At 42.1% G+C, this 144,179-nt stretch overlaps 2 protein-coding genes and 1 pseudogene across 2 annotated transcripts; 1 reads left to right on the plus strand and 2 right to left on the minus strand.

The window, feature by feature from the left end:
* Positions 1-38,232: 38,232 nt before the first annotated feature.
* On the minus strand, positions 38,233-48,321 carry LOC110521481 (leucine-rich repeat, immunoglobulin-like domain and transmembrane domain-containing protein 1). The gene is made up of 4 exons (XM_021599100.3): positions 47,892-48,321; positions 46,925-47,385; positions 41,137-41,442; positions 38,233-40,444 (listed from the first exon to the last, which is right to left on the minus strand). The coding sequence occupies exons 1-4, from the start codon at positions 48,023-48,025 to the stop codon at positions 39,387-39,389; spliced, it is 1,959 nt and encodes a 652-aa protein (XP_021454775.3). The 5' UTR covers positions 48,026-48,321; the 3' UTR covers positions 38,233-39,386.
* A 7,128-nt stretch (positions 48,322-55,449) lies between these two features.
* On the plus strand, positions 55,450-105,433 carry LOC110525521 (RPE-retinal G protein-coupled receptor-like). Its single transcript, XM_021605703.3, has 7 exons — positions 55,450-55,860; positions 67,296-67,452; positions 69,489-69,610; positions 81,746-81,899; positions 83,612-83,729; positions 103,863-103,976; positions 104,435-105,433. The coding sequence occupies exons 1-7, from the start codon at positions 55,782-55,784 to the stop codon at positions 104,576-104,578; spliced, it is 888 nt and encodes a 295-aa protein (XP_021461378.1). The 5' UTR covers positions 55,450-55,781; the 3' UTR covers positions 104,579-105,433.
* Positions 105,434-130,041: 24,608 nt separating this feature from the next.
* Positions 130,042-137,315, minus strand: LOC149985589 (leucine-rich glioma-inactivated protein 1-like; annotated as a pseudogene).
* Positions 137,316-144,179: the final 6,864 nt, after the last annotated feature.

A 144,179-nucleotide genomic window follows, 5' to 3' on the forward strand; every position in this document is an offset into this window, starting at 1 on the left:
TTTAGCGTTAGCATTAGCGTTAGCATCCAGCACGCAACATTTCAACAAAAACATAAAAGCCTTCAAATAAAATCATTTACCTTTGAAGAACTTTGGATGTTTTCAATGAGGAGACTCTCAGTTAGATAGCAAATGGTCAGTTTTTCCAAAAAGATTATTTGTGTATTAGAAATAGCTCCGGTTTGTACATCACATTTGGCTACCAAAAAAACCCGAAAATTCAGTCCTCAAAACGCGAACTTTTTTCCAAATTAACTCCATAATATCGACTGAAAACATGGCAAACGTTGTTTAGAATCAATCCTCAAGGTGTTTTTCACATATCTCTTCGATGATATATCGTTCGTGGAAGCATGGTTTCTCCACTCAATCAAATGGAAAAATACTTGCACCTGGCTTTGCGCACCAATTTCGACGCAGGACACCAGGCGGACACTTGGAAAATGTAGTCTCTTATGGTCAATCTTCCAATGATATGCCTGCAAATACGTCACAATGCTGCCGACATCTTGGGGAAACGGCAGAAGGTCTAAGCTTATTCCTGTCGCATTCACAGCCATATAAGGAGACATTAGAAAACAGAGCTTCAGAAATTCTGGTCATTTCCTGTTTGACGTTTTTTTTCAATGTCTTCGATGACAGTCCATCAGGCCACTATGAGGTCTACCTGTGTTGATTCTAAGCTTCCTGGAGCAACCGGAAGTGTTTTGAAACACAACCTGTCATTATGAAAATCATCTGTATTCAAACCTGTGTAGATCAGTCAATTCTTAACTTAAAGACTTAAAACTCAGGATTATTATGTAAGTAATACTTACGAGTTGTAACAAAAAAATGTGTCAGTTAGAGAGTTAGAGTGCCTTGGGACCCAAAAGCATCATCAGTGCTCTTACTCCCCCTTGTGCTGGTCTGGAGAAATGACATAGTGATTCAGGGTACCCAACTAAACCACAAATTACCTCTAAGTCAGCATAATCACAAAACTTTTAGTTGAGCAGCCACTGTATATCTAACAAGCAGGCAAGGGTAAGGAAAAATTCAACTGGGTGACAGCAAACTTGGCTGCCCCCTGCGAGTTGAGGACACACAGACACACATACATACACACACCCCTCCGTGCATTGCTCATTATATGCAGCTTTTTTGTAGAGAGAACTTTCAGGAAGGGATTTGGGGTATATCTATTTAAGCATATTAAAACACTGATCACGTGTATCATCCGATCAACTGTTAATTTACAGATATGATTACGAATACAATTATGGTTATGATGACACACCCCTAATAGTTATGGTCAGTTGGTGATGATTGTGTATAAAGAGTTAAACTCTTGAATTGTGTTAGGAATAGCCTGAATACTTCTTAGAGGGTAGACCGGGGCTGTTTCTCACTTTTTACTTGAGTGTATTTTTTGTATCGGATACATTGATTTCTTAATTTTTAATGGACAGAGTGACAGACAATAGCTCCAAATGAGTGCACATTTCAACCCAAGACTTTGCTTTCTATTAATGTTGAAAAGAGTTTAGTAAAATACAAAAAATACACTCAAGTAAAAAGTGTGAGAAACAGCCCCGGTCTACCCTAATCTGCACTGGATGCTCTCAAATGCACTACTATCACAAAATGTTTCAGATATATGAAGTTATGATTTTGCATGCATTTTGTCATATGCCTGCAGTCAAACAAAATATTGCCCAATTGTTGTACTTGAGTAAAAGTAAAGACACCTAAATAGAAAATGACTCAAGTAAAAGTGAAAGTCACCCAGTAAATTCCGACTTGAGTAAAAAGTCTAAATTATTCGGTTGTCAATATACTTAAGTATCAAAACTAAATGATATTGCTAAAAAATACTTATTAAAGTAAAAGTATTAATAATTTCTAATTCCTTATATTAAGCAAACCAGACGGCACCATTTTCTGGCCTGCTCAGCATTCAAAATGTAACAAGTACTTTTGGGTGTCAGGGAAAATGTTTCGATTAAAAAGTACATAATTTCCTTCAGGAATGTAGTGAAGTACAAGTAAAAGTTGTCAAAAATATTAATATTAAAATAAAGTACAGATCCCCCAAAAATGACTTAATTAGTACTTTAAAATATTTTTACTTAAGTACTTTACACCACTGTTGTTCGGAATACGTTCTCATCTGCAGTGAACCGCACCATTTATTTTTTTGCATTGTAGTTTCGGGAAAATGTCCATAATATATCTGCTGCTAATAGTGGAATGATAGTGTTTCCCCCGCCAGTGTTGTGATTGGTTGTGATATTTGCCTATTGATTTCTCCTGCCGAAGTGGCAGCATCCCCAGTACCCCTGAGGTGACTTACTGCTATTATAAACTGGTTACCAACATAATTAGAGCAGTAAAAATAAATGTTTTGTCATACCCGTGGTATATGGTCTGATTTTCCATGGCTGTCAGCCAATCAGCATTCAGGGCTCAAACCAGAGCCAGATTAAATATGGATGTATATCTTTGTTTGGAATTCTGTGCCTGCCCTGCATGGCTTTCTTTTATCCTGGTGCATCAATGTACTTTGCAATTTGGTAATCCTCTATCAAAAAGCCTGGTAATCTGGACATCTGGTCATCTGGTCATTTGGGCTTGTTTTCACGCAGTCTCTACCATTTCCCTTTAGATGACTAAAAGTATCCGTCACTGAGTAGTGTGTGTGTGTGTGTGTGTGTGTGTGTGTGTGTGTGTGTGTGTGTGTGTGTGTGTGTGTGTGCGTGCGTGCGTGCGTGCGTGCACGTGTGCGTGTTTTGAAGAAATTGAAAATTAACTGATGGTCAATGCGAACAATAACATCTTCTATTGAGGACGACGTGATCATTTGAAATATTTGTTTTCAAATAATGTGGTGTTAAGCACTTTATTTCGTTTTTGTACATTAAACACATATAAATGACTTGAATGCCACGACGAAATCCAAAATTAAGGAAATATGTAAGGGATAATTGATGGGAGGCTGGGGATATTTTGATATACTGTGCCTTCATAAAGTTTTCGTACACCTTACTCCACATTTTGTTGTGTAACAGTCTGAATGGATTAAATTGATTTTGTTTCTCACCCCTCCACGCCATAATAACAAAGTGAAAACATGTTTGAAAACATTTTTGCTAATTTATTGAAATTGAAATACATAAATCTAATTTACATAGGTACTCACACCCCTGAGTCAATACATGTTAAAATCACCTTCGCAAGCAATTACACATACTTTCTGGGTGAGTCTCTATTTTAGCTTTGCATACCTGGATTGTACAATATTTGCACATTGTTATTTCAAAAATTATTCAAGCTCTGTCAAGTTGGTTGTTGATCGTTGCTACACAGCCATTTTCATGTCTTGCCATAGATTTTCAAGCCGATTTCAGTCAAAACTGTTACTAGGTCAATCAGGAACATTGAATGTTGTCTTGGTAAGCAACTCCAGTGTATATTTGGCCTTGTGTTTAAGGTTACTGTCATGCTGAAAGGTGAATTTCACTCCCAGTGTTTGTTGGAAAGCAGACTGACCAAGGTTTTCCTCTAGGATTTTGCCTGTGCTTCACTCTATTCAGTTTCTTTTTAATCCTAAAAAAAAAAAAAAATTGTCCTTGCCGATGACAAGCATATCCATAACATGATGCAGCCACCAACATGCTTGAAAATATGAAGATCAGTGATGTGTTGTGTTGGATTTGCCCCAAACATAACGCTTTGTTTTCAAGTCATAAAGTACATTTGTTAGTATTTTCTGTTTTTGCAGTTTTACTTTATTGCCTTATTGCATATATAATGCATGTTTGGGAATATTTTTATTCTGTACAGGCTTCCTTCTTTTCACTCTGTCATTTAGGTTAGGTCATTTAGGTTGTGGAGTAATAACGTTGTTGATCCATCCTCAGTTTTCTCCTGTCACAGCCATTACAATCTGTAACTGTTTTAAAGTCACCATTGTTCTCATTGTAAAATACCTGAGTAGTTTCCTGCCTCTCCGGCAACTAGGAAGGACACCTATATATTTGTAGTGACTGGGTGTATTGATACCCTATCTAAAGTGTAATTAATAACTTCCCCATGCTCAAAGGGATATTCAAAGTCTGCTTTTTTTTTTTTTTTACATATCTATCAATAGGTGCACTTCTTCGCGAGGCATTTAGAAATCTTCCCTGGTCTTTGTTGTTGAATCTGTGTTTGATATTCACTGCTCGACTGAGGGACCTTACATATTGTAATTGTATGTGTGGGGTACAGAGATGAGGTAGTCATTCAGAAATCATGTTAAACACTATTATTGCACACAGAATGAGTCCATGCAACATTCTATGCACATTTTTACTCCTGAACTTATTAAAGCTTGCCATAAAAAAAGGTGTTGAATACTTATCGACTCGAGACGTTTCAATTTTTCAATGTTTATTAATTTGTGAAAATGTCTAAAAACATAATTCAACTATGACATTATGGTGTATTGTGTGTAGTAGGCCCGTGACACAACATCTTAATTTAATCCATATTAAATTCAGTCTGTAACACAAGAAAAACGTGGAAAACTTTAACTAGTGACTCTCAAACCTAGATCCGGGAGAGTAATCATAGCCTCAAACGAATTAGCAATAACGCAGCGGACATAAATTCCCCTAGAAAATGTTCCTATTCATGAAAATCACAAATGAAATATATTGAGACACAGCTCAATATATTTTGTTAATCACACTGTCATCTCAGATTTTCAAAATATGCTTTACAGCCAACGATAGACAAGCATTTGTGTAAGTTTATCATGGCATAATGACTGGCAGCAGGCAACATTTTTACGAAAATAAGAAAAGCAATCAAATTAAATAATTTACCTTTGAAGAACTTCGGATGTTTTCACTCAGGAGACTCAGGAAATAGCAAATTTTCATTTTTTCCCAAAATATTATTTTGGTAGGCGAAATAGCTCCCGTTTGTTCTTCACGTTTGGCTGAGAAATCGACCGGAAAATGCGGTCACTACAACGCCAAACTTTTCCAAATTCCAAATTTTCCAAATTAGCTCCGTAATATCGACAGAAACATGGCAAACGTTGTTTAGAATCAATCCTCAAGGTGTTTTTAACACATTCGATAATATATCCGTCGAGACAATTGGTTTCTCATAAGAAGCAATTGGAAAAATGGCTACCCTAGTACTTTACGCAAGATTTTCTGCGTAAACAGGTGTGACCATTTGCTAAATGTGGTCCCTTACGGCTATTCTTCAACATAAATGCGTAAAAAGACGTCACAAAGCTGTAGACACCTTGGGGAATACGTAGAAAACGTAAGCTCATTCGTTGCTCATTCACAGCCATATAAGGAGTCATTGGCATGAGGCGGTTTCAAAATATGTGGCACTTCCTGAAAATGATTTTTATCAGGGTTTCGCCTCTAAGATCAGTTCTGTTGCACTCACAGACAATATCTTTGCAGTTTGTGGAAAAGTCATAGTGTTTTCTATCCAAAGCTGTCAATTATATGCATAGTCGAGCATCTTTTCGTGACAAAATATCTTGTTTAAAACGGGAACGTTTTTTTATCCAAAAATTAAAATACTGCCCCCTAGTCGTAAAAGGTTAACAGGTGTGAATACTTTCTGAAGGCACTGTAACATGCCAAGTTTGTCAGTTAAACTGATACTCAGCGACATGATCTTGCCACCATCATCAGGATATTGTAGATGAGCGCATCACAAAAAAAATATTTGTGCGTGTGTACAGTTGCGCATCACGCTGTTGCAACATGATAGCTGCAGGACCAAAACAGAGGAGAAGTTAGGAAATTGTCCTGATGGCGCTGTGTGTACTTCGTGCATCACTGACTCTACCTTTAACATTGGGCACAGAAGGTTGTCAGATTTTGATTGTAAATCGGTTCTGGACCAGTTCCGAATAACATTTTGGTGTACAAAGTGCTCTGTGAACGTGTCTTATAGTGCCAGAAAGCCCCGTCTCTCTTCTCTCCTCTCCCATATATGGAGGAGTGGGGGGGCTCAGTTGGGGTAGAATACACAAGGTGCAATTTCAAAATTTGGTTGTTCCTCAGCAATTTTTATTTTATATTAGTCAATTAGCCCACATCAGTTAAACATTTGTTGTTTGCTAAATTGGTTTAGCGGCAGTGATCTAACCTTGTAATCATGGTCGAATTTCCAGCCAGGTGGCTCCCATTGATTTAGTTAGACAGTCTCACTCAAATATCAGATAAAAATAAAAACGACAAACATTTCTCTCCAGCTTAATTCAAAATGTGTAGAATTTAATTTTATAACTAGTATATGTGATATTGTCAGCCACATTTAGAAATCTCAACATGAAAACAATTCTAAATAATTGAATTGAATTGAACTGCGACCACTTTGTATTGGTCACAGACGGACAAATTAATTGTTCAGCAGTCTTATGGCTTTGGGGTAGAAGCGGTTAAGAAGCCTTTTGGTCCTAGACTTGGCGCAGTAGCAGAGGGAACAGTCTGTGACTTGGGTGACTGGAGTCTTTGACAATTATTTGGGCCTTTCTCTGACACCACCTAGTATATAGGTCCTGGATGGCAGGAAACTTGGCCCCATTGATGTACTGGGCAGTACACACTACCCTCTGTCTAGCACCTTACGGTCAGAAGACGAGTAGTTGCCATACCAGGCAGTGATGCAACCGATCAGGATGCTCACAATAGTGCAACTGTCAAACTTTTTGACGATCTGGGGACCCATGTCAAATCTTTTTAGTCCCCTGAGGGAGAAAAAGGCATTGTAGTGTCCTCTTCACGACTGTCTTGGTGTGTTTGGACCATGATAGTTTGTTGGTGATGTAGACACTAAGGAACTTGAAAGCCTTGATTCTTTCACATGACAAGCCATATCCTGGTACATCTCGATTCAGCCTATCAAACTCCCTCACTGTCGGAGGTAGGCGGTAGCTCCACCCCCTTATCTTTGCACATTTAATGCAAGTATATTGCTGCATTCATAACCATTAGAGAAGGTGGTATTTACCACAAATGAAAAATCCACATGAACACCCCTCCAACTAGGAATTACTAGTGGGAAACTCCTCTGTCATCCTTGAGCTCCAACTTCTCCCACATAAAGACCTCTGACATCACCTACTAAGGAAATTATCTCAAAAAAATTCTGCAGTTAAATGCAATAACAAAACATTATTTATAAAAATAAATCTGTTCATATGGTTGTTGAACACTATCATTTGTTTACAAGCATGATAGTTTTACTTTTAGTTAATGGATGACGCAGCTTGTTGACCATTAGCCAATCAGCGTTGCTCAATGAGTTCAAAGAATGTGAATGCATCCAAATGGTATTTACAACCTCACAACTGGTAATTACCACCTTCCCACTTGGTTATGAATGTAGCATATGGTCCAAATGTCCCCTTCCCTTCCAAAATCCAAACTGTGTGCACAGCTCAAAAATATGAGGTCCAAAATAGTCTAAAAACCTGCCTTCCTGAATGGCAGATGTACATAAAGATAATAATAATCATATTTCATTTGTAGAGCGCATTTCCCATGCTCAACTTGCATAACGTAAAAAAGAAAAAAAGAAACAGCATCAAATACATCAAAAAGTTGAATAAGATGGCAGCCTCCATGTACTTACCACAAATGCCTTGTTTGCTAAGTTGCCGTATTTTAGCTTGCTCTCTGTTACTCCATTTTTGTATCTGCATTAGTAAAGTATACATGATTCCAATTCTAGCACATTTAATGGTTTTGCACGCCGTAGTTTAAAAACGTTGTTCATATCTGTATTCTGCCATCTTTATGCACTACGTCATTGTTCCTTGTTATGCGTTACATCCCACAATCTGTTGACAGATGTTGCCTGACCATTTATGATATGTACATCTGTTCACAAGAGATTAGTTCCTACCATATCAGGCCAAGCTAGCTCAGTGCACATGGACTTTTGGTAGTCATCCATGAAGGCAATATTGTGCTCAAATGTTTGGACGTGTTGTGCCCTGGATTAGAGGGAGAGAGAGTGAAACTTCAGATGTCTGGAATAGATGTTTACATAAACACTATACCCAGCAGGCACTCCAGTGTTTCTTCCTAATCAGTGATGTTAATCTTGAACACGAAGTCTCAGGACAAGAAGGAAACTTGTTCAACAGAATGTACACTGAATGTGACTTTAAAAAAAAGATTATGAGAGATTCTGATGTTATATTTGGAAACATAGAGTACTTGTGGGTATGTTGTATGTACATTATGTGGAGCTATATTGCTGTATTGTGGGTATGTAGGGCAACATAATAATTATGTAAATCAGAGATGAATGAGATCAACTGATATATGTAATTATGTCACGTTAAGATCATATTTTGGTTTCACTTTAACCTTTTGTGACTAGGGGGATGTATTTTCATTTTTGGAAAAATAACGTTCCTGTAGTAAACGGGATATGCATATAATTGACAGCTTAGGATAGAAAACACTCTAAAGTTTCCAAAACTATAAAAATATTGTCTGTGAGTATAACAGAACTGATATTGCAGGCGAAAGCCTGAGAAAAATCCAATCCGGAAGTGACTCATCTTTTGAAAGCTCTGCGTTCCAATGCGTCCCTATTGCGTCCCTATTGATATATTATCGAATAGATATTTGAAAAACACCTTGAGGATTGATTATAAACAACGTTTGCCTTGTTTCAGTCGATATTATGGAACTAATTTGGAATATTTTTTTGGCGTTTTCGTGACTGCAATTTCCGGGCGATTTCTCAGCCAAACGTGAAGAACAAACGGAGCTATTTCGCCTACAAAAATAATATTTTTGGAAAAAAGGAACATTGGCTATCTAACTGGTCTCGTGAGTGAAAACATCCGAAGCTCATCAAAGGTAAACAATTTAATTTGATTGCTTTTCTGATTTCCGTGACCAAGTTACCTGCTGCTAGCTGGACAAAATGCTGTTACACAAATGCTTGTCTAGCTTTGGCTGTAAAGCATATTTTGAAAATCTGAGATGACAGGGTGATTAACAAAAGGCTAAGCAGTGTTTCAATATATTTCACTTGTGATTTTCATGAATAGGAATATTTTCTAGGAATATTTATGTCCGTTGCATTATGCTAATTAGTGTCAGTCGATGATTACGCTCCCGGACCCGGGATGGGGAGTTACTAGAGGTTAAACAAACTCCAATTTATGAATGCTTTACATAGCCTACATAAAGTCTTCATAAACATTACAGATGCTTCACAAATACTCTAGAAGATTATGCCATACTGTATAAAAGGTGATAGCAGCTCCTTATTTAAGGTGCATTGCCATGACATAACCCAATGTATAATTTCAGTAACACCTTACTTAAAGGAGGTATATATAAAGCATTCATTCTTTATCATATCAGACATGACACATTCATGAATGTTGCAGTATTCATTCATAACAACTTTCCTAACAAACCAGATGTCTGGAACTCTACTGGAGGGATGCGACACCAAGAAATATAATCATCTGTTGTTTTGTTGATGGTGGTGAAAAATGCTGTCTCAATCGCCACTGAGAAATCTCCCGTAAATGTTCAGGTGGGCTGAGATCTGATGTTTGATGGCATATGGTTTACATTACATTTTCATGCTCATCAAATTAATAACTTGTGCCCTGTGGATGGGGGCATTGTCATCCTGTGGTGTATATCCATGGTAACCAAAATAATGGCCTGTCCAGCATTTTTATACATGACCCTAAGCATGATGGAATGATAATTGCTAAATTTAAAATGTATTCCGGCTAGGGTCTATTTTTCTCCACTTCCTGTCTGACTTACGTGCCCAAAATAAACTCCCTGTTACTCAGGCCCAGAGGCCAGGATATGTATATAATATCATTGGATAGAACACACATTGACATTTGTAGAAATGTTAAAATAATGTATGAGACTATAACACAATTGGTATGGTAGGTAAAAATCCAAAGACAAACCAACCAGAATATATATTTTTTGGGAGCCCATACTCTTTCAATGGAAAGCTATTATTATTTTTATTTTTTTTATTTTACTTTTATTTAACCAGGTAGGCAAGTTGAGAACAAGTTCTCATTTACAATTGCGACCTGGCCAAGATAAAGCAAAGCAGTTCGACAGATACAACGACACAGAGTTACACATGGAGTAAAACAAACATACAGTCAATAATACAGTATAAACAAGTCTATATACAATGTGAGCAAATGAGGTGAGAAGGGAGGTAAAGGCAAAAAAGGCCATGGTGGCAAGGTAAATACAATATAGCAAGTAAAACACTGGAATGGTAGTTTTGCAATGGAAGAATGTGCAAAGTAGAAATAAAAATAATGGGGTGCAAAGGAGCAAAATAAATAAATAAATTAAATACAGTTGGGAAAGAGGTAGTTGTTTGGGCTAAATTATACTGTAGGTGGGCTATGTACAGGTGCAGTAATCTGTGAGCTGCTCTGACAGTTGGTGCTTAAAGCTAGTGAGGGAGATAAGTGTTTCCAGTTTCAGAGATTTTTGTAGTTCGTTCCAGTCATTGGCAGCAGAGAACTGGAAAGAGAGGCGGCCAAAGAAAGAATTGGTTTTGGGGGTGACTAGAGAGATATACCTGCTGGAGCGTGTGCTACAGGTGGGAGATGCTATGGTGACCAGCGAGCTGAGATAAGGGGGGGACTTTACCTAGCAGGGTCTTGTAGATGACATGGAGCCAGTGGGTTTGGCGACGAGTATGAAGCGAGGGCCAGCCAACGAGAGCGTACAGGTCGCAATGGTGGGTAGTATATGGGGCTTTGGTGACAAAACGGATTGCACTGTGATAGACTGCATCCAATTTGTTGAGTAGGGTATTGGAGGCTATTTTGTAAATGACATCGCCAAAGTCGAGGATTGGTAGGATGGTCAGTTTTACAAGGGTATGTTTGGCAGCATGAGTGAAGGATGCTTTGTTGCGAAATAGGAAGCCAATTCTAGATTTAACTTTGGATTGGAGATGTTTGATATGGGTCTGGAAGGAGAGTTTACAGTCTAACCAGACACCTAAGTATTTGTAGTTGTCCACGTATTCTAAGTCAGAGCCGTCCAGAGTAGTGATGTTGGACAGGCGGGTAGGTGCAGGTAGCGATCGGTTGAAGAGCATGCATTTAGTTTTACTTGTATTTAAGAGCAATTGGAGGCCACGGAAGGAGAGTTGTATGGCATTGAAGCTTGCCTGGAGGGTTGTTAACACAGTGAAGTATACAGAATGGTGTCGTCTGCGTAGAGGTGGATCAGAGACTCACCAGCAGCAAGAGCGACCTCATTGATGTATACAGAGAAGAGAGTCGGTCCAAGAATTGAACCCTGTGGCACCCCCATAGAGACTGCCAGAGGTCCGGACAACAGACCCTCCGATTTGACACACTGAACTCTATCAGAGAAGTAGTTGGTGAACCAGGCGAGGCAATCATTTGAGAAACCAAGGCTGTTGAGTCTGCCGATGAGGATGTGGTGATTGACAGAGTCGAAAGCCTTGGCCAGATCAATGAATACGGTTGCACAGTAATGTTTCTTATCGATGGCGGTTAAGATATTGTTTAGGACCTTGAGCGTGGCTGAGGTGCACCCATGACCAGCTCTGAAACCAGATTGCATAGCAGAGAAGGTATGGTGAGATTCGAAATGGTCGGTAATCTATGGGTCCTATGCAATCTAGATGACAACAGTATTTGTTCAATGTTGCAGGCTTGTTTCTTCCCAAACGAAGAAGAATTTTGAGTTTTGGTATTGGGAGTCAGAGTTGGAAATCAGTCTGTGCGCGTGCAACCAACCTTGCTTATTTTGCTATTCTATTGAACATACTACATTCTTTTTTCCGTACTAAATAATATAGTTTATTACATTTTATGGTACCTGAGAATTGAATAGAAATGCATTTTGACTTGTTTTATCAAAGTTTAGCAATAACTTTTTGGATTCCTTTCTCTGCATGTTGAACGAGTGGATTACTAAAATCGATGGCGCCAACTAAGCAGACTTTTTGGGATATAAATAAGGATTTTATCTAACAAAACGACCATGCATGTTGTAGCTGGGACCCTTGGGATTGCAAACCAGAGGAAGATTTTTAAAAAGTAAGTGAATATTTCATCGCTATTTGTGATTTTACGAAGCCTGTGCCAGTTGAAAAATATTTTGATATCCGGCGCCATCCTCAAACAATCACGTCATGCTTTTACTGTAAAGCCTATTGTAAATCGGACAACGCAGTGAGATTAACAAGAATTTAAGCTGTTAACCTCTCTGAGATCGTTTGGGATGCTAGCGTCCCACCTCGCCAACAGCCAGTGAAATTGCAGGGCGCCAAATTCAAAACAACAAAAATCTCATAATTAAAATCCTCAAGCATATAAGTATTTTACCCCATTTTAAAGATACAATTCTCGTTAATCCAGCCACAGTGTCTGATTTCAAAAAGGATTTACAACGAAAGCACCACAAATAATTATGTTAGGTCACCACCAAGCCACAGAAAAATACAGACATTTTTCCAGCCAAAGAGAGGAGTCACAAAAAGCAGAAATAGAGATAAAATTAATCACTAACCTTTGATGATCTTCATCAGACGACACTCATAGGACTTCATGTTACACAATACATGTATCTTTTGTTAAAAAAAGTTAATATTTATATCAAAAATCTAAGTTTACATTGGCGCGTTACATACAGTAGTTCAGGTGATTGTGCAGAGAGCCACATCAATTTACAGAAATACTCATAATAAACATTGATAAAGATACGACTACTATACATGGAACTTTAGATAAACTTCTCCTTAATGCAACCGCTGTATCAGATTTCAATTTTTTTAACGGAGAAAGCAAACCATGCAATAATCTGAGTACAGCCTATAGACAACAAAGCAGCCAAAAAGATACTGGCCATATTGGGTAGTCAACATTACTCAGAAATAGCATTTTAAATATTAATGTTAATTAATAGCATTTTAACTCATGATCTTCATCAGAATGCACTCCCAGGAATCCCGGTTCCATAAATGTTTGATTTGTTCGATAATGTCCATCAGTTATGTCCAAATATCTTCTTTTGGTAAACAAATCCAAAAGCACGTTCAGGTCGCGCCGAACGTCGGACGAAAAGTTCTGTTACAGCCAGCAGAAACATGCCAAACTAAGTATGGAATCAATCTTTAGGATGTTTTTATAATAAAACTTAATTAATGTTCCAACCGGACAATTCCTTTGTCTGTACAAATGAAGTGGAACGTAACTACCTCTCACGTGAGTGCGCTAGACCGAGGCTGTGGCACTCTGCCAGACCACTCACTCAAAGAGCCCTTATTCCTTTAGAGTAGAATCCTTAAAACAGGTTCTAAATACTGTTGACATCTAGTGGAAGCCTTGGGAAGTGAAACATAACTAATATCACCCTGTATCTTCAGTGGGGGCTGAGATGAAAAACTACAAACCTCAGATTTCCCACTTCCTGGTTGGATTTGTCTCAGGTTTTTGCCTGCCATATGAGTTCTGTTATACTCACAGACATCATTGAAACAGTTTTAGAAACGTCAGAGTATTTTCTATCCAATACTACTAATAATATGTCTGTATTAGCATCTGGGACAGAGTAGCAGGCAGTTTACTCTGGGCACCTTATTCATCCAAGCTACGCAATACTGCCTCCCTGTGTCACCAAGAAGTTATTAACCGATATAAGACATGTATGTGTATGTACCTAGATTTTTAATATGCATATTTTTTTGTTATTCATTTGAATTGTGAGCCCTCCAATTTCACCCGAAGTTGTCGACAGGGACACCTAGCCCTAACTCAGGAACCACACCTTCGTGGAAGCACCTGCTTTCAACATAATTTGGGTCCTTCATTTACTCAAGTGTTTCCATTATTTCGGCAGGTAACTGTTTTGACAATGTGTATTAATACCTACTCTACACGAAAGCGCACACTGTCTAATCCACCATTAGGCCCTATATTATAATAGTGCATTCTATTTCCTTTACGCATTTTGCCATTTGTTTCTAGAGGCATTATACTGCACATGACTATATTATTATTTGATCTAACTGCACTGTCCAATTTATGTCGTAGAAATATTGGTTCAAATATTTCTCAGATATTGGAACTTGTGAAAAGGATAGACTGACAAGTTTCAGAAGAGCCTGTAATTGAAACCTACCATGCTGATGCTCCAGATACTCAACTAGTCTAAAGAAGGCCAGTTTTATTGCTTCTTTAACCAGGACAACAGTTTTCAGCGCTAACATTCAGCGCTAACATCAGTGCTAACATAATTACAAAAAGGTTTTCTAATGATCAATTAGCCTTTTAAAATGATAAACTTGGATTAGCTAACACAACGTGCCATTGGAACACAGTGTGTGATGGTTGCTGATAATGGGCCTATGTAGATATTCCATAAAAACTCAGCCGTTTCCAGCTACAATAGTCATTTACAACATTAACGATGTCTACACTGTATTTCTGATCAATTTGATGTTATTTTAATGGACAAAAAAATAGCTTTTCTTTCAAAAACAAGGACATTTCTAAGTGACCCCAAACTTTTGAACAGTAGTGTAGGGTAAGATAGTCTAGCTCAAATCAAATTACATCTTCTTTGTCCGTAGAACTGTGGAGATGGGAGAACCTTCCAGAAGGACAAGCTTCTCTGCAACACTCCACCAATCAGGCCGTTATAGTTGCGTGCCCAGACGGAAGTCACTCCTCGGTAAAAGGCACATGACAGCCTGCTTGGAGTTTGCCAAAAGGCACCTAAAGGACTCTCAGAATATGATAAACAAGATTCTCTGATCTGATGAAACCAAGATTTTACTTTTTGTCCCGAATGCCAAGTGTCACGTCCGCAGGAAACCTGGCACCATCCCTAAGGTGAATTATGGTGGTGGCACCATCATTCTGTGTGGATGTTTTCAGTGGCAGGGACTGGGAGACTAGTCTGAATTGAGGGAAACATGAACAGAGCAAAGTACAGAGAGATCCTTGATGAAAACCTGCTCCAGAGGCATCAGGACCTCAGACTGGGGTGAAGGTTCACCTTCCAACAGGACCTTTAAGCACACAGCCAAGACAACACAGGAGTGGATTTAAGACAAGTCTCTAAATGTCCTTGTGTACTCAGCCAGAGCCCATACTTGAAACCGATCAAACTTCTCCGGAGAGTCCTGAAAATTTACACTCCCCATCCAACCTGACAGAGCTTGAGAGGTTCTGCAGAGAAGAATGGGAGAAACTCCCCAAATACCCAGTAGACCCGAGGCCATAATTGCTGCCAGAGGTGCTTCAACAAAGTAGTAAGTAAAGGGTCTGATTACTTTTTTTATAATAAATTTGCCCAAATGTTTAAATATCTGTTTTTGCTTTGTCATTATGGGGTATTTTGTGTAGCTTGATGAGGGGGAAAAAAATGTGGAAAAATACAAGAGGTCTGAATACATTCCGAATGCACTATATATTTGTTGTTTGTTGTAACTGATTAAACCTTCCTAAGTATTTCATATTTTTTTGTGATACAAGATGGCCATTCTGTTTCTGGCTCCTAAGCAACTTTTGTAACGCTTTTCTTCATCTGAAGGAGAGGCGGACCAAAATGCAGCGTGGTTGTTATTCATGGTTTTTTAATGAAGAAAAACTATACATGAATAAACTGAACAAAACAAGAAAAGTGAAAACCTAAACAGTCCTATCTGGTGCAAACACAGAGACAGGAACAATCACCCACGAAACAGTCAAAGAATATGGCTGCCTAAATATGGTTCCCAATCAGAGACAACGATAAACACCTAGCTCTGATTGAGAACCACTCCAGACTTACCTAGAAACCCCTACTATAATACAAACCCAATACCTAACAAAAACCCCAAGACAAAACACACCACATACAAAACCCATGTCACACCCTGGCCTGACTAAATTAATAAAGAAAACACAAAATACTAAGACCAGGGCGTGACAGAACCCCCCCCCCCCCCCCAAGGTGCGGACTCCCGACCGCACAACTAAACCCATAGGGGAGGGTCCGGGTGGGCGTCTGTCCATGGTGGCGGGACGTGGACCCCACTCCAACAAAGTCTTAGTCCCTTTGCCTTGCGTCCTTAGATAGGCGATCCTCGCCGCCGACCTTGGCCTAGTAGTCCTCACCAAGGGCCCCACTGGACTGAGGGGCAGCTCGGGACTGTGGTAGCTCGGGACTGAGGGATAGCTCGGGACTGAGGGGTAGCTCGGGACTGAGGGGTAGCTCGGGACTGAGAGGAAGCTCAGCACTGAGAGGAAGCTCAGCACTGAGAGGAAGCTCAGGCAGGTAGTTGGCTCTGGCAGATCCTGGCTGTCTGGCAGTTCTGGCAGATCCTGGCTGACTGGCTGATCCTGGCTGAATGGTGGATCCTGGCTGACTGGCGGATCTGGAAGATCCTGGCTGAATGGCGGATCCTGGCTGAATAGCGGATCCTGGCTGACTGGCTGACTGGCGGATCCTGGCTGACTGGCTGCTTCATGCTGACTGGCAGCTCTGGCTGCTCCATGCTGACTGGCAGCTCTGGCTGCTCCATGCTGACTGGCTGCTCTGGCTGCTCCATGCTGACTGGCTGCTCCATGCTGACTGGCGGCTCTGGCTGCTCCATGCTGACTGGCGGTTCTGGCTGCTCAATGCTGACTGGCGGCTCTGGCTGCTCCATGCTGACTGGCGGCTCTGGCTGCTCCATGCTGACTGGCGGCTCTGGCTGCTCCATGCTGACTGGCGGCTCTGGCTGCTCCATGCTGACTGGCGGCTCTGGCTGCTCCATGCAGACTGTCAGCTCTGGCGGCTTCTTGCAGACTGGCAGCTCTGACGGCCCCTCTGGCGGCTTCTTACAGACTGGCCGCTCTGACGGCCCCTCTGGCGGCTTCTTACAGACTGGCCGCTCTGACGGCCCCTTGCAGACTGGCAGCTCTGGCGGCTCCTTGCAGACTGGCAGCTCTGGCGGCATCCTGCAGACTGGCAGCTCTGGCAGCTCCTTGCAGACTGGCAGCTCCTTGCAGACTGGCAGCTCCTTGCAGGCTGGCAGCTCTGGACAGGCGGGAGACTCCGGCAGCGCTGTAGAGGCGGAAGGCTCTGGCAGCGCTAAACAGGCGGGAGACTCCGACAGCGCTGTAGAGGAGGAAGGCTCTGGCTGCGCTGAACAGGCGGGAGACTCCGGCAGCGCTGTAGAGGAGGAAGGCTCTGGCTTCGCAGGACAGGCGAGGCGCACTGTAGGCCTGATGCGTGGTGCTGGCACTGGTGGTACTGGGCCGAGTACACGCACAGGAAGCCTGTTGCGGGGAGCTGCCACCGGAGGGCTGATGAGTGGAGGTGGTACTGGATAGACCGGACCGTGCAGACGCACTGGAGCTCTTGAGCACCGAGCCTGCCCAACCTTTACCTGGTTGAATGCTCCCGGTCGCCCTGCCTGTGCAGCGAGGTGGAATAGCCCGCACTGGGCTATGCAGGCGAACCGGAGACACTGAGCGCAAGGCTGGTGCCATGTAAGCCGGCCCAAGGAGACGCACTGGAGACCAGATGCGTAGAGCCGGCTTCATGGCACTTTGCTCAATGCTCACTCTAGCCCGGCCGATACGCGGAGCTGGAATGTACCGCACCGGGCTATGCACCCGCACTGGGGACACTGTGCGCTCCACAGCATAGCACGGTGCCTGCCCGGTCTCTCTAGTTTTAGAATCTTTAGAGTGTTTTCTATCCAATAATAATTTTTATTTGCATATATTAACAATTTTTGACAGATTTTCTTTCCAGTTTACTAGGGGTACCCAATCTCTCCAAAGGGGGCGTATGTCTGCCATATCCTCAACAGGTTTTAATGAAGACATCCGGGTAGGTGAGTAAAGACATTTGGTCCATTGTCCTGGTATTAGTTAACACAAATTTACCCTGTTCTATCAACTCCACTATTTTATGATGAGTGCTGATAATTACAGGATACCCCATGGTAATAGTTGATGCTTTGTCATATGCATAATGCAATGCAGCCAACCCTTGATAACACGGTGGGTAACCCTGAGCTACCGGATCTAGTTCAGAACTGTAGTAAGCGATAGGCTGTTTCTTCCTACCACTACATGTCTCTTGCATAAGAACAGCTGCTGCATAATTATCGCACCTATTAGTAGCTACGTACAATAAAAATGGTTTAGTGTAATCTGGGGTTGCTAGAGCTGGTGCTGTTTGCATTTCTCTCTTAAGTGTTTCAAATGCAACCAAAGCATCAGTGTTCCAATCTAGCTTTGCTCTCAGATTAAGCTGTCCTGCTTCTTTCATTATTTCTCTCAGGGGAGCTGTCTTGACCACATACTCCTCTATCCAGTCAGAGCTAAATCCTGTCATTCCCACAAAGGTCATCATTTGAGCTACCGTTTGTGGCAACGGTGCTTTGCTAATTCCTTCTAGCTGTCCTGGAGCTATTGCTTTAGTTCCATGAGCTATCGTTCTGCCTAAGTACTCAACCTGAGGTTGGCAGTACTGCAGTTTTGTTTTAGAGACTTTGTGTCCTCCCTCAGCTAATCGCTGCAGTACTTTTAGTGAGTCAGAGTGGCACTGTTCTAATGTTGAGGCACAAATCAACAGGTCAACCACATATTGGATCAGCGTGCCATCTAGCATTAATTCTTCCAAATCAGCTCTCAGTATTTGATTGAACAAGTGGGGGCTATGCCTAAATCCCTGCAGAGTTCTTGTGTAAGAAAGAGTTTTGCCTCTGTATCTAAATGCAAACAAATGTCTGCACTCCTCCGCCAGGGGTATACTAAAAAACGCTCCAAACAGGTCAATAACGGTAAAGTACTTGGCATCAGGGGGAACATTGGTCAGCAGCGTGTGAGGGTTTGGGACTTCAGCAGGACAATCCTGAGCAATGTCATTAATCGCTCTTAAGTCATGAACCAGTCTCCATTTTTTACCATCGGCCTTAAGAACAGGTAGCAGGGGTGCATTGCAACGACAGGGCATCTCTATCAATACACCTGCCCTGATTAGTCCTTCAATTGTCAATCTTATCCCTTCTTCCGCCTCAGGCTTCATGGGATACTGGGCTTTCCACGGAAGTTTAGCATCAGGTTTTATTTTGATGTTTACAGGACTTGCTGACTTCACTAACCCAACGTCTGTATCATGTTGAGACCATACCTCTGATGGTATGATCTTCTCAATTTTTTTCTCTGAGTTCACTAATCAGTCCTATTCCCTCACCTATCACCTAACACCTAACACTACCTGTTGGCCTGCACTGACCTCTACCTCCCTGGGATCACCAATTAACATTGTAGTGGTTACTATTTCGATAAATGCTTTATCTCTGGAATGGAAAGTTTTATCCCATCACTTTTTCCCAGCTTTCTTCATCATCGGTCATAGATCTTTTGATGTAAATCCCTGATTTACCAGCAATGTAATGTGAGGGACAGAGTCAGAGACGCTGAACCATTTTTGTACAAATTCAGATCAGTCTCCGTCCATCACATCCATTGCGGCTCCCTGATTTCCAATGATTACACACTGAAACATTATTGGTGCTTTCCTTCCATTTGCCCCCATATCCCAAAGTTGTTCTAGTAAGGGGTCCTGGTGATGGTCAAATTGCATTGTGCAGTGATATTCAGATTTTGCTCTAACTGCTTTAGGTATTTGGGCCTGAATGAATTTACCCTTACAGTTCAATCTACATCTGCCTTAATGCCCCCTAGCCAATATACGTTAGCTGTCTCTCCCTGTTTTTTCAATTATTACTCCATCGGGAGAACATTTAATTTGTATGCCCATTCTGCATAGAGCATCCCTTCCCAATAAGTTAATTGGCGTTTGATCTGATACTAATATTGGAATCGTGGCTGATTTACCATCAGCTGTTAGACGAACTGGAGCAGTCATTGGTATTAGCTGCGTATATCCCGAGAATCCTATCGTTTTGGCATATTTACCAGACATGGGGAGATGAGAGGCATAATTTGGATTTACACATGTGTAAGTGGCTCCAGTATCTATCACCATGGGCGTGCCTCTGTTCTCTATCTGAACCTGCAGCATAGGTTCTTGGTCAGCCTTTGTTGTCATTATTGGAAACTGACCCTCCCCCTTAGGATTCTCTGGGCATCCCTAGTATGTTTGACTAGGCCCTGACCATGGGTCCAGAGGGCCTGAAGGCTGGTTTGGGTTGCCCCGCCATCCATCATTTGGATTCCAACCATTCTGTTTTTGTCACCAGATGGTCGCCAGCCACTTGGGGCATTGTTTGATGGTGGTGGTTTACTATTTCTATTTCCTTCAGTCCTACCCTGCCATGGGTGTGTGGGGCAGTCTCGTCGGTTGTGTCCTGTTCTATCACATCCCCAACAGGTACTAGATGGCCCTCGAGGGCCCCTGGGTCCTTTGCCTTGATCAGACCATACATTTTTCTGTTGTTTTTTTCCACTATTCCAATTCGTTGGCTGTGTGTACACATTTACTACTGGCGGTGCGGTTGGCACTTGGGCCCGCCTACTCGCTGAGACAGTATCTCTGTATACAAACATTCAACTATGTAAGAACAAGCTTACCTTTTTAATAGTTGGGTGGCCACCCGTTTGCAAGATTGTCCAAAGAACTGTCATCAGCCCGGAACGTCACTCTTCGCGATCCCTTGGTCTCCTGGCAATAGCTCGCCAAGTTCTGTCGTGGAGAATCGTAACAAAAATTTAACACTTACAAGAACTTGTGAATTTAAAAAAGGCTTTTAATACAAAATATCAGAAGCCGAGCTCATCCGCGGAACAACTCCCTTCCCTAAGCTCTGGCTCTGCATTTATGCACATACAACATATGAGTCCATCCCACATGCAAATGAAGTTACTTCCCTCAGTCCATCTGCCACCATTATATCCCAATCTGTGCATCCTGCTTGTTCACGCCCAATAACGCCCATATCTGCTTTCAGTTAAGTTATAATAATGGCAGGACGTCTTCATGTCCCAAAAATAATACATGCCCATCTCATGCTATGGGCCCCTTACTTTTAGCTTGGTGTGTTCTTTGGTATGTCTGTCCTTATTAGGACTAGTAGACTATGTGTCTCTTCTGACATTCCTTCAGCATCTTCATGTCCTAAAAATAATGCATGACATCTTATCCTATGGGCCCCTTATGTTTAGCCTGGTGTTCTTTGGTATGTCTGTCCTTTTTAAGGCTAGTAAACTATGTGTCTAGTAGACTATGTGTCTCTCTCTCTTCTCCTGTGGTCTGATGTACATCTTTGCTCGACAGTATTATGTTTGTCCCTATATGTACCTTTTGCTCCCACACTCACCGCCATTGGACTCTGGAGCAGTGGAAACATTGTTCTCTGGAGTGAGAATCACGCTTCACCATCTGTCAGTCCGATTGACAAATCTGGGTTTGGCGCATGGCAGGAGAACGCTACCTTCCTGAATGCATAATGCAAACTGTAACATTTGGTGGAGGAATAATGGTCTGGGGCTGTTTTCCATGGTTTGGGCTAGCCACCTTAGTTCCAATGAAGGGAAATCTTAACGCTACAGCATACAACGAAATTCTTGACAATTCTGTGATTCCAACTTTGTGGCAACAGTTTAGGGGGAGGCCCTGTCCTGTTTCAGCATGAAATTCACCTGTGCACAAAGCGAGGTCCATACAGAAATGGTTTGTCGAGATCTTGACTGGCCTGTACAGAGCCCAGACCCCAACCCCATTGAACACATTTAGGATGAAGTAGAACTGACTGCGAGCCAGGCCTAATCGCCCAACATCAGTGCTCGACCTCACTAATGCTCGTGGCTGAATGGAAGCATGTCACTGCAGCAATGTTCCAACAAGTGTAGACGTTGTTAATGTTGTAAATTACTATTGTAGCTGGAAATGGATGATTTTTTATGGAATATCTACATAGGCGTACAGAGGCTCATTATCAGCAACCATCACTCCTGTGTTCAAATGGCCTTTGAAGGTAGATAATGTCCTTACATTCAGTCATCTTGCTCTGATTTGTCATCCTGCGGGTCCCAGAGATAAAATGTAGCATAGTTTTGTTTGATAAAATCAATTTTAATATTAAAATGTAGGAACTAGGTTCTACAGTTTGAACCCCTGCCATGCTACTGTTTGAGGAGAGTGCACAAGAACAAAAGTTTTATCACTGCCATGTTATTGTTTGAGGAGAGTGCACAGCAACAAAACACTTTTATCATGGCAACTGGTTTGATACATTCACCTCTGAAGTTAAATAATGTACTTACATTCTGTAATCTTGCTTTAATTTATCATCCTGAGGGTGCCAGAGATAAATGTAGTATAGTTTTGTTTTATAAAATCCACTTTTATATTAAAATGTAGGAACTGGGTTTTACAGTTTGAATCCCTGCTGCGTCTGCCCCCTCCCCATATCCTTGCCTCAGGTTCTGAGCTACAGGCAGTTACATTTGGGTATGTCATTTTAGGCAAAAATAACTAGCGCAAATAGTTATTTTTAAAAGTTGCCAATCAGACAATGCTGTGCTGTTACAGTAATGTACTGTTAAACCAAAGTTTCTCTGGAATTTAAAGGTATAATTAACCATTTACGCCTTTGTTACTATTTCTTACAGTTTATGAAGATGCCTTGAAAGTACTTCTCCAACAGAAATCCCCAATCACCCTTGTACAGTGCCTTGCGAAAATATTCGGCCCCCTTGAACTTTGCGACCTTTTGCCACATTTCAGGCTTCAAACATAAAGATATAAAACTGTATTTTTTTTGTGAAGAATCAACAACAAGTGGGACACAATCATGAAGTGGAACGACATTTATTGGATATTTCAAACTTTTTTAACAAATCAAAAACTGAAAAATTGGGTGTGCAAAATTATTCAGCCCCCTTAAGTTAATACTTTGTAGCGCCACCTTTTGCCTCGATTACAGCTGTAAGTCGCTTGGGGTATGTCTCTATCAGTTTTGCACATCGAGAGACTGAAATGTTTTCCCATTCCTCCTTGCAAAACAGCTCGAGCTCAGTGAGGTTGGATGGAGAGCATTTGTGAACAGCAGTTTTCAGTTATTCCACAGATTCTCGATTGGATTCAGGTCTGGACTTTGACTTGGCCATTCTAACACCTGGATATGTTTATTTTTGAACCATTCCATTGTAGATTTTGCTTTATGTTTTGGATCATTGTCTTGTTGGAAGATAAATCTCCGTCCCAGTCTCAGGTCTTTTGCAGACTCCATCAGGTTTTCTTCCAGAATGGTCCTGTATTTGGCTCCATCCATCTTCCCATCAATTTTAACCATCTTCCCTGTCCCTGCTGAAGAAAAGCAGGCCCAAACCATGATGCTGCCACCACCATGTTTGACAGTGGGGATGGTGTGTTCAGGGTGATGAGCTGTGTTGCTTTTACGCCAAACATAACGTTTTGCATTGTTGCCAAAAAGTTCCATTTTGGTTTCATCTGACCAGAGCACCTTCTTCCACATGTTTGGTGTGTCTCCCAGGTGGCTTGTGGCAAACTTTAAACGACACTTTTTATGGATATCTTTAAGAAATGGCTTTCTTCTTGCCACTCTTCCATAAAGGCCAGATTTGTGCAATATACGACTGATTGTTGTCCTATGGACAGAGTCTCCCACCTCAGCTGTAGATCTCTGCAGTTCATCCAGAGTGATCATGGGCCTCTTGGCTGCATCTCTGATCAGTCTTCTCCTTGTATGAGCTGAAAGTTTAGAGGGACGGCCAGGTCTTGGTAGATTTGCAGTCGTCTGATACACCTTCCATTTCAATATGATCGCTTGCACAGTGCTCCTTGGGATGTTTAAAGCTTGGGAAATCTTTTTGTATCCAAATCCGGCTTTAAACTTCTTCACAACAGTATCTCGGACCTGCCTGGTGTGTTCCTTGTTCTTCATGATGCTCTCTGCGCTTTTAACGGACCTCTGAGACTATCACAGTGCAGGTGCATTTATACGGAGACTTGATTACACACAGGTGGATTGTATTTCTCATCATTAGTCATTTAGGTCAACATTGGATCATTCAGAGATCCTCACTGAACTTCTGGAGAGAGTTTGCTGCACTGAAAGTAAAGGGGCTGAATAATTTTGCACGCCCAATTTTTCAGTTTTTGATTTGTTAAAAAAGTTTGAAATATCCAATAAATGTCGTTCCACTTCATGATTGTGTACCACTTGTTGTTGATTCTTCACAAAAAAATGCAGTTTTTTATCTTTATGTTTGAAGCCTGAAATGTGGCAAAAGGTCGCAAAGTTCAAGGGGGACGAATAGTTTCGCAAGGCACTGTAGGTGATGTCATTGTGACATTAGCTAGCTTAGCTCATGCGAAGAAACATGTCATAACGGTCGTGTCGCACCAAACTGTGCATGTGCAGGCCGTCAAATCAAAGGCACTCATTCGATATAAAGAGTATATATAAAAATATAATATATATTTAAATATATAATAATTAACAACTAATGACACGTTTCACTTCTCTCATTGACTTTCCAAACCGGGTCTGGTTTGTTGAGTCTGCTTCGCAAGACCTTCCCTGAAGTATCAGCATGTTAGACCTCTAGGTTTGAAAATTCTGCAAACTAAAGCCAAGGCATTTGCTTTCGGAGCTAATACAAGTCTTCAAGTCTCAGGCAATATTCATTTTTGTGTTGAACATGTAATCCTTATGAAACTCTACAAAATATTTGCAACTAATAAACCCTGGTTTAGCTCAGGCAAGATGGATTTTCGTGTTGAAAATGTAATCCCTGTGAAACGCTACAAAATATTCCCCCAAAATAAGCCCTGTTTTACCAGCCTGGCCTCGAATACTAGATATAACATAGTAAAGCTACATGTATATCCCTCCAATTACTATGATGTGTTATGTTTGGTATGGTTATGTAAGACAGGAAGTTACTTAAATTTTCACAACTCTAAGCACAGAAATCTAAACAGATCATAAAAATGATAGACACTAGTCTGAATAAAATTGACCGTGTCTCAAGAATCGAATCGCATTAAGCTAAACAAAGGTTGATGTGAATATTGTCACCAAACAACTGTAAGACGTTAAGTTTAAGGAAAAGGAGACCTCTCCATTTCAACCAAAGCTAGATAAGCGAGTGCAAATGAGACTTGTCCTCTACATTTCAACCCAAAACTATACTGGAGAAACACGCCCTCTTCAGCTTGGGACTGAGATATACAATAAGAAAAAGAAAATGGGCAGCTGTGTGTATATATTTAGCCATTGAGCTATAAAATAATAACAACCTCTGCTGTGAGGTATGAAAATGCCTTAACAAGCTCACGCTCACTTTGTGTTGTCAAAGGAATAGTTCCTTGACATATTTTTCCTGTTCTCATATTCTGAGATATCTCAGAGCCTAAATATTTAGCCACAGTGCTAAACCAGTGTCAAAGTGAAACCCAATTTCTTCTCTCACGATGTAAGTCCTGTCCTTAATGAAATTTTGCAGGATTTAATTAATGGGGGAGAAAAGTCAATCGTACCTCTTGTCAATAGAATATTTTTGTGTTAACAACAGACTTTCCTCCACAGTCAATCAGCCTTGCAATAGTAGTACATTGCTTAATAAGGATATGGCAGACATACGCCCCCTTTGGAGAGATTGGGTACCCCTAGTAAACTGGAAAAAAAATCTGCCAAAAATTGCTAATATATGCAAATAAAAATTATTATTGGATAGAAAACACTCTAAAGATTCTAAAACCGTTGGAATTATGTCTGTAAGTATAGCAGAACTCACAGGGCAGGCATTCTTCCAAACTAGTTTTTGTGGCCATGAAAGTTGGAGCAACTTTGACGTCATGGCCCCCACCCTTCCCAACCAGCTATGATTCTGGGGACACTTTCTATCTCTTCCGCTAGATGTCCTCTTTCATTAGAGCTTCAAATCGTTCAAATCCCGCGAGAATTGACCCTATGGGAGTGAAATTAGTGCGTGCCACGAGAGAATAGGCTGTGCGTATGGGCGCGAATTGGTCCCAGCCATTCCTTTGTTTCCAGCACTCAAGAGAAGGGCAGACGATGGCCGATTGAATTGAAGTTTGTTTTGCATGTCTAAAACATCATAAAGCTTGCTTCTGCACTTAGTTTGACCTGTTTAGTCGACATATAATGTGTAATTTTGAAGTTTTGATGCGCAACTTATCCGGACCAGAGGACGTTTTGGGTGCATTTCAGCTGATGTTATTAGCAGTAGCTAATACAAAGACGCAAGACTTGAAACCAAACGATGTATTGGGTAAGTATGAAGCCTTCCAGAACATTCTGAACAAAGACCATCGAAGGTAAGGGAATATTTATGCTTAAATCTGTGTTTCTGTTGACTCCAACATTACGTGGAAATGTAGCTTGGAACTGAGCGCTGTCTCAGCATATGGAATAGTGTGCGATTTCTGTAACGTTAAAAATAAATCTAACACAGCGGTTGCATAAAGAAGCAGTGTATCTTTCTAACTATATGTAGAACATGTATATTTAGTCAAAGTTTATGATGTCTATTTACGTTATCTTGCCGCGCTACATAGATTTCCTGCGGGCATTTTTGAGTAATTTCTGAAGGTGAACTCACTGTAAATGGACATTTATGGATATAAATGGCATATTATTGAAAAAAAAAAATATGTACTGTGTAAAATGTCATATTACTGTCATCTGATGAAGATTTTCAAAAGGTTAGTGAGCGATTTATTTTTTAATCCTGCGTTTGTTGATTGCATGTTTTGGCTATTGAAATGAGCTGTGTCTGGTGGTGGTTTTACATATATATGTGCTATGTTTTCGCCGTAAAACATTTTAGAAATCTGACTTGCTGGCTAGATGAACAAGATGTTTATCTTTCATTTGAGCTATTGGACTTGTTAATGTGTGGAGGTTAAATATTTTTAAGAATATTTTTGCGTTCCATGCGCCACCGTTTCAGCTGAACGTGGGAGGGTTGATCCCCAATTGGGAACCAATATCGTAGACAGGTTAATGATTAAGCCACCAATGTGGTAATTGCGTATGATAACAGTTTAATCATTTTTGCCCATTTTTTTAAATTACAAAACAAATAGTTAGTGCAACTTGTTTGAGACACTGACGCTACTGTTATCAACTGTTTTTGTTGATCCTTTTCTCTTTCACTGTTGATTCAATAGATGGTTAATTACTTTGCATTTATAGTATTGATTGATGTGACGTAGAAGTCAGTCACTGGCCGCGGGCAGCATTTGGTTCTTTAACGCACGGACACATTCATCACTCCTCCCTGCTCCATTATCAGATAAGGTAACAATGTGGGTCGACACACAAGTTAACTTTTATGTCTTAGTACATACATTTCACACTTATGTCAATGTTCATTTGTAATATAAGCAATATGTATTATACTTATCTACAGTGGGGCAAATATTTTTGAATTCCCTGCGTCACCTTTTCAGCTGAATGGGGGGGGGGGGGGGGGTGGAGTTCCCCTCGGGGAACGCCTTGCCATAACAGGTTTTAACCTGTTGCAACTCTAGGTGCAGAATTTTCATTTTTGGGAAAAAACGTTCCCGTTTTAAGGACAAGATGCTAGAATATGCATATAATTGACAGCTTAGGATAGAAAACACTAACGTTTCCAAAACTGTAAAGATATTGTCTGTGAGTATAACAGCACTGATGTTGCAGGCGAAAGCCTGAGAAAAATCCAGTCCGGAAGTGCCCCATATTTTGAAAGCGCTGCCTTCCAATGAGTCACTATTGAGCTGTGAATGCGCTATCAGCCAATTTACGCTTTCTACGTATTCCCCAAGGTGGCTACAGCATTGTGACGTATTTTTACGCATTTATGTTGAAGAATAGCCATAGGCGGCTACATTGCGTAAGTGGTCACCTGATGGCTCCCAGGGTGACTCTCGCGTAAAATACAGGTAGCCATTGCTCCATACTGAAAAACGAATTGTCCCGACGGATATATTATCGAATAGATATTTGAAAAACACCTTGAGGATTGATTATAGACAACGTTTGCCATGTTTCTGTCGATATTATGGAGCTAATTTGGAATATTGTTCGCCGTTTTCGTGACTGCAATTTCCAGGAGATTTCTCAGCCAAACATGAAGAACAAACGGAGCTATTTTGCCTACAAAAATAATATTTTTGGAAAAAAGGAACATTGGAAAGCTAACTGGGAGTCTCGTGAGTGAAAACATCCGAAGCTCATCAAAGGTAAATGATTTAATTTGATAGCTTTTCTGATTTCCGTGACCAAGTTACCTGCTGCTAGCTGGACAAAATGCTATGCTAGGCTATCGATAAACTTACACAAATGCTTGTCTAGCTTTGGCTGTAAAGCATATTTAGAAAATCTGAGATGACAGGGTGATTAACAAAAGGCTAAGCTGTGTTTCAATATATTTCACTTGTGATTTTCATGAATAGGAATATTTTCTAGGAATATTTATGTCCGTTGCGTTATGCTAATTAGTGTCAGGCAATGATTACGCTCCAGCATGCAGGATGGGGAGTCAGTAGAGGTTAATTAATAGAAGGGGAAAGGCTGTACCCCATGATTTATAGGGTCCTGGACCACATATTAGCAGTATATGCATTAAAAGGTTTAATAGTGTTCCACAGTTCTTTTCTAGTCTCTGCCTCTTATAAGAAACGTCTCAGCAGAAGTGTGAGCCATTGCTGTCAAAACAGGTTGTCTGTGAGAAAGTGCCTCGAGGCTGAAAGAGATACATAGACACAGACCCCTGCAGGGGAGTAAATAGATAAGAGACAAGTCAGACACACCACTGTAAGCCACACAGGAATGGAAAATTACATATTACGTATAACTGTATATGCATGGGCTTGGTCTCATGAGTAGGTGTTGACGTAGGCCGTTACATCACTAGGGCTTGACTGCAAGTATATTAAAGCAACTTTGACCTTTTTTATTTTACAGAACCTACTCTGAAACATACTTGCTGTGTTTCCGTTGTCAACTTCTGTCTGTAATTGCATTAACTTGTTGACGCTACCCATCCCGGTAGCGGGATATTTGTCATCAGCAACCACTGAATAGCATAGCGCCACAGTCAAAAAATACTACTAAAAATTTTCATATTCATGAAATCACAAGTGAATCTGGTTGATATCCCATTAAATGGAGGATAAGCATGCTTAGGAACAGAGAGGTTTCAAAACAAGAGACACTTCCTGATTGGATTTTCCTCAGGCTTTCGCCTGCAATATCAGTTCTGTTATACTCACAGACAATAGTTTTACAGTTTTGGAAACTTTAGAGTGTTTTATATCCTAATCTGAAAATTATATGCATATTCTAGTTTCTGGGGCTGAGAAATAGGCAGTTTCAAATGGGTACGTTTTTTAGCCAAAAACGAAAATACTGCCCCCTATACGCAAAAGGTTAATAAAGATTTACTTAACATTTTTGGGATAGGGGGCAGCATTTTCACTTTTGGATGAATAGCGTGCCCAGAGTGAACTGCCTCCTACTCTGTCTCAGATAATAATATATGCATATTATTATTAGTATTGGATAGAAAACACTCTGAAGTTTCTAAAATTGTTTGAATGATGTCTGTGAGTATAACAGAACTCATATGGCAGGCGAAAACCTGAGAAAAATCCAACCAGGAAGTGGGAAATCTGAGGTTTGTAGTTTTTCAACTCAGGGTGAAGATACAGGGTGATATTAGTTATGTTTCACTTCCCAAGGTTTCCACTAGATGTCAACAGTATTTAGAACCTGTTTTGAGGATTCTACTCTAAAGGAGGGGCTCAAGGGCTCTTTGAGTGAGTGTTCTGGCAGAGTGCCACAGCCTCGGTCTGGCGCGCTCACGTGAAAGGTAGCTACGTTCCACTTCATTTGTACAGACAAAAGATTTTGACTGATTTTGGAACGTTAACATTTTTGGGATAGGGGGCAGCATTTTCACTTTTGGATGAATAGCGTGCCCAGAGTGAACTGCCTCCTACTCTGTCCCAGATGCTAATATATGTATATTATTATTACTATTGAATAGAAAACACTCTGAAGTTTCTAAAACTGTTTGAATTATGTCTGTGAGTATAACAGAACTAATAGGGCAGGCAAACTTCCAAACAGGAAGTGGAAATTCTGGGTCTGGTTGATTTTCAACTCTTCGCCTATTCACATCCCAGTAAGAAATGGATCTGTTCGCACTTCCTACGCCTTCCACTAGATGTCAACAGTCAGTAGAACGTGGAATGAAGCCTCTAGTGTGATGTGGGACCGGATGGGAGGGGATGAGTCAGTGGTCTGGCAGAATGCCAGTTCCTGGTTACGCGCATTACTCTTGATATTGCCTTGCATTCCATTACTCTGCAGAAAAAAAACGAATGCTCCAGTTGGATCGTTATTGGATATATATGATAATAACATCCTGAAGATTGATTCTCTACTGAGTTTGGCCAGTTTATTCAACCTGGAATATAACTTTTTAAAGTTTTCATCCGAGTTCGCCTGGACTGGCGCCAGCTTTTGAACATGTGAGCTAAACGTGCTAGCAAAAGTAGTTAATTGGACACTAGTAATAGACATTATCGAACAAAACAACGATTTATTGCGGAACTATTATTCCTGGCACTGCATTCTGATGAAAGATCATCAAAGGTAAGGGGTAGCCGGTTTTATTTGAATAAGAGTTATTTTGCAGAGGTTGCTTGATGAGGCATCTGAGGCTGCCCTATCCTACGGGGGTGGCTGGTTATGAGTTAAATACTAGTTATTTTGGAGAGGCGGTTTAGTGATAATCATATATAAAAAAAATTGTGGAGGTAATTCAGCGACAATTACCCAAATACTAGTTATTTTGGAGAGGTGGTTCAGCAATAATCATCTATTTTATTTTTGGAGGTATGTCAGTGACAATTACCTAAATAATGAGTTGAATTGTTTATGAATATTGTGTTGTATGTTTTATTTGTTTGTTTGTTCTTGCGGATTATGGCAGTTTTATTGGGAAATGGCCCAATGGTGAAATAAAGAGTTAGGAGTCGGACAGAAGTTATTTGAATAAAAGGTTGAACATATTTGTTAGTGACACTTTCCTACCATTTGACAGTATAGGAAATGTACAACCCTTAGTATACCAGTACAATATTACAAGGAAGTTGTGTTCTGTAGAGATTTTCATAGAAAATACTTTGTGGCGCTTTCACCAGGGGCATTGGTGGATAGAATATTACTGTTGCTCTATAACTTTAAGATATAATATTAGGAATTGAAGTCTATCATGCGGTTGTCTCTGTGAGGCCCGTGTGTGAAATATATTTGAGTTTAGTAGAACCATTTACTATAGCCTGGATTAAGTTAGAGTAGATTTAGGATTACAGTATCACCCACTGTTGTTTAACACACACTGAAAGGAGATAGAGAATAATTTATATAGGCATATACATGTTACACCCACTTTAGGATAACCCTATAGAAATTGGAAAACACATTACACGGAGACTATCTAAATAAAACGCCGGAGCACCATGGCACAGTCAAACCAGAATGAGGAGATATTAGCAATGAAACCTGTCATGCCTGTTGAATATATGCAAAATAGTTTCCCGCTGTGGAATGTACATTAACTTTTAAGAAATTGCATGTCTGGACAGAGATGGCAGGAGAAAACAGATATCCACTGGATGGTTCATTCAACAAGACTAGGTTGGATTTAGTCAAGGAGATAATTCAGACAAGAAAAATCGACAGATCTTCATGACCAAACCAAAACTGGAGAGAACAATTCAGTGCGGGATGAAAGAAATTAGTCAGGAGTAGGAACAGGAGTACTCCCCACCGCCCTGCCGCCGTCTGAGACTCAACCCAGAGGACCCCTACACAGATTTACCCTCTCATACCACTGACAGAAGAAAATGGAAGCAACCACAATTATCCTCAAGGGGACTCTGACGAAAGAGGTGGAGGACACAACAGCAGCAACAAGCAGAATGAGTACAATAGAATTGGATGAAAAAAGGAGGCACACTTCCCGGAGGGAGTTTCCCTTGCCACCCCAACTCACTCCACAAAAAGGAGCAGACTGGAAGATCCTAGACATATGGCCACCTGTAAAAAAAAAACACACAAACTACTAAATAATCAAAATAAAAGTACAATGTTCCACCATCCATGGGTGACCTATTCAGAGAGCAAGAAAAGGAGGACTAGACACTGCACTGAAGAAGGCCCAGCTTGCACAGATTGAGAGTGGTGATTTTACTCACAATGTGATTGCTGCTCAAGTTGTTTCTACAGGCTAACCACAACCACAGCCTGCAGCTCCCCCACAGTCACATCAGTCACACCCGTGAACCTGGTGCCTGCAGGGTATGTGCTTTTCACTACTCAGCCTTATGGTGACGCACAAACATGGACTGGAAGAGGTGGTGGGCCCGCCAGAGTCCCTCGTGACTGGAACAACACTCAATGCTGGACCTGTGGGCAGTTGGGGATTGTGAGTTTGCAGTGTGGGGGAAATTGAAGAGGTTACAACAGCGGCAGAGGAAACATTGGGCCTGGCAGAGGAAGAGGAAACTTTGCTAATGCACATCATGTAGTGTTCTACCCAACATGGCAACAGTATGCTCCTCAACCACAATATCACTGACCCGAAGCTGGAAATGCTCCCCGGGGGCAACCTGTACCCTATGGACAAGGAGGACAAGTTAATGACAGAGGACAGCTGTGGCCAATTGGAAATCAGAACACCAACAGTTCTTATTTCTCTCAGAATCAACTATTTGTTTACCCTTGTTTATCTGTCGGCCCAAGCCCCGAACTCAGGCCCTGTGTGTAGTTAACCGACCCTCTGCCCATTCATCGTCATTTTACCTGTTGCTGTTGACTTAGCTGATTAGCTGTTGTTGTCTTACCCATTGTTGACTTAACTAGCTCTCCCAATCAACACGTGATTGCTTTGTGCCTCACTTTATTTATCTCTTGTAAACTGTTGTTTAGGATAATTATCATTGTTTTAGTTTACTGTGGAGCCCCTAGTCCAACTGTACATGCCTAGATACCTCCTTTGTCCCATCTCCCACACATGCGGTTGTAACAGGGTTATATTGGTGCCACTTTATTGTTAAAGAAGAAGTTACAGGTCTGTGTGAGCCAGAAATCTTGCTTGTTTGTAGGTGATCAAATACTTATTTTCCACCATAATTTGCAAATAAATTCATTAAAAATCCTACAATGTGATTTTCTGGATTTTTTTCTCATTTTGTCTGGCATAGTTGAAGTGTACCTATGATGAAAATTACAGGCCTCTCTCATCTTTTTAAGTGGGAGAACTTGCTCAATTGGTGGCTGACTAAATACTTTTTTGCCCCACTGTATATGCATATCCTAGCTTCTGGGCCTGAGTAGCAGGCAGTTTACTTTGGGCATGCTTTTCATCCAAAATTACAAATGCTGCCCCCTACCCTAATGGAGTTAAACAATGCCACTTTAATAATGTTTACATATCTTACATTACTCATTTCATATATACATACAGTATCTTATACCATCTATTGCATCTTGCCTATGCCGCTCGGCCATCGCTCACCATCGCTCACACATATTCTTATTCCATCCCTTTAGATTTGTGTGTATTAGGTAGTTGTTGTGGAATTGTTAGATTACTTGTTAGATATTACTGCAATGTCGGAATTAGAAGCACAAGCATTTCGCTACTCTCGCAATAACATCTGCTAACCATGTGTATGTGACCAATAAAATTTTATTTGATTTCTTTCAGCCTTTTAATTCATAACTTAAACTACAACTCTGACAATTTTACATGTGGGTTGTTATTATGAAGTATTTAGTGATGTTTTGTGTAATTTAATGATATCATGTCTATTGACTGTTAAGTGATGGGCAAAACCTGAAATTTCTTCTCTGTTAAATTTTCAAGTAGGATTTCTGAGATGTCCATAAATTATGGACAGTCCTTTTCAGCTATCTATATAAACCATCTGTACTTTTCTGATTATATTGGAACTCCCTGCTATATGTTGCTCTGGTTGTCTTTGTATAATAACATCGGTAAATATTTTAAATAGCTTACTCCAATATTTTTCTGATGTTCAAGGCTCAAACTTCCAAACACAGACCAAAATTTCAGCAGCTATTGTGCCCGTTTCCAAAAGCCTATCATTTTTGTATTGAATTACTTGTAAACGTCATACTTTATATTAGTTCCAATAGCTCTCCGTGGTTGTTGGATTGTTGCTTGGACAGTCGATGAGGCTATCGATTAATACATTTTTTTCAGATGCAGTAGGTTTAGCTACTTAGCTAGATAGCATTGCTAAATAGGATTATGTAATGATTTGTAATGATTCCAGAAATGTTCCATATGCACAAAAAGCATCCCTGCTCATGATTATTTATCTTTTGCCAAGATAATCCATCCACCTGACAGGTGTGGCATATCAAGAAGCTGACAGCATGATCATTACACAGGTACACCTTATGCGGGGGACAATAAAAGGCCACTCTAAAATGTGCAGTTTTGTCACGCAACACAATGCCACAGATGTCTTAAGTTTTGAGGGAGCGTGCAATTGGCATGCTGACTGCAGGAATGTCCACCAGAACTGTTGCCAGAGAATTTAATGTTAATTTATCTACCTAAAGCCGCCTCCAACATTGTTTTAGAGAATTTGGCAGTACGTCCAACCGGCCTCACAAACACAGTCCATGTGTAACCACGCCAGCCCAGGACCCCCACATCCGGCTGCTTTACGCGCAGGATCAAACCGAGGAGTATTTCTCCCTGTAATAAAGGCCTTCTGTGAGGAAAATCTAATTCTGATTAGCTGGGCCTGACTCCCCAGTGGCTGGGCCTATGCCCTCCAGGCCCACCCTTGGCTGCGCCCCTGCCCAGTCATGTGAAATCGATATAGTGCCTAATTTATTTATTACAGTTGACTGATTTCCTTATATAAACTGTAACTCAGTAAAATCGTAGAAATTCTTGTATGTTGCATTTATATATTTTTTCAGTATAGATACAGTAACTCTGTGTTATGGATAGCGTAACTAGCTAGTTCCCAGTACACAAAAAAAAAATTACGCTTAGCCTACACCCAATGATGACTCAATGGTTGCTAAAATGGCAAGAGGTCTGTGCATGATAGGGTGTTGTCCTGCCTTTTTAAAATCTCAGTTAACCAGACAGGTCCTACAGGCCCTAGTTTTGTCTCACCTGGACTCGCATAGTATTAAATAAAGCCATGACTACATGGAACGACTACATGGAACTCTCTGCCACCCCAGGTAGCAATAAAACCAGATAAAAAACGGATAAATTAACACGTTACTGCACAAACGGAACTGTAATGAGACACAGCCATTTTATATATATTGTATTGTAATTTGCACTATATTATACCTAGATATTGTGTATGTACTAATATGTAGGCTATGTGGGACATTGTACATGTATGTATTTCGGTCCTTGTCTGTACTATGGACCCCAGGGAGAGTACCTGCTGCTTTTGCATGGGGATCCTAATACATACCAAGTGCTATAAATTCAAGATATGATTTGCAACTCTGGCAGATAGCCCCCACTCATGACCAGGGAAAGGGGGATACCTAGTCAGTTGTCCAACAATGTCTTCCACATTTAACCAAACTTAACCAACTATCAACATCCACAGTGCCCAGGGAACAGTTGGTTGACTGCTTTGCTAGTAAGTTAGAATGAACTTTTCACCTTACTTTGTCCCGGTCGAGAGGAGGGGATTCTGTTAAAGCATTGAAATTACGTCATGATCTGCATATAAACTGCTGCACGTGATTAAGTGGGAGCGCGCTCCGAGAATAAATTCTATTACCTATTATTGAAAGACTGGTCTGTGTCTATTTTATGCAAACAAGAAATCTTAGAAATTCTCATAAAATAGATTAAGGGCTTTCAATTGATGAAAGCACATTGGCATAATTAAATTACAGTAACAGTTATTGATTCAAAAAGGGCCAGGAGTGAGACACTACAACAGCCCAACAGTGCCAAATTTGGGCCGCAGAGGTAAGAACATACCAACTTAAATGTAAATATACTGAACAAAAATATGAACGCAACAGTACGTCAACAGTATGTCCAATCTGCCTCACAACCCGCAGACCTTGTGTAACCACGCCAACACAGGACCTCCACATCCGGCTTCTTCAACTGAGATCAGCCACCCAGACAGCTGATGAAACTGTGGGTTCGCACAACTGAATAATTTCTGCACAACCTATCTCAGGGAAGCACATTTGCGTGGTTGTTGTCCTCACCAGGGTCTTGACATGAACGCAGTCCGGCGTAGTAACCAACATCAGTGGGAAAACGCTCACCTTTGATGGCCTCTGGCACGCTGGAGAAGTGTACTCTTCACTGATGAATCTGGATTTCAACTGTTCCGGGCAGATAAATCAAATCAAATCAAATTTATTTGTCACATACACATGGTTAGCAGATGTTAATGCGAGTGTAGAAAATGCTTGTGCTTCTAGTTCCGACAATGCAGTAATAACCAACGAGTAATCTAACCTAAAAATTCCAAACTACTACCTTATACACACAAGTGTAAAGGGATAAAGAATATGTACATAAAGATACATGAATGAGTGATGGTACAGAACGGCATAGGCAAGATGCAGTAGATGGTATCGAGTACAGTATATACATATGAGATGAGTAATGTAGGGTATGTAAACAAAGTGGCATAGTTTAAAGTGGCTAGTGATACATGTATTACATAAAGATGCAGTAGATGATATAGAGTACAGTATATACATATACATATGAGATGAGTAATGTAGGGTATTTAAACATTATATTAATATTAAGTAGCATTGTTTAAAGTGGCTAGTGATATATTTTCCATCAATTTCCATCAATTCCCATTATTAAAGTGGCTGGAGTTGAGTCCGTGTGTTGGCAGCAGCCACTCAATGTTAGTGGTGGCTGTTTAACAGTCTGATGGCCTTGAGATAGAAGCTGTTTTTCAGTCTCTCGGTCCCTGCTTTGATGCACCTGTACTGACCTCGCCTTCTGGATGATAGCGGGGTGAACAGGCAGTGGCTCGGGTGGTTGTTGTCCTTGATGATCTTTTTGGCCTTCCTGTGATATCGGGTGCTGTAGGTGTCCTGGAGGGTACAGCCTGACATGATGCTCTCAATTGTGCATCTGTAAAGGTTTGTGAGGGTTTAGGTGATAAGCCAAATTTCTGTTGAGCCTTCTTCACCACACTGTCTGTGTGGGTGTACCATTTCAGTTTGTCTGTGATGTGTACGCCGAGGAACTTAAAAAAACGTTCCACCTTCACTACTGTCTCGTCGATGTGGATAGGGGGGTGCTCCCTCTGCTGTTTCCTGGAGTCCGCGATCATCTCCTTTGTTTTGTTGACGTTGATTGACAGGTTGTTTTCCTGACACCACACTCCGAGTGCCCTCACTTCCTCCCTGTAGGCGGTCTCGTCGGTGTTGGTAATCAAGGCCATTACTGTTGTGTCGTCTGCAAACTTGTTGATTTATTTGGTTGCGTGCATGGCCATGCAGTCATGGGATTACAGGAGTAGCTGAGCATGCACCCTTGTGGGGCGATAGCACTTCAAGATGTTCCTATACTCAAGAAGGGAAAGGTAACTGAACTAAATGACTATCGCCCTGTGACAATGCTACAGGGCGATAGTCATTTAGTTCAGTTACCTTTCCCTTCTTGAGTATAGGAACATCTTGAGTATAGGTGGCCATCTTGAAGCATGTGGGGACAGCAGACTGGGATAGGGAGCGATTACAGAATATGTCCGTAAACACACCAGCCAGCTGGTCTGCGCATGCTCTGAGGACGGAGCTAGGGAGGCCTTCTGGGCCAGCAGCCTTGCGAGTGTTAACACGTTTAAATGTCTGACTCACGTCGGCCACGGAGAAGGAGAGGGGGGCCTGCAGTCCATGGTAGTGGGCCCCGTCGGTGGCACTGTATTATCCTCAAAAGATTGCTGTTGCTCCCGTCCATATTTCAGAATGCAGCCTTTTGACAGCAAGCACTAATGTAAATGTAATCCACACTTGTATTAGTCCCCTCGTGTGGACATTGTCACAGCCTAAAAGCCAATGAAAAGGCAGCAGACAGACCTACGGTATGTTTTAGCGAGGAAGTTTGGTAGGGTGACCTGATTTGTAACTATGACAATTTTGTCTAACAGATTATGTACCCCAAAGTATATATTTTTATTCTAGAGTGGGGGAGGGGCGGGGGGGGGGGGGGGGGGAAGTGTAAGGGAAGATTTATGTGCGCTTACTCTGGTCGGAATCGGCCCCTATGACATTCAGGCAAGCATTATAATATATTTACAACCCAAAAGTGATGTGAAATGCAATCATAACTTATGACATAGGCAATGTATTTAGACTAAGATGCATCTGGGTTTGATAGCAAGCTAGCTAAACTAACTGCAGGCTAACTAGGCAAAGCATTGCATCATGGGAGACAAAATGCACCCTAGGAATTGTAGAATGCTGTAGACGAGGGCAATGCAGAAGCTTCAAAATGACAAAAACTAGAAATCATGCAGTATGACTAACAAAAACGACAGATCATCACAATGTGTATGACATCTTACAGTAGTGCATATATACTAACAGCATAATAAATGTTGATAAAGGGGTGGAATTGTCCTTTATCTATGATAAATGTATTTGAATGAAATGCTCTGGGGCCTTGTTTGTGGGCTCATTTATAACTAATAGTCCCCCAAATGTGTAAAAACTCATTACAATATTCAAATTCTCTGTTGAAATACTATACATTTCAGATGTAAAAAAAATAAAATAATAATTTAATGTCAGAACTGATATTTCCATGATGGTGCATTGTCCAAGCGTCATCTGATAGAACCCCCAATGTGGTGGAGCCCAACGTGGGTGGAGAGGTGGGAGAGAGTCCTGTGCCCTGTGTGAGTATGTTTGTGGGCGGCTAAGGTGAGAGAAAGAGAGAGAACCAGATATGTGTGTGGGGCTACCGTAAGTGAAAGGGAGACAGCGAGGTGTGTGTGTAGGACTGTGGTGAGTGTGAGCATTTCGACAAGGTGTATGTGTGGGGCTGTGGTGAACCTCAGGGGGAGTGTGAGGTTTGTGTATGGGGCTGTGGTGATGAGGAAATGTGTCTGTGGGACTTTGCTGAATTTGAGGTTGAGAGAAAGGATTAGGTATGTGGGGACAAGGTTTGTGTGTGGAGCTATGGTGAGCACGAGGTGTATGTATGGGGCTGTGGTGAGCATAAGGCGTGTGCGTGGGACTGTGATGAGAGTGAGGTGTGTGAGCGGGGGTGATAAGCATGGGGAGGGAGGTGGAGCATGATGTCAGCAGAAGTACTCGTTGGGCTGTCCCTCTATCTTAGCCGTGGCCTCTGAGTCCAGACTGGAGCGGGCCGACAGCAGTCGGTTGGACTCCTCAGGGTTGAGTCTGGTCAGGTACTCACCATCCAAACCTTTAGCCTTGGTCCCGGGGGACAGCGTCTCAAAAGTCACGTACGAATCCTGGATGTCCTTGGACTTCTTTCCCCACATCTTCTGGATGCGCCTCTTGAGTGCGCCACAGCACACGATGACGGTGAGCGGCACGGCGATGACGCACGCCACCGTGATCACGATGACGTTGATGAGCTTCTGGGTGCCGGCTGCGCTGGCCGCCTCATCGGTTGAGAAGATGACGCATTGCTCCTTCTTGGGGATCAGGCCCCGGACGCAAACGCAAGCAATGTACTTGGTCTTGGGCACCAGGCCCTCGATGAAGACGCGATTCTGGCCCGCCGCCACATTGATCTTGCGCATGTCCCGCTCACCGAAGACAGCGTAGAGCACGCTGAAAGCTGTGGTGTTCTTGGCCTTGGGTGCCCGCCAGTTCAGGGTGATGGTGTTCTCTGTGTCGCCCAACACCTTGACAGAGCGAACTATCCGGTCCGGGTCATACTGTGCCTGGGCCAGGTTGCTCAGGTTGGTTTTCTCCAGCTCCAGGAGTCCGTCTGGACTAGGCAAAGTGGTTGGTCCAGGGATGGCTCTATCTGCTACACTCCCCACACCCTCAGGCGCAGGGCTGGAGTCCAACACAACAAGTGGGGGTGGAGGGCTGGTGGTGGGAACCCCTACCCTAGCCACCAGTTTCTCCTGGTATGCTGCTTTCCCTATCCCATTGGGTTTCTTGACTTTGTTTTTTTTTACGGCAGCAGCAACCACGCTGGTTAGGTTGTTGTTGTTGTCGGGTTTTGGGGGTGCTTCAGAGATAACTAGGGAGATGACGGCCTCGGCATTGCCGGCGTAGTTATTGGCCTTGCAGACATACTTCCCTGAGTCACGGTAGGACACGGCCGGGACACTGAGGATTGACCAGACGATGCCTTCCTTGGAGTTCTCCTGCTGGACTGTAGCGCCAGAGAAGTGACATGGACACACTATTAGTCAGAGTATAACATTTAAATAAAATAATACAAAAAGTCATACAAAGAGAGAGATTCCCATTGAAAGTGTTTTTTAGTCAAGGAACATCCTTAATCAGCGTCCAGAAAAATGGCCCCCAATATCGAAAACATCCAATAATTGACAAAAAAAATTCTGTAATGAATCCTGTCCTTTACATTAAAAGTAAAGTATCCAGCATTGGAAGGAAAATTAGCTGTGTTGCTTTCACAGTGCATTCTCCCCACAGATGTCCTGGGGCTGACACCAAGGATATGGCTCTAGCTCTCTGCTGAATTACCAACATATTAACGCTACAGGGCAAACTGAATGAAAGTGTCTTAATTAACCAGGCACGAGTGCAAACTCACACACACGTGTACAGACTCAGAGAGAGAGAAGGCTCTATTCAATCAGTATCGTAGACAATTAGCGTTACATTGTGATTTCAATTTAAAGACAATGTTCCCGTGTTAGTGGAGATAAACGCTGCATACTGTATGTCGGCTCAATCAGAAATTACATTTAAGATTTCTAGCGCGCAATCTGTAACGCTTCAGTGATATAGATTGAATAGAGCCCAGAGAAAAAGAAGCGTAAACACACACATAAACACACCTCAAACACACACACGTACACAAATCCCTTGCTGAGTTACCTGTCCCATTCAGGGCTTTCCCATCCGCCCTCCGCCAGGCCAGATCAGGACTGGGAATGCCGATGGTCCCGCAGCGCAGAAGCACATTGTTTCCCAAGGCGCTGCGGACTCGCGCCACTGCTGTGTGAATGCGCGGCGCCTGGCATCTCCGCCCCTCGGCGTCGCTGAACAGAACACCTGACAGGCTCTCGGGGGCGGAGCAGCGGAGGCGCGTGTCGATTAATGCCACGAAGAGCGTTGGCGACTTCTGGAACTGGATCAGGTCGTACAGGCGGCAGTCACACACCCAGGAGTTGTCATGGAGACCTGGATGGTTGAAGTTCAACTGATTCATTCACATGTCAGAATACAATTGAACTTTGAATTCTGTGATGAATAAAATAAAAAGGACGCTAATGGGGTTTGGTGAGGTCAGAGAAGAGGGGAAAGCATAAGAGTTACTATTTGAAGTGGGGGAAATGTTATAAGAAGGGCCCACAGTTTTTCCTGGTCAGGTCACGTGGTCAGGAAAAACTCCTGGCCCTGGTCACTTTCACATTGTGAGAGTGTCTGTCTGGTTACACAGCTTTACTGTGCGGCTACAGCCCTGTGGATGTCTGTGTGAGGATTACTTACATGCTACACTAAACTACAATGACGGTGGTGGTGGTGATGCTGACGATGGTTAAATTGGGATTAAGGCAGAGATCCCACAATACTCAGATCATGTTGGCTTTTCCAGATGCTTTTGGAACACATCACACATTCTTCTCTACTAAGCTATATAGCATTTTAGGACCCCTTTAAGTATCAAAAAAATATATAATTATTGTTTGATGAAAAATATGTATTTGGCCTTTCTGCTATTAGCACGCATTGCATAACAAATTCACTAAATGGAACAACAGATAGTCCCCTCCCCAAAACCAATTTAAAGGAAATTTGTTCTGAAGTGTCTGTCCTATATCTGAGAGATATAAGAAAGATCAGGAAACTTTTTTTAAATATATTTTTATTTACATATATTTAACCCCGTATTTTTGTCAAATGGTACAGGTGGACCTTCAGACTAGTATTGTAAAACAACAGACATGTACGTGTTCATCTCACCTTTACACAGATAGGTCATGTTCTTGTGTAGCCTAAACTGTTCGGACGCTACAGACAGAAGTTTGCAGATAGGCTGTACCAACTTGACGAGTCCCAAGACATGTACGTGTTCGTGAAAAATTCATATTTCCAAAAAGGGATCATAATAGCTTGTAGGCCATACTGTTCGGAAGCTACAGATGATTTTGTGAGAGTACCGATTTTCGGGATGTCTCATGGTCTGACAAACACCGCTCTAACTCCGTCAGCTTTCACTGCAGATGCAGAAGTACAACAGAGGTGGGGCCTCGGACATCAACCTTAGGTAAATAAGTTCATTAATAAGTTGATCAATGCAGGTCCTTATAAACCATTTACGGTTCTGTCTCAATCCACTGCATCGCCGGTGTCGGCCATTTGCACCGGTCTTCTCAGGAAAACATATGGTCTTCTCACTAAAGGTCTTCTCACGATATGTAAAGTCCGAACAGTTTGAGCTAGAAACTATTTGGACCCCACTATCGAAAGCTGAGATTCGCATGGTTTGAGCAATTTATTTTTGGACTATCTTTTTTTGCCATGTATGAATATGTAATTCAATGTGCTTCTATGGGCTAATAGCAGTAAGACCCAATGCAATGTTTCATCAGGTAATTGTTTTATATTTTTTTGATACCGCCACTGGCTTATTACCATATTACATTTTTCAAAAATATATTAGCGTAGTAGATATCGCCATCTAGAGGCTTAGACTCTTAGGGTTAAGGTCACAAAATAGCCCCTAGAACATATCAATGGTTAAACAAGGCAACAGCAAACATGTCATCCCCCACGAATGATACAGCGTCCCTCCTTGGGCCAATTAGAGACAACAAGTCAAGCTCAAACAGGTCAGGAGAGATGCTTGTTCAAAGTTTGGATTACTATTGATTACTATAGCGCTCCACTTGGGTCAATCAGTGTAATTTGGTAAATGATGGCTCTCTATGGCAAGACGCATCATCAAAATCAGGTGAGTGGTGTCTGAGATATCATCATGGGGGACAACAGCTAGCACATAATACAGAGGATGTTTTCGAAAATATAGTCAACATTTTAATCCAAAACATTTATGCTGTTGTAACAGTGTGATATGTACAGTGCCTTGCAAAAGTATTCATCCCCCTTGGCATTTTTCCTAATGTGTTGCATTACAACCTGTCATTTAAAATGATTTTTATTTGGATTTCATGTAATGAATATACACAAAATAGTCCAAATTGGTGAAGTGAAATTAAAAAAATAACTTGTTTAAAAATGCAAAAAACAAATGAGGTAAAAGTGGTGCGTGCATATGTATTCACCACCTTTGCTATGAAGCCACAAAATAAGATCTGGTGCAACCAATTACCTTCAGAAGTCACATAATTTGGGGCGGCAGGGTAGCCTAGTGGTTAGAGTGTTGGACTAATAACCGAAAGGTTGCAAGTTCAAATCCCCGATTCTGCCCCTGAACAGGCAGTTAACCCACTGTTCCTAGGCCATCATTGAAAATAAGAATTTGTTCTTAACTGACTTGCCTAGTTAAATAAAGGTAAAATAAATAAATAAAAAAATTGTTAAATAAAGTGTGCAATCTAAGTGTCACATGATCTCAGTATATATATACAGCGGTTCTGAAAGGCCCCAGAATCTGCAACACCACTAAAAAAGGGACACCACCAGCAAGGGGCACCATGAAGACCAAGGAGCTCTCCAAACAGGTCAGGGACAAAGTTGTGGAGAAGTACAGATGGGTTATAAAAAAAAAATCAATAACTTTGAACATCCCACTGAGCACCATTAAATCCATTATAAAAAGGTGGAAATAATATGGCACCACAACAAACCTGCCAAGAGAAGGCCGCCCACCAAAACTCACAGACCAGGCAAGGAGGGCATTAATCAGAGAGGCAACAAAAAGACCAAAGATAACCCTGAAGGAGCTGCAAAGTGAAGATTGGAGTATCTGTCCATAGGACCACTTTAAGCCGTACACGCCACACAGCTGGTATTTACGGAAGACTGGCCAGAAAAAAGCCATTGCTTAAAGAAAACAATAAGCAAACACATTTGGTGTTCAGCAAAAGGCGGGAGACTTCCCAAACATATGGAAGAAGGTCAGTCAGATGAGACTATAATTTTGCTTTTTGCCCATCAAGGAGAACACTATTTCTGGCGCAAGAAAACCAAGAAAACCATCCCCACAGTGAAGCATAGTGGTGGCAGCATCAAGCTGTGGGGATGTTTTCGGCAGGGACTGGGAAACTGGTCAGAATTGAAGGAATGATGGATGGCGCTAAGTACAGAGAAATTCTTGATGGAAACCTATTTCAGTCTTCCAGAGATTTGAGACTGGGACAAAGGTTCACCTTCCAGCAGGACAATGACCCTAAGCATACTGCTAAAGCAACACTCGAGAGGTTTAAGGGGAAACATTTAAATGTCTTGGAATGGCCTAGTCAAAGTCAGACCTCAATCCAATTGAGAATCTGTGGTATGACTTAAAGATTGCTGTACACCAGCGGAACCCATCCAACTTGAAAGACCTGGAGTTTTGCATTGAAGAATATGCAAAAATCCCAGTGGTTAGATATGCCAAACTTATTGAGACATACCCCACGAGACTTGCAGCTGTATTTGCTGCAAAAGGTGGCTCTACAAAGTACTGACTTTGTGCGGTCAATAATTATGCACGCTCAAGTTTAGTTTTTTTTTGTCTTATTTCTGGTTTGTTTCACAAGAAAAAATATGTTGCATCTTCAAAGTGGTAGGCATGTTGTGTTAATCAAATTAGACAAACCCCCTCAAAAATCTATTTAATTCCAGGTTAAAAGGCAACAGATTCACATCTGAATGTACTTACATTCAGTTATCTTGCTCTGATTTGTCATCCTGAGATAAAATAGTTAGTTTAGTTTTGCATGATTCTACAGTTCAACCCCTGCTTGTCTCTAGCGCCACACCCACCCCACCATCTAGATGTGTGAAAGTTAGTGTTTAAGCTAATGATCCATCATATATGACATTCCTGAGAGTGTGTAAACTTACATTTGTATTACCATATACTTTCTGCATGTTCTCTATAGTTTGGTACTTAAATTGACCAATTCGGCACATTTGGGCAGACTTGATACAAAATATTGTCCAATGCTTTACTGGATCAATCTGAAACTTTGCATACATACTGCTGCACATCTAGTGGCCAAAATCTAAATTTCGCTTAAACTGCAATGTTATATTATGGCCTCTCTCTTGCATTTCAAAGATCATGGAAAAAATATATATAAAACACTTTTTTTGTATTATCTTTTACCAGATCTAATGTGTTATATTCTCCTACATTAATGTCACATTTCCACAAACGTCAAAGTGTTTCCTTTCATATGGTATCAAAAATATGCATATTCTTGCTTCAGGTCCTGAGCTACATGCAGTTAGATTTGGGTATGACATTTTAGGTGAATATTGATAATTGATTTTACATTTTAGGATCCCTGTAAGTATTCAATATACATACATACATACATACATACATACATACATACATACATACATACACACACACACACACACACACACACACACACACACACACACACACACACACACACACACACACACACACACACACACACACACACACACACACACACACACACACACACATACATCAACATACATACAGTTGAATTTGACCTTACTGCTATTAGCCTATAGAAACGCATTGAATAACAGATTCACACATGGAAAAACAGTCAAGAAATGTATCAAAAGGAAGTATGTTTTGAATTGTCTGTCCTATATCTGAGATACATAAGAAAGCTCAGAATATTTTGTTGTTAGAGTGGAGTGATCTGTATACCTTCCTATTCACTTCCATTTGTTTTTCAGCCTGGTACCGGGTTACCTTCAGATGAGTCCCGTGACACTTTTGGCGGGTATAGAGCAAAACAGAGAACACCATAGTGTTCGTGAGAGTCAAATCTTTCCATCATATTAGTGTCTAGGCCAAACTGCTCGGACGCTACAGACAGAAGTTGGCATGTCGGCTGTTCTTACTTCTGACAAGTCCTGTGATGCTTCTAGGGGTCGTAAATCTATTCCAACTCTACAGACGTTTTTGTGAGGAGAACGGTTTTTGGGAAGTCTCGTGGTCTGACAAACACAGCTGTATCTCTGCCACCTTCCACCGCAGATGTGGAAGGCCGACATCGGCAGATGCGGTGGATTGAGACGCAGCCCATGCAAAAAAACATATCTATAGCTTAAACAGACAGATTTTGATGGGAATATTTGTATTATGCTAATTAGATCATATAATATATGCCATTTAGCAGACACTTTTATCCAAAGCCATAAAGTTCAGCACTGGCGCAGACATCAACTCTAGGGGCCAAAACATTTATAAAGTATTCATAAATAGGCCTCACTTTACATTAGGCCATGCAAAGACTTAACTATAATGATTATTAAATGGTTTACAAGGACCTATATTAAACGTCTTTTGAATTATCTTATTAATCATTATTAAATACTTAAAATTGTGAATTAATGTGTGAATAACTAGCTAGTTACACATCTCACAGTTACACATCTCACTTGTAAATGAGATTGTACCTCAATGGTACATGTGATCACCTATTTAATTAGGTTAGATAAATAGAAGGAAAAATAAAAGGTAAAAATCGCTTTGCCTTACCAAGTATCATTTTGGAGCTATCTGGGCCATGCGAAGATTTAACTGTTAGCCAAGTGGCTAGCACCTCGGCCGGGACAGTCAGAAGGTTGTTGCTGGATAGATCCAGGTAGGTCAGGTTTTTTATATACATTGTGGCGTCTGCGGGAACTGAGGTCAACCGGTTGTTATGCAAGTCCAGCAGCCTGAGGCTGGACATATCCATAAGAGACTCCCAGGGGAACGAAGTGAGGGCATTCCCATCCAGTCTCAGCTCCTCCAGATCTAGCAGCCCACGGAAACTGTCCGAGTTGAGAGCGGACAGCACGTTAAAGGACATCCAAAGGAACTCCAGATTTCGGAGATAGTTGAAGGCTTCACTTGGGATCCGTTGGATGGCTGTTTTCTCGATACGCAGCTTGGACGTGTCCACGGGGAAATTGGCAGGCACAAGGGAGATCTCAGGGTCATTGCAAATGACACTCCTGAGGAAACATAACGGGATGTGTTTAATTTAGGCTTATATTATTTCAATCAAAATGTGTGAGGAAAGAAACAAAGTGATTATTATTTGACCTGTAATTTTGTTTTAAAAAAATAAGAAAAAATTGCTGTGAATTATTCATGTGAAATTCATAAATTAATTTATATTGGCTATATGTCCATTAATATTATAATTATTTGCATCATAATTATAGTCAATCAATAAAACTCTCACGAACAACTCAACTCCGAGAGATTGTCAGAGATGGAGAGTTGGTCGACCTGCCATTGCAAGATAATCCTACATTAAATACAATTGGACATCATGCACTCCCCTAATTGAATTTGTCCACGTGCTGATGGCACAGTTTGCGGAAAACATATGTGATCATGGGAGAAAAGTATCTTCAATTAGAGAGAATGCATGTGCACATGAGTGCGCAAACAAATACATTGTGAGCATAAAGCGATCATCTGTTTGGCGTTGTCATTCATTTCTTCTACTCACCTGGCCTTAGATCCATCACTTAGGTTGTGAAAAAAACAGCTGCACTGTGACGGGCACGCACTCACCGAGGAGGGAAACGCACCTGTCGCCAGGTAGAGTCCCAGGAAGAACACAAGGAACATTTTGGCCCACATTTATCTGCAGACTGCACAGCTAGTCTGCATGCATCCAGTCAGCGCCCACTGAAGCCAAAGAGATCTGAATATCTAATGTCCCACCGCTTCGCTGTCCCATAGTGATCAGACTGCTATGAGTCCCAAGATAAAAAGGATAGACAAGGATTAGCGAAAGGACTGTAGTTCTTTTCATCTGGATGCGTATTGCATCCCGGAATCCGCAGAGATGTCCCTATTTATTATCACCGAAAATACTTCAGAATTTGTCATAATCCACTGATGTTTATTTTTTTTCTCCCCCACGAAAACAGTGTGTTCATTTAAGCCCTGCCGTGACTGCTAATCTGTTGTAGGGCTGCTTTGGTTTTGCCACAAGGTGGCCCAAATACAGCACAAATGCCGGATCCAACGGGACTGCTTTGTCAGCTTTGAGCTCCAGAGATTCAATGCATTCATTTTCACATGTGCATTCAGGAAATGTCCTTTGGTACTCAATTACCAATTCAGTATTTCAATCAGAGTAATTTAAATGAACAGTGTTATACTAAAAGCTTAAGCATGCAATGTTTATATGTGGGAGTTTCTCCCATTGCTAGGAATGAATGGAAGGAAAGAGAATCTGAGAATACTTTAAGTGGATTTTGAATTTGAGAAAGCAAATATCCATACAGTGCAGCACCCCTTGAGCAGTTTAGGGGTTAAATTACTTGTTCAAGGGCACAATGGCAGAATATTGGTGACTAGGACACTGATGTCAGCAATTCTCAGGTTGGCAACCCAGATGTTTCCTGTCGGAGCTTGGATATAGTATTTATGATGACCCACTCAGACCCTTGCAACAGGCTTTTCATTTTCACCATCTAATAGCACAACCAAATTACTTGAATTGCCGTTAAGATTGCATTAATAAAAAAGTACATGGTGCAAATGATCAATGCTGATCAAGATTCTGCACAGATTATTAAAGCAATTGTGAAGATCTCTACAAACCTGTGACCTTCAAAATGCTAATTTTCTATGATTACATACGAGAATGTATAGTTACAGTACACCAAAATGTGGCCATGGATGTTTTACTCATTTTAATTGTGTTTGGTCTTCTCCACAGCCAAAAATCTACATAAAAAAAGCTGGACAGTGCATTCGTATAGTATTCAGACCCCTTGACTTTTTTCAAATGTTGTTACTTTACAGCCTTATTTTAGAATGTATTTTTCCCCCATCATCAATCTACACACAATACCCCATAATGACAAAGCCAAAATGTTTGCACATTTATTAAAAAATAAAACGTATATGATATTTATATAATTATTCAGACCCGTTACTCAGTACTTTGTTGAAGAACCTTTGGCAGTGATTACAGCCTTGAGTCTTCTTGGGTATGACGCTACAAGCTTGGCACACAAGTATTTGCAGAGTTTCTCCAAATTTTCTCTGCAGATCCTCTTAAGCACTGTCAGGTTGAATGGGGAGCGTCGCTGCACAGCTATTTTCAGGTCTCTCCAGAGATGTTTGACCGGGATCTGGCTGGACCACTCAAGGACATTCAGAGACCTGTCCCGAAGCCACTCCTGTGTTGTCTTGGCTATGTAATTTGGGTCATTGTCCGCTGAAAAACATCCAAAGTAAGATGCTGCCACCACCATGCTTCACCGTAGGGATGATGCCAGGTTTCCTCCAGACTTGACACTGGAGGCCAAAGAGATAAATATTTGTTTCATCAGACCAGAGAATCTTGTTTCTCACGGTCTGAGAGTCTTTAGGTGGCTGTTGGCAAACTCCAAGCGGGCTGTCAAGTGCCTTTTACTGAAGGAGTGACTTCAGTCTGGCCACTCTACCATAAAGGCCTGATTGGTAGAGTGCTTCAGAGATGGTTGTCTTTCTGGAAGGTTCTCCCATCCCGAAAGAGGAACTGGAGCTCTGTCAGAGTGACCATCGGGTTCTTGGTCACCTCCCTGACCAAGGCTCTTCTCCCCCGATGCGACACAATCCTGTTTCGGAGCTCAATGGACAATTCCTTCGACCTCATGGCTTGGTTTTTGTTCTGACATGCACTGTCAACTGTGGGACCGTATATATACAGGTGTCCAAATCATGTCCAATTAGGGCTGGTCAGTATACCGTGTTTTGTGATATACCGGTATTGATGCACAGACCGGTTTGGATTTTTACTTTACCATCTATACCGATATTTTAATGTTTGGTTTGCAAAATGTGACACTGGAGTCATCTCTCTCCACTCTCTCTATGCCACTTTCCAAACAGACCTAGCCACGCCCCCTGTCACTCAAGGAGCGCATTTGATGTTCCTCAACCACGAGACACTTGCGTTCAGTCTGTATAGTCAACATATGCAACATATGCTACATATGCAACACTGTTGATGACAACGATGCAGTTGTCACTTTGCTTCTTAATATAAATCTACTAGCATTCTATAATTACACTATCAGCTCGTGTTTCTTACATCTTCAAACAGCTAGTTTGTATTTTCTTAGCAAGTTGTTCCTAAATCTTGTTAGACACTAATGATAATCGCTAGCTAGCTAATAAATGTACTGAGTAAGAGCAAGCGTAATTAGTGATTGTGTAGACCTAAATCAGCATGTTGTTTGTCCACCAGTGTCTTCTTAATTAAAGAGGTAAACGCAAAGCAAGAATATGTTAGCTACATGAAGTAGCTAAGAGAAAACATTCAATGTAGCCAAAGATTTTAGGGTCCCCTAGGAAACACCTATCAACACATTAGTTCCTACCCTGTCACAATAACTACTCCTTGGCATTTTAATTTGTTGTCATTTCAAACACTTTATTAAAAGTGCCCACTATTATATTCTAACTATATAATTAGAATAGACATTATATTCCCATGATTCCAACAGTTAACGCAAGTCAAATTGCAACATTTGGTTAAAAATATTTCCCAGATTACTTGCCCATATTATGCAGCCCTATGTGGCAGTGTGGAAATTATCTCAAATGCAGACACTTATGAAAATGATGACTTTTTTGGGGTTGAAGTTGAATTGAACAGTATTAAACAATTAGAATGGAGAAAGACCCATTAAAATCACTTAGAATGTATGTGTTTGCACCCTAGGGTCACGCCCTACTCAAAGCAAATTTAGAACTTTTATTATTAAAAAACATAAAATTACCGTCAATCTTTTTTTTAAAATATAGCCCAGCCCTATGTCCAATCAATTGAATTTACCACTGATGGACTCCAATCAAGTTGTAGAAATATCTCAAGGGTGATCAATGGAAACAGGATGCACCTGAGCTCAATTTTCGAGTCTCATAGCAAAGGGTCTGAAAACGTATGTAAAAAACGGTATCTGTTTAATTATATTTTTTTAAACATTTGCAAACATTTCTAAAAACCTGTTTTAATTTTGTCATTATAGGATATTGTGTGTAGATTGATGAGGACAATTTATTTAATCAATTTTAGAATAAGGCTGTAAAGTAACAAAATGTGGAAAAAGGGAAGGGGTCTGAATACTTTCCAAATGCAAATGTATATTCTGCTTGGATAGTTCCATCCATGCCACTGGCTTAGTCCTATTCTTTAACTTAGAGTTCCTTTTTTTAGGATCCTCCCCTTTTTTAATATTTTTGCCTAAAATGACATCCCTAAATCTAACTGCCTGTACTGAAGGCACTGAAGGCACTGAAGCAAGGATATGCATATTCATGGTACCATTTGAAAATAAACACTTTGAAGTTTGTGGAAATGTGAAAGGAATGTAGGAGAATATAACACAATAGATCTGGTAAAAGATAGTACAAAGAAAAAAAACGATGTATTTTTGTATTTTTGTTGTATCATCATCTTTGAAATGCAAGAGAAAGGCCATGATGTATTATTCCAGGCCAGCTGCAATTTATATTTTGAACACTAGATGGCAGCGGTGTATGTGCAAAGTTTTTGACTGATCCAAATGAACCAATGCATTTCTGTTCAAGATGTTGTATTAAGACTGGCAAAATGTGCCTAATATGTTTATTAATAACTTTTCATGTTCAAAACTGTGCACTCTCCTCAAACAATAGTATGGTATTCTTTCACTGTAATAGCTACTGTAAATTGGACAGTGCAGTTAGAATTAGAAGAATTTAAGCTTTTTGCCAATATCAGATATGTCTATGTCCTGGGAAATGTTCTTATTACTTACAACCTCATGCTAATGGCATTAGCCTACGTTAGCGCAACCATCCCGTGGATGGGACACCGATCCCAAATAATCAATTATTAACTTGTCAACAAACTGGAATCAAATGTGAAATCAATCAAAGCTTGAAATCCTACAACACTAGCCCACTTTTTTCTATCTAAAACCTAAAATTGTTCTTCGGCTGTCCCCATAAGAGAATCCTTTGAAGAGCCCTTTTAAGTTCCATGTACAGTAGGGAGTTCTCCACAGAGAATTCTACATGGAACCAAAAAGGGTGCTCCTATGGGAACAGCCTAAGAACCCCTTTGGAAACATTTTTTCTAAGAATGTAAGCTTATATCTACTGTCTTTTTGTAGTTGAATCCTGGGATAAATTGAACCAACAGCTGCTGCTGATTTTTCGAAAATGCAATAGGCCTAGATAGTATTACTATCAATAGTAGTACTATTGATGAAATATGATTACATTGATAAAGTTTGATTGCATTTCATTAGCTCTATTAAAACTACCCTTTGGAACGACTTATGAAAAATACTATTTAGTTTTAAAGTGGAGATCCCTCAACAATCAACAATCTCACAATAGCCCATTGGTAATAGTCAGTGATAAATGCTTGGTCAAAACCCTGCATGGGACCCGGAATTGGATCGCTGTAGATAGATTTGATATGCCATTTAGCAGACACTTTTATCCATCGCGACTTACAGTCATGCGTTCATACATTGTACATGCAGGTGGTCCCAGGAATCGAACCCACTAAGTGCCATGCTTAACCAACTAACCTACAGGAGATCAACTTGCCAGTAGGAGGTGCTGTCCAGCCTATAGTTTTTCCTGCCTTCCTGCCTTTCCAGCCTAGTGGTTAGAGTGTTGGACTAGTAACCGAAAGGTTGCAAGTTCAAATCCCTGAGTGTGTCAAGGTACGAATCTGTTGTTCTGCCGCTGAACAGGCAGTTAACCCACTGTTCCTAGGCCGTCATTAAATATAAGAATTTGTTCTTAACTGACTTGCTAGTTAAATTAAGGTAAAATAAAAAACATAACGTTGAAGTTCTGACATTGTTAAACTAGGTACAAAGGAGATTGGAGTGCCATTTTAACATGATGACATAATCCTGTGGTTTAAATGTCACCCTCAAAACAAAAGTTGATGTCTTTTTGCATATCTAATATTTTTACATGTAGATTCCACGTTCCACAATACATTGACAAATAACATTAAAACAACATTGACTCAACCAGTTTGTGGGTAGGGTGTTATACGAGATCTGTAAAATGTATTTCTGTAGAAAGTCTATCAAGAGTGACAGGCTACTCCTGCACCTATGGGCCACAACTATTGCTACTGTATGTATGAATGAGAAGCATCAAATCATGGAAAAAGACACGTACAATCACCATTTCAATCAGCATTGCCATGGTGATATATACTCTAGGCCATGGGTGTCATTGCTGTTCTACAGCTATTCTGATCTTACATTTTTTGGTGCTGGATGACAAAGAAATAAACTTAAAAGGCTGTGTGTGTACATACGCGCGCACGCGTGTGTGTCTGCCTGTCTATCAGTCTGTCTTTCTATCGTGTGTGAGTGAGTGAGTCCATCTTTTTGCTGTGTGAAGTTGTGTGTTTACCTGTCTCCCTGGCTGTAGTCTGTGTGTGTACATGTGTGTGGGCACTCATGTTCTCTCTAAATATACAGTTTTTAACCTTCATTGACTGACTAAACCCTCTCAAATCATCTTCAATTATAGGCTCATGGGGCATATTTTTGCCAGACACAATTTACAGTCCAGAGACATTTGGCATATATTTTTTTAAGAAATTGAAAATATTGAAAGGTTATTAACACGTTTCCCCAACAAACTTGCATAGGTAAAAAATATTGAAATTAGAGATATTGACAAAGTAAAATGTTGGAAATTGTACTGTGTGGGTCAGATATAATTACTGAAAAAATATTTTTATTTTGTATTTATTTTTAGTGAGAAATATGTTTTTCTTGAAGGCCAAAAAGCCAATGTACAGATGACAATTCCCCTGTCCCCTAAAGCCAGCCGTATTGAGGTCAGCCAAGGACAGACAGATGTGTGTGCTTGGCTTCATATCAGAGACAACTAAGAGCTACGTTATAAACAGGTCAGTTTATAATGACACAAATCTGTATCAGACGAGTCATGTTAGAGACTCATACAGGACAGATAACTAAAATACAAGCCTAGTTTTTATCACATTAAAAAGACAAATATTTCATAGCGAAAGATCTGCATAAACATGTGTTGAAACATGTATTTATTTTGGTCACAGAGCAAAACAGAAACTGAAAGCACACGTATCTGAATCCGTTTATTAAAATATGCAATACGCAAAACATTACAGAATCCCCAATGACCTCATTTAGTAATGATGATTTGCATCTTCATATGAATTTGCACATTTAAAAAAAAAAGTCATGTTTTCAATTACATTTCCCATGGTTTCCCAATCTGATAATCCAGATTTGTAGCCAGGCAATATGACTCTCATTCTCCCCTCTAACCCTATGGTACGAAAAGTTGCCAATTGGGATGTTGCAATTATAGCATGCTCCACTAAAGTATAGATAGTATAATTTATGCCAAGTGTTGGCTTTTGTATCTCTCACGACTTTGTCAGAAACCCTCTAGTCTTTATGATTGTTCAACAGAACATCTTTTTGTATTACGGAACTATATGTTACCAATGTTTACAGGGTTGACTTGCAATTAGATTTGTTTACTCATTATAGTTATTAATATAGATCTCACAACTTGAATTATGTAATTTTGTATTTATCCTTTATTTAACTAGGCAAGTCAGTTAAGAACAAATTCTTATTTACAATGACAGCCTACACCGGCCAAACCCGGACAATGCTGGGCCATTTTTGCACCACCCTATGGGACTCCCAATCACAGCCAGTGGATACAGTGGATACAGCCTGGATATGAACCAGGGTGTTTGTTGTGACGCTCTAACACTGAGATGCAATGCCCACGACCGCTGCACCACTCGAGAATATGTGTGTTTATTTATTATGTTTAATTATTTATTTTATTATGTTTTATTATGTTTATTATGGCTGTAAATGGTGATCTATAATATATTACTGCCATGCAAGCTCTTCATTAGCCTGCAATAAGCATTCATTAATGGATGTAGGCTATATGGCTAGGTGCTGTGCATCCTTTCAATGAGCTGGACACCTGTTGACTGTAGACCTGTAGTTTACATCAAACGTGTGCATTTGACATCACAGGCATCCTTCTCCAGACGGTGGTCGCACACAGACACAAAGGCTTGTTGTGTACAACTAATTCAGCGCTTTAGAGTAGCGGTGTGTAAATACGTGGTAGGGGGCAGCTGTTAGTGTTATGTTCAGTAAGACATTCTTATGCGGATTGGTGCAAGAGAGAGAGAGAGCTTTACATAATTACGTGCATGCTTTTTCACGTGAAATGCTCCGTTAGAAGCGAGTTCCGGTAGGTTAGAGGCACATCTTTAAGCAAGCGGACAGTAACGAGTAAGTAGGTCAGGGATATTTGCACTTTATTTGTATGAAAAATCGCATTCAAGATGGTGTCTTCCCACCCTTTACCGAATGGCTTCTCGGAAATTGATGTGTTCTCTTTAGGATCTTGTCTACTCGTTGAGGGTGAGTGTCACGTTTTCTGATGGAATTCTGTCATAAATGCGGTAACTACAGAATGCTATGTTAGATCTGATGCTCCTTGGTCAGGAGGTTATGCTCTTAAACCGTGCCGGCAGTGTTATGTGTCTTGATGCAATATAGATGAAGTGCTGATGTTGGCCAGGAAATCACATGATATATCCTAGAATGTCACAACATTATTGTTTAGAAGCACTTAAAAAGAAACCGTGCCTGCTTTCATTTTTCAGGGAATTTGCGGCTTGGTTTTGCGCACTGTAGCCAAGTACCTCAACTCCGTGGATGAAGGATTTGAGCACAGACTGAAGTTGTTTTAAATTAGCCTCCTACTCCTTCCAGTCACTGCAGTGGATACTTAATCATGTAAATGATTAAACCCTTACATGCTGACCACACCAATGCGAGCTTTGCAAAAATAAATATACACACGTTATTCAATCATTGCACCCACACTGCTCGCGGGCCTACAAGCGTCTGAGTTTGCCAGGCGCAAAATAGAAGTTGCTTAAAAACTTATTTGTGATAGGTGGGACATTAGCATCCCGCCTGGCCAACATCAGGTGAAATTGCAGAGCGCGAAATTCAAATTAAATTACTATAAATATAAAACTTTCATAAAATCACAAGTGCAATACATCAAAATATAGCTTAACTTCTTCTTAATCCAGCCGATGTGTCAGATTTCAAAAAGGCTTTATGGCAAAAGCAAACCTTGTGATTATCTGAGGACAGCGTCCAGCACACAAATGCATAACAAATAATTTTCAATCAGGGAGTTGCGACACGAAAGTCAGAAATAGCCATATAATAAATGCCTTACCTTTGACGATCTTCTTCTGTTGGCACTCCAAAATGTCCCAGTTACATTACAAATGGTCCTTTTGTTCGATAAAGTCATTTTTTATATCCATAAAAACTCAGTTTAGCTGGCGCGCTTCAGTCAATAATCAATAGTCAATTTCCCTCTTTCAAAATGCAAACAAAATTAATCCCAAACGGTACCAATAAATGTATCCAAACAAGTCAATCAACGTTTAAAATCAATCATTTGGTACCTTAATACGCAAATAAACAATACAATTTAAGACGGAGAATCGTTATTGTGTTTACCCGGAGATAAACAAAAAGAATGCGCTGACTCGGCCATGCGCTTGGAAACTACAGCCAAAATGGGAGCCACTTAGAAAAATTACAACTTCTCCCTCATTTTTCCAAAAACCAGCCTGAAACTCTTTTTAAAGACGGTTGACATGTAGTGGAAGCCCTAGGAACTGCAATCGGGGCTGATTTCGCCCTATTATAAAAGTGTTACGGTGAGTGAATGAGGACCCAAAAGCGAACTAACTTAAACAGAGCTTCTTTAATAACTAAACATAGGTAGGCTCAGATAGACCGGCAGATTCCGACAGGACAGGACAAGGTTACAGCAAACATGACGATAGTCTGGCTCAGGCATGAAACACAACAAACAAGAATCCGACAAGGACAGGAACAAAAACAGAGAGAGATATAGGGGACTAATCAGAGGGAAAAGGGGAACAGGTGGGAGAAGGGGTGACGAGGTAGTCAAGAGGAGACAAGGCACAGCTGGGGGAAAGAGGGGGTGGAAAGGTAACCTAACAACGACCAGCAGAGGGAGACAGGGTGAAGGGAAAGGACAGAGACAAGACACAACATGACAGTACATGACAGTACCCCCCCACTCACCGAGCGCCTCCTGGCGCACTCGAGGAGGAAACCTGGCGGCAACGGAGGAAATCCTCGATCAGCGCACGGTCCAGCACGTCCCGAGAGGGAACCCAACTCCTCTCCTCAGGACCGTACCCCTCCCAATCTACGAGGTACTGGTGACCACGGCCCCGAGGACGCATGTCCAAAATTCTACGGACCCTGTAGATGGGTGCGCCCTCGACAAGGATGGGGGGGGGGGGGGGGAAGACGAGCGGGGGCGCGAAGGACGGGCTTGATGCAGGAGACATGGAAGACCGGGTGGACGCGACGAAGGTATCGCGGAAGAAGAAGTCGAACTGCGACAGGATTAATGACCCGAGAAATACGGAACGGACCAATGAACCGCGGGGTCAACTTGCGAGAGCCGTCTTAAGGGGAAGGTTCTGAGTGGAGAGCCAAACTCTCTGACCGCGACAATATCTAGGACTCTTAGTTCTACGCTTATTAGCAGCCCTCACAGTCTGCGTCCTATAACGGCAAAGTGCAGACCTGACCCTCTTCCAGGTGCGCTCGCAACGTTGGACAAAAGCCTGAGCGGAGGGGACGCTGGACTCGGCGAACTGAGATGAGAACAGCGGAGGCTGGTACCCGAGGCTACTCTGAAAAGGAGATAGCCCGGTCGCAGACGAAGGAAGCGAGTTGTGGGCGTATTCTGCCCAGGGGAGCTGTTCTGACCAAGACGCAGGGTTACGAAAAGAAAGACTGCGTAAGATGCGACCAATAGTCTGATTGGCCCGTTCTGCTTGACCGTTAGACTGGGGGTGAAAGCCGGAAGAGAGACTGACGGAAGCCCCAATCAAACGGCAAAACTCCCTCCAAAATTGAGACGTGAATTGCGGACCTCTGTCCGAAACGACGTCTGACGGAAGGCCATGAATTCTGAAAACATTCTCGATGATGATTTGTGCCGTCTCTTTAGCAGAAGGAAGCTTAGCAAGGGGAATGAAATGAGCCGCCTTAGAGAACCTATCGACAACCGTAAGAATAACAGTCTTCCCCGCTGACGAAGGCAGTCCGGTGACAAAATCTAAGGCGATGTGAGACCACGTCGAGAGGGAATAGGAAGCGGCCTGAGACGGCCGGCAGGAGGAGAGTTACCGGACTTAGTCTGCGCGCAGACCGAACAAGCAGCCACGAAACGACGCGTGTCATGCTCCCGGGTGGGCCACCAAAAACGCTGGCGAATGGAAGCAAGCGTACCCCGAACGCCAGGGTGGCCGGCTAACTTGGCAGAGTGAGCCCACTGAAGAACGGCCAGACGAGTAGGAACGGGAACGAAAAGAAGGTTCCTAGGACAAGCGCGCGGCGACGGAGTGTGAGTGAGCGCTTGTTTTACCTGCCTCTCAATTCCCCAGACAGTCAACCCGACAACACGCCCCTCAGGGAGAATCCCCTCGGGGTCAGTGGAGGCTACTGAAGAACTGAAGAGACGAGACAAAGCATCAGGCTTGGTGTTCTTAGAGCCCGGACGATAAGAAATCACGAACTCGAAACGAGCGAAAAACAGCGCCCAACGCGCCTGACGCGCATTAAGTCGTTTGGCAGAACGGATGTACTCAAGGTTCCTATGGTCAGTCCAAACGACAAAAGGAACGGTCGCCCCCTCCAACCACTGTCACCATTCGCCTAGGGCTAACCGGATGGCGAGCAGTTCGCGGTTTCCCACATCATAGTTACGTTCCGACGGGGACAGGCGATGAGAAAAATACGCGCATGGGTGGACCTTGTCGTCAGAGAGGGAGCGCTGAGAAAGAATGGCTCCCACGCCCACCTCTGACGCGTCAACCTCGACAACGAACTGTCTAGAGACGTCAGGTGTAACAAGGATAGGAGCGGATGTAAAACGATTCTTGAGGAGATCAAAAGCTCCCTGGGCGGAAACGGACCACTTAAAGCACGTCTTGACAGAAGTAAGGGCTGTGAGAGGAGCTGCCACCTGACCGAAATTACGGATGAAACGACGATAGAAGTTCGCGAAGCCGAGAAAGCGCTGCAGCTCGACGCGTGACTTAGGGGCGGGCCAATCAATGACAGCTTGGACCTTACCGGGATCCATCTTAATGCCTTCAGCGGAAATAACAGAACCGAGAAATGTGACGGAGGAGGCATGAAAAGTGCACTTCTCAGCCTTCACAAAAAGACAATTCTCTAAAAGGCGCTGGAGGACACGTCGAACGTGCTGAAGATGAATCTGGAGTGACGGTGAAAAAATCAGGATATCGTCAAGGTAAACGAAAACAAAGATGTTCAGCATGTCTCTCAGGACATCATTGACTAATGCCTGAAAGACAGCTGGAGCGTTAGCGAGGCCGAAAGGAAGAACCCGGTATTCAAAGTGCCCTAACGGAGTGTTAAACGCCGTCTTCCACTCGTCCCCCTCCCTGATGCGCACGAGATGGTAAGCGTTACGAAGGTCCAACTTAGTGAAAAACCTGGCTCCCTGCAGGATCTCGAAGGCTGAGGACATAAGAGGAAGCGGATAACGATTCTTAACTGTTATGTCATTCAGCCCTCGATAATCTATGCAGGGGCGCAGAGACCCGTCCTTCTTCTTGACAAAAAAAAACCCCGCTCCGGCGGGAGAGGAGGAGGGGACTATGGTACCGGCGTCAAGAGCTACAGACAAATAATCCTCGAGAGCCTTACGTTCGGGAGCCGACAGAGAGTATAGTCTACCCCGGGGGGGAGTGGTTCCCGGAAGGAGATCAATACTACAATCATACGACCGGTGTGGAGGAAGAGAGGTGGCCCTGGACCGACTGAACACCGTGCGCAGATCGTGATATTCCTCCGGCACCCCTGTCAAATCACCAGGCTCCTCCTGTGAAGAAGAGACAGAGGAAACAGGAGGGATAGCAGACATTAAACATTTCACATGACAAGAGACGTTCCAGGAGAGGATAGAATTACTAGACCAATTAATGGAAGGATTATGACAAACTAGCCAGGGATGGCCCAAAACAACAGGTGTAAAAGGTGAACGAAAAATCAAAAAAGAAATGGTTTCGCTATGATTACCAGAAACAGTGAGGGTTAAAGGTAGCGTCTCACGCTGAATCCTGGGGAGAGGACTACCATCCAGGGCGAACAAGGCCGTGGGCTCCTTTAACTGTCTGAGAGGAATGTCATGTTCCCGAGCCCAGGTCTCGTCCATAAAACAGCCCTCCGCCCCAGAGTCTATTAAGGCACTGCAGGAAGCTGACGAACCGGTCCAGCGTAGATGGACCGACAAGGTAGTGCAGGATCTTGAAGGAGAGACAGGAGTAGTAGCGCTCACCAGTAGCCCTCCGCTTACTGACGAGCTCTGGCCTTTTACTGGACATGAAGTGACAAAATGACCAGCGGAACCGCAATAGAGACAGAGGCGGTTGGTGATTCTCCGTTCCCTCTCCTTAGTCGAGATGCGGATACCTCCCAGCTGCATGGGCTCAGCACCCGAGCCGGCAGAGGAAGATGGTAGTGATGCGGAGAGGGGGGCGACGGAGAGCGCGAGCTCCTTTCCACGAGCTCGGTGACGAAGATCAACCCGTCGCTCAATGCGAATAGCGAGTTCAATCAAGGAATCCACGCTGGAAGGAACCTCCCGGGAGAGAATCTCATCCTTTACCTCTGCGCGGAGACCCTCCAGAAGACGAGTGAGCAAGGCCGGCTCGTTCCAGCCACTGGAGACAGCAAGAGTGCGAAACTCAATAGAGTAGTCTGTTATGGATCGATTGCCTTGACATAGGGAAGACAGGGCCCTGGAAGCCTCCTCCCCAAAAACAGATCGATCAAAAACCCGTATCATCTCCTCCTTAAAGTCCTGATACTGGTTAGTACACTCAGCCCTTGCCTCCCAGATTGCCGTGCCCCACTCACGAGCCCGTCCAATAAGGAGAGATATGACGTAAGCGACACGAGCAGTGCTCCTGGAGTAAGTGTTGGGCTGGAGAGAAAACACAATATCACACTGGGTGAGGAACGAGCGGCATTCAGTGGGCTCCCCAGAGTAACACGGCGGGTTATTGATTCTGGGCTCCGGAGATTCGAAAGCCCTGGAAGTGGCCGGTGGATCGAGGCGGAGATGGTGAACCTGTTCTGTGAGGTTGGAGACTTGGGTGGCCAGGGTCTCAACGGCATGTCGAGCAGCAGACAATTCCTGCTCGTGTCTGCCTAGCATCGCTCCCTGGATCTCGACGGCTGAGTGGAGAGGATCCGAAGTCGCTGGGTCCATTCTTGGTCGGATTCTTCTGTTACGGTGAGTGAATGAGGACCCAAAAGCGAACTAACTTAAACAGAGCTTCTTTAATAACTAAACATAGGTAGGCTCAGATAGACCGGCAGATTCCGACAGGACAGGACAAGGTTACAGCAAACATGACGATAGTCTGGCTCAGGCATGAAACACAACAAACAAGAATCCGACAAGGACAGGAACAAAAACAGAGAGAGATATAGGGGACTAATCAGAGGGAAAAGGGGAACAGGTGGGAGAAGGGGTGACGAGGTAGTCAAGAGGAGACAAGGCACAGCTGGGGGAAAGAGGGGGTGGAAAGGTAACCTAACAACGACCAGCAGAGGGAGACAGGGTGAAGGGAAAGGACAGAGACAAGACACAACATGACAGTACATGACAAAAAGTGCCAGGCATTGAAATCAGTCGTATGCTGAATTAAAATAAATAAATAATGCTTTGTCCTCGGGCCATTTCTGTTCTGTTATACTCACAGACATTATTTTAACGGTTATAGAGACTTTAGAGTGTTTTCTATCCAAATCTACCAATATATGCATATCCTATATGCGCTTGTGCACAAATTGATTTTGTTCCCACACACCAAATGCGATCATGACAAGCAGGTTGGAATAGCAAAACAAACTCTCTACCAATTATATTAATTTGGGGACAGGTCAAAAAGCATTAAACATTCATGGCAATTTAGCTAGCTAGCTTGCAGTTGCTAGCTAATTTGTCGTATTTAGCTAACTTAATTTGTCATGGGATATAAAACATTGAGTTGTTATTTTACCTGAAATGCAGGTCCTCTACTCTGACAATTAATCCACACATAAAATGGTCAACCAAATAGTTTCTAGTCATCTCTCCTTCCAGTCTTTTTATAAAGTCCAAAGAAGAACAAAACTGGAAGGGGGAGAGATGACTAGAAATGATTTGGTTGACTGTTTTATATGTGGATTAATTGTTGGAGTAGAGGACCTTGTGCATTTCAGGTAAAATAACAACTCAACGTTTATGTCCCAGGCCAAATTAGCTAGCAACAGCAAGTTAGCTAAATAGAACAAATAAGCTAGCTAGCTAAATTTCCATAAATGTTTAATGCTTTTAAACCTGTACCCAAGTTAATATAATTGGTAGAGAGTATGTTTTGATATTTCAACGTGCGTGTCGTGATCGCATTTGGTGTGGGGGGACAAAATCAATTTGCGCACGCCTGGTTTCGGTATGGTGTTACTGTGTACCTATGTTTGTCCTCTGTTGTTGCCATACTTTTTAATCAAACATTATCCAAATGTGACTTGTTTCAGGAAAGATGGCTTATGTCACTGCAACACAGCAGAGGCAATTGAAAGTAAACCTTTTTTTTTCTTTTATCAAAATGTGTTTTTCTCACATGGAACTGCCTTCATTCTCAGAACAAGAATAGGCTGACGAGTTTCAGAAGAAAGTTATTTGTTTCTGGCCATTTGGAGCCTGTAATCAAACCCACAAATGCTGATGCTCCAGATACACAACTAGTCTAAAGAAGGGCCGCTTTCTTGCTTCTCTAATCCGAACAGTTTTCAGCTGTGCTAACATAATTGCAAATAGGTTTTCTAATGACCAATTAGCCTTTTAAAATGATAAACTTGGATTAGCTAACACAACGTGCCATTGGAACACAGTAGTGATGGTTGCTGATAATGTGCCTGTGTATGCGTATGTAGATATTCCATTAAAAAGCTGCTGTTTCCAGCTACAATAGTCATTTATAACATTAACAATGTCTACACTGTATTTCTGATCAATTTCATGTTATTTAAAACTTTTTTTGCTTTTCTTTCAAAAACAAGGACATTTCTAAGTTAACCCAAACTTTTGAATGGTAGTGTACATTTTCAGATATATGTTTCTAATTTAATTTTATTTTGTCACACTCACAACCGTGAACAATATTTTGTAATTATATTCCCATTAATTTGTAAATAATGATCTTGTTGTGAGTTTATTTTCCTGTAATAGTGAATACAAATAAGCTAAAGTGAAGACGTTGTCAGCTATATGATCATTGTTTGAACTGGCTAGCCAGCTAATTTAACGTTAGCTAGTAAGCTAACAAGCTAGAAACATACAAAAACATTGTTTAGAAAAGTTGCTTTTAGTTGCCTGGTTTGCTAGATTGATATATACTAAATTCATTTCTAAAAGGATGGGTTTATTGGTGTAAAATTACACCAGCTATGCTATTTTGGACCATCAGGCTGCTGATGTCATGCAGCCTGTAGTTTTTGTGTTAATACTTTTTAATAACGAAAATGTCAAGTTTAATGTCGGACAACAATAGAATGTTCATGATGTTATTGCGACAACCATCTACAGACATTGTCGATAGACGTAGTATAAACCAGCCTTTAGTCTTAAAATCTTTGGTTGTTTAGTACACTATTGTTCTCACTCTGTTTAGCACGTGGCCTCACATGTGAATCCTTAAAGAGATGGGTGGGGCTAAGACTTAAGAGGATGTGAACGATGCTGAATGAGTGTAGACAAAGAATAGCTCTCCAGTAGGTGTACCAAAACATTCAAGGGCCATTTTCTCAAAATTGTATCAACTTTCAAAACAGAATTACTTTCCCATTGTTCCTCAACTCTAGTGTATGATATACCATTTGCTAGCACTGAGTCCCTACCAATGTTCCCACTAAGCTGCGTGTGTGCATGGTCGTGCACCTCCTCTAGGACTGCCTCGCTGAAGAAATGCCAGACCTTGCAGAGAAGCAAGAGATTGAACTTCATGAGTTTGCACTATATAGATCAATATTTTTTCCGTGATCGAATCAACGTTATATATCAGACCAAAACAAATCTAACTTTGCGAGATTGAGTGTGATTTTGTTGGGGGCAGAGCTAGAGCACAACAGAGTACAATTCTATTGGAGGTGGTAGCCCATGAGCGGTGTTTCAATCACCCACGAATGAATGTGCTTTTCAGATCAGTTCAGAGCGCAGAGCCGCCCGAGCGTGTGCACATTTTTTGAAATTCTTTGCTAGTTAGCAAGTTATTAGCCCAGTCATAGATAAGTATAGGTCAGCAATGGGGAGTTACGGCTGCCTACAAGAGCACAAATCGTGTAGGCTAAATTTCAAGCTCATTGAAAAGCCAGTCAGGTAAAAAGCTTAGTCTTAGTTAAAGGGCCAGTGTTGTATTTTGAGACAGTCTTGCATATGTAAATAAGCCAATAGGCAGAGGGGTAACCTACATCGTCTAATTCTCTGTATGGTAATAATTACTTTTATTTTGTAAAGAGGTTTCTTGCATCATATAATGCAATTTACAGTCACCTATTTGGCTCATGGTGTTACAGACCAAGTAAAACATTTTTTGTATGTAAAAATGTTTTTAAAAGTCTCATGAAATGAACACCTCATAAAGCCTATCTCCTAGAAATCAAAAGCTATTTCCAAGTGGAAATGTTATTGGAATTACTCCATTGGTTTTGTTAGTAGGTCTACATTATGCTCAAATAGCCACAATAGTCCATTGGCTACTGCCTAAAACTGTAACAGTACAGCCTCAGTGTTCACTGTAAAAAAACAAACATTAGAGGGAACATGGACTTTTATCCAATGCACAGTACCAGTCAAAAGTTGACATTCAAGGGTTGTTCTTTATTTGTACTATTTTCTACATTGTAGAATAATACAGAAGACAATCACAACTATGAAATAACACATATGAAATCATGTAGGATAAAAAAAAGGATAAAAAAAGGTGTTAAACAAATCAAAATATATTTTATTTATTTCAATGTAGCCACCCTTTGCCTTGATGACAGCTTTGCACACTCTTGGCATTCTCTCAACCAGCTTCATCTGGAATGCTTTTCCAACAGTCTTGAAGGAGTTCCGACATATGCTGAGCAGAGCACCTGTTGGCTGCTTTTCCTTCATTCTGGGGTCCAAATCATCCCAAACCATCTCAATTGGGTTGTGGTCGGGTGATTGTAGAGGCCAGTTCATCTGATGAAGCACTCCATCACTCTCCTTCTTGGTCAAATAGCCCTTACACAGCCTGGAGGTGTGTTGGGTCATTGTCCTGTTGAAAAACAAATGACAGTCCCACTAAGCCCAAACCAAATGGGATGGTGTATCACTGCAGAATGCTGTGGCAGCCATGCTGGTTAAGTGTGCCTTGAATTCTAAATTAATCACAGACGGTGTCACCAGCAAAGCGCCATCACACCTCCTCCTTCATGCTTCACGGTGGGAACCACACATGCAGAGATTATCCGTTCACCTACTCTTCGTCTCACAAAGACATCGTGGTTGGAACCAATAATCTCAAATTTGGACTCATCCGAACAAGGATAGATTTCTCCCGGTCTAATGTCCATTGCTTGTGTTTCTTGGCCCAGGCAAGTCTTTTCTTCTTATTGGTGTCCTTTAGTAGTGGTTTCTTTGCAGCAATTGGACCATGAAGGCCTGATTCATGCAGTCTCCTCTGAACAGTTGATGTTGAGGTGTGTCTGTTACTTGAACTCTGAAGCATTTATTTGTGCTGCAATTTCTGAGGCTGGTAACCCTAATGAACTTATCCTCTGCAGCAGAATGAACTATGGGTCTTCCATTCCTGTGGCGGTCCTCATGAGAGCCAGTTTCATCATAGCACTTGATGGTTTTTGCGACTGCACTTGAAGAAATGTTCCCGTATTGACTGACCTTCATGTTTTAAAATAATGGACTGTTGTTTCAAAGGCTTAGGCTTATTTGAGCTGTTCTTGCAATAATATGGACTTGGTATTTTACCAAATAGGGCCATCTTCTGTATACCACCTCTACTCTGTCACAACACAACTGATTGCCATAAATTAACTTTTAACCAGGCACACCTGTTAATTGAAATGTATTCCAGGTGACTACCTCATGAAGCTGGTTGAGAGAATGCCAAGAGTGTGCAAAGCTGTCATCAGGACAAAGGGTGGCTATTTGAATCGCAAGTAGAAAATATATTTAGATTTGTTTAACACTTTTGGTGTTATTTCATAGTTGTGATGTCTACACTATTTTTCTACAATGTAGAAAATAGTACAAATAAAGAAAAACCCCTGAATGAGTAGGTGTGTCCAAACTTTTGACTCGTACTATATGAAACACAATTTCAAAAATTGCTACAGAAGACCTAATCGAGCCGGTAGTTCACAAATACAACTGCCGACTGTTTCCTCATTGCTGTTGCTCTAAGATGGCAACTCAGCACAAATCCACATGTGCCAATTGAATCTCAACAAGGAAACAGTTGATGGTTGTATTTGATTAAGATTTTATTAAAACGTATGGATTTCAGCAAACAAAAGCACGCTACAGAGGACAAACTTAAGGGTTTAAGTATTAAAAGTCTGCTCTCAACTCCGTGGGTGAAATCATTTTGGAGTACTTTGCTATGCGCACTGCCGCTGTGTTTATAGCCTTTTCTGATATATGTTCCCTAAAGGTCTTCTGGGATTCTTCCTGAATGCTGTGACAGTCGCTGCTTTCATAAAAATAAGAGAACTGAGAACCCCCAGCAATTTCCTAGTCTTTAGCTTGGCGTTGGCTGATATGGGCATCTCCGCGAATGCAACCATTGCCGCTTTCTCCAGCTTTCTGAGGTGAGTGACGTAGAATAACCTACTAATCCTTTCCATCACCTAATTTACTTTCTACTCACACTGACTCATTGTTGCAACGTTTTCCACTGTGAAATACCATGAATTGAATGGAATATGGAATATTATATACCAGGGTTCTCCAACTGGGGAGGCAGGGTAGCCTAGTGGTTAGAGCATTGGACAAGTAACTGGAAGGTTGCAAGTTCAAATCCCTGAGCTGACAAGGTACAAATCTGTCGTTCTGCCCCTGAACAGGCAGTTAACCCACTGCTCCTAGGCCGTCATTGAAAATAAGAATTTGTTCTTAACTGACTTGCCTAGTTAAATAAAGGTAAAATAAAAACTGGCCCACAGGACAAATTTGGCTCACAAGTGGTTTTATTTTGCCCCCCCACGTTGTTTTAATTCAATCAATCAATCACATTTATTTATAAAGCTCTTCTTACACCAGCTGATGTCACAAATTGGTGTACAGAAACCCAGCCTAAAACCCCAAAACAGCAAGCAATGCAGGTGTAGAAGCACGGTGGCTAGGAAAAGCTCCATAGAAAGGCCAGAACCTAGGAAGAAACCTAGAGAGGAACCAGGCTATGAGGGGTGGCCAGTCCACTTCTGGCTGTGCCGGGTGGAGATTGTAACAGAACATGGCCAAGATATTCAAATGTTCATAGATGACCAGCAGGGTCAAATAATAATAATCACAGTGGTTGTCGAGGGTTCATCGGGTCAGCACCTCAGGAGTAAATGTCAGTTGGCTTTTCATAGCCGATCATTCAGGGTATCTCTACTGCTCCTGCTGTCTCTAGAGAGTTGAAACAGCAGGCCTGGAACAGGTAGCACGTCCGGTGAACAGGTCAGGGTTCCATAGCCGCAGGCAGAACAGTTGAAACTGGAGCAGCAGGAGGGCCAGGTGGACTGGGGACGGCAAGAAGTCATTAGGCCGGGTAGTCCTGAGGCATGGTCCTAGGGCTCAGGTCCTCTGAGAGAGAGAAAGAGAGAAAAAGAGAGAGAGAGAGAATTTCAGGGAGCATACTTACATTCACACAGGACACCAGATAAGGCAGAAGAAATACTCCAGATATAACAGACTGACCCAAGCCCCCCGACACATAAACTACTGCAGCATAAATACTGGAGGCTGAGACAGGAGGGGTCGGGAGACACTTTGGCCCGTCCGACAATACCCCTGGACAGGGCCAAACAGTCAGGATATTACCCCACCCACTTTGCCAAAGCACAGCCCCCACACCACTAGAGTTAATTGTTGGACATAGACTTAAAAACACCAGGAATTTAACTCCAAGTGATTTTTATTTAAGAAATCTGTTCCCAAGTAAGCCCACGCATAATAGAGAGACACTTGATCATTTACAAATGTAAGCAAGGTTTGAAATTGTTATGTTTTAGTCAAAATATATCTGTTTTGGCTTCTTGCGGTCAATTTGCAGTCTACAAAGTATTTGAATTATGTTCTGGCCCCCCGACTATCCGCTCAATAAAAACTTGGCCCGCGGCTGAATCTAGTTGATGATCCCTGTTCTATACTATTCCTACAATAGTCTATAGTGGAGCAACGCAAAGGAGGTTGTCGCTCTCTCTCGCGCTCTCTGTCATATTCCAGTCAATTGGTTCATCAATATCTCTGCATAGTGTTAGTGTAGTAGATCGATAAGGCCGGGGCAAAGACCAACAGGGTTTAGGGCATACAGTACATGTAACAGACCTCCCGGGGACTGTGCTGTGTGAAGGCGGAGGATTTAGAACTTTGTAATCAGGGGGAGGAACGATGACGTTGCCGTCTAGGTGATTTAGGATGAAAACAGGCACCGGATTCACTTCACATTCAAAATGGTTATTAATGGATGACCGAGGTCAATGCAAAAAATCAGAAACAAGACCCTACAGTCTAGTTCTATGCTCTACCAGTAACCATTGGTTGTTGAGCATTGTAAAAGTCATTCACAACCAGCTGACAAATAGACTATGTTAAGGCCTAATGTATTGTCTTTCCTCCTCTTTACTATGTCCTTCTCCAGGTACTGGCCCTATGGCTCTGATGGCTGCCAGACTCATGGCTTCCAGGGTTTCGTGACAGCTCTCGCCAGCATCCACTTCATTGCTGCCATCGCATGGGACAGATACCACCAGTACTGCACAAGTAAGTGGAATGAGTTTCATAGGTCTCTTAAATCTCATACATATCCACATACACTCATCCCCAACAACAAATGCACACTAGATAGGACCATTTTATTTAAGGAGGCAAGTCAGTTAAGAACAAATTCTTATTTATAATAACAGCCTACCCCGGCCAAAGCCAGACGAAGCTGGGCCAATTGTGCGCCACCCTATGGGACTCCCAATCACGGCCGGATGTGATACAGCCTGGATTCGAACCAGTGCCTCTTGCACTGAGATGCCATGCCTTAGACTGCTGCGCCACTCAGGAGCACAGGGTGCAGCTGTTATTTTGGCCTCACAGCATCCCAAGAGGCCATCTGGCCTTCCGCCTAGGAGTCTATTAATCTGTTAGGTTGTCACTCATATGCATGGCTTTAATGACCTCTCACGAATACATAATCTGCAGATTACACTAACACTGACACACTTTCTATTGTGTGTCATGATTCTGTCAAACTATATATCATAGAGCAATAAGAGAGATACAGTACCACAACAACCAGAAGTAACCAGACTTCTGACAGAGAGAGCTACATTATGTGGCCAGGTCCAGATTGAAATAGGCCCTGGGGCTTTTACATTTTTTTGCCTACTTGCCTAGAATGAAATAGTCATCATTTAGGCGAATAATACAACTCAATCACTGTTTGCAAAAAATACTTCAATGTATGGCTGAGCGCATATAGTATAGAGTAGGCATAGGCTATATCAGATACTACACTTTATATCAATCAAATTGATTTATAAAGCCATTTTTTACATCAGCAGATGTCACAAAGTGCTATACAGAAACCCAGCCTAAAACCCCAAACAGCAAGTAATGCAGATGTAGAAGCATGGTGACTAGGAAAAACTCCCTAGTAAGAAGCCTAGAGAGGAACCAGGTTCTGATGGGTGGCCAGTTCTCTTCAGGCTGTACCAAGTGGAGAATATGAGTACATGGCCATTTACGGCCAGATTGTTCTTCAAGATGTTCAAACGTTCATAGCAGGGTCTTACAAGCTAAAATTAAAGCAGGAAGCACCAGTCACTAGATCAATAAAGTGGTCTGATGAAGCAGATGCTAAGCTACAGGACTGTTTTGCTAGCAGAGACTGGAATATGTTCCGGAATACCTCCGATGGCATTGAGGAGAACACCATATCAGTCATTGGCTTCATCAATAATTTCATCGATAACATCGTCCCCACAGTAATTGTACGTACATACCCCAACCAAAAGCCGTGGATTACAGACAGCATCTGCACTGAGCTTAAAGCCTGGGCTGCTGCTTTCATGGAGTGGGACTCTAACCCGGAAGCATATAAGAAATCCCGCTATGGCCTCTGACGAACTATCACCAGGCAATGCATCAATACAGGACTAAGATCGAATCGACCTACACTGGCTCTGATGCTCATCGGATGTGTCAGGGCTTGCAAACCAGACTACAAGGGAAAGCACAGCCGAGAGCTGCCCAGTGACACGAGTCTACCAGACGAGCTAAACTACTTCTATGTTCGCTTCGAGGCAAAAACACTGAAACATGCATAAGAGCACCAGCTGTTCCGGACGACTGTGTGATCACGCTGTCCGCAGCCAATGTGAGCCAACCTTTAAACAGGTCAGCATTCACAAGGCTGTAGGGCCAGACGACTTACCGGGACGTGTACTGCGAGCATGCGCTGACCAACTGGGAAGTGTTTTCACTGACATTTTCAACCTCTCCCTCTCCGAGTCTGTAATACCAACATGTTTTAAGCACACCAACATAGTACCTGTCTCTAAGAATACTAAGGTAACCTTGCTAAATAACTACCGATCCGTAGCACTCACGTCTGTAGCCATGAAGTGCCTTGAAAGGCTGGTCATGGCTCACATCAACACCATCATCTCAGAAACCCTAGACCCACTCCAATTTACATACCACCCTGCAATCTCCATTGCACTCCACACTGCCCTTTCCCACCTGGACAAAATGAACACTTATGTGAGAATGCTTTTCATTGACTACAGCTCAGCGTTCAACACCATAGTGCATAACCAATTAGCTAAGGACCCTGGGATTTAACACCTCCCTCTGCAACTGGATCCTGGACTGCCTGACGGGCCAACCCCAGGTGGTGAGGGTAGGTAACAACACATCTGCCACACTGACCCTCAACACAGGGCCCCTCAGGGGTGCGTGCTCAGTCCTCCTGTACTCCCTGTTCACTCATGACTGCACGACCAGTTACGACTCCAACACCATCATTAAGTTTGCAGATGATACAACAGTGGTAGGCCTGTTCACCGACAACGTCGAGACAGCCTATAGGGAGGACGTCAGAGACCTGGTCGTGTGGTGCCAGAACAACAACCTCTCCCTCAACGTGATCAAGACAAAGTAGATGATTGTGGATTACAGGAAAAAGAGGCCCGAGCACACCCCCATTCTCATCGACGGGGCTGCAGTGGAGCAGATTGAGAGCTTTAAGTTCCTTGGTGTCCACATCACCAACAAACTAACATGGTCCAAGAACACCAAGACAGTCATGAAGAGGGCACGACAAAACCTATTTGCCATCAGGAGACTGAAAATATTTGGCATGGGTCCTCAGATCCTCGAAAGGTTCTACAGCTGCACCATCGAGAGCATCCTGGGTGTTTTACATCACTGACTGTTATGGCAACTGCTCGGCATCCAAGGCACTACAGAGGGTAGCGTGAACCGCCCAGTACATCACTGGGGCCAAGCTTCCTGCCATTCAGGACCTCTATAACAGGCGGTGTCAAAAAAAGGCCCTAAAAATTGTCAAAGACTCCAGCCACCCTTGTCATAAACTGTTCTCTCTGCAATCGCACGTCCAAGAGGATTTCTAAACAGCTTCTACCCCCAAGCCATAAGACTCCTGAACTTCTAGTCAAATAGTCAAAAGTTTACATTAGCCTAATACATTTAAACTGAGTTTTTCCTGACATTTAATCCTAGTATAAATTCCCTGTCTTAGGTCAGTTAGGATCAGCACTTTATTTTAAGAATGTGTAATGTCAGAATAATAGTAGAGAGAATGATTTATTTGAGCTTTTATTTATTTTATCACATTCCCAGTAGGTCAGAAGTTTACATACACTCAATTAGCATTTGGTAGCATTGCCTTCAAATTGTTTAACTTGGGTCAAACGTTTTGTGTAGCCTTCCACAAACTTCCCACAATAAATTGGGTGAATTTTGGCCCATTCCTCCTGACAGAGCTGGTGTAACTGAGTCAGGTTTGTAGGCCTCCTTGCTTGCACACGCTTTTTCAGTTCTGCCCACATATTTTCTATAGGATTAAGGTCAGGGCTTTGTGATGGCCACTCCAATACCTTGACTTTGTTGTCCTTAAGCCATTTTGCCGCAACTTTGGAAGTATGCTTGGGGTCATTGTCCATTTGGAAGACCCATTTGCGACCAAGCTTTAACTTCTTGACTGATGTCTTGAGATGTTGCTTCAATATATCCACATAATATTCCTTCATAATGCCATCTATTTTGTGAAGTGCACCAGTCCCTACTGCAGCAAAGCACCCCCAGAACATGATGCTGCGTGTTTCACGGTTGGGATGGTGTTCTTTGGCTTGCAAGCCTCCCCCTTTTTCCTCCAAACATAACGATGGTCATTATGGCCAAACAGTTCTATTTTTGTTTCATCAGACCAGAGGACATTTCTCCAAAAAGTACAATCTTTGTCCCCATGTGCATTTGCAATCCGTAATCTGGCTTTTTTTATGGCGGTTTTGGAGCAATGGCTTCGTCCTTGCTGAGCGGCCTTTCAGGTTATGTTGATATAGGAGTTGTTTTACTGTGGTTATAGATACTTTTGTACCTGTTTCCTCCAGCATCTTCACAAGGTCCTTTGCTGTTGTTCTGGGATTGATTTGCACTTTTTGCACCAAAAATACGTTAATCTCGAAGGAGACAGAACGCGTCTCCTTCCTGAGCGGTATGACTTGCGTACTATTGTTTGTACAGATGAACGTGGTACCTTCAGGCGTTTGGAAATTGCTCGCAAGGATGAACCAGACTTGTGGAGGTCTACACATTTTTTTGGCTGATCTTGGCTGATTTCTTTTGATTTTCTCACGATGTCAAGCAAAGAAGCACTGAGTTTGAAGTTGGGCCTTAAAATACATCCACAGGTACACCTCAAATTGACTCAAATGATTAGCCTATCAGAAGATTCCAAAGCAATTACATACTTTTCTGGAATTTTCCAAGTTGTTTAAAGGCACAGTCAACTTAGTGTATGTAAACGTCTGACCCACTGGAATTGTGATAGAGTGAATTATAAGTGAAATAATATGCCTGTAAACAATTGTGGAAACATTACTTGTGTTTTGCACACAGTAGATCTCCTAACCAGCTTTCCAAAACTGTTGTTTGTTAATAACTTCTTAAGGTATAGCGGGCAGCATTTTCACTTTTGGATAAATAGCTTGGCAATTTAAACTTCCTGCTACTCATGCCAAGAATATAAGATATGCCTTTTATTAGTAGATTTGGATAGAAAACACTCGGAAGTTTCTAAAACTGTTTGAATCATGTCTGTGAGTATAACATAACTTATGTAGCAGGCAACCGTTCAGGACTAACCGTTAAGATTTTTTTTTTTTTTAGGTCTCTGTCTGTTCACTGAGGTCTCATTGGCAAACGATATTTCTTAGGAACTTGTTTTCAGTTCCTACCGCTTCCACTGGATGTCACCAGTCTTTGGAATTTGGTTGAGGTTATTCATTTGAGGTTATTCATTTGTGCAATGAAGAAGTAGGGCCAACTAGGAACTGCGTAACACTGTTGAGAGTTGCGCAAGACTTGTTGTCTTCCTGTATTGAACACAGATAGACCCGTCTACAATTTGATAGATTATTAACGTTTAAAAATACCTAAAGTTGCATTACAAAAGTAGTTTGAAATATTTTGGCAAAGTTTATAGGCAACTTTTGATATATTTTGCAGTGATGTTGCACATTTTGGAAGCTGTTTTTTTCTGGATCAAATGCGCTTCATAAATGGACATTTTGGATATATATGGACAGAATTAATCGAACAAAAGGACCAATTGTGATGTTTATGGGACATATTGGAGTGCCAACAAAAGAAGCTCGTCAAAGGTAATGCATGTTTTATATTTTATTTCAGCGTTTTGTGTAGCGCCTGCAGGGTGCTAGCTCCTTTGTTCACTGCTGGGGTGTAGACGGTGCAGGCTATCAGATAATAGCTTCTTATGCTTTCGCCAAAAAGTATTTTTTTTTAAATCTGACATGTTGGCTGGATTCACAACAAGTGTAGCTTTAATTGAGTATCTTACATGTGTGATTTAATGAAAGTTTGAATTTTAAAGCATTTTATTTGAATCTGTCGCTCTGCATTTCCCCTGGCAATTGGCCGGTTGAGACATTTGCGTCCCGCCTATCCTTAAGAGGTTTTAAGAGGTTTTTTTAAAGTAATGATGGACTGTCATTTCTCTTTGCTTATTTGAGATTGCCATAATATGGACTTGGCTTTTACACAACTGATTGACTCAAATGCTTAAGAAGGAAAGTGTCACATCTACTCCTGCCAAAACCCCTACTGGTCATCCGGTGTCTGCTTGACCTGCAGCCATTTCCCCAGTACACTCTCTCTCTCTCCCTCCCTTTCTGTTTGTGTGTGATTGTGGGCTTGAGTCAGAGCAGATCCCTATCAGCTGCAACTCGTTTCATTATCAAGACCTCTACAAATATTCAGTTCGGCCACTTCCACTCTGCCAGATCGTATTCTCTGCTCAGTCAGTTTATGCTTCTAGCCATTATTATTATTCAAGATCCAGTTACCTTGCTGTACCTGTTTCCCTGCTTGACGCTGTTTATCCTCTCACTGCAGTTTTGCTGCTCTGACTTTGGCTCCTGTCTCCTGTTCCACATCTCACCACCCTGCTACCCAGTTCTGGACTCACCACCGGACCTGTCCCAACCCAGCACACTCCAACTTCAGCCTCCACATCTGGTTTCCTACAACTCATCCAAGCTTCCCCGGATCTGCAATCCATATCTCCCTGTGTTACAATAAATACCTTTGTTCATTCATTTCTGTTTCCTCGTCTGAGTCTGCGCTTGGGTTCCCCTGTCCTGCTCCGCTTAACAGTACGATGTGGCCAAGATATGAAGCCAGCAGACTTGGATACTCTCCACCAAATGCTCATTGGTCAAGGCGCCCTGCTCAGTCAACATGACCAAGCTCTTATAAACCCTTCTGGAGACTATCAATACGTTTTCATAGAACCTGTCTGTCCTACAGAGTCAAACCTTCACTCAACGCTCACAACCTGTCCCAAGTCCCTCCTCTCCGCCCGGGAGTTGTTTGTTCAACTCCAGAACGCTACGATGGTAATCTCAGGACCTGCAGAGCCTTTTTGGTACAATGTTCACTAGTATTTGAGCCACAGCCCTACGCTTCTGCTAATGAACAGGCCATGATTTTTTTGATTGGTTGCCTCTGTGGAGCAGCGCTTTCCTGGGCCACTGCTGTGTGGGAGAGACAGTCACCCATTTGCTTCTCCTATAGAAGATTCACAGAGGAGATGAGGAAAGTTTTCAACCACCCGGTTTGCGGATAGGACGCTGCTAAACGACTCCTGTCCCTGTCAGGATTTGGCCAGGATTGTTCAGGTTTTGGTCACTAGATGCCCCATTGTGCTTTTTTGACCCTTTTGTTTTTCCCTTGTTCTAGTTATTAGTTGCACCTGTGCCTCATTTCCCTTGAATGTATTTAAACCCTTAGTGTTCCTCAGTTCTTTGCTCTGTGTTTGTATGGTAGCACCCAGCCCCAGCCATGCTGTGAACTTTTGTTTCTCTAGTTGGATTTTCTTGAGGTACTCTGGTTTTGTTCTTGTTTATTTTTTATTATACTTTTGAGGTTTGTTTTTTTCCCTGCTGTTCTTACCACTGTGAATTTTCCTTGTGTCTTGGAGGATATACGTTTTTTCTCTTGGAATTACTTTTGACGTTGTGGATTTATATTTTTGCCTGAAGATCTTTTCCTTTTTTCTTTATTAAATCACTGTCTCTAGTACTGCTGTGTCTGCCTCATCTTCTGGGTTCTGCCGACTATTAGTGGCTCAGTTTACTAAGTGACTTTTTCTCACACCGGAGACCCGAGTTTGTAACCGGGTCCTGACAGAAACACAGAGCCAACAAAATGAACCCAGAGGCAGCCAGTTATATTAAACATTCATGAAAATACAAGTGTCTCACATGTATCGAAAGCCTAGAATCTTGCAAATCCAACTGCGTTGTCAGATTTAAAAAAGTATTTACTGCGAAAGAATGCAATGCGATTATCTGAGCATAGAGCCCCATAATTTTTTTAAACCAGCACTGAAACAATCACAAACTGCATTAAAATAAATTGTTTACCTTTGACGATCTTCGTCTGTTTGCAATTCCAATGCTCATTGTTACACAATGAATTATCTTTTGTTTGATAAAATCCGTTCTTATAGCCTAACACGAAACATTTTGTGAACCGCTTGTGTAGTGAGTTCTGTCTCATTCCATTTTCGACGACACATTCCAGGTAAATCACTCACACAAAACGTGACTTTTCCAGTCATGTTTGGTTTCACTGCAATCAACTGGTTTGTTTGTAACACAATCAAACCTGATGGGCCATTTCGTCCATCGCCCATCGTATTGACTGAAAGAAACCGATTTGAAGACAACAAGTAATGACATCATTGTGCACCAATGATTTGCCCGCTGTTTCGTTGATTGACTGTCTTTTAACCCAATGACCACTGATCGTCTTGAAATCTAGCTGGGTAGATAGCCAATGAGCTGAGCTAAACGACAATACGCCATTTTTATGTGTTGCAAGACCAACCATTGTAGTAAGCTCCAGCGTAAAGAGAGTCATGCGCTATTGAATTTTCATACCGGAAGAAGCTACGCATATTACGCACTGCATTGTTTGGTGAATGCACAGATTCAGCTGTTTATATATCAATCATTATGGCGACTAAGTCAGGGAAAGCTAAATCTAAGTCTAGATATACAGATGTACAGTGCCTTGCGAAAGTATTCGCCCCCCTTGAACTTTGCGACCTTTTGCCACATTTCAGGCTTCAGACATAAAGATATAAAACTGTATTTTTTTGTGAAGAATCAACAACAAGTGGGACACAATCATGAAGTGGAACGACATTTATTGGATATTTCAAACTTTTTTAACAAATCAAAAACTGATAAATTGGGCGTGCAAAATTATTCAGCCCCTTTACTTTCAGTGCAGCAAACTCTCTCCAGAAGTTCAGTGAGGATCTCTGAATGATCCAATGTTGACCTAAATGACTAATGATGAGAAATACAATCCACCTGTGTGTAATCAAGTCTCCGTATAAATGCACCTGCACTGTGATAGTCTCAGAGGTCCGTTAAAAGCGCAGAGAGCATCATGAAGAACAAGGAACACACCAGGCAGGTCCGAGATACTGTTGTGAAGAAGTTTAAAGCCGGATTTGGATACAAAAAGATTTCCCAAGCTTTAAACATCCCAAGGAGCACTGTGCAAGCGATACTATTGAAATGGAAGGAGTATCAGACCACTGCAAATCTACCAAGACCTGGCCGTCCCTCTAAACTTTCAGCTCATACAAGGAGAAGACAGATCAGAGATGCAGCCAAGAGGCCCATGATCACTCTGGATGAACTGCAGAGATCTACAGCTGAGGTGGGAGACTCTGTCCATAGGACAACAATCAGTCGTATATTGCACAAATCTGGCCTTTATGGAAGAGTGGCAAGAAGAAAGCCATTTCTTAAAGATATCCATAAAAAGTGTTGTTTAAAGTTTGCCACAAGCCACCTGGGAGACACACCAAACATGTGGAAGAAGGTGCTCTGGTCAGATGAAACCAAAATTGAACTTTTTGGCAACAATGCAAAACGTTATGTTTGGCGTAAAAGCAACACAGCTCATCACCCTGAACACACCATCCCCACTGTCAAACATGGTGGTGGCAGCATCATGGTTTGGGCCTGCTTTTCTTCAGCAGGGACAGGGAAGATGGTTAAAATTGATGGGAAGATGGATGGAGCCAAATACAGGACCATTCTGGAAGAAAACCTGATGGAGTCTGCAAAAGACCTGAGACTGGGACGGAGATTTGTCTTCCAACAAGACAATGATCCAAAACATAAAGCTAAATCTACAATGGAATGGTTCAAAAATAAACATATCCAGGTGTTAGAATGGCCAAGTCAAAGTCCAGACCTGAATCCAATCGAGAATCTGTGGAAAGAACTGAAAACTGCTGTTCACAAATGCTCTCCATCCAACCTCACTGAGCTCGAGCTGTTTTGCAAGGAGGAATGGGAAAAAATGTCAGTCTCTCGATGTGCAAAACTGATAGAGACATACCCCAAGCATCTTACAGCTGTAATCGCAGCAAAAGGTGGCGCTACAAAGTATTAACTTAAGGGGGCTGAATAATTTTGCACGCCCAATTTTTCAGTTTTTGATTTGTTAAAAAAGTTTGAAATATCCAATAAATGTCGTTCCACTTCATGATTGTGTCCCACTTGTTGTTGATTCTTCACAAAAAAATACAGTTTTATATCTTTATGTTTGAAGCCTGAAATGTGGCAAAAGGTCTCAAAGTTCAAGGAGGCCGAATACTTTCGCAAGGCACTGTACAAACAACTTTAGAATAAATTTATTGGGAAGGTGAGACAGAGATTGTTGTAGGACGCTTCATTTAGCGATTGTGGAGTAATATTTTTTGAATGGGAGAGGACATCTTTATGGACTGGTAAGTTCTTATCATGCTAATGTCCTTGTTTGAAATTAATAATATAAAATATTATTTGTGATTTTTGTATTTATTTTAGAAGAAATATATAAACATTTAATGTCATGAAATGTGAGATGTGTGTGTCTGCCGCCCCACCCCAACCCACATGAAATAGCCTATTTGAGGCTGTTGAGGAGAGGGTAGGACCACATCAATGGCCAAAGTGAAATGGAGACAGTAGATACAGCTGGTCTGTTGTAATATAATAAAGACAGTAATATAATAAGACAGTAGATCTAGCTGGTCTGTCATAATATAATAGAGACAGTAGATCTAGCTGAAATGTCATAACATAAAAGAGACCGTAGATCTAGCAGGTACTAATAATATAATAATATATTCAACCTTCAACTCTCTATATATATCTGTTTATTATACCTGTTGATACAGGGCTCATATGTGAAACTATTCTAACTGAACATTTTCTTTCACAGTGACACTGACTACGAATGGGAGTCTTATCCGGTGTCCTGTGTGAATGTAAGTATGCTCTCTCTAATTCTCTCTTTCTCTCTCTCGGAGGACCTGAGCCCTAGGACCATGCGTCAGGACTACCTGGAATGATGACTCCTTGCTGTCCCCAGTCCACCTGACCTTGCCGCTGTTCCAGTTTCAACTGTTCTGCCTGCGTCTATGGAACCCTAAACTGTTCATTTTTACTCTTGAGGTGCTGTCCTGTTGCACCCTCTACAACCGATGTGATCTCCACCCGGCACAGCCAGAAGAGGACTGGCCACCCCTCATAGCCTGGTTCCTCTCTAGGTTTCTTCCTAGGTTTTTGCCTCTCTAGGGAGTTTTTCTAGGGGTGTGTTAGAATACCATTTTGGCATTTTGTATATAGTTATTTGTTTCAAAATGTATACCTTCACCAATTTGGCCACTTGGGTACATTTGGGCTACTTGTGTGGGACACCTGGGTGACTTCATGATAAATGTCATGTAGCACACTCATTTTGGAAGTTATCATTCTGAAACTTTGCACAAGTACTGTTGCCGTCTTATATTTTTCACTGAAATTGTCCCCATCATCCTATCTGAATGTTTGTTTTATCTTGTTCATTTTAAAGATGTTGATACAAAAAGAAAAAGCAAACGTATGTTTTTTTTCATTGTTTTATCTAAACAATATCTATTGTGTTTTATTCTCCTACATTACAATCACATTTACACAAACTTCAGAGTGTTTTCTTTCAAATGGTACCAAGAATATGCATATCCTTGGTTCTGTGCCTGAGCTACAGGCTGTTAGATTTGGGTATGTCTTCAGGTGGAAATTGCACAAAGTAGGGGGGGAGCTGCAAGAGGTTTTAAGGTCCTGGAGTGGCCTAGCCAGTCTCCAGACCTTAATCCCATAGAAAATCTGTGGAGGGAGCTGAAGGTTCGACATTCCAAACGTTAGCCTTGAAACCTTAATGACTTGGAGAAGATCTGCAAAGAGGAGTGGGACAAAATCCCTCATGAGATGTGTGCAAACCTGGTGGCCAACTACAAGAAACGTCTGACCTCTGTGATTGCCAACAAGGGTTTTGCCACCAAGTACTAAGTCATGTTTTGCAGAGGGTTCAAATACTTATTTCCCTCATTAAAATGAAAATAAATCTTTAACATTTTTGACATGCGCTTTTCTGGATTTTTTTGTTGTTATTCTGTCTCTCACTGTTCAAATAAACCTACCATTAAAATTATAGACTGATAATTTCTTTGTCAGTGGGCAAACGTACAAAATCAGCCGGGGATCAAATACTTTTTTCCCTCACTGTAGGTGTTCCTTTTGTCCAGGAGGGAAAGGGCAGTGTGGAGTGCAATAGAGATTGCATCATCTGTGGATCTGTTTGGCGGGAGGCAAATTGGAGTGGGTCCTAGGGTTTCTGGGATAATGGTGTTGATATGAGCCATTTACCAACCTTTCAAAGCACTTCATGGCTACGGACGTGAGTACCACGGGTCTGTAGTCATTTAGGCAGGTTGCCTTTGTGTTCTTGGGGACAGGGACTATGATGGTCTGCTTGAAGCATGTTGGTATTACAGATTACATACATGTAAAATGTGACATGACATTTGTTTATTTTATGAATGTGTTGTATATCTGTCTGGTCCTGGAAAGCAATGGGGGTGAGGGGATATTTCATATTTACATTGGAATGGTGGAGAGTAACGGTGTGAGTTTATTTCTCAGGGCACAGTACACACCTTTACTCTCTCTCCATTCCAATGGAAAATATACATTATTGAAATAGAATCTATTCTAATCATTGTATTTCTATGGTTGTGCTTCTCATCAGGGACAAAGCTACAGTGGAGCAGTGCCATCACTCTGACTATCTTCATCTGGCTGTTCACCACCTTCTGGTCCGCCATGCCCCTCATCGGCTGGGGAGAGTATGACTACGAACCCCTCAGAACCTGCTGTACTCTGGACTACAGCAAAGGAGACAGGTAACGAACATACCCACATACCTGCACACGCACATGAACTACAGCAAGGGAGACAGATAACACACACACATCTTCACAAATGGCAAAACGACAGATTGATGGGCAGACAGACATATGCGCGTATACACACACACACACAAATGCACAAAAACATGGCCTACAACAAGGGAGACAGGTCATACTCACATACAAATCAGAAATACATTACTGTTCATTAAATTTGGGGTCACTTAGAAATGTCCTTGTTTTTGAAAGAAAAACACATTTTCTGTCCATTAAAATAACATCAAATTGATCAGAAATACAGTGTAGACATTGTTAATGTTGTAAATGACTATTGTAGCTGGAAACGGCTGATTTTGTTATGGAATATCTACATAGGCACACGCTCCAGCAGGTATATCTCACTGGTCACCCCCAAAGCCAATTCTTCCTTCCAGTTCTCTGCTGCCAATGACTGGAACGAACTGCAAAAATCTTTGAAGCTGGAGACTCTTACCTCCCTCACTAGCTTTAAGCACCAGCTGTCAGAGCATCTCACAGATCACTGCATAGATCATCTGTAAATAGCCCATCCAATCTACCTCATCCCATACTGTGTTCATTTATTTATTTTGCTCCTTTGCACCCCAATTTCTCAACTTGCACATTCATCTTCTGCACATCCTACCATTCCAGTGTTTAATTGCTGTATTGTAATTACTTTGCCACCATGGCCTATTCATTGCCTTTACCTCTCTTATCCTACCTCATTTGCAGATGCTGTATATAGATTTTTCTACTGTATTATTGATTGTATGTTTGTTTATTCCATGTGTAACACTGTGTTGTTGTATGTGTCGAACTGCTTTGCTTTATCTTGGCCAAGTCGCAGTTGCAAGTGAGAACTTGTTCTCAACTAGCCTACCTGGTTAAATAAAGGTTAAATAAAAAATAAAATAAATAAATAGGCGTACAGAGGCCCATTATCAGCAACCATCACTCCTGTGTTCCAATGGAATGTTGTGTTAGCTAATCCAAGTTTATCATTTTAAAAGGCTAATTGATCATTCAAAAGCCCTTTAGCAATTATGTTAGCACAGATGAAAACTGTTGTTCTGCTTAAAGAAGCAATACAACTGTCCTTCTTTAGGCTAGTTGAGTATCTGGAGCATCAGCATTTGTGGGTTTGATTACAGGCTCAAAATGGCCAGAATCAAATACCTTTCTTCTGAAACTCGTCAGACTATTCTTGTTCTGGGAAATGAAGGCTATTACATGCAAGAACTTGCCAAGAAACTGAAGATCTCGTACAACGCTGTGTACTACTCCCTTCACAGAACAGTGCAAACTGTCTTAAACCAGAATAGAAAGAGGAGTGGGAGGCCCCGGTGCACAACTGAGAAAGAGGACAAATACATTAGAGTGTTTTGTTTGAGAAACAGACACCTCACAAGTCCCCAACTGGCAGCTTCATTAAATAGTACCCACAAAACACCAGTCTCAACGTCAACAGTGAAGAGGCAACCACGGGATGCTGGCCTTCTAGGCAGAGTTCCTCTGTCCAGTGTCTGTGTTCTTTTGCCATCTTAATTTTTAAATGTTTTATTGGCCAGTCTGAGATATGGCTTTTTCTTTGCAACTCTGCCAAGTATTGTCTCTTTCTGTAGTGTATTTGGCTCCCCAAATGCACTTATTTCATAACATCCTCTGTTCTTTCTTCTCCTAAACAGGAACTATGTGTCCTACCTCATCCCCATGGCCATTTTCAACATGGCCGTCCAGACCTTTGTTGTCATTACCTCCTACAAGTCCATCGGCCAGAAATTCAAGAAGACTGGAAACCCCAGGGTAAGAAGTGTTAACTCGAAATAACACAACGACAAGGTTCCAGTTTAGCAACGTTTGCTAAACCGTATTAGCACACGACATGGTTGCCATTTGCACTCAGGCCAGGTTCATCAACAACGAGACTGCTGCTCAGGCCCACTAATAACAGAGTGATAGCCTGTAATAACAGAAAAATAGGGATACTTAAAACTTAACATCCTCCCACTTTTCTTTAAAGGCAAATAAAACATCAACAACATAATTAAATGTCCAAGTATTATTCAAGTCCCCCATTACAAATGGGTTGTGTGACAAAGTTTTTATTTGTATTCCTCATTCTGCCACTTTCCATTACTGAGAGCCTGTAGGAGCACAAGACCGGATGCTCCCTTGTTAGTCTGACAGTCAGCAAACTGTTCCTTTGTGGTCGACCACCAAATCTTATGGATTCTCTGTGCTTGAATAAGTTCTTTGATGCTGCTAATCTCAAGATTAAGTATTTTCTGTGACAGACTTGGTTGACTTCACAGCATCAACTAAGGAGTAGTTGTCAGTGACACAGACTACAGGTAGAATGTGCCGTTTTGTCTCACCATTTCCATCCACAAGAGAAAGTGTTTCTCCACAAGTGTGCTTCGGACAACCCTTCTGATCCTTTTTGACTGCCAACAGATAGGTGAGAATCTTCCTCCTTCACCCATTAATACGATTAGATGTCCACCTTGAGTGCCTCCACTTGAAAGGTTCCCTAAGGAAGCATCACTGAAGACAATTCGTTTCAGAGTCATCTTTTCCAACATGCTGAAACTTTAGTCACTTGTTGTGATTTCAGTTTGCGAACAACTTTGTTTGCCTCATGAATGGCTTGTACAGTTGCGTGTTTTGTGTTGGATGCCGAGTTGCAGCCATCAAACATTACATCAGGTCTGCTCTGTCTAGCAACCCATAGAATTTAACCTATATTTGACCTCAATTGATCAGCTTCAATTCCACGGAGAGGGGAATTCCTTTGTACGGCTCTTGAAGAATCCGTGTGGATAGGTTGAAGATTCTTGATTTCGCTCTCCTGTTGCATCAGTATTGTTCCATCAAATGTAATAAACTCTATGCCAACGTAAAAAAAAAATGATCATGCTCCTCACGGCCGACCTGGAAAACAGCTTTGAGGTGTGGAATCCCAGTTGTAGCAAAGGTCTGTGAGCCATCCCAGATGAAGTCATCAACGTGACAGGCAAGTACTCCAGTCACATTGCAGTCTTGATCAAGCCAATAGAAGACTGCAGGATCCACTTTTAACATGTTTCCACCTGTACTCAACATTGTTGCCTTGACTTTGTTGTACCAGTAGAGTGATGCATCTGCCAGGCCATACACACACCTTTTTTAGTTTCCACAGTGTTCCTTCGCTCTTAGCTTCAGGCAGAGGTCAGATGTGAATGTCCCTTTACAGCTCTATTCCCTGCAAAAATACAGATATGATGTCTATGGAATGAAGATGGCAGATCACTGTCATCAGCAATCTGAGTGACTGAGGCACATGTCGGTGAGTCTTTTGCGAGTCCTTTAGCAGCCAGCTCCTCAAAACCTCTAGGCACTAGGCGTGCTTTTGTCACTATTCCAGTTAAGGATTCTTTAAGGGTACACACCCACCTTGTTGAGACACATTTTTGGGCAATGTCTTTGACTTCCTCAAACACAAAATTTTTCCTCCAATTACTGAACTCATCTAGCTTAGCTGAGTCAAATGACACATCCTTTGTTTCAAGTACATCATCATTTTGAATGTCATTCTGTTTTTCTTGATTTTCCTTTGGTTCAATTCTGAGAATATCAGCAAGTGACAAGACAGCTGACCCTGTTGTACCAGAAAGTGTAGCTGGTTCAGAGTACTGCAAGTTGTACCAGTTCTGGTGTTTTCCTTTGGCTTTTCCTGCTCGCCCATTGACGATTGCTGCATGTAGAATACCACTTATTTAACAGTTTGTCCAGTTTTCAGATTGGAACAACCATGTTGTCTTAACACATGTGACTGTTGTTGAATATTTTCCTCATTTGAACGCTCAACAGTATTACCTGTGGCATGGTTGAAGGTGTTTTCTCCATTTCCTATGTCAGTTTCAGTGTCCATATCATTTGATGACATCTGGTAGGTTTGTGTCTGTTAATGTGTCCTTTTTGTCATTTTCATAAGGAGGCTGATTCTCAGCAACAGCCCCTCTATCTTATTGATCATTTACTTTCCGCAATCTTGAGTGATTGCACCCTGACAATGGTGCCTCCGTGATTCACAAATATCACCACACCATCTTGGCCAATGAACACTCCCGGTCTTTTCCACTCTTGACAGTCAACTCATTTGTAGTATGCTTTGTTTCCAGTCTCGTACTTCTCATCGGTGGGTCGAAGCTGTTTATGCAGAGCCTTGCAAATTCTCTCTGAACACTCTGCTTCATGAACGCTTTTCTCGCTGCATGTAGTGCTGAAAGGTGCTGTCGCACCCATGCACTCACACTGATCTCTTCTAGTGCTGGTGGCTTGTCAACCAGTACAGAGGGAAGATTAGGGTTCTGCCCGAACACTAGTTGGTATGGGCTGTAGCCATGAACATTGTGCATTGAGTTTTTTGCCATCAAAGCCCAATCTAGGGCTGTTTTCCAGTCACATCCATTGTCTTGCTTCACTTTCAGCATAATCTCTGGGAGTGATTGATTATGTCTCTCCAGAAGTCCATTGCTCCATGGACTGTATGCAGCAGTTGTCTTTACTTCCGTGTTTAATTTCTCTGCCATTTTTCTTATTTCATTATTATTCAATTCTCCTCCATTGTCACTGTACAATTTCTGGGGCAGGCCATGCACACTTATCCAGGAATTAATGAATTGCTTGACGATTTCACTTCGTTTCTTTGTATTCACAATGCTTCCAGCACTGACGTGTGGGAAGTTGTCGATTATGTGAAGGTACCACACACTTGGTCCTAGCTCATGTAGATCTACAGCCACTGTTTCATTGTACTTGGAAGCCAGTTGCAAACCAACAGCTGGTCTTGGCTTAGGTTTGCTGTATTTCTGACATGTCTCACAACTGTTAACTATCTGCTGTAGAATGGAAATACTCTCATCATCATTATTCCCTGAACTGCTGAGTCATTTCTGAAGTCTGTCAACTATAGCATGTCCAAACTGTTTGTGAAGCTTTAACAATACTTTGTGTTTTTCCTTTGTGTTCTTGTTATCTGTGGCTGTCATAATCTCCATGTGCTCTGTGTCTGTCAGAATCACATTTTTACATGGACTCTGTGTGATGTCTAAAATGTTTACACAATAGTATCAAATCAAAGTTTATTTGTCACGTGCGCCGAATACAACAGGTAGACCTTACAGTGAAATGCTTACTTACAGGCTCTAACCAATAATGCGGAGGAAGTAAAAAAAAAAAGTATGTGTGTGTGTGTGTGTGTGTGTGTGTGTCCTAGACTTGGCACTCCGGTACCGCTTGCCATGCAGTAGTAGAGAGAACAGTCTATGACTGGGGTGGCTGGAGTCTTTGACAATTTTCAGGGCCTTCCTCTGACACCGCCTTCCTCTGACACCACTGGCAGGCAGCTTTGCCCCAGTGATGTACTGGCCGTACGCACTACCCTCTGAAGTGCTTGCAGTCGGAGGTCGAGCATTTGCCGTACCAGGCAGTGATGCAACCGGTCAGGATGCTCTCAATGTTGCAGCTGTAGAACCTTTTGAGGATCTCAGGATCCATGCGAATTCTTTGTAGTTTCCTGAGGGGGAATAGGTTCTCTTCACGACTGTCTTGGTGTGTTTGGACCATTCTAGTTTGTTGTTGATGTGGACATCAAGGAACCTGCTCCACTACAGCCCCGTTGATGAGAATGGGGACGTGCTCGGTGCTCCTTTTCCTGTAGTCCACAATCATCTCCTTAGTCTTGGTTACGTTGAGGGATAGGTTGTTATTCTGGCACCACCCGGCCAGGTCTCTGACCTCCTCCCTATAGGCTGTCTCGTCATTGTTGGTGATCAGGCCTACCACTGTTGTGTCATCAGCAAACTTAATGATGGTGTTGGTGTCGTGCCTGGCCATGCAGTCGTGGGTGAACAGGGAGTACAGGAGAGGACTGAGCACGCACCCCTGGGGAGCTCCAGTGTTGAGGATCAGCGTGGCAGATGTGTTGCTACCTACACTCACTACCTGGGGGCGGCCCGTCAGGAAGTCCAGGATCCAGTTGCAGAGGGAGGTGTTTAGTCCCAGGTTCCTTAGCTTAGTGATGAGCTTTGAGGGTACTATGGTGTTGAACGCTGAGCTGTAGTCAATGAATAGCATTCTCACATAGGTGTTCCTTTTGTCCAGGTGGGAAAGGGCAGTGTGGAGTGAAATACAGATTGCATCATCTGTGGATCTGTCTGGGCGGTATGCAAATTGGAGTGGGTCTATGGTTTCTGGGATAATGGGATAATGGTGTTGATGAGCCTTCATTTCAAAGCACTTCATTGCCACGGACGTGAGTACCACGGGTCTGTAGTCATTTAGACAGGTTGCCTTTGTGTTCTTGGGGACAGGGACTATGATGGTCTGCTTGAAGCATGTTGGTATTACAGACTCATTCAGGGACATGTTGATAATGTCAGTGATGACACCTGCCAGTTGGTCAGCACATGCCCGGAGCACACGTCCTGTTAATCCATCTGGCCCCGCAGCCTTGTGAATGTTGACCTGTTTAAAGGTCTTACTCACATCGGCTATGGAACAGCTGATGCTCTCATGCATGCCTCAGTGTTGCTTGCCTCGAAGCGAGCATAGAAGTGATTTAGCTCGTCTGGTAGGCTCGTGTCACTGGGCAGCTCGCTGCTGTGCTTCCCTTTGTAGTCTGTAATAGTTTGCAAGCCCTGCCACATCCGACGAGCGTCGGAGCCGGTGTAGTATGATTCAATCTTAGCCCTGTATTGATGCTTTGCCTGTTTGATGGTCGTCGCAGGGTATAGCGGGATTTCTTGTAAGCTTCCGGGTTAGAGTCCAGCACCTTGTAAGCGGCAGCTCTACCCTTTAGCTCAGTGCGAATGTTGCCTGTAATCCATGGCTTCTGGTTGGGGTATGTACGTACAGTCACTGTGGGGACGACGTCCTCAATGCACTTATTGAGAAAGCCAGTGACTGATGTGGTGTATTCCTCAATGTCATCGGAAGAATCCCGGAACATGTTCCTGTCTGTGATAGCAAAGCAGTCCTGTAGTTTAGCATCTGCTTCATTCTTCCTGCTTTATTTTTTGCTTGTAAGCAGGAATCAGGAGGATAGAGTTGTGGTCGGATTTACCAAATGGAGGACGAGGGAGAGCTCTGTACGCATCTCTGTGTGTGGAGTACAGGTGATCTAGAATGTTTTACCCTCTGGTTGCACATTTAACATGTTGATAGAGATTTGGTAGAACTGATTTAAGTTTCCCTGCATTAAAGTCTCCGGCCACTAGGAGCGCCGCCTCTGGGTGAGTGATTTCCTGTTTGCTTATTTCCTTATACAGCTGGCTGAGTGCGGTCTTAGTGCCGGCATCTGTCTGTGGTGGTAAATTAACAGCCACGAAAAGTATAGCTGAGTACTCTCTAGGCAAGTAGTGTGGCCTGCAGTTTATCATAATATACTCTACTTCAGGCGAGCAAAATCTAGAGACTTCCTTAGATTTCATGCACCAGCTGTTGTTTACAAATATGCACAGACCGCACCCCCCCCCCCCCCCCCCCCCCGGTCTTAGCGGAGTGTGTTGTTCTATGCTCCTCGTCATTCAGCCACGACCCCGTGAAACATAGGATATTACAGTTTTTGATGTCCCGTTGGTAGGATATTTGTGATCGTACCTCGTCTAGTTTATTGTCCAATGATTGCATGTTGTCGAGTAATATTGACGGTAACGGCAGCTTTCCTATTTGCCTTCTGCGGGTCCGGACGAGGCATCCGGCTCTTCTTCCTCTGTGTCGCTTCCTTTTGCGAATAATTGGGATGTCTGCCCTGTGGGGTGTTTGGAGAATATCGTGTAAGTCCTGCTTGCTGCTGATGTTTTGTTGAAAAAATCTTTGTCTAATCCGAGGTGAGTGATCACTGTCCTGATATCTAGAAGCTCTTTTCTGCCGTAAGATATGGTTGCAGAAACATTATTGTCACGACTTCTACCGAAGTCGTTGCCTCTCCTTGTTCGGGCGGTGTTCGGCGTTCGACGTCACCGGTCTTCTAGCCATCATTGATCCATTTTTCATTTTCCATTGGTTTTGTCTTGTCTTCCCACACACCTGTTTTCAATCCCATTCATTACCTGTTGTGTATTTAACCCTCTGTTTCCACTCATGTCTTTGTCAGAGATTGTTTTATACTGTCAGCTGCCAGGGTTTCCTCCTTAAGCTGAACTTGTATCTGGCCACGGTCTCCCCAGTACCATCTGACCGTGAGAAGAGTTGCGCCCTCGTCTCATGCCTCACCGGGAAAGCCCTGGAATGGGCCAGCGCTGTGTGTAGAGAGGAGGATACGGCGTTGGACCATTTTGAGGAGTTCACCCGCCATTTCCGGATAGTATTCGACCATCCACCCGAAGGCAAAGCGGCGGGTGAGCGCCTCTATCATCTGAGGCAGGAGACGAGGAGTGCACAGGAGTTTGTTTTGGAGTTTAGGACCTTGGCTGCCAGCGCTGGACGGAGCAACAGGGCCCTGATCGACAATTACCGTTGTAGTCTACGCGAGGACGTCCGTCGGGAGCTGGCCTGTAGAGATGGATGGTGGTTTACGCCCGTGCATTGATTATCGAGGTCTAAATAAAATCACAGTGAAATATAGTTACCCGCTACCTCTGATAAATACGGTTATTGAGTTAATGCACGGGGCACGCTTTTTCACAAAATTGGATCTCAGGAGTGCGTACAATCTGGTGCGTATTCGGAAGGGTGATGATTGGAAGACGGCATTTAGCACCACCTCAGGTCATTATGAGTACCTTGTCATGCCATATGGGTTGATGAATGCTCCATCAGTTTTCCAATCATTTGTAGATGAGATCTTCAGGGACCTGCACAGGCAGGGTGTATTGGTGTATATCGATGATATTCTGATATACTCCGCTACACGCGCCGAGCATGTGTCCCTGGTGCGCAGGGTGCTTGGTCGCCTGTTGGAGCATGATCTTTATGTCAAGGCTGAGAAATGCTTGTTCTTCCAACAATCCATCTCCTTCCTAGGGCATCGGATTTCCACTTCAGGAGTAGAGATGGAGAGTGACCGCATTACAGGCGTGCGTAATTGGCCGACTTCAACCACGGTAAAGGAGGTGCAGCGTTTTTTAGGGTTTGCCAATTACTACCGGAGGTTTATCCAGGGTTTTGGTCAGGTGGCTGCTCCCATTACCTCACTGCTAAAGGGGGGCCCGGTGCGCTTGCAGTGGTCGGCTGAGGCGAACAGGGCTTTTGGACACCTGAAGACTCTGTTTACCTCGGTGCCTGTGTTGGCTCATCCGGATCCCTCTTTGCCATTCATAGTAGAGGTGGACGCATCCGAAGCTGGGATAGGAGCAGTGCTCTCTCAGCGTTCGGGTACGCCACTGAAGCTTCGCCCCTGTGCTTTCTTTTTGAAGAAGCTCAGCCCGGCGGAGCGAAACTATGATGTGGGGAACCGAGAGCTGTTAGCTGACGTAGAAGCCTTGAAGGCGTGGAGGCATTGGCTTGAGGGGGCTAAACACCCTTTTCTCATCTGGACTGACCACCGCAATCTGGAGTACATCCGGCAGGCGAAGAGACTGAATCATCGCCAGGCAAGGTGGGCCATGTTTTTCACTCATTTTGTGTTTACTCTTTCTTACAGACCAGGCTCCCAGAAAGTTAAGGCAGACGCATTGTCTCGGCTGTATGACACAGAGGAGCGGTCCATGGATCCCACTCCCATACTCCCAGCTTCGTGTTTGGTGGCGCCATTAGTGTGGGAGCTGGACGCGGACATTGAGCGGGCGTCACGTGCAGAGCCCTCTCCCCCTGAGTGTCCAGCTGGTCGTCTGTATGTTCCGTCTGCTGTCCGCGACCGATTGATCTATTGGGCTCACACGTCACCCTCCTCTGGTCATCCTGGGATAGGTCGGACGATGCGCTGTCTTCATGGAAGGTACTGGTGGCCCACTTTAGCTATGGACGTGAGGATTTATGTTTCCTCCTGCTCGGTGTGCGCCCAGTGCAAGGCTCCTAGACACCTGCCCAGAGGTAAGCTACAACCTCTACCCGTTCCTCAACGGCCATGGTTGCACCTGTCGGTGGATTTTTTTACTGATCTTCCACCTTCACAGGGTTACACCACGATCCTGGTCGTTGTGGATCGGTTTTCAAAGTCCTGTCGTCTCCTCCCTTTGCCCGGTCTCCCTACGGCCTTACAAACTGCAGAGGCCCTGTTTACACATGTTTTCCGGCACTATGGGGTGCCTGAGGATATAGTGTCTGATCAGGGTCCCCAGTTCACATCAAGGGTCTGGAAGGCGTTCATGGAGCATCTGGGGATCTCGGTTAGTCTTACCTCAGGTTTTCACCCCGAGAGTAATGGACAGGTGGAGAGAGTTAACCAGGATGTGGGTAGGTTTCTGCGGTCTTATTGCCAGGATCGGCCGAGGGAGTGGGCGAAGTTCGTGCCCTGGGCAGAGATGGCTCAGAACTCGCTACAACACTCCTCCACTAACCTTACCCCTTTTCAATGTGTATTAGGCTATCATCCGGTTCTGGCTCCTTGGCATCAGAGCCAGACCGAGGCTCCTGCGGTGGACAATTGGTTTCGGCGCGCTGAGGAATCCTGGGAGGCAGCCCACGTCCACCTTCAGCGCGCCATAAAGCGCCAGAAAAGTGGTGCAGACCGTCGCCGCAGTGAGGCCCCGGTGTTCGCACCAGGGGACAGGGTCTGGCTCTCGACCCGAAACCTGCCCCTCCGCCTGCTCTGCTGGAAGCTGGGTCCGCAGTTTGTGGGGCCGTTTAAAGTCCTGAGGAGAGTGAACGAGGTATGTTATAGGTTACAACTGCCCACTAATTACCGTATTAACCCATCGTTCCATGTGTCTCTCCTCAGGCCGGTCATGGCTGGCCCGCTCCAGGAGGCTGAAGTACGTGATGTTCCTCCGCCTCCTCTAGCCATCGAGGGGGTCCCGGCGTACTCTGTTAGATCCATTTTGGATTTGAGACGTTGGGCGAGGGGCCTTCAGTACCTCGTGGACTGGGAGGGGTACGGGCCGGAGGAGAGATGCTCGGTTCCGGTGGAGGACGTGTTAGATCCTTTCATGTTATCAGAATTCCACCGTCTCCATCCGGATCGCCCTGCACCTCACGCTCCAGGTCGTCCCCGAGGGAGGGGTGTACTGTCACGACTTCTGCCGAAGTCGTTGCCCCTCCTTGTTCGGGCGGTGCTCGGCGTTCGACGTTACCGGTCTTCTAGCCATCATTGATCAATTTTTCATTTTCCATTGGTTTTGTCTTGTCTTCCCACACACCTGTTTTCAATCCCATTCATTACCTGTTGTGTATTTAACCCTCTGTTTCCCCTCATGTCTTTGTCAGAGATTGTTTTATTGTCAGTGTTGTTTATTTTGTTGTGTTGGTGTGCGTCGTGTCCTCGTACCCATGTTTGTTCATGTCTGTACTTTTAGTGTTATGGAGCATGTTCCGTGGACATTTATTAAAAGACTCCATTTACACTCCATTTCGACTCTCCTGCGCCTGACTTCCCTGCCACCTTTTTGGGGCTCCTGAACTATTACGGAAAGTTTGTGGCAAAGTTGTCCACATTGTTGCATCTGCTTCACCAACTGCTGCAGGCCGATACAAAGTGGAATTGGTCCCCACAATGCGAAGAAGCATTCGAGACTTGCAAACAGCATCTGCTAAAGAGCAAGTGGCTTGCCCACTACAACACAGAGATGAAGCTGAGACTCGCGCGTGATGCATCTCCATACGGAGTAGGAGCCGTCATCTCACATGTTCTACCATCAGGTGAAGAACACCCAATTGCATTTGCATCACGGACTCTGTCACCAAGTGAGAAAAAGTATGCTCAAATTGAGAAGGAAGCCCTGAGCATAATATTCGGAGTGAAGAAGTTTCACAAATACCTCTACGGAAGGAAGTTCCAACAGCTGACAGATCACAAGCCTCGGTTGGCCATCCTTGGACTAAAATCAGCTATACCAACCCTTGCTCATTGACGAACTGCCCATATCTGCTTCAGACATAGCAGAGGAAACAAGGAAACACCCAGTGCTTTCCAAAGTCTTGGACTTAACATTAAGCGATTGGCCAACCTTCATAAATGACGATAACCTTCGTCCATTCATCGACAAGAAAGACCAGTTGTCCACTGATCAAGGATGTGTTCTGTGGGGATCAAGGGTGGTGGTACCTCACAAATTCCAGAGGAGACTGCTATCTGACCTGCATGAGGGACATCCAAGGATCACTCGAATGAAAGCACTCGCTCGCAGTTATCTGTGGTGGCCTGGACTGGATCAGTACATTCAACAGCATGTAGGCCACTGCTCACCTTGTGAAGCTGATCGCAACAAGCCTGCTGCTGTACCTCTTCATCCATGGTCCTGGGCTGCTACACCTTGGGAACGCGTTCATGTGGATTACGCCGATGTACATCGATGTACATTCCAAGTGGATGGAAGTGTTCCCTACTCAACTGACCACAGCTGAGAAGACCATCAATCATCTCAGAAACCTGTTCTCATCCTTTGGACTAGTCAAGGAGCTCGTTTCGGACTATGGCCCTCCTTTCACGTCAAACGTTAAGAGCAACAGAGTAAGGCACATCCTGTCATCACCTTACCATTCGGCATCAAACGGAGCAGCCGAGAGAGCCGTGCAAACCTTTAAGAAGGCCTGGACTAGACTCGAAGTTCAGTCTGTGCCCAACCACCAAAGGCTTCCCCTGTTCCTGTTTTCTTACTGTAACACACCACACACAGTAAGGGAATGTACACCAGCTGAACTGTTTCTGAAACGCCAACCACGTACCCGCCTGACATTGTTGAAACCAGACTTGTCAAGCACTGTGGCAAAGCACCAGCTACAGCAGAAGAAAGCTCATGACAGACACTCAAAGACTGTCAGAGAATTCACAGAGGGAGAGAGGGTGATGGTACGTAATTTCAGACACCCCAAGCACCTGTGGAACTCAGGTGTGATCTTGCAATGCAGAGGACCTTTGACTTACCAAGTCCAAATTGGTCATCGCCAGGTCAACGTTCATGTGGATCATCTGCTATGGTCCAACGCCCCAGCAGAGACATGCCGAGAGAACAAGAACAATAACGACCCCCAGGACTATTCTCCTGACTGGACGTACGGTAGAGACAGAGCCTGACCTTCCACCTGAACCTGGCCCACCACCGGAAGCCCAGGAGGAGCGGAGATATCCTATTCGACAGCGAAGGGCACCTCAAAAGCTTGACCTGTGAGTTGAGCTGGTTAAGGAGGTAACAGACAGTAAAACAAACAAACACAAAAATATGTCCTCGATAAAAGGAAAGAAAAAGGACATTACCTGGGTTAGTTATTAGGACACAAACTCCATCTTCGGGGCAGAATAATTCCCTGGATTTGGGCTGGGCTCTGAAAAGTCTGTTTCAACCCAGTAGTTGAAAAATGTTTAAGAATGCATTGTTCAGATATTGCATTAGTAGTTCCCTAACCTCTATGGGGGAGGAGTGTAGTATCTGGGATCTACATCTGTTTATATTAGTTACTATGCTGTTACTAAGCAGTAATGTATTACGGCGGTGTTACATTACTACACCTAATAGGAAATGCACATGCGCACTAGGGTGCCGGGAACTGTAGAGCACGAGGGGTTTTTCACTAAACGAAAACTAACTGTACTCCCGTCTCCTGCCTGGTCATTTCTCCACAACACAAATATTATACCCTAGAGCGATAATACCACCGCAAGTGCTTGCTTTTTATCGTCCAGATTAGTGACCCGTGTCCAGGATCCCAAGTTAATTTTTCCAACTTTCATACAACCTCTTCTTATCGAACCGAGGTGGCACATTGTCGTTATTAGCCATCTTCTGCTACCAATGTTAACTCGAAATGACACAACGACAAGGTTCCAGTTTAACAATTTTTACTAAACCTTATTAGCACACTACATGGTTGCCATTGCACTCAGGCCAGGTTCATGAACAACGAGACTCCTGCGCAGGTGCACTAATAACAGATTTATAGCCCCGTAATAACATAAATATATGGATACTTAAATCATGAACTTAACAAGAAGCATGTCCACTATTATTGTCATACATGGCCCTGTTCTGATACTGTCAACATGCACACTTCCCTCCCTGCTACCTTGACGGAATCACTGCTCTAACATGGCTTGATAGGTGAATGCAAGTGTATCATTGATTATATTTCCAAATTTCACAGAACCAGTCATGTCATATCAGTGATACTTTCAAAGATTGCTGCATTTAAAAAAGTATCCACTCAGTTCCAATATGTACCCCCTGTCTATCGATGACTGACCACTTAGGGAGGAGAAACAATCCCCATAGTGCTAATGTTAATCTATTTAGTTTTTTCAGCCCTGCAATGTGTAGACCAGGGGTGGGAAATTCCAGTCCTCGAGGGCCTGATTGGTGTCACAGTTTTGCAGCAGTGCCAGCTAACACACCTGACTCCAATAATCACATAATCATGATCTTCAGTTTAGAATAAAATGCAGTTTAGAATGCAATTTGATTAATCAGCTGTGTTTGCTAGGGATGGAGAAAAAGTGTGACACCAATTAGGCCCTCGAGGACTGGAGTTGCCCAACCCTGGTGTAGACCATGGAAGGCCCCAAGGTTTGGAATGCAGCCACTGTGACTTAAATGAATCTATTGTACTGTTGAATAGTCACAGTAGACTAGTAGAGTGTACTGTAGGTCCCACTTAGGGCATTGGCGGTCAAGAAATGTTGTCAGCCTGTGATTGTCAAGCAAATAACTGCCGGTCTCACGGTAATTGACTGGTAATTTACATCTTCTGGCTTCCACGGCATACCCTACAAGCCACCAATGCAGACATTTGGAACATCTACATTTTAAAAAGTCTAATAAATATATTTAATATAGCTTACACCATCACAATAAATCCATTATTTAATTTAGACAGATCTAAAGAAACATGATATGAAGAAAATGTAGTCTATTTCAGAAGAATAGAATAGCAAACTGTTGTCCTTTTGTTAGGTCCTGATCTGACTATGCCATATGGCTTTGGGCTACACTAGTTCATTTAGCAGACAAGATTTGCTTAAAATTCCTTGTCATTATTTTATATTATTTTATTTTATAGTATGAAGAATACAGTTGAACATATCTGAATAAAATAAAAAGGAAATTTTCTCCAAATGATTTCCGAGAGTGTGCGCACATGCGGCTATTCTGTGTTGAGCAGTTAACGAAGAAACAGAAGTCCTCTGTACTTAATTTTGAGTTATTTATGTAACATTAGTTGTGATGCAAATGTTAGACTATTTGTTTTGATTTTTAAAACATTCTAAGGCTGCATGATGCGACTAAATGTTCCAAACATACTCTGAGACAGTTGTGGGATGCGATAGATCCCAAATGAATACAACCACTCGCATCAAAAAAACTTTTAAAAGCAATGAGGCTGATGCAACAGATCAGAACTTAAAATGTTGATAAACTCTTAGGCTATCTCTTCACATTATAAGCGCAGCAATACACACACGGCAGTAGGCTATAAGCGCGAATGTTCTAAAATGCAATCAATTAGTGGGAAAACACCATTCTCAAAGTTGACCGCAAATGCGATTATGCATGTAAGGGAACACCCCCCTGAAATGGACAAAAATGAATGGGAAGTCATTGGCACTGGACAAACCATATACACGGTGTCCAATACCACTCAATTTAGGTGTTGTTTCGTTCAAAGTTGATTGCAAATGCCATATGGCAAATGCCAGGTGTAACACTTTAAAAATCCAACAGGTGGCGAGTGCGCTCCACTGTGGTTTTTCATATTGCAAATGCAACACAAGTCAACATCCAAAAGTAAAATTTTGAAAAAGTGAAAAAAAAACAACAACCTAGCAACCCCTTTAAAAAAGTGCTTTCTGGACCGTTTTTCAAAATTCTTTTGATTTTTGTGACAATTACACATGTATAAGAACTGTATCAACATACTTTAGTCATATTTTACTATCATATTTTTTTTAAAACTTGTGCATAAGGCATATGTTTTCTCCATTTTGCAATATGATTTCATAGGAAGTCAAAAGTCAAAAATAGCAAACATTTTTAAAAAACTTCACACACCCTTAAAAAAAAAGTATAAGAACTGTATCAACATACTTTAGTCATATTTTATTATCATCATTTTTTTTTTAATGTACTTGTGCATTTAAGGTTTTGTCCATTTGCAATAAGATTTCATAGGAAGTCAAAAGTCGAAAATGTGAACTTTTTAAAAAAAACTTATCACCCCCTTAAAAAAGTGCTTTCTGGACCGTTTTTTGAAATTATTTCAGTTTTTGTCAATTAATCATGTGTAAGAACTGTAAAATATACTTTTGTCAACTTTTATTATCCTATTTTTTTTTTACTTGTGCATATAAGGCATTGAAACATTGCACGTGCATTTGCAATATGTTTCAATGGGCATTTACCATCATGAATTTGACATGCTCAAAAATACTGCAGAAATGCAAAATTGAAATGCAAAAGTTCTCTCACTGTCACCCAAAAGCAAATGACATTGAGCGCCAGGCTTCATTTAGGGCCTACTTTTTTTCAAGGTCGCTGCACTCAGAGCGAGCTACGGTCAAGCGGGGCGTCTCGTTGAACTTGGCACAGTCTGGAGACTATGGTGATGCATTTTGGTGATGGTCCCTCTCCGTTTAAACATATTGCAAATGTACAAAAGTCAACTAGCAAGTCAGTGTCCATCAGTCAATTAGATGTCATTCTGACACCAAACTGATACCAATTGACACCAAACCCACTTTTTCCGACTCATTTAGAAGCCAACCATCACATATTTCAGAGCAGGCCCATAATTCAAAGCGCCTTCAGTATAAAACATAATAAAAACGTAAAACACATAGTTAGGTTCTAGCTGCGGGTCCAGTTCGGACATAATGTGTAGGCCTATGTGAGGCGACCCCGAATCCCGAGTTTCGGCTCGATAGGTCCTTCGGTGCCCGAGCAAGACCCTAATTGGTGCTTGAAAACCCACTTTTTTCCATGCCTTGCTACGGGGTCCTTGAATGAGCTAATCACACATATGACATTTCGGAAAGATCTGACTTTTTTAACCCTTCGAAACCAATTATGGCACTTCCGGTTGGCACAGGAAGCTATAAGTAAACACATATCCTCATTGGGGTATGCTTTTACAGAAACCTGAGTTTTAAGTCTTTACGTTAAGAACTGACTGATTTACACAGGGTTAAATGCACTATTTCTATCAAACTGCAGGTAGGGTATGGATATACACTTTTAGGGTGAATTTAATCACTTCTGGTTGCTCCAGGAAGCTTAGAATCAACACAGGTAGACCTCATAGTGGCCTGATGGACTGTCATCGAAGACAGGTTCATACGGCATTCATAACCCACATAGGCTTCAGGTTGAATTTAGGGGTGCAGGCAATGTATTCCTATGGGGAGAGAAGTCATTGTAATCTGTGAGTACAAAAAACCCTGATTTACTGTTAAGGGTTAATGCCACAAGGTCAAGGTTAGGCTTGCACAGATCGGGAGGACCTCAGGAACGTACCTGAGGTCGAATTGTGCTTCTCACCCTAACGGTTCTCTCACTGTCACCCAAAAGCAAACAACATTTAGGGCCAGGCTTCATTTTGGGCCTACTTTTTTTCACGGTCGCTGCACTCAGAGAGAGCTGCGGTCAAGCGGGGCATCTCGTTGAACTCGGCACGGCCTAGAGAATATGGAAATGCCATTGCAGGCTCTGTGTGTCTTTAAGCACCTCACTTTGTCACTCCATCCTTGCTGTGTGTATGTGTGTGTGTGTGTGTGTGTGTGTGTGTGTGTGTGTGTGTGTGTGTGTGTGAGAGAGAGAGAGAGAGCTTTTCTTTGACATCTGTTGGGAGAAATGACTGACTTACAGTTCATGGGTGTTCCCTAATCACACATTGATTAGCTCTGACCTTTTTAACCCTTGGAAACAGCACCTATGACACCATTTTAAGGCACATCCGGTTTACACAGGAAGCTGAAAGTGAACACATTGGGGTAGGCAATTATAGAATTTTGAGTTTTACGTCTTTATGTTAAGAAATTACTTAATTACTTAGTTTAGTGAGTGTATGTTATTTCAGAAAATCACAGAAAATCACAGAAATCTCGCAGAGCTCCGCAGCACACTTCGTATGAACACCCTGCAACTGGATCTGTAACTGTTTTAAAAAAAAAAACGATTTTTGAACATCACCAATTTGACATTGTACGATTTCTCTTAAACGACGATAGATAAATGTCTGGTTCTTTTTTTATTGACACCGTAGTTTCCTTTACTTTGACGTGAAGCAGAAAAATTATTGCTCTATTTTAATTTTGGACCTTTAATCCCAGAAAAATGGCCATAACTCAAAAACAGTTGAGGCCTAGACGCCATCTTGTTCGGGGCCAATTGCCCATTATGCCAAACCTACGCTCACCAAGTTTCGTCTTTTCCGTTTTGGAGATAAGGCCACGTCGTGATTCGTGGTGTTTTGTACATTTGCAATATGATTCCATTCGCCCTCTTATGGGATTTATCGGGACAGCGGAGAAATGACCAAAATTGTATTATTTTATAAAACGGAAACCGATTGTCCGAGAGAGTTCATTTGATGACTTCCGGCCCTGCCGCATTGCTCGACGCCGTCCGCAAATTTTACAAACGTTTTCGGACGTCTGGTAAGGGACCGTACATTTGCAATATGAACTTTCTCACTAACCATATGGCGAATGTCAAAATGTTCCCTTAAGGTATGCAATGCTTTATTATAAAGGTAATTTTATGGTGAAAATGATCTCCCCCAACCTTGAAACTCACACACTGCCTATGTATGCCAGTTAGGCTCTACATCGGTTGTAAAGCAGATTAATGTGCTTAATTTTAAGAAGTTATTTGGCCACTTTATTTATGATACAAACCTTATAAATATATAGGCCTATTGGCTAGGCTACAACGTGTGACTACAATTTGAAAAAGTAGAGAAAAAAAGGCATGCACTGTTTCTTGCCATCAAATCAAACTTTATTTGTCACATGCGCCGAATACAACAAGTGTAGACTTTACTATGAAATGCTTACTTACAAGCCCTTAACCCAACAGTACAGTTCAAGAAGAGTTAAGAAAATGTTTACCAAGTACACTAAAATAAAAAGCAATAATAAACAGTAACACAATAAGAATAACAATAACGAGGCTATATACAGGGGGCACCGGTACCGAGTCAGTGTGCTGTGGTACAGGTTAGTTGAGGTAATTTGTACATTTAGGTGGGTGTGAAGTGACTATGCATAAACAGCAAGTAGCAGCAGTGAGGGGGGGCCCGCCTTTTCCTGTAGTCCACCATCAGCTCCTTTGTCTTGCTCACATTGAGGAAGAGGTTGTTGTCCTGGCACCACACCAGTTCTCTGACCTCCTCCCTATAGGCCGTCTCATCGTTGTCGGTGATCAGGCCGACCACTGTTGTGTCGTCACCAAACCTAATGATGGTGTTGGAGTCATGTTTGGCCACACAGTCGTGGGTGAACAGGGAATACAGGAGGGGCCTAACTACACACCCCTGAGGGGCCCCAGTGTTAAGTGTCAGCGTGGCAGACGTGTTGTTGTCTACTCTTACCACCTGGGGACGGCCCGTCAGGAAGTCCAGGATCCAGTTGCAGAGGGAGGTGTTTAGTACCAGAGTCCTTAGCTTAGTGATGAGCTTCGTGGGCACTATGGTGTTGAATGCTGAGCTGTAGTCAATTAACAACATTCTCACCTTTTGTCCATGTGAGAGAGGGCAGTGTGGAGTGTGCTTGAGATTGCGTCATCTGTGGATCTGTTGGGGCGTTATGCAAATTGGAGTGGGTCTAGGGTGTCCTGGAGGATGCTGTTGATGTGAGCCATGACCAGCCTTTCAAAGCACTTCATGGCTACCGACGTGAGTGGCATGGGGCGGAAATCATTTAGGCAGGTTACCTTCGCTTCCTTGGGCACAGGGATATGGTGGTCTGCTTGAAACATGCAGGTATTATAGACTCGGTCAGGGAGAGGTTGAAAATGTCAGTGAAGACACTTGACAGTGTACACGATGGGCATCATTCAGTGATAATACATAATTCACAAGTGAAAGGCTAATGTTATCACCCATCAGACTTTTCTTAATTCAAGTTTGTCTTTACATATACTAAATACTACTATATGTGTGAAATTAGTTTTGATTTAGAATGGACCATAATCATGTACCTGTCCTTGAAAAGGGTCAGGGGAAAAAATGTATGTCATCTATGTACTTAAATAGCGAATGGAGGACGCTTTTCCCATGATTCATTTTCATGCCAGCCAGGTAGGCTATACTCCTGTCGTAAAGTGAAGCAATTTGCTTAATATTAGCAAAGTTGAGGAATAAACATAGTAGGCCTAGATTATAGAAACCTGATGGGATCCTCCTCCTTTTTAATAAAGGCCACAATGTCATAGCCTATAGAAATGTTGCGCAACATGAGCTCATGGGCTCTCCTGAGTGTTTAATTTGATTTTCGAATGCATTTGCATTGATGTCAGAGTGATTAGAGGGGCAATAGAGTGCTGAGTACCAGGAAGTTATCAACTATGGTAGGCTACTAATGACCATCAGCGACATCAGAGCTTGACTAAACGGTCACGTTGAATTTGACTGCGGTCATGAATCATGACTGCCCGGTGACCATAACATCCCTAGGTCCCACGAGACTGGAGGGACTGAATCAGGTTGCCTCTCCCTTTATATGTTGCATAAGCCAATTACTCGCGGTGGTGTAGCTAGGACTTACACTGTGGTAGCCGGAGCACAAAGGCGTCTATGCTGCAGGAAACAATGAGCTCTTCTTACTAAGGCAGCACTGTTACTGTTATGTAACCTTCAAATAGCATCACACACACAGACATGCTCTCTCTCTCGTGCTCTCGCTCTCTCAGATAAGCTTTATTAGCATGAATGATAAATGCCACTATTGCTAAAGAAAAGTTAGATAATGACAACAATAACAGTAAAAAATAAATAACAGTAATACTGATTACAGAAAGGGGAAAACATATATGTTCTCTCTTTGTCTCTCTCTGTCTCTCGCTCTCTTGCTCTCTCTCATACATACACACACACACACAAGGCCACACTTTCAAAGTGTGTCCAATAACTCAAATGCACAAATCACGTCATTATTACTTTGGAAACACAAAACACAGAAAGCAAAGCCCCCTCTCCTCTCAGATGCCCCAGTGTTGGGTTTCTGCTAGGAAGGTCTACAACACTGTAAACAACCACGTCATTAACATTCCTGTATGGATACAAAGGTTGTATACATGGTAAGTGGCATTGCAGTCTTTGCGTCATTTGTACTCAAAAAGAACACATACTCTAACAAAACTGTTAACCCTAAGTATAGTGTAGTATGAGTATGAAACATGGAATTACTCTGAATGGTCAGTGAACAACATTTTACTGTACCTGTTTTGGTGCATTATGTCTTTGTTTAGAAGCAAAACTCTGAGTTGAGTTGATTATGAAATGATGGTAAGCCAGATATTGTGTTTTTATCCCAGCCGTTATCCAAGGCTTGTGACCAGACCGTCACATGCATGTAAGCCCCATGACCCGAGACGTTTTTCCGCTCTTTCTTCCAATATTCATTGTCGAACAGTAACAATCCTTTCTCTCTCTCTCCCTCCCGCTCCTCTTTTCTTTCAACCCTTACCTCTCCTTCTACTCCCCCTTACGCTGTTCTTTCTCTCCTCTCTCTCCTCTTTCTCTCTCTAATGAATTGAAATGGCATTATTTGAATGGAGAGTGTAACCACATACATTACCAAAGCAAACATAGAGGAACATATTAAATCAATGGTGATGGAAATAAGTAATAACACTGCCCCTCTCTCTACAGTTCAACACTGCCACTCCCCTGAAGACATTTTTGTTCTGCTGGGGACCCTATGGAGTTCTGGCCTTTTACGCTGCTGTTGAGAATGCCAACCTGGTCTCTCCCAAGATAAGGATGGTGAGGACAATACACATGTGTGCGTACACACACACCACACACACACATACACACACGCATCTCATCTAACAGTAGACCGCATATAGATTTCTCAAGGTCATATTACTTTGTCTGTGACAAAAGTCTTTGACACCATTTACCAAATACACAAACACTTTTGGTTTCTGTGTAATATAGTAGCCATTAATTGCACTGCTTGATGATCTAACTAATGGTCCTTTGGTCCCCAAAGGGGCCATTACACTACTTGTGTAGTGCAATGGCCCATGCAGCAATCAAGCTCACAACTCTGGTGTGCCAAATATCGTACTCCAACCAACTGAGTCAATCAAGCCCTCTATATATATCTGTATTTTATCAAACTTGCTGTACAGTACTTTGACACAAATGTGTACCACCTTTTTGAACTTGCTAGTACTGAGACATTGACATTGCTCTGTTTGGCTTTGTGTTTGTAGCTGGCTCCTATTCTGGCAAAGACCTCTCCCACCTTCAACGTTTTCCTATATGCCCTGGGCAATGAGAACTACAGAGGAGGCATCTGGCAGTTCCTTACTGGGGAAAAGATTGAAGAGCCTCAAATTGACAACAAGACCAAATAAACTAAGCATGCGACAATCACATAAACATGTTTTTTAATTTAACTAGGCAAGTCAGTTAAGAACAAATTCATATTTACAACGATGGCCTAGGAACAGTGGGTTAACTGCCTTGTTCAGGCAGAGGAGTTGATCTAGCACCGTTTTGGTTGCTGGCCCAACGCTCTAACCACTAGGCTACCTACCGCCCCAAACAAACTGTCCTTGTTGTTTTCTAACAGGTACGAACGTTGTCGTGGATTCATTCATGTCAATGGACCTGGACTTCACCTTATTGCATTTGTGTGTGTTTGTGTGCAAGTCAAATCAAATCAAATTTATTTATATAGCCCATCGTACATCAACTGATATCTTAAAGTGCTGTACAGAAACCCAGCCTAAAACCCCAAACAGCAAGCAATGCAGGTGTAGAAGCAAGTGACATTTTAGTCAGGGGTTAACGTGGAGTGATATTGTGGTGTTTGTTGTGACATTGGGATGTATTTTATGTTCACATTGTCATGCCCTGATCTGTTTCACCTGTCCTTGTGATTGTCTCCACCCCCTCCAGGTGTCGCTTATTTTCCCCAGTGTATTTATCCCTTTGTTTCCTGTCTCTCTCTGCCAGTTCGTCTTGTATGTTTGTCAAGTCAAACAGTGTATTTTTCCCATTCTCCTTTTGCTATTCTCTTTTTGATAGTCTTCCGGGTTTTGACCCCTGACTGGACTACTTTCCTGCCTGCCTGATCATCCTGCCTGCCCTGACCTTGATTCTGCCAGCCCTTCGGTACTTTTTGAGCTCTGAAATGTTTTTGACCCTTTTGCCTTACCATTCTCTTGCCTTACCCTATTGGATTATTAAATATTGTAGGACTCCAACCATCTGCCTCCTGTGTATGCATCTGGGTCTCGCCTTGTGTCATGATACAGTGCCTTGCGAAAGTATTCGGCCCCCTTGAACTTTGCGACCTTTTGCCACATTTCAGGCTTCAAACATAAAGATATAAAACTGTATTTTTTTGTGAAGAATCAACAACAAGTGGGACACAATCATGAAGTGGAACGACATTTATTGGATATTTCAAACTTTTTTAACAAATCAAAAACTGATAAATTGGGCGTGCAAAATTATTCAGCCCCTTTACTTTCAGTGCAGCAAACTCTCTCCAGAAGTTCAGTGAGGATCTCTGAATGATCCAATGTTGACCTAAATGACTAATAATGATAAATACAATCCACCTATGTGTAATCAAGTCTCCGTATAAATGCACCTGCACTGTGATAGTCTCAGAGGTCCGTTAAAAGCGCAGAGAGCATCATGAAGAACAAGGAACACACCAGGCAGGTCCGAGATACTGTTGTGAAGAAGTTTAAAGCCGGATTTGGATACAAAAAGATTTCCCAAGCTTTAAACATCCCAAGGAGCACTGTGCAAGCGATAATATTGAAATGGAAGGAGTATCAGACCACTGCAAATCTACCAAGACCTGGCCGTCCCTCTAAACTTTCAGCTCATACAAGGAGAAGACTGATCAGAGATGCAGCCAAGAGGCCCATGATCACTCTGGATGAACTGCAGAGATCTACAGCTGAGGTGGGAGACTCTGTCCATAGGACAACAATCAGTCGTATATTGCACAAATCTGGCCTTTATGGAAGAGTGGCAAGAAGAAAGCCATTTCTTAAAGATATCCATAAAAAATGTCATTTAAAGTTTGCTACAAGCCACCTGGGAGACACACCAAACATGTGGAAGAAGGTGCTCTGGTCAGATGAAACAAAAATTTAACTTTTTGGCAACAATGCAAAACGTTATGTTTGGCGTAAAAGCAACACAGCTCATCACCCTGAACACACCATCCCCACTGTCAAACATGGTGGTGGTAGCATCATGGTTTGGGCCTGCTGTTCTTCAGCAGGGACAGGGAAGATGGTTAAAATTGATGGGAAGATGGATGGAGCCAAATACAGGACCATTCTGGAAGAAAACCTGATGGAGTCTGCAAAAGACCTGAGACTGGGACGGAGATTTGTCTTCCAACAAGACAATGATCCAAAACATAAAGCTAAATCTACAATGGAATGGTTCAAAAATAAACATATCCAGGTGTTAGAATGGCCAAGTCAAAGTCCAGACCTGAATCCAATCGAGAATCTGTGGAAAGAACTGAAAACTGCTATTCACAAATGCTCTCCATCCAACCTCACTGAGCTCGAGCTGTTTTGTAAGGAGGAATGGGAAAAAATGTCAGTCTCTCGATGTGCAAAACTGATAGAGACATACCCCAAGCGACTTACAGCTGTAATCGCAGCAAAAGGTGGCGCTACAAAGTATTAACTTAAGGGGGCTGAATAATTTTGCACGCCCAATTTTTCCGTTTTTGATTTGTTAAAAAAGTTTGAAATATCCAATAAATGTCGTTCCACTTCATGATTGTGTCCCACTTGTTGTTGATTCTTCACAAAAAAAATACAGTTTTATATCTTTATGTTTGAAGCCTGAAATGTGGCAAAAGGTCGCAAAGTTCAAGGGGGCCAAATACTTTCGCAAGGCACTGTACACACTCTAGTTTAGGATGGGCTGTTTGCAGTAGATACATCATGCCCACGGCTCCTATATTGTTCAATGTTGTGAAAATGTTAAGCTTTAAATGATAAGCTGTTGTTACAGTTATTACATTTCAAGCCTGTTGTCAGACTTGGGCAAAAAATACATTATTTTAAATTAGATATTAATATTTTATATTATTATATAAATTATTACTTCCTGTCCAGCTAAAATAGCCTACAACATATTTCATCTCCATTGACTAAAATAGATAATTTGGTAACACTTTACTTAAACTCTTGAAGCTAGGGGGCACTATTTTTATACTCGGAAAAATAACGTTCCCAAATTAAACAGCCTATTTCTCAGGACCAGATGCTACAATATGCATATAATTGACAGATTAGGATAGAAAACACTCTAAAGTTTCCAAAATGGTCAAAGTTTTGTCTGTGAGTTAAACAGAACTGATATTGCAGGCTAAAACCTGAGGAAATTCCAATCAGGAAGTGCCCCTGTTTTTGAAACCTCTCTGTTGTTATGCATCCCTATTGCCCATTTAAAGGGATATCAACCAGATTCAGGCTTTTATTATGAAGAATGAGCGTGAACGACCACATTGTGTAAGTGGATAGGTGGAGGCTCTCAGAGTGGATTGTGCGCAAAAGAGAAAGGCGGCCATTGTTACTCCTGGTCCTAGTGAAAACTACGGGAACGTTATTTTTCCAAAAATGAAAATACTGCCCCCTAGTCACAAAAGGCTAACTGGGAGTCTTGTGAGTGAAAACATCCAAAGATCATCAAAGGTAAACGATTAATTTGATTGCTTTTCTGATTTTCGTGACCAAGTTACCTGATGCTAAGTGTACTTATTGTTTTGTCGAGCGATCGATAAACTTACACAAACGCTTGTATTGCTTTCTCTGTAAAGCATAATTTCAAAATCTGAGACGACAGGTGGATTAACAAAAGGCTAAGCTGTGTTTTGCAATATTGCACTTGTGATTTCATGAATATGAATATTTTCTAGTAATATTATTTGACTGTGGCGCTGTGCTATTCAGCTTGCTGATGACAATTTTACCGGATCCGGGATGGGTGGTTCAGGGAGGTTAAGTCTGCAGGTATAATGATTAATTCTCATCCAGTTTAAATAGCCTAGAACATATTTCCTCTCCATGGAATAAAATAGATAATTTTGTAACACTTTACTTTAGTCTTCTGCTGTAATGCTTCACCACTTGTTATGAGCATGTACAAGCCTTTATGATGTCTTATTATAAGACTTATAATACATTATGTCGCTGTTATTTACTCATTTTGTTTGCCGGCACTGTTTATATTTTGGTGCAGAAATGCCACAATACTTTTGCGATAATATTCTATACGAATTGCAGGAACTCAAGCAGTAAAACATTTGAGGTGCCGGTACTTAACCAGTGAGCTCCTGCCCAAGCACTGATTATAATGGTTCATACTGTACATGGGTATAACAACTCTTGCTACAACAATACATTATAACCACATCAAAGAGCATCATACTTGCTGGCTTTAAGCAGAGTGTTACCAATTTTTCATTCGTCAAACATGACGAATTGCATTGAATTTGCATTCCTTTGAAGCTGGATAAGTTCATGTAAAGAGTAGACATTGCCAGTCAGAAATCCCTTATTAGCTCTAGTCCCAATGTAGCTCTATAATGGTCATCCATATATTGGGAATTCCAATCTTGCTTTGTAGGCTATAAGGGGCAAAGGTCCTGGTTGAGCTACCAAGCAGTAAAGCAGCAACACTCGGTAATCCTACCAACAATGGTGCTTTCCATGAAAAAAAAATCCCACCAGCCACCTTGATATCATAAGAAAGAAAGAGATTTATTGTACGTCCTCTTCTCACCTCCAGGCTTAGTTTCAAAGACAAATAGATGTCTTTGTTTTGTTATCACATCATTCATTTTAGAAAGTAAACTACTAAAATAGAAATACAGATTTTAATTGTTGATATGTTATAACTGTTTACACAAGTTATAACTGGTCAGTGAATGTAAGCAATCACCTTCATTAGGATGTGCCAAATGTGGCATTAGACAATCACACATGGATTGATTAAGGTGATGTTACTGAGATGATGTTCCTTGACATTAATTGATTTGAATTAAAGAGCAAAAGTTAGTGTTTGAGACCCATTCATTCCACCTAACTCTTAGATGTGTACTGTATGTATGATTCAGGTTACGTGGAGAGTACAGTACAGTATGGCAACCAGCTTTGGTTAATATGTGTTGCCTCTTCAACATGATTACCTCAATACTGTAGTAAAATGGCACAGTAGTTTTCAGTGTTACTTAGGTGTCATTGTAAGATCATGTTGGACAATGGGAACGTAGAAACAAAGAAACGTATAACAAAACTGATTATCATATATTCAATATACCGTTACTGATGGTTGATGCTCGGAAAAGTAAGAATGCACACAATACTTTCATGGGAAATATAAAATAGTATGGGAGATCAGATAGCTACAATAACGAATAACAATGATGAGGTAATAAGTTGATTCTATTGATACAGTGGTAACACTTTTCTTAAAGCCTGCTTTATAACATACTATAAGCATGTAAGCCTTTCTAATTTCTTATAATATTATATTTTTATATTGATAAAAAAAATGTGTGTTTAATAGTTAAGATTATTATTTGATGAAAGGACATTATATGGGATCATATGTGTTTATGGCAGGTCTTACAATTAATTGATAATGCCCTCTAAGCTGGTTTTTGGAGGATATATTGGCACGGGTGTTGTTAAACCTGAGATGAAGTTGTGCCAATATATCCTCCAAACACTGGCCTCGAGGGCATTATCACTTTTAAACAACTGGTTTCCAACAAATTCAAATAATAATTGACATATTTTAAATTGGAACATATTTCATCCTATCACAAGATATAGTCCCGATACAAGTCTAGCGTTGTTACCCATGCTGCCTGGTCGTTCATTATATCAGTCAGGCTGCTAGAGGTGAACCAGTCGTGAAGTGTTTTTGTTCTATATCTACAAACGTTCGCTCAAAATGTATCTTTATCATGCTGGCTGGCAAAGTTCTTATTCCTTGCTTGCTATCGGCACAGTCACGTCAAACAGCCAGAATAATAGAAAAGTAGCTGCATTTGCACGTGACATTTATTTTGATAAGCCTACATCCATAAAATGAACTAGTGATGTGCGATTTTGCCTGGCATAGATATTTCCATCATTTAACGGCAGCTCTTATCCAGAGCAACTTACAACAGAGTTCATACATTTTTCATGCTGGTCACCAGTGGGAGTTAAACCCCTAATCTGACTGTAAGGGGTGTTCAACTGGCGGCAGAAAAGTCAGACGCAGGAGAGAAATAACTGGGTTTCCAACGGAGCAGTTTATAAAAACAAAAACACCGGAAAACATAATAATAAAAATCAATGGGTTAACATAACCTGACGCACACCAGTACAGACGTACACAAACACTTACAATAAACAATCTCCAACAAGGACATGCGGGGAAACAGAGGGCGCACAACATATAATTGATGGGATTGGAACCAGGTGTGATGGAAGACAAGACAAAACCAATGGCAAATTAAAAATGGATCAGTGATGGCTAGAAGGTCGGTGACATCGAACACCGCCCGAACAAGGAGAGGGACTGACTTTGGTGCAAGTCGTGACAGTACCCCACCCTGACGCGCGGCTCTAGCTGCGCGTCGGCACCAACCTTGGGGACGACCCGGAGGGCGAGGCAAAGGGCAATCCGGTTGGAGACTGTGAAAATCTCGCAGCATAGAAGGATCCAACAAGTCCTCCACCGGAACCCAGCATCTCTCCACCGAACCATACCCCTCCCTGTCCATGAGGTACTGAAGGCCCCTCGCCCGACGTCTCAAATCCAGTATGGAACGAACAGAGTACACCGGGGCCCCCTCGATGTCCAGAGGGGGCGAAGGAACCTCCCGCACCTCAGACTCCTAGAGTGGGCCAGCCACCACCGGCCTGAGGAGAGACACATGGAACGAGGGGTTAATGCGGTATTCGGGGGGAAGCTGTAACCTACCTCGTTCACTCTCCTCAGGACTTTAAATGGCCCCACAAACCACGGACCCAGCTTCCGACAGGGCAGGCGGAGGTGCAGGTTTCGGGTCGAGAGCCAGACCCTGTCCCCCGGTGCGAACACCGAACACACTGCTGAAGATGGACATGGGCGGCGTCCCATGTCTCCTCCACGTGCCGGAACAGTCGTCCACCGCAGGAGCCTCGGTCTGACTCTGATGCCAAGGAGCCAGAACTGGCTGATACCCCAATACACACTGGAAGGGAGAAAGGTTAGTGGAAGAGTGGCGGAGCGTGTTCTGGACCATCTCTGCCCAGGGCACAAACGCTACCCACTCCCCCGGCCGGTCCAGGCAATAAGACCTCAGAAACCTACTCACATCCTGGTTAACTCCTTCCACCTGCCCGTTACTCTCGGGGTGAAAACCTGAGGTAAGGCTGACCGAGACCCCAGACGTTCCAAGAATGCCCTCCAGACCCTCGACGTGAACTGGAAACCCAGATCAGACACTATATCCTCAGGCACCCTGTAGTGCCGGAAGACGTGTGTAAATAGAGCCTCCACAGTCTGTAGAGCTGTAGGTAGACCGGGCAAAGGGAGGAGACGACAGGGCTTAGAAAAATGATCCACAATGACCATGATTGTGGTGTTACCCTGTGAAGGAGGAAGATCAGTCAGGAAATCCACCGACAGGTACGACCATAGCCATTGTGGAACGGGTAAGGGTTGTAAACTTACCTCTGGGCAGGTGTCTAGGAGCCTTGCACTGGGCGCACACCGAGCAGGAGGTAACATAAACCCTCACATTCTTAGCTAAAGTAGGCCACCAGTACTTCCCACTAAGACAGCGCACCATCCAACCGATACCAGGATGACCAGAGGAGGGTGACGTATGGGCCTAATAGATAAACCCATACGGTACGCTCCTCTATGTCATACAGTCAGGAAATTGCATCCGACTTAACGTTCTGAGAGCCTGGTCTGTAGGAAAGGGTAAATACAAAATGGGTGAAAAACATGGCTCGCCTTGCCTGGCGAGGGTTCAGTCTCCTCGCCGCCCGGATGTACTCCAGATTGCGGTGGTCAGTCCAGATGAGAAAGGGGTGATTAGCCCCCTCAAGCCAATGACTCCACGCCTTCTAAGCATTGACGACAGCCGACAGCCAACAGCCCCCGGTCCCCCACTTCATAGTTTTTCTCTGCTGGGCTGAACTTCTTCAAGAAGAAGGCACAGGGGCGGAGCTTTGGTGGCGTACCCGAGCGCTGAGAGAGCACCGCTCCTATCCCAGCCTTGGACGCGTCCACCTCCACGATGAATGCCAAAGAGGGATCCGGGTGGGCCAACACGGGAGCCGAGGTAAACAGAGCCCTCAGGTGACTAAAAGCCCTGTCCGCCTCAGCTGACCACTGCAAGCGCACCGGGCCCCCCTTCAACAGTGAGGTAATGGGAGCCGCCACCTGACCAAAACCTCAGATAAACCTCTGGTAGTAGTTGGTAAACCCTAAGAACCGCTGCACCTTGTTTACCGTGGTGGGAGTCGGCCAATTATTCACGGCTGTAATGTGGTCACTCTCCATCTCCACCCCTGAAGTGGAAATGCGATACCCTAGGATGGAGACGGACTGTTGGAAGAACAGGCATTTCTCAGCCTTGACGTACTGGTCATGCTCCAACAGGCGACAGAGCACTCTGCGCACCAGGGACACATGCTCAGCGTGTGTAGCGGAGTATAACAAAATGTCATCAATATACACCACTACACCCTGCCTGTGCAGGTCCCTGAAAATATTGTCTACAAAGGCTTGGAAGACTGATGGCGCATTCATCAACCCGTATGGCATGACGAGGTACTCTTAGTGCCCAGAGGTGGCGCCCTCCCTGCTGCCTCGATTCCCAGAGGGACCAACCAGGCACCGACCGGCAGTGTGACCTCTGCGGCCACAGATGGTGCACGAGCGGGAATCCCCTCCGGTCTCCCTGCGCACCGCCCCTCCCAGCTCAATGGGTATCGGAGAGGGGGTGCGGGAGGATATGGTCCTAAACTCCAGGGCGAACTCCTGGACGCTCCTCGTCGCCTGCCTCAGATAGTAGAGGCGTTCACTCACCGCTCTACCCTCGGGCGGGTGGTTGAAGACTTCCTGGAAACGGCATGTGAACTCCTCAAACTGGTCCAAAGCCGCATCTCCCTCTCGCCACACGCCGTTGGCCCACTCCAGATCTTTCCCCGTGAGGCACGAGACGAAGGCGGACACCCTCTCACAACCCGATGGACCTGGGTGGACGGTTTCCAGGTAGAGGTCTACTTGTAACAGGAACCCCTGGCAGTTCGCAGTCTCTCGCCGTACTCCTGGAGCAAGGAGAGACGAATCCCACTGGGTTCAGGCGGGAAAGAGGGGCTCAGGGTAGACCCCGGCTGTGCTGGTGGAGGCGCCGGAAGTCAGCGGTCCATTGTCTGGACAACGCGGTCCATGGTGGTGCCAAGTTGGTGTAGTATTGCTGCATGCTCCTGGACGTGCTCCTCCACTCCTATGGCCGGTGTACCGTCTCCTGCGAAAAATGGATCAGTGATGGCTAGAAGGTCGGTGACGTTGACCGCCGAACACTGAACGAGAGGGACCGACTTCGGCGCAAGTCATGAAACTGCCGTTGCAAGCGCCATGCCCTACCAACTGTGGTCACTCGGCACGACACTGTTCAGAGGAGCGAGCCAACTACAGAGCTAACATAATCATTTAAAACTGAATCTGGAAAGACAGCAAATTAGCTGCATTTGGTTTCATTATAACAATTTTTCTATCGACTTTTCTTTGTATATTGCATATCCATAAAAATTATGCTGATTCATTTTTTTGACTGGCTGTGAAAAGTTGTCAGTCTTGTCCTGACACGTTATTCCTCAACAGTGGAGATTGTTTCAGTATTGAAATTTTATGTTATAAAGGTCGGAGAGACACACAGCAATGTTTATAGGAATCTCTACTGATGAAAATCAGATGCTAGTCTAAAAGAAAGGGAAAATAATGTCTAGATGCTTTTCTACACAGGAGATCAAGTTCATAAATTCCCTGGTTGGGCTAATGAGACAGTGGATTCCGCAATAAAAATGGTACAGCAAATAGGCATTTCAACCTCATAGCCGGTGATAACTTCTGGAATGGACACCGGCTGGAACGTGGTTTTAACCAGTCAGCATCCAGGATTATACCCACCTGTTGTATAATGCGTTATAACTGAATCAGGAGAAACTAAGATGATCTGTTTTGCAATTGTAAAAATGTTGGGTGTAGGACTATAATTATGGTATCTGGAGTCTTGTTCAACAGTTCTGTGTCCAGTGGCCTCACTTATCAACCGTGCATACATTTCTCTCTAAATTCTGGCATACGTGGAGATTCTAGGATTTGCATGCTCAACAAATTATTGAGATATGGAGATAGATTTATATCAAAATATTGTAAATACATAAGTAGTAAGTCACAAACAGAAGAGATATTGTGTGAATACAGAATACACAGTCTGCCGATATGCCCACATAGTTTCATAAACGTATCTCATTATCCAAAAGCAAATGAGCCATCATTAACAAAAACAAACGACGATTGGCAAATAAATGCAAGACTGGTTTTGATAGTTTTTTGCTCATTAACACTGCATAATTTACAAATATATTTATTGCTTTGCAAACACAAATTGGCAAATATTTTTTTTCTGAATGTGACCACATTTGCGACTACACATTACATTTGTGACCTGCATTTTACATATTTCTGACTTGCATTACATTTTTGACTTGCCTCAGATTTGTGAGTTTCTCCACATATTTGTGAGTTGCTCCACATATTTCTGAGTTTCTCCACATATTTGTGAGTGGCCTCAGATATTTGTGAGTTGCGTTTTACAGATCAATTTGTGCAGATTATTATTTCACTGTTAGTCTACACCTGTTGTTTACGAAGCATGTGACAAATACAATTTGATTTGTAGACCATTTTGTGGTTTGGTTGGAATGCACTTCATTTTCAGAAAGCTACCGCTAAGAGTGTTGTTTATAAAGTGTACATGATGCTGCCTTGTTTGACTCGCAGTTGATCGTTTGTTGATAGTTGGAGCATCTATAGTATCAACTAAGTACAGTGTGGGAAAAAAATATTTGATCCCCTGCTGATTTTGTATGTTTGCCCACTGACAAAGAAATGATCAGTCTATAATTTTAATGGTAGGTTTAGTTGAACAGTGATTTTTTTTAGGTTGATAATCTTGATTATGATTTATGTTTATACATTTTTCAATTGTCCATTATTGTTTGGTTTATTATTAGGTTAGGCATAATGTCAGCAGTGTGGTTAGGGTGAAGGTTAGAAATAGACAGTGTTTAGTGTCAAGACTGTCCTGTGAGGATCCAAATGGGTCAGATCAGGTTTGTAATGAATAATTCAACCAGACCCCCTTTCACCCACACATTCAAAAATTGAAAACTGGAACAATATTTCTAACATAAGTATGTGGAGAATGGTCAGTGATGAGTTATAGAAAACTAATGTTGTTTTTATTTTGTGATGTGTGAGGATCGACGCTGGAGACAGGAAGCAGGTACAGAGAGAGCATTTAATAAACTACGGACAAAGTAACGACATCAATGCTGACACAGGGATGAGGCAATCAAATAATGGAGTTCAGGTGTGTCCCAATGAGGCACAGGTGTGCGTAATGAAGGGGAAAGGTGTGCATAATGATAGGCAGTCTGGCGCCATCGAGCACCAGTAAGGGAGAGTGGAAGCAGGTGTGACATTTGGCGCTTTACATGTTATTTTTTAAGTCTTGGACATTTCATAAGTGTGAAGCCGAAAGAGACAAAGTTGTAAAGTTTGTTTTTAATCTTACGATAGAGGGAAGGCAGAATGTTGTTTGAGTAGGGGTCATATTTTTGACTACTGGTAAGAATAGGATAGTTTGTTATGCGCGCTGGGCTATGTTGGGCTGTAAGGGATTCAGGTGTGAATAAGAAAGTTTCGTGATAAGTTTCTGACGATTGTTGCTTGGTTTATTGTTTAGGTAACTAGTAAATTTTGAGCAGGAAGTTAATGTATTCTAACATTATAACCTGTTTCCATTACGTGGAACAATGTCAGGTCATTAAAGTGGATGTTAAGGTTTTCTTCCGTCGAAGGAGAGGAGGACCAAAATGCAGCGTGGTTATTTCAATACATCTTTAATAAAAGATAAACACGAAAAAAACAATAAACGTGACGTGAAAAACCTAAAACAGCCCTATCTGGTGCAAACAAAGACAGGAACAATCACCCACAAAACACTCAAAGAATATGGCTGCCTAAATATGGTTCCCAATCAGAGACAACGATAAACACCTGCCTCTGATTGAGAACCACTCCAGGCAACCATAGACTTTTCTAGACAACCCCACTATCCACAATCCCATAACCTACAAAAATGACCTATTATCTGACACACCACAATAAATAACCCATGTCACACCCTGGCCTGACCAAAATAATAAAGAAAACACAAAATACTAAAACCAGGGCGTGACAGTGGATTACAGTTGGAGTTTGATTGTATTTTTGCTGACTGTGTTTTTTTATTTTTATTGAGATGCAAACATAAGTCCCTGAGCAACTTTGTCATCTGAACCATTACAGTAGTGAGTTCTTGGGTAGCTTGTTATTTGAATGCATTTATCACTATCATCTGCATACATGGGAACTTCAGACCCTGTACAGACAGAAAGAAGATCATTAATGTACGAGCTGAACAGTATTGACCTTTGGGTCATGCAAACATTGTAGCTATGAGTGGAGAAAAGTTAGTTTTGACTATCACACTGATGAGAGAGAACCACCTTTTTAAAGGTTTTAGATTTGTTAAAAAACAGGTTTGTTTTTACTAAATTTATGCAACAGGTTGAAATGATTAGATTGCTGGAAAGGGGTTCTGGGTTTGTTCATTGTTTACTGTTTATTGTTTATTTTAGGTGTTGATTTCACTTGATAAAACATTGTATTATCTGATGTGTTTGAGTAGGATTCTTTCTTCCGGGACGGATGGAAGTCACCTAAAGAATGTATGTTTTTTGAGATATAGGAGAACACGTCTACATTTGTATTAAATGCCTGGGATTAAATATCACTACACTAGTAATATTTACTACATTTGCAACAGAGGAAAAATGATTACATTTAGAAAGTAACAACACCAGGATAATTGTGTCTAAGGGTAGCGCATGTTCAATTAAGCATACATATACATTGATGTAGATTAAAATTAATGATTTGAGGGAGTACAGTGGAATTATCATTATTATCAGGTTTTGATGGTAGTTAACTTTTGGGCACTGATTCTTCTGGTGTCCTTTTCGTCTTCTTCAGATAGCTTTGCAGTTCAAAGTGGATAGCCATGATAATGTCCCAATTTCAATGTCTCACCTTAGACGTCATCACCTTTACCAACCATTATGTCTTGTCCATTCGTCAACCAGTATACCAGCAACATAAGAGAAGTTTAGAACAGATTTCTCTCAGTGCTCACTCCACGTGGACTCCTCTCACACTCCTGAGAGAAACATGAGAGAAAATCAGTTGATAGCTTAGATCGGATACTGTACACCGGTTTCTCTTGGTAGAAGTGGTGTGGACAGGGCCGTATTCAACGCCTTTGTCACTCTTCTTCAGCCAGTTAGAGGGGGGGTTGAGGTACACACACTGTTCGGTCCAATTATCTCTTCCATGCATTAAGATACGTTCTCGAAAGAACAGATCAGAACAACAGTTTAGTTCAGTTCATTAAGTATATGATAAATTATTACTTTTACCAATTATTCTTAATACAAATGTCTAAACATATGTCAAATAGAATAACAACACATTCTATTGAAACTATTCTTTCAAATTGTCTTATAATCCCCAACACACTGTCAACTTCATCGCAGAGCCAAAGGATCAGGAAGATAGACATATAACCCATCGGGAGTATCCACTTTGAATATCAGAAAGGGAAGAGGACAGGAGGGACCATTGTCTTCATATGTGAATGTATCTGGTAAAACGTCTTAGGCCTGAAATCCCGTTAACGGGATCGATATGACAATAGTCAGTGAAAGTGCAAGGCGCCAAATTCAAAACAACAAATCTCATAATTCAAATTCCTCAAACATACAAGTATCTTATACCATTCTAAAGGTAATCTTGTTGTTAATCCCACCACCGTGTCCGATTTCAAATAGGCTTTACAGCGAAAGCACCACAAACGATTATGTTAGGTCAGAGCCAAGTCACAAAAACACACAGCCATTTTTCCAGCCAAAGAGTGGAGTCACAAAAATCAGAAATAGAGAATGAATCACTAACCATTGATCTTCATCAGATGACATTCATAGGATTTCATGTTACACAGTACATGTATGTTTTGTTCGATAAAGTTCATATTTATATCAAAAATCTCAGTATACATTGGCGCGTTATGTTCAGTAGTTCCAAAAACATCCAGTGATTTTGCAGAGAGCCACATCAATTTACAGAAATACTCATTATAAATGTTGATGAAAATACAAGTGTTATACATGGAAATATAGATAAACGTCTCCTTAATGCAACCGCTGTGTCAGATTTCAAAAAAGCTTTACGGAAAAAGCAAACCATGCAATAATTTAAGTACGGCGCTCAGACAACAAATACACATATTCGCCATGTTGGAGTCAACAGAAGTCAGACATATCATTATAAATATTCACTTACCTTTGATGATATTCATCAGAATGCACTCTCAGGATTCCCAGTGTCACACCCTGACCATAGTTTGCTTTGTATGTTTCTATGTTTTGTTTGGTCAGGGTGTGATCTGAGTGGGCATTCTATGTCTCGTTTGTCTATTTCTATGTTTGGCCCGATATGGTTCTCAATCAGAGGCAGGTGTTAGTCATTGTCTCTGATTGGGAACCATATTTAGGTAGCCTGTTTGGTGTTGGGTTTTGTGGGTGATTGTTCCTGTCTCTGTGTTTGCACCAGATAGGGCTGTTTTGGGTTTTCACGGTTCTTGTTTTGTTAGTTTGTTCATGTGTAGAGTCTTTATTAAAGAACCATGAATAGAAACCACGCTGCATTTTGGTCCGCCTCTCCTTCAACTCAAGAAAACCGTTACACCCAGTTCCACAATAAATGTTTGATTTGTTCGATAATGTCCATCATTTATGTCCAAATAGCTACTTTGTTAGCGCGTTTTGTAAACAAATCCAAAGTCACGAAGCGCGTTCACTAGGAGCAGAAGAAATGTCAAAAAGTTCTGTTACAGTCCGTAGAAACATGTCAAACGATGTATAGAATCAATCTTTAGGATGTTCCAACCGGAGAATTACGTTGTCTTCAGAGCAAAGCAACCTCTCACATGAGCTACCTCTCATGTGAATGCGCGTGACCATCTCGTGGCTGCTGGCAGACCTCTGACTCATTCCCCTCTATCATTCAGCCCCCCTTCAAAGGGGAAGCCTCAAACAAGTTTCTAAAGACGGTTGGCATCTAGTGGAAGCCTTAGGAAGTGCAATGAGTTGAAAAACGACCAACCTCAGATTTCCCACTTCCTGGTTGGATTTTGGGAAATGGGACTGAGTAGCAGGCAGTTTTACTCTGGGCACCGTATTCATCCAAGCTACTCAATACTGCCCCCAGCCATAAGAAGTTAATGACAGCTTTGCACACTTTTGACATGATCTCAACCAGAACTCAAGGAGTTCCCACATGATTCAGCACTCAATCCCTCTCCTTGGTCAAATATCTCTTATACAGCCTGGAGGTGTGTTGGGTCATAGCCCTGTTGAAAAACAAATGATAGTCCCACTAAGCGCAAACCAGATGGGATATCGCAGCAGAACGTTGTGGTAGTCATGCTGTTTAAGTGTGCCTTGAATTCTAAATAAATCACTGACAGTGTCACCAGTAAAGCACCATCATACCTCCTCCATGCTTTACGGTGGGAACCACACATGCGGAGATCATCTGTTCACCTACTCCGCGTCTCTCAAGGACACGGCGGTTGGACTAAAAAACCTCTACATATTTTAAGGACAGTTTTCCATCGGTCTAAAGTCCATTGCTCGTGTTTCTTGGCCCAAGCAATTCTCATTTTCTTATTGGTGTCCTTTAGTAGTGGTTTCTTTTCAGCAATTCGTCCACAAAGGGTTGATTCTCGCAGTCTCCTCTGAACAGTTGATGTTGAGATGTGTCTGTTACTTGAACTCTGTGAAGCATTTATTTGGGCTGAAATCTGAGGTACTATTCACACTAATGAATGTATCCTCGGCAGCAGAGGTAACTCTGGGTCTTCCTTTTCTGTAGTGGTCCTCGTGAGAGTTAGTTTCATCAAAGTGCTTGATGGTGCACTGCACTTGAAGAAACTTTCAGTTCCCAGATTGACTGACTTTCATGTCTTAAAGTAATGACGGACTGTCATTTCTCTTTGCTTATTTGAGATGTTCTTGCCATAATATGGACTTGGTCTTTTGCCAAATAGGGCTATCTTCTGTAATACCACCCCTACCTTGTCACAACTAAACTGATTGGCTCAGACGCATCAAGAAGGAAAGAAATTCCTCAAATGTACTTTTAATAAGTACATTAAAAAGATACACTGCTTCTTAATGCAATCGCTTTGTTACATTTATTTTTAACGTTACAGAAATCGGTCACTATTCAATATTCTGAGACGGCGCTCAGATATAAGCTATATTTCTACGCTATGTTGGAGTCAACAGAAACACAGATTTCAGCATAAATATTCCCTTACCTTTGATGGTCTTCGTTCAGAATGTACTGGAAGGGTTCATACTCACCCAAAACATCGTTTGGTTTCAAGTCTTGCGTCTTTGTATTAGCTACTGCTAATAACATCAGCTGAAATGCACCCAAAATGTCCTCTGGTCCGGAAAAGTTGCGCATCAAAACTTCAAAATTACATATTATATGTCGACTAAACAGGTCAAACTAAGTGCAGAACCAAGCTTTAGGATGTTATAAACATAGAAAACAATTTTCTATTCAACCGGTCATTGTTTGTCCTTCTCCGGATTGCTGGAACAAAGGAATGGCTGGGACCAATTCGCGCCCTAACGCACAGGTATTTTCTCGCGGTACTCACTCAATTCACTCCCATAGGGCCAATTCTCGCGGGATTTGAACGATTAAACGCTCTACTGAATGAGGACATCTAGTGGAAGACATAGAAAGGGTCCCCAGATCCATAGATGGTTGGGAAGGGTGGGGGCGACGACGTCAAAGTTGCCCCAACTTTCATGACCACAAAACTAGTTTGGAAGAATGCCTGCCCTGTGAGTTCTGCTATACTTACAGACATAATTCCAACGGTTTTAGAAGCTTTAGAGTGTTTTCTATCCAATAATAATTATTATATTCATATATTAGCAATTTTTGACAGATCTTTTTTCAGTTTACTATGGGCACGCAATTTCTCCAAAGGGGGCAGTAGTCAGCCATATCTTTAACAGGTTTTAACCTGTTAACCTCTCTTATTTTCACATCCGGATGAAAAGCGTGCCCAAAGTAAACTGCCTGTTACTCAGGCCCAGAAGCTATATTATGCATATAATTGGTAAATTAGGACAGGAAACACTCAAGTTTCTAAAACTGTTAAAATAATGTATGTGAGTATAATAGAACTGATATGGCAGGCAAAAACCCGAGGACAAACCATCCATAAAAAAAAAAAAAATGTCAGCCTACCACTTTTTCCAATGGCTCTCATGTTTATTATGGGCCAAAGTCCTCCTAGATTGCAGTTCCTAGAGCTTCCACTAGGTGTCAACAGTCTTTAGAAAGAGTTTCATGCTGGTTTTTGGAAAAATGTGCCAGAAATTGTAGTTTTTCTAGGTGGCTCCCATTTTGGCTGTAGTGTTTCCAAGCGCGTTCTTTGGTATTTTTCTCCGGTAAAGACAATAACGATTCTCCACCTTAAATTTGATAATTTATTTACATATTAGGGTACCTAAGGTTTGATTATGAATGTTGCTTGACTTGTTTGGAAAAGTTTATTGGTAACATTTTCTATTCATTTTGTATGCATTTTGATGGAGGGAAACTGGGTTTCAATTATTGAACAAAATGACCATTTGTGATAGATTATAAATTGATATATTGACTATAAACATCGTTTGTCATGTTTCTATGAATTTACTGATAGTATTTAGATTTTTCGTCTGCCTGTTGTGACTGCCTTTGAGCCGTTGGATTACTGAACAAAATGCGCAAACAAAACGGAGGTTTTTGGATATGAAGAGGGACTTTATCAAACAAAACAAACATTTATTGTGTAACTGGGAGTCTTGTGAGTGCAACCATATTAAGATCATCAAAGGTAAGTGATTAATTTTATTGCTATTTCTGACTTTTGTGACTAATCTGCTTGGCTGGCAAAAATGTTTTGTGTGCTGTGCTCTGTCTTCAGATAATCGCATGGTATGCTTTCGCCTAGTTAAAGACTTTTGAAATCTGACACAATGGTTGGATAACACTTGCATGTTTTTGAATTTGGCGCTCTGAAATTTCACTGAATGTTGGCCAGGAGGGACGGTAGCGTCCCTCACCCCCTAGAGAGGTTAACAAGAAGTTAAGCTTTATTTTGATGTATTACACTTGTGATTTTATGAAAGTTAATATTTGTAATTCTGTAGTTTGAATTTCACGCTCTGCAATTTCACCGGTATTGGCCAGGTGGGACGCTACCTACCCATAAGAAATTAATTGAAATGCATTCCAGGTGACTATCTCATGAAGCTGGTTGAGAGAATGTCAAAAGTGTGTGAAGCTGTCATCAAGGCAAAGGCTGGCTACTTTGAAGAATCTCATATATAATATATTTTGACTTGTTTCACACATTTTTGGATACTACATGATTCCATATGTGTTATTTCATAGTTTTGATGTCTTCACTATTATTCTAAAATGTAGAAAATAGTGAAAATATAGAAATACCTTTGAATGAGTAGGTGTGTCCAAACGTTTGACTGGTACCCTACATAAAAAATATATACTCTATATATTTTTTCATGTTTATTTTTGAAGGATTAGCAAATCCACAGTAATCTGGATTGGGGAGATTTGCATCACGCTGCTCTTTAGAAAGCTCCCTGTTCTATTTCATTAACCTTTTCACATGTGAGTTCTAAATATCTCTAACGGTCGCCCCAGCATGAGTTTTTGTGCACGTGATGTCAGAATGAATTCACTGTTCCAAAATGTGATTGTTATGCAACAGGACAGTTAATCTTCGCTGCCCTCAAACCAGGACACGCTTCCTGCTTTTATTTATAGGCTGTTTCAACTTGCCAAATTCAAAAGATTTTCTTACAAGTTTTATTTTCTAACAACAGTTTGAATTGAGGTGTCATTAAATGACAAAAGTAGCCCATTTCATTTTACAGGCATTTTATTTTTTAGGCTACTATCAAGTTTCAGGAGAAGACCCAGATGCAGACAGTGTCGAAGTTTATTACTAGATCAGAAAGCAGGCAGAGGTCAGTAATCCAGATGAGAGTCCATAACATACAGAACGGCAGGCAGGCTCATGGTCAGGGCAAGCAGGATGGTCATAACTGGGAAATCAGAACTAGAAAAAGTCAGGAGCAAGGGGAAAACCACTGGTACTCTTGACGAACAAAACAAACTGGCAACAGACAAACAGAGAACACAGGTATAGATACACTAGGGATAATGGGGAAGATGGGCAACACCTGGAGGGGGGTGGAGCAAGCACAAAGACAGGTGAAACAGATCAGGGTGTGACATTTACTGAACTGGACAAACTTCTCCAAGCACTTATTAATTGTTTCCGAATATTAAGTATGCAGACATTTGCAAATCTCCAGTCAGAACAGGACCTGCACAAACTTTTTCCAATTTTCCAGCTGGTGCCCGCATTGCCTTCATTGTTGTTTTCCATACTACATGATAATAACTTTGTGTGTAAATAATGTGTGTGTTTCTATCAAAGCAAGTGCCTTATTACATTATAATTGTTTTCGTGCTGTCATTTCTACTGTAGCGCACTGTATGTATGGATCATAATATATTTGTGTATATTCCTTATAACAGCTGACATGCAAGGTACTAATTGTATAACCTTTATGGTGTTATACTCAATTGTGCTTATGTAGCTAGATACATTCTTCTATTAGCTCTGTAAAACAATACTAATTGCATCAGATAAATATTAGCTTTTGTTGTTTTTTGAAGCTACTCTGGCCTTATGACCATGGTTTGTTTTCATTTGGCCTATTTAGCATAGCTCTGTTCCGCCCTGCCCTGCCCCCTTGTGAAGCTTTCTTACTGTTATATAACTCATTTGTGTGATTTTCTTAATGCAATTTTTAAAAATGGTTACTTCTTTGTAACATTTATTTTTTTGCTATATCCTGATATTGTATTGTACTAATAATTCCTATTTTTTCTGTACTTTCCGAAACCTGTATTGAACATTATTTGCAAATATCATAACTGGAACTGGACATCTTTCGAGCTGAAGATTGAGGCAAGCTTTGGTATACTATCAACTTACTGTTTGAACGTACACTCGTTAAAAGTTTTAGTGGATAAAAACACAGCAAGAAAACATACAGGCCTATATGTAATAGCCAACTATTTTATTGAAGTATTGATGGTGGTTGAAAAACAACAACAAAAACTAGTTATACTAGAGGAAAAAAACTGCAAGAAGAAACAGCATAGCCCATATTTCATATTCATGCAGTGATTGAACAACAACTGCATCTCCACTCCCCACCTCTAAAGGCATAGTATGATGGTACGTCACCTTTCAAGTCAGTCAGTAATTGCTGCAGATGTGCTCAATAGTGCTTGTGCATATGGTACTCCCAAAAGCATGGTGAAACACAGAGATGTGTCACAAACTAAACAGATGTACAGTACATTGTGAACCTCCTCTGCTTCCTTCTCCTGGTGCCAGACAGGCAGAGTTTGCAGTGCCTCGGTGTGCGACTGCCTTGAGCAGCAGTGTGTGGGTCTTCGCAGAGAAAATGCCATGCAGTGAGGCGTAAGGGATTGTCTGCAGCAGGACAGTCCCCTGTGTATGGGCACCGAGCGGTGTGGTGCTCCTTCAGCAGCTCTCTCATTAGGTTCTCAAAACAAATCAAATGTTATTTGTCACATGCGCCAAATAGAACAGGTTATAGTCAAATGCTTACTTACAAGGACTTAACCAACAATGCAATTATGAAAAATAAGAGTTAAGAAAAATATTTACTAAATAAACAAAAGTAAAAAATAAAAGAGCAACAATAACGAGGCTATATAATGTGCGGGGTTAGTCGAGGCAATTGAAGTAACATGTACATGTAGGTAAGGATAAAGTGATTATGCATGGATAATAGATACTATACAGCGTGTAGCAGCAATGTAAAAAAAGGTCGAGAGGGTCAATGCAAATAGTTTGGGTAGCCATTTGATCAGCTGTTCAGCAGGCTTATGGCTTGGGGTTAGAAGCTGTAAAGAAGCCTTCCGGACCTACACATGGCTCTCCAGTACCACTTGCTGTGCGGTAGCAGAGAGAACAGGCTATGACTAGGGTGGCTGGAGTCTTTGACAATTTTTAGGGCCTACTGACAACATCTGGTATAGAGGTCCTGGATGACAGGAAACTTGGCCCCAGTGATGTACTTAGCCGCACGCATTACCCTCTGTAGCGCCTTGCAGTCAGATGCTTTGCATTTGCCATACCAGGTGGAGATGCAACCAATCAGGTTGCTCTCCATGGTGCAGCTGAATAACTTTTTGAGGATCTGAGGACTCCCGAGGGGGAATATGCACTGTCATGCCCTATCTTGGTGTGTTTGGACCATGATAGTTTGTTGCTGATGTGGACACCAAGGAACAGTCTCACTCCTTAAAACCTCTTAGGGATATTGAGACGCTAGCGTCTAGCCAATAGCCTCGTGAAATGCATAGCGCCAAATTCAAATAATACGCGATAAAACTCAAACTTTCATTAAATCACACATGCAGGGTACTCAATTAAAGCTACACTCGTTGAGAATCCAGCCAACATGTCAGATTTAAAAAATGCTTTTCGGTGAAAGCATGAGAAGCTATTATCTGATAGCATGCACCCCCTGAACCAGCTGATCCAGTTGTAAACAATAGAACTAGCGTTAGCAGGCGCTACACAAAACGTTGAAATAAAATATAAAACATGCATTACCTTTGACAAGCTTTTTTGTTGGCACTCCAATATGTCCCATAAACATCACAATTGGTCCTTTTTTTCGATTAATTCCGTCCATGTATACCCAAAATGTCCATTTATAAAGCCCGTTTGATCCAGAAAAAACAGCTTTCCAAAACGCAACGTCATTACAAAACATTTCAAAAGTTGCCTATAAACTTTGCCAAAATATTTCAAACTACTTTTGTAATCCAACTTTAGGTATTTTTAAACGTTAATAATCCATCAAATTGTTGACGGGAAATTCAATAACAGCAAGTCAACAATACATGCACGCTATCTAATTTCCCTTGACAAAGACAATTCAGGGAACTGTCAGAGGGATTTTTATTTCATTTTTTCTGAACAGTTTTTCCTTGGGGTTTTGCCTGCTACATAAGTTCTGTTATAGTCACAGACATGATTGAACCAGTTTTAGAAACTTCAGTGTTTTCTATCCACACCTACTAATCATATGCATATAATATATTCCTGGCATGAGTAGCAGGAAATGATGTTGAAATTATGCACGCTTTTTATCAAAAAGTAGAAATGCTGCCCCCTATCTCTAAGAAGTTCTTCATCCCTCTCCCCCTTCTCCCTAAATCCTATAGGTTATATCAGCTGTGTCGGTGAACCCCTCCTTCATCTGAACTGGCTGACACAGAGGGCACAGCATGATCATACTGTAGGTGAGAGGTCACTTGGTCGGTTCAACAGGAAGCATTATCAAAGAGATGCTTTACATTGAAATATAGACAGAGATGTAGTAGCCCCAGAGTTAATGATTCTAGGTCAGTTTTGCATTTCACCTCCTGATTATGATGACTGCCCGTGTTAGAATAAAAAAAAAACATGGCTTAATCATGCTCTTTCATGTCTCTCGTCTGCAGGTATGTTTTGATGTAAGAGAGGAAGCCAGTCCCGTCATTACCACCTCACCCGCTCTTAAGATAACCTTCGGCCCAACTGGGGGACCAAGGAGGGGTAGGAGACACCGCATTGTGATGAACTGAGGGAATATTAGGGTAGCACTGTAATTCATTAATAAATGCTGTCTTCCAAGCTTTTCTGTTCCTACCTATTTCCATTTCTCTCTTCTACACCTCTCTCGCCACTGCCTCTTTCTTCCTCTTTTTTTTGTAATGCACACCATATATGCATTGAAGTACAGATTGAACTTGTATTTCTAATGTAATATTACAATTATCATAACTATAATGCATGTATTTATAACACCCCGATAACAAACTTCTTTCAATAAAGCAATTCACATTCTTTACTGGTTGAAATTAAGTATCTCATAGTATTTCTATCCTGAGTCCTCAGATTAATGGAGATGAAGGTAGTTAGATATGCATAGGAAGTGCAGTGTACTGTTTTTTTTCTGTATATATGAATTATAAATCAGCCTTTACTTTAATCATGTTTCTAGCCTGTTGCATAGTTACAATGCGTAATCATTGATGTCCCAGGAGCAGGAGTTATAAACACTGTTGAAGTGTATAATTGTAATACATACATGCTATAAGGGCACATGGCGAGACCTAGATGAAGACATGGGAGGCTGATGGTTCGAGTTTCTGATATTTATTGTAATCCAAGGGGCAGGCAAGAGAATGGTCATGGCAACAGATAATAACAAGGTCAGAGTCCAGGAGGTACAGAGTGGCAGGAAGGCTCGAGGTCAGGGCAGGCTGAATGGTCAGGCAGGCGGGTTCAGAGTCAAGGCAGGCAAGGGTCAAAACCGGGAGGATGAGCAAAAAGGAAGAAGGTGCACGGAATAACACACTGGTTAGTAATAATGCTTATAGATGAGTAGGCCTAAGCCGCCACTTTCCTTGGGGTTTTGCAAGTGGGCTTAACCCCAGACAAATGACAAGATTGCCAAGTCCAAATTCTTAACAAATTGTTTTGTTTTAGCTCCTATCCAATTCTACCAATTATATGCATGTCCTGGCTTCTAGGCCTGAATAACAGGCAGTTTAATTTTTACTCAGTCAGGCGGAAATTCAGGAAACTAGACCCTAACAAGTTAAGACCTCGGATATTAGGATCATCCCTTATTTGTATCGCAAGGGGTTCAAGGGCAACAGCGAAGAGCAACGGACTGAGTGGGCAGCCCTGCTGGAAAGATCTACTCATTATGCATTGGGGTCCCAAGGTTTTTATATGGCCTATCATATCAAGTGGTTCCAATAAAGTTAATTTACGGAAATTGCTATTTAGCAAGTTATCTGAATAGCTAAAATTAGCCAGCTAGCTAGTGTTATGACAGGAGAATGAATTTGTAATTCGTGTTGTTTGATGTTTTAGCAACTCCGAAGAAAACCAGCAAACCAGGCTGTCGTCTTATGAAACAATGGATGTAAAGAATCTAGCTAACAAAAGCATGTACTGCAAATTTAATGTACAATTGTGCAATATTGCCTTGCAATGCAGCTGAAGTAACATAGCTAGCTAACTACTTACTTGCTTATTGTGTAGTGGAGGATAAAAATAACTGTATGCCTATGGATGTGTAGCTAGCTACAGTATGTAGCTGATTTGTGTATGGACCCTAAAACGTTAGATTGGTATGAATATTAGTTCAGAACCTATGAACCTCAGCTATCATAGTTGTTGTATCAATTTTAAGTCTGAATGGCATTAATGAAGCATATGGCTAGAGTAGAATATAATAACTTCATTGTGCCAAGGATGCAAGGCATATACAGTGGGGAGAACAAGTATTTGATGCACTGACGATTTTGCAGGTTATAAGTCACAAAATAGTGTTCTTGTTAAAAACAGAAACCTTACTGACCAATGCTAGATGATGGAAAACCCAAAATCATGGACATTTGAAGCATTGCATTCATCAGGATGAGAGCCTGATTGAGGCCTTTGTCATGCATGTAATCTGACAATGTAAGGCCAAATACTAACTTGAGACTCACCCAAGTGCAACTCTGACTTTAGTCGTAAAACAGTTAATTAATATTGCTGGAAGATCTGCATGAATGTGCCCTTGGATCTCAATTTAGGATTTCCAACAAAATCTACTGAAGCATGTTGGGGAATAATCAGAATTGGTTGGTAACATAGGTAAGATGTTTTATATTCATCATATGTTTGTAAGTTACTTCTCATCAGAATGTTATTTTTGTATAATACTGTGGTGGGGTTACAGTATCTGTTCTATGTCAAGACTAAGTTGCTTGGGCCGGAGAGAGGGGAGAGGTCAAGCGTGTATCTCTTGGCTCCACAATGTCTGTGTGCCAGTCAGTGTGTCTCTGTGATCTTGTCAAGATAGGATGGATTTGATATATGCCTGTTGATATGGAGGATTGGTTTATGGTTCTGAGTTTGAGAAAATAACATAGTTTAGGAGACAAAGCTGAACGATGAATTATGCCGATGCTGTCTTATCCTGTGTGTGTCTTTGCTATAAAGGATCTCAGTTGAAATGTGGAAGGGACTCTCAGAGAATTCATTGATAGACACTGAATTGATCTGAGAGTCACAGGGTTGTGATAGAGCTCATATAATTAAAAATGGACTTTGTGATAACTAACTCTGACTTGTGTGTGGTTTGCTCTCATGATTTGGTAAATAGAGGAAATTTCCACGACAAGCACCATCTCCGCTTTCAATTCCACCTACCTAGCAATCAATATATCAACCAATCAAAACAACCCAAAATGGGGCGATGTGAGTTGCTGGAGAGGACCAGGTGGGGCTTGGACGAGATCTCCATGTACTCCACATCAGTGTCGGGTTACCACGGGTGCAGGGACTGGTGCGAGTAGAACCCATTGCCGTTCCACTTGTACACTGTCGTAGAACCGGCCTTGGAACTGTCTGCAATCATGAAGAAGGACTCACCGTCGATGCGGAACGTCATTGGGCTTGCGAATCTTCAGGATGTTGATGTCCTGGATCTTGATGAACTTGTTGGCAAAGACGCCACGCTTGTAGATGTGCGAACCGCCAAAGAGTTGGGCAACGATGATGAAGAGCTGGTTGTCAATGATCAGCGGCTTGCAGATCACTGTGGATGTGCCTAGAGGGAGGGATTGGGGGGTGAAGGAGAGAATGAGAGACAAAGTAGGGGGGAGACAGAGACAGAAATATGGAGGGAGAGAGAGTGTTTGGAGCAAGACAGAGAAGAGAGGCAGAAGGGAGTGAGAGAGAGAAAGCAAAAGATAGGGAGCGAGGGAGATACTACAAATGTGTGACTGATGTTTTATGTATGCATGGCTTCATCGTGTAAAAAATTTGAGAAAACAGTCTTCTCCAAATACTGTTATAAAACAAACTGGTTTTGATGCATCAGAAGAACCGATTTCTTTCAGCATCAAAATAATATATTTCTTTCACATTGACAAAGTCCTGTACTTACTGTCAATGTGATCATAATTTTGGTAGTTCCTCTCCACTTGATCCCATTCCAGGAAGCTGCACTTCCTAACAAAGGGCTGGGCAAACACCACATACTCGTCATTCCCAAATGCAAACGCCTCCACGGATATGGACTCCGACTTCTCTGACTGGTAGGATGCAAACTCTACAGGAAAAACAAAGGAAAGGATGCCACATAAGACACCATTGACTGAAAAAAATAAACATTTTGTAGTATTTGACACCTGGCTAGATCAGCTTCAGTTTAGCAGTTAGTTTAACAAACACAACCAAAGTTTGGATTGCAGTCTCTGTTTGTCTGTAGACTGTTTTGAAAGTAAGGAAAGAAATATCTGAAAACATATTTTTGCTGAACTATTCCTTTAATATTATCATGTTGATGATTTAAAGTGGTGGTTGACCTGTGGTGATGCGGTCGAAGGACGCAGTGACAAGGTCATTGATGTTCTTGTCTTGGTGGGAAACAGGGCCTTTACAGTAGATCTGGTTCACGGTGGCATTGGTGTGGAGCATCCACTGAACCAGCCACTTCAGTTTATAGTCACACATGAACTGGTTGCCCCGCAAGTCACTGAGGACAGGGAGAGAGTAACACACATTTTAGCATTAGCTGGGCCCGGCTCTACGAGGGGACAAAAGGGGGCTTAGTTCAAACTTGGGGCTATGGAAAACCACTGGGCGGTTAGTTAGGTATGACTCCTTTTGGGTTTAGATAAAAAGCAGGAAAAAAATGCTTCTCATCTCTCTACTCTGTGGTATGCTAAGTGAAATAGCATGATATGCCTCCGCCTGTTAATATTTGATTTTGATTCATAAGAGCGGGGTCAAGTTTTACCGTTCAAGCTGCTTCACTCAACTCCGCCTCATATCCAAAACCACCTAGTTTAGTTAGCTTCTTAGGTAGCTGGAAAAAGTGTTTGTTATCAGCCTTAGCCTATTTAGCTAGCTCAAACCAGCTTATCTGCCACAATGGATATCAGAAATTGGCTTTGCCAAAGTAACCAAACAAAGGGTTATTGTAACAGACAAAATGCTAGCTGTATAATTTAGCTAACTAGTGAAAATGGCATTGTCAGCACTGTTTTTTCAAGCTAGTTAATCTTGACCAATTGGACAGGGAGAGATCTAGGTTCACTTCATAAAATATAGTTATTGACTTCCTGACCATCTACATAAACCAGGATTATCCATGATGTCAATCATTTTTTCGATGCATCTCCCATTTGACATGTGTCTTCTGTTGCGGTTCACAGCAGCACTGGCAGATGTGTTGACACGACAACTGAGTCAGCGTTCCCAATGGACATATATTGCATTCGGAAAGTATTCAGACCACTTTTTCCAAATTTTGATATGTAACAGATTTATTCTAAAGTGGATCAAATAAAATAACATCCTCAAATCTACACACAATAACCCATAATGACAAAGTGAAAACAGGTTTTTTGAAATGTTGTAAATTAATTACAATAAAAACAGAAATACCTTATTTACATAGATATTCAGACCCTTTGCTATGAGACTCGAAATTGAGCTCAGGTGCATCCTGTGTCCATTGATCATCCTTGAGATGTTTCAACAACTTGATTGGGGTCCATCGGTGGTAAACTTAATATATTGGACATTATTTGGACAGGCACACACCAGTCTATATAACGTACCACATTTGACAGTGCATGTCACAGCAAAAACCAAGCCACGAGGTCAAAGGAATTCTTCATAGAGCTCCGAGACAGGATTTAGTTGAGGCACAGATCTGGGGAAGGGTAACAAAAAAATGTCTGCAGCATTGAAGGTCCCCAAGAACACATTGGCCTCCATCATTCCTAAATGGAAGAAGTTTGGGACAACCAAGACTCTTCCTACAGCTTGCCGCTCCGGCTAAACTGAGCAATTGGTGGAGGAGGGCCTTGGTCAGAGAGATGGTTACTCTGACAGATCTCTAGAGTTCCTCTGTGGAGATGGGATAACATTCCAGAAGGACAACCATCTCTGCAGCACTACACCAATCAGGCCTTTATGGTAGAGTGGCCAAACGGAAGCCACTCCTCACTAAAAGGCACTTGACAGCCACTTGGAGTTTGCCAAAAGCCACCGAAAGACTCTCAGACCATGAGAAACACGATTTTCTGGTCTAATGAAACCAAGATTGAACTCTTTGGCCTGAATGTCAAGCGTCATGTCTGGAGGAAACCTGGCACCATCCATCTGGTGAAGCATGGTGGTGGCAGCATCATGCTGTGGGGATAATTTTCAGTGGCATGGACTGGGAGACCTGTCAGGATCGAGGGAAAGATGAACTGAGCAAAGTGTAGTGGAATTTTACTGTGTCTCTTCCTCCCATTTCAGTGTCTCACACTTATTCTGCATTTGACCTGATACATACTTAGAAATGTGCCTGTTGTAGACAGACAGGGTGTCTGGGGTTTGCTCTCACAAGGTCGGCTCAACGCCCAGAGTGGTTGCCAGGTGTTTTCCTCCTCTGCCGCCAGTCTCTGGGAGCAAATGCTTTGCTGAGAAAGGATGCACTTGGCTATCTTTGTCTAACCCGTAGCGATAGTATAAATATGTTGAAGGGGAAATACCTCGTCAGAGCTTCTGACTAAACTCCACATGAAGTGCTGTTTGTCTGTAATCTGTCTGCTGGCGTGAATAAATATAAACTAATTTAAGCTTGACTTTGGGGTACAGAGAGATCCTCGATGAAAATCCGCACTCAGGACCTCTGGGGTGGTTCACCTCCAACCGAACAATGACCCTAAGCATACATCCAAGACAACGCAGTTCAGAACAAATTCTTATTTACAATGACAGCATACCGGGGAACAGTGGGTTAACTGCCTTGTTCAGGGGCAGAACAGATTTGTACCTTTAGGAACCCTTATCTAAGAGTTTAGAAATGACTCAATTCGATCTGATTTACTGGCCCAACTCTCTAACCACTAGGCTACCTGCCACCCGAAGTAAGGCAATAGTTTGATGAAAAAGCTTTTAAAAAAAGGTTAAAATCCAGGCATTTCACATGATTGTACAAAACATGTCATATCAATCCTCAATCACATCAATCTGGCCTCCTGTATATGTGTTTTTAACAAAGAGGAAGAAGCCAGTACCTTTCAAACTTTAGCGATGCACAAGCAACAGTCCTTTTCATTCTGTGGTCATCCTACTTTGATCTGAATGGTTTTCTACAAATCTAGCTAGATGTACTCAGACTTTTCTGAAGTTAGTTAGCTTCAGTTAGCTTCACATTACTGCTCAGGCTTCATCCATGTTATGAAGGTGGAGATTGGTCCTGCAGCTGCCGCTAACATGAGCAGAACTTGAACCAGGCTTGTAACTGTGTGTGCATGTCACACGTGGACAACCAAGCTAGTTGAAAGCAAAACTCTTTATTGAGACAATGCTGAACCATCAATTCATGGGCGAGTAGGTGCCACATTACAATTTTTGCCCAAATCAAAATGAAAGATTCAGCAGGCTAAGGTAGGAAATAAACTACTAGAAGTGTCATCTATCTTTTATTTTATTGTATCTTGTATCGTTAATGCCGTCTTTGGTGTGCTTATCAATGCACAAGCAACTTTTTTTCCAAAATAAGTGTATTATGCAATACAAAAGTTTTACTGGGCATTAAGTTGCATTCTGTCATTACTAAATGTGTAATGTGATAGGTATTGTAATATTAATAATTTTTTACACAAAAAACATTTGATTTAATAAAATGTTGAATCAGTCATCTTCCTCAAATGAAGGGGATGATGACATTTTTTTAGAGGGGGTGGGAATCTGATATCTTTGGTCATCAACTCACAGCTCAGACACTTCATTCAGGATAAGTGGATTAAGCCCTGAATTAGCCTGCCCTGGAGCAGGATAGGTCTGAAGGATTTATTGCCATAGACATTTACCTGGCTAAAAGGTGAGCCACATTTGTGTCACCTGCTATCCCGAGTTGAAGAGTTGACCAAAGTTAGCAAGCTAACTCCTCTATCCCGATTCATTGTACACCCCCCTGGTTTCATTGAAATATCATCCAATTTGATGAAAAACATGATTTGGACTGTTCAGGACCTTTAAGGTGAAAGGGTAAGGTTACCTGGTCCTAGTTCAGTGGCCAAGGGTAAAGTCTAGCTTAAGCTATTTTACAATAATAATAATAGGTTGAGGTTCTTACACTTTAGTCAAGGTCTCCATGCCCCTGAAGACATCTTTGGGCAGTGTCTCCAGATTGTTGTAGGCCAGACTCCTGTTGATCAGAAAGAGAAAATATATTGTTATATTATTTGTCATTCGGGAATGATGCAATTAATATTGCAATTCAAAAATCACATTGCATATTACATTGAGGTACAATGAGGAGAATGTAGAGTTTGACATTGGGAACCTAAGTCATTTCTAAACTCTTAGATAAAAGGGTTCCTAAAGGGTTCTTTGCTGAGGGATAGGGTTCTACCAAGAACCATTTTCATCTGAAGAACTCTTTTTGGAAGAAAGGGTTATTTGATAATTCTTTGGAAGGCTTTCTTTTAAATAGTGCACGAGCATTAGTGTTTACCTCAGTGTTTAAACTTTAATATCAGGAGTTTCTGCCAAATGTAAAAAGATGGGTGTTAGCATGTTTTCAAATTAAGATGTACATGCACTACCGTTCAAAAGTTGTGTCACTTAGAAATGTCCTTGTTTTTGAAAGAAAAACATATTTTTTGTCCATTAAAATAACATAAAATTGATCAGAAATACAGTGTAGACATTGTTAATGTTGTAAATTACTATTGTAGCTGAAAACGGCTAATTGTACGCCTATGTTTTTAATGAAATATCTACAGAGGCCCATTATCAGCAACCATCACGCCTGTGTTCAAATGGCACATTGTGTTAGCCCAATCTAAGTTTGTTATAAAAGGCTCATTAGAAAATCCCTTTGCAATTATGTTAGCACAGCTGAAAACTGTTGTCCTGATTTAAAGAAACACCAGGCTCAACGTCAACAGTGAAGAGGCGACTCCGGGATGCTGGCAGAGTTCCTCTACACATGTCTGTTTTTTTGCTCATCTTAATCTTTTATTTTTATTGGCCAGTCTGAGATATGTATTTTTCTTTGCAACTCTGCCTAGAAGGCCAGCATCCCGGAGTCTCCTCTTCACTGTTGATGTTGAGACTGGTGTTTTGTGGGTACTATTTAATGAAGATGCCAGTTGAGGGCTTGTGAGGGGTCTGTCTCAAACTAGTGTACTTTTCCCCTTGCTCAGTTGTGCACAAGGGCCACCCACTCCTCTTTCTATTCTGGTTGGAGCCAGTTTGTGCTGTTCTGTGAAGGGAGTAGTACACAGCACTGTACGAGATCTTCAGTTTCTTGGCAATTTCTCTCATTGGAATAGCCTTCATTTCTCAGAACAAGAATAGACTGAGGAGTTTCAGAAGTTATTTGAATCTAGCCACTTTGAGCCTGTAAATCGAACCCATAAATGCTGATGCTCCAGATACTCAACCAGACTAAAGAAGACCCAAAACTTTTGAACGGAAGTGTATATGGGAATATTTGTACATGTATCTGGTAATCCCTTAGTAATTTTACATAAACACTCCTGACATAGCTAATATCTTTGCCATGACTGTTTCTTAAAAATTTGTATTTTCTGTGACTTTATTGAGCAGAGTGGGAGAACAAATTGGCCAGTGTTATTTCTAGTGTTTATTTTTCAGTTGAACATTTATAGTGTTTATAGTTCAATTAAAGAAATTCTGTGTAACAATTAAGTACCTTACTGTGATTGTTTTAAATCAAAATGGTCAAAAATAAACAAAAATAGCTTCTCAGCAAGAGCAATTTCTTATGCAAGAATTTTGCTAGGCTGTCTGGGAGTGGTCTGAGTGGGAGGGGAAAACTCCTTCAGAAGGGAAACCCGAATCCCATCTCAGCCTGACACATCAACTGAGATGGCAACAATAAGAGGCTCATAAAAATCTTGCAGATGTTTATCATTTAGTGCAGCATCAACATTGATAGTAGTTTTCACTGCGTGTTGTACATTTTATGAGAACGCTGAAATGATGCATATTATCAGTGATTTCCCAGTTATATTTGTTAGAGTGACTTGCGCCGGCAGTCACACCTTAACATGCATGAACCCAAGGCTTTTACGGTTGCAGAAGTCAACAAATGGACACACAGGGCCTGGACACACAGGGCCTGGGTTAACCAAAGGAACAGAGGAGGAGTAGGATGAGGGTATGGCTAAAGGCTATAAGAACTGGTCGTCTAGTGAGTTGGGAACAGAGAATAAAAGGAACAGATTTCTGGGCGTGGTAGGATAGATTCAGGGCATAGTGTATAGACAAGGGTAAGGTAGGGTGCGAGTACATTGGGGGCAAACCTAGGCATTGAGTGACGATGAGAGAGGTGGCATCTCTGGAGGTGCCAGTTAAGGTGGGTGCAGTCACCGCATGTGTGGGGTGTGGGACAAAGCAGCTATCTGAGGCATGTTGAGCAGGACTAGGGGCTCCGCAGTAAAATAAAACAATGAGAGCTGCCCTAAACAACAGTGTACAATGCATATTGACATTAGAGAAAGACATAAGCAATCACAGTTGATTGGGAGAGCTTTGATTGGGAGAGCAAAGACAACAACGGGTGAGACAACAATGGGTAAACAGCTAGGACAACAACAATGGGTCAATGGCGATGAATGGGCAGAGAAGGTCAGTTAACTACACACAGGGCCTGAGTTTGAGGCTGGGGCAGACAGATGAACAAAATGAAGTACTGTGTTAATGGACAGTCCAGCAGGCAAAGGCTTTGTGGTCGAGTGATCATAGGGTCCAATGATCAGGAATAGATGAAACAGGGAACCATTCGGTGGTCAATTACTACGTTGCGCAAGCGGGAGACACAGCGTTCAGGGAGCTAGCAGGCCGGGGCTAGCCGATGGATCATCACCAAACATCCACGACGCAGAGGCTGGTTGAGGGCACATCGGCCGAGTTGTCTGTGTCCAGTGTCTGTGTGTTTATATGTTAAGGGGATGTTACTTTTCCAGATAATGTTACCTCTCTCAAGAAATAGTTTTTTTTAAATAATAGTTTTTTGTTTACGTGTATGACCCATCAGTTTCATTGTTTATTGATATGCTGTAAATGGTAATGTTATGGTTGTAATTGTAACCTGGCGGCAGTGGTTAAGAGCGTTGGGCCAGTAACCGAAAGGTTGCCATGTTGAATATCTGAGCCCAATATTTTGATGTGCCTTTCAGCATTTAATGTGCCTTTCAGCAAGGCACTTAACCCCACATCACTCTGGATAAGACTAAATTATACAATTAAGTAGAAAAGATTTGACATATTTATATTTTTGCAATTCTGAGTACTTGATGGTGAAACATTTAAAACCTTTTAAGGATGCTGCGAATTTTCGCAGCTTTTTGTTAAAAATCACACAACATTTCAAAGTCCTGCTACTCAGGCCAGGAATATAGTATATGCATATGATGTTTGTATAGAAAACACTCTGAAGTCTCTAAAACTGGTAAAATCGTGTCTGTGGCTATAACAGAGCGTGTTTAGAAGTAAAAATCCCAGGGAAAACTGTTCACCAAAAACACACAAAAAAAATTCATCCGCCAGTCTTTGAATTGTCTAAGGCGAAAGAAAATAGATCCGGTTCCGTTTACAACGCCTACAGCTTCCACACGATGTCGCCAATACTGGAATTTCTTAGCACATTTATCCTTGGTGGGATGACGTATAGGCACTTCCTGTCTTGAGGTGCACCCAGAAAATTGTGAAAGTAAAAAAAATGGACGATGATTTCAAGACTTGCTGCTATCGAATACAGATCGCCCCGTGATCAATTTGATCGATTATTAACGTTTATTAATACCTAAAGTTGGTTTAGAAAAGTCGTTTGAAGTGATTTGTAAAAGTTTATAGGCAACTTTTGTCATTTTAAAAAGTGACGTTGCGTCTTGTAAAGGGGCTTTTTCCAGGATCAGACTGGCCTTCAACAAATGACATTTTGGGTATACAATGACGGATTTAATCGGGAAAAATACCCAATTGTGATGTTTATGGGACATATAGGAGTGCCAACAAAGAAGCTCGTCCAATGTAATAAATGTTTTATATTTTATTTCTGCGTTTTGGGTAGCGCCGGCTACCGCAAAATCTGTTGTTTACGTGGCGTTCTGGTATTTTGGGGGGTGCATGCTATCAGATAATAGCTTCTCATGCTTTCGCCGAAAAGCATTTTACAAATCTGACTAGGTGGCTAGATTCTCAACGAGTGTAGCTTTAATTCAGTACCTTGCATGTGTGTTTTAATGAAAGTTTGAGATTTATCGAGTACTATAGTACTCTATAGTAGTGGCGCAGAGGTGGCGCTCTGAAATTTCCGCTGAGGTGTTCCTGTGCAGGAACCACGTCGGTAAGATTAATGGTCTGATCAACACATTGTTTGAAAAACGCAGGTACTGCAATTGCTAAATATTTCCAATAGATGGAAGTATAAAACCACAAATACAATTTCAGAAGATTTGTTTTCTCTTGGGAAACACCACTCCCCCTCTGCCTCACTACCACAGGAAAACTTCCGCACCAACCTTTTTCTGTCCATTTCCACACTGCAGTCCTATTTGTACTTGGCCAATGTCTACGGTTCTTGTACCGTGACACAGGGGGTTCCACATTTTTTGTTTCTGCCCTAGCCCTGGGTTTTGTCCTGAAAGCACATTCAGCTTTTGTCAAAATTGACTTTTCATAGCAGGTTTAGGATAATTTATGTAGCAGATTAGGATAATAATGTCATGTATTGTCATGTTGTGTCTTGTTTCTGTCCTTTCCCTTCACCCTGTCTCCCTCTGCTGGTCGTTATTAGGTTACCTTTTCTCCCCCTCTTTCCCCCAGCTGTTCCTTGTCTCCTCCTAACTACCTCGTCACCTCTTTTCCCACCTGTTCCCTTTTTCCCTCTGATTAGGTCTCTATATCTCTCTCTGTTCCTGCTCCTGTCCTTGTCGGATTCTTGTTTGTGTTATTCATGCCTGAACCAGACTATCGTCATGTTTGCTGCAACCTTGTCCTGTCCTGTCGGAATCTGCCGGTCCATCTGAGCCTACGTTTGTTTTGTTATTAAAGAAGCTCTGTTTACGTTAATTCGCTTTTGGGTCCTCATTCACGCACCGTAACAAATAAATGTAGAAGGCTAGGAGAACTAGGTTAAGGTTGGGAAAAGGTTAGCTAAAATGCACCAAAAATATTTTGACGTCATTTTGACAAAAGCTGTATACCATCTAGACATGACCCTTGCACCTACACAGTTGAGTCAGCCAATCCACGACTGGGAGACACTGCCGGGCAAATGCAATCATCAAATTAATGATGGTGAATTATTTTTTGGTCGAGGCTGCGGACGTGACTTTTCTGGACCTTCATTTCCTAACCCAAGCTTCAAAACCTAGTTGGTCTTTTTGTTGTCAATTGTTTGGCAGTGTTGTTTTGGCTCGTATTGTAAACGTTCTTAACTGTGAGAAGCTTTGTGGGCCTTGGTCTGTGTTCTTTCCTGTTTGTGTGTGTGAGTATATGTGTGTGTGCTTGTCTGTGTGTGTGTGTGTGTGTGTGTGGGGGGGGGGGGGGGGGGGGTACGATACTAGTAGATCAACAAATAGAATGTAGTCACTAGCTAAAATAGTTTTGTCGTCTTTTGTGTGTGTTCTTTTCTTGTAGTCTAGACAGCCTATCTACTGAATGGATCTATTCCTCTAAGATACCAGGAGATACTGATTAGATGATAATATGAGGCCTGTGAAAGAAGGCTATTTGTTAAACTTGCATGTCAGTTTATAAAAAGTAAGTTTAATCATTTGATTTGATTTGCGTTCTAATATACAGCTTTGTGACAATACAATGGAAATGCTTTAGGACTGGCAGGAAAGTAATACGAAACAGGGGGCCTACAAGGTATTTAGCGTTGTTGCTCTCCCGAACCCAAAACAAAGACTCTTTCAAGAGACAACTCCCACCTTCCCACTCTCACACTTCCCACTCTCTTTGCAGGATTATATATATACATATGCAGTGCTTTCAAAAATTATTCCGACCCCTTGAATTTTTCCACATTTTGTTACATATTTATATTTATATAGCCTTATTCTAAAATATAATAAATATTTGTTTTCCTCATCAATCTACACAACACCCCTTAATGACAAACAGGTTTTTTATACATTTTTGCAAATGTATTAAAGACAAAGACCAGTAATAAGTATTTAGAACCTTTGCTATGAGACTCGAAATGGAGCTCAGGTGCATCCTGTTTCCATTGATCAGTCTTTGTTTGATGTTTCTACAACTTGATTGCAGTCCATCTCTGGTAAATTCAATTGATTGGACATGATTTAGCAAAAAAACACCTGTCTATATAAAGTCCCACAGTTGACAGTGCACATCAGAGCAAAAATCAAGCAATGAGGTCAAAGGAATTTTCCGTAGAGCTCAGAGACAGGATTGTGATGAGGCACAAATCTGTGGAATGGTACCAAAACATTTTTGCAGCATTGAAGGACCCCAAGCACACAGTGGCCTCTATCATTCTTAAATGGAAGAAGTTAGGAACCACCAAGACTCTTCCTAAAACTGTCCACATGGCCAAACTGAACAATCAGGGGAGGTCCTTGGTCAGGGAGGTGACCAAGAACTCGATGTTCACATAGAGCTCCAGAGTTCCTATGTGGAGATGGGAGAACATTCCAGAAGGACAACCATCTCTGCAGCTCTCCACCAATCAGGTGGTTGTTGCCAGACGGAAGCTACTCCTCAGTAAAAGGCACATGATAGCCAGCTTGGAGTTTGCAAAAAAGGCACCTAAAGGACTCTCAGATCATGATAAACAAGATTCTCTGGTCTAATAAAACCAATATTGAACTATTTGGCCTGAATGCCAAGCGTCACGTCGGGAGTAAACCTAGCACCATGGCTACGGTGAAGCATGGTGGTGGCAGCATCATGCTGTGGGGATGTTTTTCAGCGGCAGGGACTGGGAGACTAGTCAGGATCGAGGGAAAGATAAACGGGACCAAAGTACAGAGAGTTCCTTGATGAAAACCTGCTCCAGAGCGCTCAGGACCTCAGACTCGGGCGATGGTTCACGACAGGACAATGACACTAAGCACACAGCCAAGACAACGCAGGAGTGGCTTCGGGACAAGTCTCTCAATGCACTTGAGTGGCCCAGCCAGAGATCTGGAGAGAACTGGAAATATCTGTGCAGCAATGCTCCCCATCCAACCTGACAGAGCTTGAGAGGATCTGCAGATAAGATTGGGATAAACTCCATCAATACAGGTGTGCCAAGCTTGTAGCGTAATACCCAAGAAGACTCAAGGCTGTAATCGCTGCCAAAGGTAAAAGGTCTGAATACCTGGAGTGTTAAGGTGAATGGAAAGGCACTGGAGCAATGAACGGTCATTGCTGTTTCTGCCTGGCCGGTTCCCCTCTCTCCACTGGGATTCTCTGTCTCTAACCCTATTACACAGGCTGAGTCACTGGCTTACTGGTGCTCTTCCATGCCGTCCCTAGGAGGGGTGCATCACTTGAGTGGGTTGAGTCACTGACGTGATCTTCCTGTCTGGGTTGGCGTCCCCCCTTAGGTTGTGCCGTTGCGAAAATCTTTGTGGGCTATACTCGGCCTTGTCTCAGGATGGTAAGTTGGTGGTTGAAGATATCCCTCTAGTGGTGTGGGGGCTGTGCTTTGGCAAAGTGGGTGGGGTTATATCCTGCCTGTTTGGCCCTGTCCGGGGGTATTGTCGGACGGGGCCACAGTGACTCCCGACCCCTCCTGTCTCAACCTGTCTCAACCTCCAGTATTTTTGCTGTAATAGTTTGTGTCGGGGGCTAGGGTCAGTCTGTTTTATATCTGTATTTCTCCTGTCTTATCCGGTGTCCTGTGTGAATTTAAGTATGCTCTCTCTAATTCTTTCTTTCTCTCTCTCGGAGGACATGAACCTTAGGACCATGCCTCAGGACTACCTGGCCTGATGACTCCTTGCCTTCCCCAGTCCACCTGGCCATGCTGCTGCTCCAGTTTCAACTGTTCTGCCTGCGGCTATATGGAACCCTGACCTGTTCACCGGACGTGCTACCTGTCCCAGACATGCTGCTTTCAATTCTCTAGAGACAGCAGGAGCGGTAAAGATACTCTGAATGATCGGCTATGAAAAGCCATTTACTCCTCAGACATTTACTTCTGAGGTGCTGACCTGTTGCACCCTTGACAACCACTGTGATTATTATTTGACCCTGCTTGTCATCTATGAAAATTGGAACATCTTGGCCATGTTTTGTTATAATCTCAACCCAGCACAGCCAGAGGAGGACTGGCCACCCCTCAGAGCCTGGTTCCTCTCTAGATTTCATCCTAGGTTCTGGCCTTTCTAGGGAGTTTTCCTATCCACCGTGCTTCTACACCTGCATTGCTTGGTTTAGGGTTTTAGGCTGGGTTTCTGTACAGCACTTTGTGACATCAGCTGATGTAAGAAGGGCTTTATGAATTCTGGTTATTTTTTCTATTGATTTTCTCATACCATATATTTTGTTATAGTCTAATACATTATTTTAACATTTCTACAAACTTCAAAGTGTTTTCTATCCACTGGTACCGATTATATGCATATCCTGGCTTCTTGGCCTGAGTAACAGGCAGTTTACTTTGGGCATGTCAGGTGGAAATTCAAAAAAATGAACCCTAGCCCTAACAAGTTTTAAGGGCTTGTAAGTAAGCATTTCACGGTAAAGTCTACACTTGTTGTATTCGGCACATGTGACAAATAAAGTTTAATTTGAAGTCCGCGCTCTTGCTGGGAAAAACAAGGACATTTAGAGACTTGTCCCGAAGCCACTCCTGCATTGGATTGAAACTTGTGAAGTAATTATCACGAGTCAAGTGAGCAGATGCGCTATGCTACAATATTATCTCTACAGGTGACAAACTCAAATTATTGACACTTAAGAGGGCACGTCAGCAGGAAGATTGCCTGGGAATAGTAGCCAATCAGATGCATGCATTTGAGGTGCTCGAGACTATTGCTCGAGTTGAGACCGACTGCAATCAGGTGCATTTCATTATCCAAGGAAATGCATGCAAAATATTCATTGACATTGTTTACATACATTGGAGTAAAACACGTTTGTATTTTGGGTTATTATGCGATACAAGTTGTATTCTTCTATAATCAATGGTGTAAATGGATGTACCAACTAAGGATTCTAGCTTTAACATATTAACACACAGACACAGGAAATTAGTTGTTGTTTTTAATAAATCTGGTGACTCTCAAACAAGGCTTTACTTCTGTTGAGCT

The sequence above is a fragment of the Oncorhynchus mykiss genome, chromosome 1 (genome assembly GCF_057628025.1).
Source record: "Oncorhynchus mykiss isolate SJ-2025 chromosome 1, ASM5762802v1, whole genome shotgun sequence".
Taxonomy (NCBI): domain Eukaryota; kingdom Metazoa; phylum Chordata; class Actinopteri; order Salmoniformes; family Salmonidae; genus Oncorhynchus; species Oncorhynchus mykiss.

What these genes read in the sequence shown, in the direction of transcription:
- LOC110521481 (XM_021599100.3), bottom strand. Translation starts at nt 48,025, where the DNA reads ATGTGGGCCAAAATGTTCCTTGTGTTCTTCCTGGGACTCTACCTGGCG. An exon ending in TAGCTCCAAAATGATACTTG is followed by an intron (nt 41,443 to 46,924) that starts GTAAGGCAAAGC and finishes TCAACCATCCAG; the next exon opens with GTCTCCATGACAACTCCTGG. An exon ending in GAAAGCCCTGAATGGGACAG is followed by an intron (nt 40,445 to 41,136) that starts GTAACTCAGCAA and finishes CTGGCGCTACAG; the next exon opens with TCCAGCAGGAGAACTCCAAG.
- LOC110525521 (XM_021605703.3), top strand. Translation starts at nt 55,782, where the DNA reads ATGGTGTCTTCCCACCCTTTACCGAATGGCTTCTCGGAAATTGATGTG. An exon ending in GACTACAGCAAAGGAGACAG is followed by an intron (nt 81,900 to 83,611) that starts GTAACGAACATA and finishes TCTCCTAAACAG; the next exon opens with GAACTATGTGTCCTACCTCA. An exon ending in AGAAGACTGGAAACCCCAGG is followed by an intron (nt 83,730 to 103,862) that starts GTAAGAAGTGTT and finishes CTCTCTCTACAG; the next exon opens with TTCAACACTGCCACTCCCCT.